Genomic DNA, 143,554 nt, shown 5'->3' on the forward strand with positions numbered 1-143,554 from the left:
CACTTATAAATAAGTACATACACTGCATGTCTTTTTAGGTGTGGTTACCTAATTGAGGATGACATCAATTTCCATCCATTAGTTTTTCATACCTGAATAGTATTCTACTGTGTAGATATATAACGCATTTTCTTTATCTATTGTTTGTTTGAGGAGCATCTGGGTTATCTCCAGTATCTGGCTATTATGAAGAAAGCTGCTATGAACATAGTTGAGCAAGTGTCTCTGTTCTGTACTAGGTTATCTTTTGGGAATGTACCCTAGGTATTTTTTTTACTAATTATTTATTTTTTTATCATTCCATATTTATTCACCTCTTGGTCCTCGACCTCCCAGTGTTCCATATTGCATACCTCCCTCCCCTTGCAATCACCCTCCCTTAACTTCTCCACAAGAACATTCCCATTCCATGCACTCCACCCAACCCGTAAAGTTCCTGGGAATTCTAGTCTTTGAGGATTAGGTGCATCCTCTCTGACTGAACACAGACCTGGGAGTCCTCTGCTGTATGTGTGTTGGAGGCCTCATCTCAGCTGCTGTATACTACCTGGTTGGTGATCCAGTGTCTAAGCAATCTCAGGGGGGCTAGGTAATTGAGACTGCTGGTCTTCCTCCAGGGTTACCTACCTCCCTCGCTTCCTCCAGCTTTTCTCCAACTCAACCAGAGGAGTCAGCAGCTTCTGTTCACTGGTTGGGTGCACATAACTGCATCTGACTCTTTCAGCTGCTTGTTGGGTCTTTTGAGGAGCAACCATGATACATCCCTTTTTGTGAAAGCTCCATAGCTTCAGTAATGGTTTCAGGTCTTGGCGCCTCCCCTTGAGCTGGATCTCACTTTGGGCCTTTTGCTTGACCTCCTTTTCCTCAGCTCCTCTCCATTTCCATTCCTGCATTTCCTTCAGACAGGAAGAAATATGGGTCAGAGCTTTGGCTGTGGCATAGCTACTCCATCCCTCACTTGATTCCCTGTCTTCCTGGGGAAAAGACAGGTGGACTCAAAAAGTTCAGTCTTTTCACAGTAGGGCCTTTCATCTAGGGTACCCCATTTGAGACCAGAGAGTCGTTCACTTCCCAGGTCTCTGGTATATTCTAGAGGGTCTTCTCAACCTCCGTCCTCGCAAGTTCATCTGTTTCAATGTTTTCTGCTGTACCTCCGGGCTTCAGATCATGATACCAGATCATGACCCTCCCAACCTCATTCCCTCCCAGTACCTCCCTCCCTCCCCCTTGTGATTGCTTTCTGTTCCCTCCCAAGTGGAACTGAGGCTTCCTCACTTGAGCCCTTAGTTTGTTGACCTTTTTGAGTCTTGTGGACTCTATGGGTATTCTGTATTTTTTTATTTTGGCTAATATCCACTTATTAGTGAGGACATATTGTGCATGTCCTTTTGGGTCTGAGTTACTTCACTCAGGATGACATTTTCTAGTTCCATCCACGTGCCCGAAAAATGCAGAATGTCCTCATTTTTAATAGCTGGTTAGTATTCCATTGTGTAAATGAACCACATTTTCTTTATCTATTCTTCTGTCTTGGAACATCTGCATTGTTTCCAGGTTTCAGCCATCACAAGTGAAGCAATTATGCACATAGTGGAATATGTGTCCCTGTGGCAGGCTGGAGAATCTTGGGTATATTCCCAAGAGTAGTATTTCTGCATCTTTAGGTATGTCTATTTCCAATTTACTGAGCAACCTCCAAATTGATTTCCAGAGTGGTTGTACCAGTGTGCAATCCCACCAGGAATGGAGGAGAGTTCCTCTTTCACCACATCCTCACAAACATCTGTTGTTAATTGAGGTTTAGATCTTAGATATACTGAGTGGTGTAAGGTGGAATCTCAGAGTCACTTTGATTTGCATTTCTCTGATCAATAATGAATTTGAACATTATTTAGGTGTTTCTCAGCCATTCGAGGTGGTACAAATTTTCCTTTTAGCACTGCTTTCATTGTGTGCCATAGGTTTGGGTATGATGTGTTCATATTTTCATTAAACTCCAGAAAGTGGTGGTTTTTTCATCCCAGACCAAATGATCATTAAGTAGAGAGTTGTTCAGTTTCCACATGTATGTGGGTTTTCTCTTGCCTTTGCTCTTATTAAAGACCAGCCTCAGGCTATTGTGGCCTGAAAGGGTGCATGGGATTATTTCAATCTTCTTGTATTGGTTAAGAACAGTTTTGTATCCAATTATATGTTCCATTTTGGAGAAGATACCATGAGGTACTGAAAAGAAGGTGTATTCTTTCTTTAGGGTGAAATGTTTTGGATATATCTGTTAAATACTTTTGGTTCATAACCTCTATTAGTTTCACTGTGTCTCTGCTTAGTTTCTCTACCAAAGACCTCTCCATTGATGAGACAGGGGTGTTGAAGTCTACCATGATTATTGTGTGGGTTTCAATGTGTCTTTTGAGCTTTACTAAAGGTTTGTTTTTTGTTTTGTTTTGTTTTGTTTTGTTTTGCTTTCTTTTTGTAAACCCAGCAGGTTAACATTTATTTGAAACTGCTATGAGTGTTTTACATTTTCTCAGTAGTTCAACATATTAAAGACAATGTGGAAAACAGAATACATGGTTTTGTTTGTTTGTTTGTTTGTTTTCATCTTTATTAAAATGGGTATTTGTTTATTTATATTTCAAATGTTATTCCCTTTCCCGGTTTCCATGCCAACATCACCATAACCCCTCCCCTTCCCATTCTATATGGATGTTCCCCTCCCAACCCTCCCCCAACTATACCCTTCTTAGGCATATACCCAAAAGATGCTCCCACATATAACAATGACACATGCTGCACTATGTTCATAGCAGCCTTATATATAATAGCCAGAAGCTAGAAAGAACCCAGATGCCCTTCAACAGAGGAATGGATACAGAAAATGTGGTACATCTACACAATGGAATATTACTCAGCTATCAAAAACAATGACTTTATGAAATTCGTAGGCAAATGGATGGAATTGGAAAATATCATCCTGAGTGAGGTAACCCAATCACAGAAAAACACACATGGTATGCACTCATTGAAAAGTGGCTATTAGCCCTACTGTTTGAATTGCCCTAGATGCACAGAACACATGAAACTCAAGAGGGGTGACCAAAATGCGAATGCTTCACTCCTTCTTTAAAAGGGGAACAAGAATACCCTTGGCAGGGAATAGGGAGGCAAAGTTTAAAACAGAGGCAGAAGGAACACCCATTCAGAGCCTGCCCCACATGTGGCCCATACACATACAGCCAACCATTTAGATAAGATGGATGAAGGAAAGAAGTGCAGGCCGACAGGAACAGGATGTAGATCTTTCCTGAGAGACACAGCCAGAATACAGCAAATACATAGGCGAATGCCAGCAGCAAACCACTGAACTGAGAACAGGACCTCCGTTGAAGGAATCAGAGAAAGGACTGGAAGAGCTTGAAGGGGCTCGAGACCCCATATGAGCAATAATGCCAACCAATCAGAGCTTCCAGGGAGTAAGCCACTACCCAAAGACTATACATTGACTGACCCTGGGCTCCAACCTCATAGGTAGCAATGAATATCCTAGTTAGATCACCAGTGGAAGGGGACTCCCTTGGTCCTGTCAAGACTGAACCCCCAGTGAACGTGATTCTTGGGGAGAGGGTAGTAATGGGGGGAGGATGGGGAGGGGAACTCCCATATAGAAGAGGAGGGGGACAGGTTATGGGTCCAGAAACCGGAAAGGGAATAACAATCAAAATGTAAATAAGAAATACTCAAGTTAGTAAAGATAAAAAGTAAAAATCAAAATTGAACAGTGGGAAAAAAACAATAACTTTATGAAAATCATAGGCAAATGGATGGAACTGGAAAATGTCATCCTGAGTAAGGTTTTTATTTTTAATGGGAATGCCCTTGCATTCAGGTCATAGATATTCAGAATTCTTAATTTTCTCTTGGGGGATTTTCCCTTTAATGAAATATGAGTGTCTTTGTTCATCATACTTATAACTTTCAGTTGAAAGTCTATTTTATTGTATTTTAGGATGGCAACTCCAGGATGTTTTTTGAGCCCATTCCCTCGGTAGAACTGTTGCCATCCTTTTATTCTGAAATAGTGTCTGTCTACGTTAATGAGGTGTGCTTCTTATATGCAGCAAAATGCTTGATATTGTTTGTGTAGCCCATCACACAGCTTATGTCGTTTTATAGGTGAGTTGAGTTCATTAATATTGAGAGACATTAAAACCAGATGACTGTTGGTTCCTGTTATATTTGCTATTGTAAGTATTTTTTATGTGTTTGTGGTTTTCTCCTTTAGGCTTTGCTGTGAGATGTTTAATATGTTGTCTTTTCTTTGTTATAGGTATCTTCCTTATACTAAACTTTTCCTTACAGGATTCTCTGTTGTCCTGGATTAGTAGATAGATACTGTTTGAATTTAGTTTTCTCCTGGAATATTCTAGTTTCTCCACCTATATTGATTAAGAGTTTTGCTGGGTACAGTAGCCTGGGCTGGCATTTGTGTTCTCTTAGAGTCTGCATGACCTCTGACCAGGCTCTTCAGGCTTTCATAGTCTCTGTTGAGAAGTCTGGTGTAATTCTGACAGGTCTGCCTTTTTATGTTATGTGGCCCTTTTCCCTTGCAGCTTTTAATATTCTTTCTCTGTTCTTTGCATTTAGTGTGTTGAGGAATATGTGACAAGAAGAATTTATGTGAAGAGAGGGAGGTAAGACCGGTCGAATAAGTGTCGTCCCATCGCCTTGGGGAAGGTACTGTCTAAGGAGGCTTGTTTCATAGGAGAGATCAAGCACTCACTCAGGGAGAGAGGATTAAGAGTGAAGAAAAAGGATTTAATCAAGTTCTTTTTTTTTTTTAATTAACTTGAGTATTTCTTGTATACATTTCCAGTGTTATTCCCTTTCCCGGTTTCCGGGCAAACATCCCCCTCCCACTCCCCTTCTTTATGGGCAATCCCCTCCCCATCCTCCCCCCCTTGTCGCCCTCCCCCCAACAATCTAGTTCACTGGGGGTTCAGTCTTAGCAGGACCAAGGGCTTACCCTTCCACTGGTGCTCTTACTAGGATATTTATTGCTACCTATGAGGTCAGAGTCCAGGGTCACTCCATGTATAGTATTTAGGTAGTGGCTTAGTCCATGGAAGCTCTGGTTGCTTGGCATTGTTGTACATATGGGGTCTCGAGCCCCTTCAAGCTCTTCCAGTTCTTTCTCTGATTCCTTCAACGGGGGTCCTATTCTCAATTCAGTGGTTTGCTGCTGGCATGCGCCTCTGTGTTTGCTGTATTCTGGCTGTATCTCTCACGAGAGATCTACATCCGACTCCTGTCGGCCTGCACATCTTTACTTCATCCATCTTGTCTAACTAGATGGCTGTATATGTGTGGGCCACATGTGGGGCAGGCTCTGAATGGGTGTTCCTTTTGCCTCTGTTTTAAACTTTGCCTCTCTATTCCCTGCCAAGGATATTCTTGTTCCCCTTTTAAAAAAGGAGTGAAGCATTCACATTTTGATCATCCGTCTTGAGTTTCATTTGTTCTAGGCATCTAGGGTAATTCAAGCATTTGGTCTAATAGCCACTTATCAATGAGTGCATGCCATGTGTGTTTTTCTGTGATTGTGTTACCTCACTCAGGATGATATTTTCCAATTCCATCCATTTGCCTACGAATTTCATAAAGTCATTGTTTTTGATAGGTGAGTAATATTCCATTGTGTAGGTGTACCACATTTTCTGTATCCATTCCTCTGTTGAAGGGCATCTGGGTTCTTTCCAGCTTCTGGCTATTATACATAAGGCTACGATGAACATAGTGGAGCACATGTCTTTTTTATAGGTTGGGGCATCTTTTGGGTATATGCCCAAGAGAGGTATAGCTGGATCCTCAGGCAGTTCAATGTCCAATTTTCTGAGGAACCTCCAAACTGATTTCCAGAATGGTTGTACCAGTCTGCAATCCCACCAACAATGGAGGAGTGTTCCCCCTCCACATCCTCGCCAGCATTTCCTGTCACCTGAGTTTTTGATATTAGCCATTCTGACAACTGTGAAGTGAAATCTCAGGGTTGTTTTGATTTGCATTTCCCTTATGACTAAAGATGTTGAACATTTCTTTAGTTGTTTCTCAGCCATTCGGCATTCCTCAGCTATGAATTCTTTCTTTAGCTCTGAACCCCATTTTTTAATAGGGTTATTTGTCTCCCTGCGGTCTAACTTCTTGAGTTCTTTGTCTATATTGGATATAAGGCCTCTATCTGTTGTAGGATTGGTAAAGATCTTTTCCCAATCTCTTGGTTGCCATTTTGCCCTAACCACAGTGTCCTTTGCCTTACAGAAGATTTGCAGTTTTATGAGATCCCATTTGTCCATTCTTGATCTTAGAGCGTAAGCCATTGGTGTTTTGTTCAGGAAATTTTTTCCAGTGCCCATGTGTTCCAGATGCTTCCCTAGTTTTTCTTCTATTAGTTTGAGTGTGTCTGGTTTGATGTGGAGGTCCTTGATCCACTTGGACTTAAACTTTGTACATGGTGATAAGCATGGATCGATCTGCATTCTTCTACATGTTGACCTCCAGTTGAACCAGCACCATTTGCTGAAAATGCTATCTTTTTTCCATTGGATAGTTTTGGCTCCTTTGTCAAAAATCAAGTGCCCATATGTGTGTGGGTTCATTTCTGGGTCTTCAATTCTGTTCCATTGGTCTATCTGTCTGTCTCTGTACCAATACCATGCAGTTTTTATCACTATTGCTCTGTAATACTGCTTGAGTTCAGGGATAGTGATTCCCCCTGATGTCCTTTTATTGTTGAGGATAGTTTTAGCTATTCTGGGTTTTTGGTTATTCCAGATGAATTTGAAAATTGTTCTGTCTAACTCTTTGAAGAATTGGATTGGTATTTTGATGGGGATTGCATTGAATCTGTAGATCGCTTTTGGTAAAATGGCCATTTTCACTATATTAATCCTGCCAATCCATGAGCATGGGAGATCTTCCCATCTTCTGAGGTCTTCTTCAATTTCTTTCTTCACAGTCTTGAAGTTCTTATTGTACAAATCTTTTCCTTGCTTGGTTAAAGTCACACCGAGGTACTTTATATTATTTGGGTCTATTATGAAGGGTGTCATTTCCCTAATTTCTTTCTCGTCTTGTTTCTCTTTTGTGTAGAGGAAGGCTACTGATTCATTTGAGTTAATTTTATACCCAGCCACTTTGCTGAAGTTGTTTATCAGCTTTAGTTGTTCTCTGGTGGAACTTTTGGGATCACTTAAATATACTATCATATCATCTTCAAATAGTGATATTTTGACTTCTTCTTTTCCCATCTGTATCCACTTGACCTCCTTTTGTTGTCTGATTGCTCTGGCTAGAACTTCAAGAACTATATTGAATAAGTAGGGAGAGAGTGGCAGCCTTGTCTAGTCCCTGATTTTAGTGGGATTGCTTCAAATTTCTCTCCATTTAATTTAATGTTAACAACTGGTTTGCTGTATATGGCTTTTACTATTTTTAGGTATAAGCCTTGAATTCATATTCTTTCCCAGACTTTTATCCTGAAGGGGTGTTGAATTTTGTCAAATGCTTTCTCAGCATCTAATGAAATGATCATGTTGTTTAGTTCTTTCAGTTTGTTTATATAATGGATCACATTGATGGTTTTCCGTATATTAAACCATCCCTGCATGCCTGGGATGAAGCCTACTTGATCATGGTGGATTATTGTTTTGATGTGCTCTTGGATTCCGTTTGCCAGAATTTTATTGAGTATATTTGTGTCTATATTCATAAGGGAAATTGGTCTGAAGTTCTCTTTATTTGTTGGGTCTTTGTGTGGTTTAGGTGTAAGAGTAATTGTGGCTTAAAAGAAGGAATTTGGTAGTGCTCCATCTCTTTCAATTTTGTGGAATAGTTTGGATAATATTGGTACGAGGTCTTCTATGAAGGTCTGATAGAATTCTGCACTAAACCCATCTGGACCTGGTCTCTTTTTGGTTGGGAGACCTTTAATGACTGCTTCTAGTTCCTTAGGAGTTATGGGGTTGTTTAACTGTTTTATCTGTTCCTGATTTAACTTTGGTACCTGGTATATGTCTCGGAAATAGTCCATTTCCTGCAGATTTTCAAGTTTTGTTGAATATAGGCTTTTGTAGTAAGATCTGATGATTTTTTGAATTTCCTCTGAATCTGTAGTTATGTCTCCCTTTTCATTTCTGATTTTGTTAATTTGGATATACTCTCTGTGTCCTCTCATTATTCTGGCTAAGGGTTTATCTATCTTGTTGGTTTTCTCAAAGAACCAACTTCTGGTTCTGTTGATTCTTTCTATGGTCCTTTTTGTTTCTACCTGGTTGATTTCAGCTCTCAGTTTGATTATTTCTTGGCTTCTACTCCTCCTGGGTGTATTTGCTTCTTTTTGTTCTAGAGCTTTTAGGTGTGCTGTCAAGCTGCTGACATATACTCTTTCCTGTTTCTTTCTGCAGGCACTCAGCGTTATGAGTTTTCCTCTTAGCACAGCTTTCATTGTGTCCCATAAATTTGGGTATGTTGTACCTTCATTTTCAGTAAATTCTCAGAAGTCTTTAATTTCTTTCTTTATTTCTTCCTTTACCAGGTTATCATTGAGTAGAGAATTGTTCACTTTCCACGTATATGTGGGCATTCTTCCCTTATTGTTATTGAAGACCAGTTTTAGGCCGTGGTGGTCCGATAGCACGCATGGGATTATATCTATCTTTCTGTACCTGTTGAGGCCCGTTTTTTGACCAATTGTATGGTCAATTTTGGAGAAAGTACCATGAGGAGCTGAGAAGAAGATATATCCTTTTGCTTTAGGGTAGAATGTTCTATAAATATCTGTTAAGTCCATTTGGCTCATGACTTCTCTTAGTCTGTCTACGTCTCTGTTTAATTTCTGTTTCCATGATCTGTCCATTGATGACAGTGGGGTGTCCTACTATTATTGTTTGAGGTGCAATGTGTGTTTTGAGCTTTAGTAATGTTTCTTTTACGTATGTAGGTGCCCTTGTATTTGGGGCATAGATATTTAGGATTGAGAGTTCATCTTGGTGGATTTTTCCTTTGATGAATATGAAGTGTCTTCTTTATCTTTTTTGGTGAATTTTAGTTGAAAATTGATTTTATTTGATATTAGAATGGCTACTCCAGCTTGCTTCTTCTGACCATTTGCTTAGAAAGTTGTTTTCCAGCCTTTCACTCTGAGGTAGTGTCTATCTTTGTCTCTGAGGTGTGTTTACTGTAGGCAGCAGAATGCAGGGTCTTCATTGCATATCCAGTTTATTAATCTATGTCTTTTTATTGGGGAGTTGAGGCCATTGATGTTGAGAGATATTAAGGAATAGTGATTATTGCTTCCTGTTATATTCATATTTGGATGTGAGGTTATGTTTGTGTGCTTTTCTTCTCTTTGTTTTGTTGCCAAGACGATTAGTTTCTTGCTTCTTCTAGGGTATAGCTTGCCTCCTTATGTTGGGCTTTACCATTTATTATCCTTTGTAGTGCTGGATTTGTAGAAAGATATTGTGTAAATTTGGTTTTGTCATGGATTATCTTGGTTTCTCCATCTATGTTAATTGAGAGTTTTGCAGGATACAGTAACCTGGGCTGGCATTTGTGTTCTCTTAGGGTCTGTATGACATCTGTCCAGGATCTTCTGGCTTTCATAGTTTCTGGCGGAAAGCCTGGTGTAATTCTGATAGGTCTGCCTTTATATGTTACTTGACCTTTTTCCCTTACTGCTTTTAATATTCTTTCTTTATTTTGTGCGTTTGGTGTTTTGACTATTATGTGACAGGAGGTGTTTCGTTTCTGGTCCAATCTATTTGGAGTTCTGTAGGCTTCTTGTGTGCCTATAGGTATCGCTTTCTTTAGGTTAGGGAAGTTTTCCTCTATGATTTTGTTGAAGATATTTACTGGTCCTTTGAGCTGGCTGTCTTCACTCTCTGCTACACCTATTATCCTTAGGTGTGATCTTCTCATTGAGTCCTGGATTTCCTGTATGTTTTGTGACCAGTAGCTTTTTCCACTTTACATTATCTTTGACAGTTGAGTCAATGATTTCTATGGAATCTTCTGCTCCTGAGATTCTCTCTTCCATCTCTTGTATTCTGTTGGTGAAGCTCGTATCTACAGCTCCTTGTCTCTTCTTTTGGTTTTCTATATCCAGGGTTGTTTCCATGTGTTCTTTCTTGATTGCTTCTATTTCCATTTTTAATTCCTTCAACTGTTTGTGTTTTCCTGGAATTCTTTCAGGGATTTTTGTGACTCCTCTCTATGGGCTTCTACTTGTTTATTTATGATTTCCTAGAATTCTTTCATGGATTTTTGTGACTCCTCTCTATGGGCTTCTACTTGTTTATTTATGATTTCCTGGAATTCTTTCAGGGATTTTTGCGATTCCTATCTGTAGGCTTCTACTTGTTCTCTAAGGGAGTTCTTCACGTCTTTCTTGAAGTCCTCCAGCATCCTGATCAAATATGATTTTGAAACTAGATCTTGCTTTTCTGGTGTGTTTGGATATTCCATGTTTGTTTTGGTGGGAGAATTGGGCTCCGATGATGCCATGTAGTCTTGGTTTCTGTTGCTTGGGTTCCTGCGCTTGCCTCTCGCCATCAGATTATCTCTAGTGTTACTTTGTTCTGCTATTTCTGACAGTGGCTGGACTGTCCTATAAGCCTGTGTGTCAGGAGTGCTGTAGACCTGTTTTCCTGTTTTCTTTCAGCCAGTTATGGGGACAGAGTGTTCTGCTTTCAGGCGTGTAGTTTTTCCTATCTACAGGCCTTCAACTGTTCCTGTGGGCCTGTGCCTGGAGTTCACCAGGCAGGTCACTTGCAGCAGAAAAGTTGGTCTTACCTGTGGTCCCGAGGCTCAAGTTTGCTCGTGGGGTGCTGCCTACGAGCTCTCCGCGGTGGCAGCAACCAGGAAGATCTGCGCCACCATTTCCGGGACCCTCAGTGCACCAGGGCTCCAGATGGCGTTTGGTGTTTTCCTCTGGGGTCAGAGATGTGTGCAGAGTGCAGTCTCTTCTGATTTCCCAGGCGTGTCTTCCTCTCTGAAGGTTTAGCTCTCCCTCCCACGGGATTTGGGTGCAGAGAACTGTTTATCCGGTCTGTCCTAAATTCTTTTGTTTTATTGATGAAAAATGTCCCTGGTTAATTTTAAGCAGTGTGGGGCTGAGGGTGACAAGTGTGCAGGCCTGCTAACAAGCAAGCTGCAGGCTGTGCGTGGGCAACAGCACAGCTCAGGCCAAGTCAGCATAAGAAGAGTTTCAAGGTGAGGAAGCCAGCGCAGAAACAGGGATGTATTGGGGTAAGTTGGGCTAGAAAAGGCCTCGATGATTTGGACTAGCTTGAGTAAAACTTGTAATAAAAAAGGGACAAGGTAATGGTAAATTGTTTTTACGTATGCGTTCTTTTAGAGTTATGTTTTAGTCTTTGGACCTGATTAGAGATAGTTTACACCCTAGACATGAGAGAGAATGGGTTTGGGAAAAAGAGTCCTCCCAGACTCTCCATGGATGCTTTGGAGAAAGAGAAAAACTTACAGAGCTCTCCTAGTAACAGAAGAAAGGCAGGAGATGTCCTGGCTCTCTGCTGGCTCCTATTGGAGAAATGCTTCTTTCTGGTTCTGGGTTCCATAGGTAGGATATCTGAGTCCCTTCGGTGGGACACCATCTAGTTTTCCCCCTGTATGTCTATTGTCTGGTGCACCAAGCTGTCCATGTCTGTCAGTTTATGTCTGTGGTTTTTGTTTCTTGTTGTTTAAATGTTTTATGTTTCATGTTCAAAAGAAAAAATGGTAAAAACTTTATCTGCCAGTCATTCACACCTTGATTTGGTTTTAACTCGTTTCAAAAAAAGGGAACAAATGAATAAAAAACAGTTTCAATGGGCCTTTGGAGCCCTGTACCTGTAGCTAGGAGCCTAGGTCAGCTGGAGAAGCTGCCTGGGGGCAGAGCGTCTATAGGAGCTGATCTTAAAGGCGCCAACAGCCCCTCAGCTTCTATGGTATGGGAGCTGATGGCTGTTTCTCTTAGAAAAATCCCTGACTTATTATTAGACTTAGCAGGTGACAAGGTGCTTCTCTTAAAATCACAGCTAGAAAAGTAAAAATGGTGCTTGGTCTAAATATTAAAGACATGTGTAGCCACTTCAATCTTGTTTCTGACTGGTTTTAAATGTATAAATATGCTCTACATGCCTTGGTCATATATTATTGACTTTTAGGTTATTGGAGATGGTTATAAAATTATAACGTTGGTAACAGAAAGTTGACATAAAACTGGTAATTTGGATAAAGTCATTCTAGACAACATGTGGCATGAGCCAACCTAGGGAAACAGGTCTAAATTGAGATAATATTTTTATGGAACTCTTATCCTAGAAACCAGGCTTCTAAAAGAATTTAGGGCAATGTCTCTTTGTTGAGGTATTGGAGACCACACCATCGTGCGTTCATATGTAGGAATTGGCAATCAAACTTTGTAGCATGAAGGATAGACTCTGTGTCTTGGAGACTAGATCGTTTGTTGGAGGTTGAGTTTTGCTTTCCAAAGTTGTGGTTTGCCCTGAAGTTACCTGTATTTTGATGCTAATTCTACTGCCCCAAGGGAAGCTTCCTAGTCTTACTCAGAACTCAGATGACTTCCAAAGTTGTGGTTGTGCTCTGGTGTTACAAGGAGAACTTAAGGATTGTGATTTAGGATTGCCAGTGTTACATTGACTAACTCAAACTTATTTATAATTTAAAAAAATGGCTAATACCCTTATTATGTAATTTCATCACTTCTTCAATGTAAGAAGTTAAAACTTTAAATCTTTCAGTGTATCTGGAAATTTTTACTACAAACCTTTGCTCTCAAAATGAGCTTTAACATTTGGGGAATAGCTGTTACACTACTCAAGAACATTTAAGAACTCAAACTGGATTGCCTAGACTCCTTAACAAGGGAGGACAATGATACCAGGCAGATTATAGGCCTTACATAGGAACAATTATTCAAAAAATATTATTCTTTATTATCCAAAACAATAATGCTAGAGACAGTAATTTGATATACAAGTCTATTTATAAATACAAGTGCTCAGTGTCCTCAATTTAATCCTAGAGGACTTGTCTTAATAAACAATATATTAACAATGTCTTAATAAATAAACAGGGGGAATTATATCCCTGTATGCTATGCAATTATTTAAAAATACTCCTTTTATATTAATTATAAATTTGGATGCCAAGGACCACTCTGAGTTTATGGCACCCTACAACTAGGCATACTTCTGCCTAGGTGAAATAGAAAGATCCACATATTGGCATGAACATGTCCAGGTATTTTTATGTGGAAGAGGCAATCTTTGTGTTTTTTTCTACAGGATGCTACAGAAGTGTGCCAGCTGCCTGCGTGTCTGGTGAGACATGCTGATCCTGGGAGCATGAAGATTCAGCTCTCCTGGTTCGGGACCGTGAAGTCATTCCTGTGCCCTTGAAAGAAGATGGAGACTTTTTAGGATTTACCCTCACCGAGGTATCTGGGGTGGAAAGTTATATTTTGGGAGAACATATGCTCCATCCTCACCAGCTGTTAGAAATATACAACCATACCTTGGTTGTTAATAAACATCATGAGTACCTGCTTGCCCCAAACCATACTTATCTGGCATGTTCATCAGGGCTGACTACCTATGTAATAATATCTGAGTTCCTGCAGCAGCACGATTATTGTGTATGAGTACAATTACTCCCCAGAATCAGCATACATGAGCCAGAGACTTTTCTTAAATCCTAGGAAAAGAGCTTTCCCCACAAAGTAAAAAGAGAACCAGTAACTGCCATCACTCTCGCGGTTCTCCTAGGACTAGGGGCTGCGGGTGCAGGCACTGGCATCACTTCCCTAGTTACCTCCCATCAATACTATAACCAGCTTAGTGAAGCCATAGATAAGGATATTGCTGAATTAAGAGATGGATTAGCTAACTTAAAAGATTCAGTTGCCTCGTTGTCTGAAGTAGTCTTACAAAATAGAAGAGGCCTAGACTTAATCTTCCTACAACAAGGAGGACTTTGTGCAGCCTTAAAATAGGAATGCTGTGCTTATGTAGATAAGACTGGACTTGTAGAAGACAGTCTAAAAAAGGTGAGAGTTAGCCTAGAAAAACGAAGGAGAGAGAGAGCAACAAGAGTCTTGCTACAAAAACTGGTTTTCTACATCCCCATGGCTCTCTACCCTGTTGCCCTCAATTTTGGGACCCTTTGTGGGCCTACTTTTGTAGATTTCCTTTGGTCCTTGGGCCTTTCAGCGACTTATATGCTTTATTAAATCACAAATAGATTCTGCTTTGCCTAGAAATTCCGATTCAGTACCTTATCATTGCTTGGAGACCAGAATAGCTGAGGAGAACCAGAGAGACAATGAACAAGATGAGGTGCCTACAACATATCAGGAGAGGCTCGATTTCCACAATCTCTTATATTAATGCCATCTGGCCCCTACTCTTTCGCCCCTGGGCTCAAATAAGAGGAATGAGTAGATGACCCAATGTAGCCATCATCAACAACGGGCAACTTCCTCTGACCCTTGACCAATCTAAGACCTGGAGCCTTGAGGGCAACAAGGTGATCCTATGACAGATAAGGCTGGGGTTCGAGAGGTAGATCCTAAGACAGAGGTGGCTACACCCTGTTTAAACGTATGGGTTGGTCAAATGCTCCTCGGCCCAGTTTCTCCCCCAATAAACACACACGTATAGCCCAGTACGGTGTGTTACAGCATAAGTTCATTCCTAGCCATTGGGGTGCAGTCCTAACTGCAAGAGTGGCTCGCCATGGCCGAGCTGGGCACTCTGTGAGGCATGTCTAATCTCTCTTAGGCCACTACTTCCAGCTAATGGGCTTTTATAAAGAAAAATGGGGGAAATGTAGGGAGCCATATTGGATTTGGGCCTGGCCACTTTTTGACTCCATGGCGCAATGTGGCTAGGTGACTCTGGGCTGTTTGGCCACAGATATTCACCCCTAAGATGACTGCCATGAAGTCTTGAGATTGTTGGACAAAAGCCTCTCCCATGAATTTACAGCACAGGAAGATAACATTCAAGGGATGCCTCAGCTTGAGCAGATACCAGTTATCTCCTGAGTCAACACCCGGTGTCTCCACCGCATGACCTCATCGTCTACCGCCTGACCTCTTTGCCTCCTGCTATCACTGACTATATCCTCATCCCTCCATCCTTTGTGTTTCACAAAGGACACTCCCCCTACCTGAAAGCCTTAAAAGCTGGAACGTTCACCCCAATAAATGAGACCTTGACAATAGAATCTTGCTTGGTCTCCTTCTCCTCTCGCCACCCATAGGCCTATGAGTAAGCATATATATAAGACTACAACCAGCTGAGTCATTTGTTGATGTTGTTGCTGTTGTTATTGTTGTTATTGATTGTGTGTATATAATTTCAGGTGTGATCACAATGCATTAAATTGCCAATTAGGGGGTTTATTCTTCCAGTAGGCTGATTCTCTGACTTGCAAATGAATGAAAGGACAGTAGGGGAATAACCCTTCTAATGACCTAGCAGCTTTGGAGAGGAAATATATATATATATATATATATATAAATATATATATATATATATAAATATATATATATATATAAATATATATATAATATATATATATATACATATATACATATATATATATATATATATATATATATATATATATATATATATAAAAACACCTTGGAATGGAAAACATATGAGCAGCTGAGAACACTGTAGATTTTTTGAGAGCATCCAGGTTTCATTTCCAGCAACATAAGAGTAGCTCACATCTACCTCTAATTCCAGTTTTAGAGGTTCAGAGAAAAGCTGTTCACCTCCCTAGTCAGGCAAAAATTTACCAGGCAGGAATGGGGAAAAGTCACATAAACAGGAAAAAAACCCATATACATGAAATACAAGTGAAATTCTATTTTGGTGCCCATAATCATTTTCAGTAATGAACATTGCCAAGAACAGTAGCACAAATGTTAATGCAAGCACTTGGAGGCTAAGACAGTCTGATTTCCATGAGTTACAGTGCATTTTAATCTACTTAGTCACTCACATTATCAGACTAACCTCACGAATACCCCCGATTTTTTTAAAGTAAATGTAATTTTCATTTGATTCATTGGTTGACAGTAGATGTCACAAGAACTTTGACTTTGATTTACTTCTTATACTATAATCATAATACATATTGAATCTTTAACAAATTCTCATATACATTTAATCTCAGTGCCTGTGAATTATCATTGCTAGCTTTCCAATCTTCTATAAAAGAGAAAGCTAATGAATAAATTAATATTGCTAACTCTGTTAAGGAGTAGATGAGAATGTTCCTTATGTGGTTGTTCATGGCAGTCTACACTCGTCATCTTCGGATCTCTTCTACCCTCAAGGTCATGGTATTCATGCTACCTGCTCTAGAGCTACAGTTAAAACACACCCCTTCCTGGTTTCCTGTACCTGGATGGAGAGACATCAGTATTCTGATCTTCCACAGAACACTTTCATACAGTTACTCTTCTACTGCTGTGATAAAACATAACATGGCCAAGGCAGGTTTTAAAAGAAAGCAGTAAATTGGGCTTACAAATCCACAGTTAGAGATGGTGCTGGCACAATAAACACAGGGCAGCAGGAAGCACTGAGAGCTTACATCTGGAACCTCAGGTTGAAAGTAGAAAATACACTGGGCATGGCTATAGGAATCCACATCCAAGACTATTAACATGATGCCCCTCCTTTAAAAGGCCACACCTCTCATCTCTCACAAAGAGTTAAGGCAGCTGGTTAACAATTATTCAAACAGAAAAGAGTATGGGAGCCATTTTCATTTAACCAACACAGTTTTCTGAAATTCTTAGTTAGTGCCAACTTAAATGGCACTGATATGTTTTCAACATACAGTGCCATAAAATATTAACTGCATTCTCTATGACCGTTATATTTTTGTTCTATTGTATGCAATTACCTTCTATTTAACCTAAGGAAAATAGTTTAAGCATCCTATCTATAGCCACCCTGCACTTCTGAAACTACTTTAGAAGTTTTACAACAGGCTCAAGTTTTTCCTTGCTTCATTTCCATATATGCTTTTGAATCATAATCAATAATGTCTCCAGTCCCCTTTATATAAAGTTGTTACCTGCTCCTAGTTCATTATCTTTACCTAAAACTGTATGTCATCAACTTAATATATCTTCTCATCTCTTTGTGGGTGACTGACTTTCTGTCTCCATGGCCTAACAAGTCCCTTCTAACAGTTGCCACATTCACAGGCAAAGCACAAGGAAAGGAAGGAAAAGCACAAGAAAGCAGTAAGGAAATATACTTTAGTCACTCAAAGACTTAGCCTTGTATGCCAGGATTCACTATGCAAACTATGTTTCAAAAGGGGATGTTGGAGATGTCCCATGAATTAATGTCCTGGTTATCTTTACTCTGTAAACCAAACACAGAAAAGAGTTTCATCCTCATTCCCATTGAGCTGATTAAGTAACCTGACCCAACGTGAAATACATGGGAAAACAGTCATTTGTATCAAAGTTCTAAATGACAGCTCATCATATACAAGGCTACAAATGCTGAAAAATAGAGTCTAATCACATCTCATTCATAGTCAAATCCAAAACATATTAAACACATACTTGCTTTCCTCTTTCCTGCTTTCTTCACTCATTGACAAGTCATGGCTCAGCCTATTGTCCAGACATATCCAGAGTGGGCTTGGTATTTCATATCAATGAACTGTCACACAGTTTAACACCCATATGCAAACAGGACAACCTGGTCAACTGTCAGACATTTTCCAAGTATATTTGCTTGTGTCAAGTTGACAGTTGAAATTCCACAACTTTTAACTTGAATAACACCCTTCACAAGCTTGCCTGTCCATCCCTATTAACCAAGGAGTCCTGTTTTTCCTAACAAAAAACACTTCTAAATTCTTAAATCCCATGGATTAAATAGGGTTCTAGAGTCCCAGAACTTATGAGTAATCTCTATATAGTAAGAGACTTTGTTGATGACTTATAGTCTGTACTCCAAGTCCCAACAATGGTCAGAAGCAGCTGTGAATAAAAGTCCAAAGATCTAGCTTTGGCTCAGTCCCACAAGGCAGTAGAGAGAAAAAGAGAGATTCTTCCTTCTTCCATTGTCCTTATGTAGGTCTCCAGCAGAAGGTGTGTCCCAGATTAAAGGTGTGTACCACCATGCCTAGATCTGGGACTTGCTTTGCTCCAGGTGACCTTGAACTCAGAGATCTCCTTGCCTTGGTCTCCTGGGATTCATAGCCACTGTGCCCTCAAGATCTCATATCCCAAGATCCATGTCAGAAAACTTGTATCTCCCATCTTCAAGATCAGGATCAGAGGTGAACCCTCCAATGCTGTATTGTAATTTACTCAAGATATATTCAAGTTGACAACCTGGAATAGCCATGATACCCATAGTCTTTAAAAATACCAACATTTAAAAAAAAACTGAAACCCTAAGTTCCCTGTGTAGATTCCTTGAAATTAACAACAACAAATGATTAGTATCCCAATATTTCAAAGTGGAAAAAAGAGAGTAGTGTAATCAATCCTACTTAAAGAGAGCAAAACCGAATAGCTTCTGTTACCACAATGTGCAAATTCGATGAAACATAATGATACTCTGGACTCAAAAAGACGTGGGAAACTCCGTGTTTCAAGCTTGGCCTGTAATACTCACAGCCTCCCTCACATGCCAAATCCATTCCATACCTGCTCTTCTCCTATGTTCTAGAGTATATCATATCTTCAGGTGTCCACTGCAAATAGTGTCCTCTCCAGGGCTCTCTAATGAGACTTCACATATGCCTGAAGGACATTGGCTCTCTTTCATATTCTCAAATATTAGTACCACACAGATGATAATTACTCTTCCTTACTTAACTCATGAAATGGCCTCGTTTCTTTAGATCACACAGTTGCATGAGCTTTTGAGGTAAAACAGAAGATGTCAATTGTGGACTGATACACCAAGTTATTTTTCAGTGACACTGTCCTGTGATAGAAGACCAAGAGACCAAAAGATCAGGCAGATAGTGTTGTTTGGTATTACAATGTCTTATACAAGCTATGTCTTATGCCAAGAGTGATGACTCATAAGTAGAATATTTATTTTTAATAAAGGAATGGGATGAGGTAAGCAGAAATTACCATACAATGCGATGCAGACACCAGGAAGCTAATAAAGCAAGATTGCACAAAGCAACAAAGGATACTTCTGGATCATTATAGACAGAGTACCCAGCAGCCTTGGGGCTGGTGACTATAACCTAGTATGAGAAGAAACAATAGGTTCTTCTGATCCTAAGCCAATGATCCACAAAATTGTTGGCCTTGTTCTACAGGCACTGCCAAGCATGCTCCTTGTTATAGAGAAGGAACTTAGTATTTCGCATATAATATATATAAGAGCCTCAGAAAAGGGATGCAAAGACATGCACACACAAATGTTAATGGAACTAACATGTATGTTGATGAAACAACTTTTCTTCTCCATACATTGTGGCCTCAGGGAAAAGGCTGGGAGGACCCCAGACCTCAAGACAAATCTGTAGTGCTGCTCTCTTTCATACTTCCTCCACAGCACCAACAGATTTAGCACACATGAATTGAGTGAAAATACTACAGAAGCCCAGGACAGATAGATGTGTCTGCCCCTTTCCAAACTGTAGAGCCTACATGTTTCCCTGAATATCTGCCATCACCAGGGACACAGGGATGATCCCTATCCCAGTACACATGCCAGCTGGGATCACCACAGAGCCCAGCACAGGAGACTACTCACCTCTCTGATCAAGTCCCGTCTTCTTTCTGATCTACACTTCCAACCAGAGCAGATTAGACTGCCTGACCTGCTACCACACCCTACATCCTGAGCACCTCCCAGGAGATCTGCCACAAGCTTTTCAGGAGGTCTCCCTTAACCAGGGACACAGGTGAATGGCTCCAATGAGAGAAAAACAATCCAGTTAACATTACAGTTAATGAGATAATAAGAGAAAAGCACAATAATATAAGCAAGAGAAGCCAAGGTAATATGGCACCATGAGAAAACAGTTCTGCTACAACAGCAGGCCCTGGATACCCTAACACACCTGGAAACTAGATTCTGACCTGACATTCCAACTCATAAAGATGAAAGAAGCCTTTAAAAAGGATATAAATAATTCCCTTAAAGAAATACAGGAAAACACAGGCAAACATGTAGAATCCATTAGAGAGAAAACAAGTCAATTCCTTAAAGATATACAGGAAAACATGACCAAGCAGGTAAAGGAATTGAACAAAAATGTTCAAGACACAAAAAATTGAAACAGAAAAAGGAAATCACAAATGGAGGCAACAACCTTGAAGATGGCAACCCTAGGAAACAGTTCAGGAACTATATCACCAGCAGAAGACAAGGGAGGGAAGAGAGAATCACAAGTATAGTATATGAAGATATTACCACATTGGTCAGAAAATACAATATACAAAACGTCCTCATCCAAAACATCCAGAAAATGTGGGATACAATGAGAAGAACAAACCTAAGAATAATAGGAATAGAAGAGGGCAAAGAGTCCCAGGTCAGAGAGCCAGAGAATGTCTTCAACAACATTTAAGAAGAAACTTTCCTAATCTGAAGGAGGAGATGGCCAAAAACATACAAGAAGCCTACAGAACACCAAAAACTTTGGACTAGGAAATAAAATCCTCTTGTCACACAAAAATCAGAACACAAAATGCACAGAACTAAGAAAGAATATTAGAAGGTGTAAGGAGAAAAGGTCAAGTAACATATGAAGGTAGAACTGTGAGAATTACACCACACTCCTCAAAAGAGACACTAAACCGTGAAAATCCAGGACACATGTCATGCAGTCCATAGGAGACCAGAAGTGCCAGCCCAGGCTCCAATACCCAGCACAAATCTCAATCATCATAGATGTAGAAACAAAGATATTTCATGATCAAACCAAATTTAAACAGTATTTTTCTAATATAAAGCACTACAAAGTACACTAGACCCAATACTCCTACACAAGGTATGTAACTACACCCAAGAAAACAAGAAATTAATCAACTCACAATAAACCTAACATAAGACACACACACACACACACACACACACACACACACACACACACACTACCATGTCCAACCAAAAAACAATAACAATCTTTGATCTTTAATATTTATAAAAATCAGTGGACTCAAATTCAAAATAAAGACACAAGCTAACAGACTGGATTTGCAAACAGGATTCAGCTTTTGTCTGCATACAAGAATAATACCTCACTGACAAATACAGAAAGAATTCTGAGGAAAGGTCTAGAAAAAAGTTTTCCAAGCAAATGGTCCCAAGAAACAAGCTGTAGTAGCCATTCTAATACCCAATAAAATAGACTTTCAACCAAAAATAACCAACGGAGATGGGGAAGGACACTTCATATTCATCAAAGGAAAAGTCCACCAATATGAACTCTCAATTCTGAATATCTAAGTCCCAATGAAAGGACACCAGCATTCTTAAAAAAAAAAGCAAAAACATTATTAAAGCTCAAAAAACATATTGAAACTTACACAGTAATAGTGGGAGACTTCAATGGCCTACTCTCACCCATGAACAAGTTATTGAAACAGAAACTAAACAGACACACAGAAAAGCTAGCAGAAGTTATGAACTAAAAGGATTTAACAGATATCCACAAAACATGTCACCATAATACAAAAGAACAAAATTTCTCAGGATCTCATGAAATCTTCTCCAAAATTGACCAGTTAATTGGACACAAAACAAGCATCAACAGATACAAGAAGATTGAAATAATCTCATACTTTCTATTGGATCACCAGGGTCTAATAATGAACATCCATACCGAAAAAGAAAAAGAAAAAGAAAGAAAGAAAGAAAGAAAGGAAGGAAGGAAGGAAGGAAGGAAGGAAGGAAGAAAGAAAGAAAGAAAGAAAGAAAGAGAGAGAAAGAGAGAAAGAAAGCAAGCAACAGAAAGCACACAGATACTTGAAAACCAAAGAAATGTCTAATCAATGACAACTTGATCAGGGAGGAAATAAAGAAAAAAATAAAAAATTCCCAGAATTCAATGAAAATAAAAGCACAGCATATTCAAAATCAGAGGACACAATGAAAGTAATGTTAAGAGGAAAGTTCATACCACTAAACGACTTTACAAAGAAATTGGAGAGATCTTATACTGAAAACTTAACAGAAAACCTGAAAGCTATAGAAGCAAAAGAAGCAAACATCCCTAAGAGGAATAGACAGCCAGAAATTGTCAAGCACATGACTAAAATCAACCATTTACAAAGAGAACAATACAAAGAATCAAAAAAACCAACAGCTGATTCTTAAAGAAAATTAACAAAGCAGATAAACTGTTAACCAATCTAACTAAAAATTATGGATACAGTATCCAAATTAAACTATTATTTAGCACCATAATATGGAATAAATGAGGAAACATGAATAAATAACCCACACAAACGTCGTTTTATATCGATATGAAAACCATTCTCTTTGTACAATACCCAAAACACCACTCTGTCAGTCAGAGCAATCTAACATAAAGGCCCAATTTTCCCACACCTCGCTACAGAACAGTTAAGAACAGGAAAAGTGTACCCTACAGTACAAGGACAGTCTGATCAGTGAAGAACAAAGTTACTACAGAGGAAATATTCATACGGCTTTCCTATTTCTATTAGGATACTGCATTCTGTATACCCACTTCATGATTCAAAAACCATAAATAGCTAAAACAGACAGTGAAATGCTAACTGACTCATATAACAACTGACCTGATAGAGATTATTTACATTATCAGTTTCAAGGTTGTAAAGTTTATAATATTTGATTGTGACAACATATTCAGTCCTTTAAAAACTTACTACTTTCCCTCTACTTTAACTACAACTATGATTTTATTTCTTCCAAGTATTACTCTGAACACCCCTAGTAGTCTGCTAATATGATGCCTGTTGTTTTAACATGACACCTAATTATGAAAAGATAATCCAACTGTTAATACATTGAATTAAAAAATATTTTGCTTTGAAATGCCGAAAGAAAATCATCACAATAAATGAAATCTCAGCATATCCATTAATATGAATATTTTTCTGGAAAAGAGTAAATGAATTATCTTAAGAATGTTAAAAATGTTTTATCTGTAACAGAGGAAACTATTCAGGAAATGTTAAAATAAAGGAAAGTGTCACTTCACAGCATGCCTGGCATGGGCTCAATTCTTAGTGGGTTGCATCCTTGACAAACACAGTGAATGGCCACACTCAGTAGACTCTACTCAAGGCAGTCTCCTCAAAGTTCTCCTCACACTTAACTTTCAATGAATCCGTACATAATCATTAAACTGAAGGAGCCTCCCTTCACAAACGAGTAAGCCAGTCTGTCAGGAGATGTTAAATGCTATTCCGAAGGAAGAGTGTCAACAGGGAGGGTATTATAGAACTGATGTAATTCCAGTTATTAAGCCAAATGTAGGTAATTACTGCTTTTTCTTTCTCATTTTATGCTCTTCAACTTGAAGCTCCATTTATATCTTAAAACACTGGTATTTTTAAGAGAGCAAAGTGCATAGCGGAGGAAAAGAGGAAATAAGAAGGAGGCTGCAGAGAGCGGGAGGAATGGGCAGGCTTCTCAGGGCCATGGGACAGGTTTTTTCCCATCTTCATTAACTTGGGTATTCCTTATTTACATTTCAATTGTTATTCCCCTTTCCGGTTTCCAGGCCAACATCCCCCTAAACCCTCCCCTTCTATGTGGGTGTTCCCCTCCCCATCCTCCCCCCATTACTGCCCTCCCCTGCAACAATCCATTCACTGGGGGTTCAGTCTTGGCAGGACCAAGGGCTTCCCCTTCCACTGGTGCCCTTCCTAGGCTATTCATTGCTACCTATGAGGTCAGAGTCCAGGGTCAGTCCATGTATAGTCTTTAGGTAGTGGCTTAGTCCCTGGAAGCTCTGGTTGCTTGGCATTGTTGTTCATATGGGGTCTCGAGCCCCTTCAGCTCTTTCAGTCCTTTCTCTGATTCCTTTAACGGGGGTCCCGTTCTCAGTTCAGTGGTTTGCTGCTGACATTCGCCTATGTATTTGCTGTATTCTGGCTGTGTCTCTCAGCAGACATCTACATCTGGTTCCTGTCAGCCTGCACCTCTTTGCTTCATCCATCTTATCTAGTTTGGTGGCTGTATATGTATGGGCCACATGTGGGGCAGGCTCTGAATGGGCGTTCCTTCAGCCTCTGTTCTAAACTTAGCCTCCCTATTCCCTGCCAAGGGTATTCTTATTCCCCTTTTAAAGAAGGAGTGAAGCATTCGCATTTTCTTCATCCTTCTTGAGTTTCATGTGTACTGTGTATCTGGAATAATTCGAGCATTTGGGCTAATAGTCACTTATCAATGAGTGCATACCATGTGTGTTTTTCTGTGATTGGGTTACCTCACTCAGGATATTTTCATCCAGTTACCTATGAATTTCATGAAGTCATTGTTTTCGTAGCTGAGTAGTATTCCATTGTGTAGATGTACCTCATTTTCTGTATCCATTCCTCTGTTGAAGGGCATCTAGGTTCTTTCCAGCTTCTGGGTATTATAAATAAGGCAAGGCAGCTTATCCTTATTAAAGAGAAGAAAGCTTTCTTCTTACATCTGGGTTTAATTCATTTAGCATTAAAAGGGTTGAACCTTCTCCTTTCTTTATGCAATAAAGATTGGAGCTCATTAAAAAAAAAACACTGGTATTTTAAACCATGTTTAAAATATGCCATCTGATAGCATGAAAGGTAAATTAAGCTTTTGAAAAACCTTTGAACAACTTATTCTGACCTAAACTGAGTACTGTAACTTAAGGCCCAGTATGGTATTGACCAACTTAAAAAATGAATAAATGAAAAGAAAAATTTAATTTTAAATAGGAGCTAACAAAATCAGGAGCTAATAAAATGGCTTGCCACACTGATTAGGCACTCACTGTAAAACACAGCAGAATTGATATTTTCTACTCATCACCACAGCACTGTAGTTTCACTAGCCTAATCAAATATTCATTTTTACATAGAAAACAGCCCACTTTAGTGTCTAGTAATTCCTTTTAATGCAACTACCTTTCAAAATGTTGCTGGGACAGGTGTTCAGTCGGTGTGTGAGAGCTCTCAGTAAATCCTGTGGATTTACCTGCTTGAGTCTTTCATCAGTGAGTTTGTCCTGGTTGCCTACTTGGACTTTCTTCAGTAAAGAGCAGTGAGGCATGACCACTATGAGGGAGGTGTCAGGAAGCTGCTTACACCTATATGTTGTATACCTAAGAAGTCCAGGACACTTAAATGCTAGAACACACATCAGACATACTGAGACAACCAGAAATGCTGATCTCAAATATATTCTGAATTCTGGAAGCAATTTTTTCCAATAATCATCAGTAATCTGCTGATGACTAGTAAGATCCAGCAGCTTCCAAACCTGGAAATCTAAACAAGTCAGCCCAGGACTTGCAAACCAATGATGCAGAAAGGTAACATTATTCAGGGACAAATTCAAAACTATCTTATGGACTGTGGCAGTTGGGTGATAGCTGGGATTTGGGGGAGGCTCTCTGTGACAGAAACAGGAGTTTTTAGGGATGGGCTCCTGAGAGTAAGTTTGGCTACTTTAAGGCTGCTCCTGGGCAGATGAGGGCAGGTGCACCTGGCTCTGACTGCATGCCCCCTCAGCCCCTCCCCCACAATTGCCTCAATCCTGGCACACTCTGTGGCTGGAGAGGCTGGTGCCAGGTAGAGAGGCAAAAGGGCTGCACAGGGCCTCACAGCAGCTGGTGTTGGGCAGTCACGGAAGTGAGGCACCTCCCTTGCCCCTGCTGCCCTGGCACTTCAGAGTGTCTTTTCCAGCTCTCTGCTTCATACTACCTCAACTGCATTGAAGTTTTTCCTCTAAAGACTTGCGTCTCAGACATTTTCAGAGCAGTTGGTCACTTGGTCCACCATTTCAGACTGTTCAAATCATTTGTTCAAATCAAAGCTTCATTTATACCTGCACTTTCTCAGCACACAAACCCTGGACAATACATGCTACAGCTAACCAGTTTCCTTTTTTATTAATCATTTTATTCACTTGCATTCCAAATGATATCTCCCTTCCGGATAACCCCACACAAACCCCCCATCCCATCCCCTTCTCTCCCCTCCTATTTACCTCTATGAGGGGGCTCCTCCACACACTCAACCACTCACTCTTCACTTCCCTACTCTAGCATCTCCCTATTTTGGGGCATCAAGCCTCCAGAGAACCAAGGGCCTCCCCTTCAAATGAGGCCAGGTAAGGCCATCCTCTGATATCTATGTATGTGGAGCCATAGATTCCCTTCATGTATACTCTTTGGTTGGTGGTCTAGTCCTTGGAATCTCCTGGTGTGTAATTACTTGGTATCTTTCTTCCTGTGGTGTTGCAGTTCCCTTCAGCTCCTTCAGTCCTTCCCCTAATTCTTCCATGGGGCCCCCATGTCCAGTCTGATGGTTGGCTTTGGGCACCTGAATTTGAATTGGTCAGGTTCTGGCACAGCCTGTCAGGGGAGAGTTATGCAGGCTCCTATCAGCAAGTGTTTCTTGGCATCAGCAATAGTGTCTGTGTTTGGTGTCTGCAGATGGCATGGATCCCCAGGTGGAGTGGTCCCTGGATGGTGTTTCAGTCTTTGCTCCACTCTTTGTCTATATTTCCTTTAGACATGAACAATTCTGGGTTAATATTTTGAAATGGTGGGTGGCCACATCCCTCAGCTGGGGCCATGCTATCAACAGGATATAGTCTCTACTGGTTCTCTCTCCTCTTTGTTGAGTATTTTGCCATTCCGATTCGAATGTCATTCCGATTGGGTCCTAGGAAACTCTTGCTTCCCTGGCATCTGGGACTATCTAGTAGTTGTCACCAGTACCCATACCCCACTACTGCACACCTCTGTTCATTTTCCTGACCCTTAGTACATCTCCCCTTCTCCTCCCAGACCTCTTCCTGCCACTATTTTTCCCTGTGCCTGCTATCTCCCTCCCAGGTTCCTCCCTCTTCTACCTCCCATAATTATTTTGTTCCCCCCTCCAAGTAGGAATGAAACATCTACATTTTGCTCTTCATTCTTGGGCTTCATATGATCTGTGAATTATATTGTGAGTATTGTGAAATTTGGGCTAATATCCACTTATCAGTGAGATAAGTGATATGTGACCATATGATCAGTGACCCTATGTGACCTTTTTGTGTCTGGGTTACCTTACACAGGAAGATCTTTTCTAGTTCCATCCATTTGTCTGCAAATTTCACATAGACATTTTTTTTACAGCTGAAAATTACTTTATTATGCAAATATACCACATTTTCTGTATCCATCCCTCTATTGAGGGAGATCTGGTTTGTCTGCAGCTTCTGGCTACTACAAATAAGGCTGCTGGTGAACTAATACCATCCCACAGTTCCCTGCACCCAAATCCCGTGGGAAAGAGAGCAGACCACCCAGGCGCGCAGACATCCCAAGGCCCCAGGACAGACTGCCACCTCTGAACACCTTGGCCCACATTCCTGGTCCAAGGGGAAACTGCACAATGCCTCTGGACAGAGAGATATAAGAACAGACAACTGCCAGTACCTGCAGTTCTGGTCTGCGCCCAGGACGGAACTGATCCCCCAAACAGCTCCCTGAAGCCAAATCCCATGGGGGAGAGAGCTGGAATCTCAGAAGTGTGGATACTCCTGAGAAGTCAGTGGAGAATACCCTCTGCCCACAGTGCAGACCCAAGAGGGAATTGAATAGTGGCAAGTGTGCCTGCTGGGTGCAAGGACCTACATGAGCAATCAGGGGCAGGACCCTTTGATACCTGCCCATGCCTAGAGCTGGAATACAGTCTCCAGGAGTGCTGCCACAGCTGAGAGCAAGCACCTGTTCTCAGGAAAGGCTGAAAGAAAACAGGAAAACAGTTCTACAGGAGTGGGGCCACACAGGCCTCTCACAGGGACAAGACACTCCCAGATATGGCAAGACAAGCAAACACCAGAGACAACCCAATGGCTAGAGGCAAACGCAGGAACATAATAAACAGTAACCAAGACTACTTTGAATCAACAGAGCCCAGTTCTCCAACCAAAGAAAATATTGGATATCCAAACACACCAGAAAAGCAAGATTTGGATTTGAAATTACATTTTTTGATAATGATGGAGGATTTTAAGAAAGACATAAAGAACTCCCTTAGAGAAATGCAGGAATGCACAAGTAAACAAGTAGAAGCCCTTAGAGAGGAAACACAAAAATCACTGAAAGAATTACAGGAAAACACAATGAAACAAAACAGGTGAAAGAGTTGAAAATGAAAATAGAGACAATAAAGAAAGCACAAAGGGAGACAACTCTGGATAAAGAAAACCAAAGGAAGAGACAAGGAGTCGTAGACACAAGCATCCCCAATAGAATGCAAGAGATAGATGAGAGAATCTCAGGGGCAGAAGATACTGTAGAAAACATCGACACAACTGTCAAAGATAATGTAAAACGCAAAAATCTCCGAGCCCAAAACATACAGGAAATCCAGGACACAATGAGAAGATCAAACCTAAGGATAATAGGTATAGAAGAAAGTGAAGACTCACAACTTAAAGGGCCAGTAAATTATTCAACAAACTTATAGAAGAAAACTTCCCTAACCTAAAGAAAGAGATGCCCATAAACATACAAGAAGCCTACAGACCTCCAAATAGATTGGACTAGAAGAGAAATTCCTCCCGTCACATAATAGTTAAAACAGCAAATGCACAAAACAAAGAGAGAATATTAAAAGCAGTAAGGGAAAAAGGTCAAGTGACATACAAAGGCAGACCTATAAGAATTACACCAGACTTCTCACCAGAGACTAGGAAAGATATAAGATCCAGGACAGATGTCATACAGACCCTAAGAGAACACAACTGCCAGCCCTAGTTACTGTATCCAGTAAAACTTTCAATTAACATAGATGGAGAAACCAAGCTATTCCATGACTAAACCAAATTTACACAATATATTTCTACAAATCCAGGCCTACAAAGGATAAGAGATAGAAAACTCCAAGACAGGGAGAGGAACTACACCATACAGAAAGCAAGAATATAATTTCCTTGCATTGAAACCAAAAGAGAGACAAACAAACATAATTTCACCTCTAACAATGAAAATAACAGGAAGCTACAATCACTATCCCTTAACACCTCTCAACATCAACAGACTCGATTCCCCAATAAAAAGACATAGGCTAACAGACTGAATAAAGAGGACCCAGCATTTTGCAACATGCAGGAAACACACGTCAGAGACAAAGACAGACACTACCTCAGAGTAAATGGCTGGAAAAAATTTTCCAAGCAAATGGCCAAAGAAACAAGCTGGAGTTGCCATTCTAATACCAAATAAAATTGAATTTCAACCAAGAGTCATTAAAAAAGATAAGGAAGGACACTTTATATTCATCAAAGGAAAAATACACCAAGATGAACTCTCAATCCTAAATATCTATGCTCCTAATGCAAGGTCAACTACATTCATAAAAGAAAGCTCAAAGCACACATTGTAACTTACACAATAATACCAGGAGACTTCAACCCCTCACTCTCATCACTGGACAGATCATGGAAACAGAAATTAAACAGAGACATACAAAAACTAACAGAAGTTATGAACCAATTTGATTTAACAGATATTTACAGAACATTCCATCCTAAAACAAAACGATATACTTTCTTTTCAGCACCTCATGGAACCTTCTACAAAACTGACCATATAATCAGTCACAAAACAGGCCTCAACAGATACAGGAAGATAGAAATGATCCCATGCGTCCTATCAGATCACCATGAGCTAAGACTGGTCTTCAGTAACAACAATAATGACAGAAAGCCCACATATACATGGAAGTTGAACAATGCTCTACTCAAGGACAATGTGGTCAAGGAAGAAATAAAGAAAGAAATTAAGACTTCTTAGAATTTAATGAAAATGAAGATGAAACATTCCCTAGCTTATGGGACACAATGAAAGCGGTACTAAGAGGAAAACTCATAGCTCTGAGTGCCTACAAATAGAAACAGGAGAGAGCATATGTCAGCAGCTTGACATCACATCTTAAATCTCTAGAACAAAAGGAAATAAATAAACCCAAGAGGAGTAGAAGGCAGGAAAAAAATCAAACTCAGAGCTGAAATCAACCAAGTAGAAATGGAATGGACTATACAAAGAATCAACAAAATCAGGAGCTGGTTCTTTGAGAAAATCAACAAGATAGATAAACCCTTAGCCAGACTAACCAGTAGTCACAGACAGTGTATCTAAATTAACAAAATCAGAAATGAAAAGGGAGACATAACAAAATCTGAGTAAATTTTAAAAAATCATCATATCCTACTACAAAAGCCTGTATTAAATAAAACTGGAAAATCTGGAGGAAATGGACAATTTTCTAGGCATATACCAGGTACCAAAGTTAAATCAAGAACAAATAAATCATCTAAACAACCCCGTAACTCTATAGAAATAAAAGCAGTTATTAGAAGTCTCCCAACCAAACAGAGCCCAGGTCCAGATGGGTTCAGTGCAGAATTCTATCATACCTTCATAGAAGATCTCAAACCAATACTGTCCAAACTATTCCACAAAATTAAAACAGACGGAGCACTACCAAATTCCTTCTATGAAGCCACAATTACTCTTATACCTAAACCACACAAAGACCCAACAAAGAAAGAGAACTTTAGAACAATTTCCCTTAAGAATATCAATGCAAAAATACTCAATAAAATTCTTGCAAACTGAATCTAAGAACACATCAAAACGATCATCCATCATGATCAAGTAGGCTTCATCCCAGGGATGCAGGGATGGTTTAATGTATGAAAATCCATCAATGTAATCCACTATGTAAACAACTCAAAGATAAGAAGCACATGGTCATTTCATTAGATGCTGAGAAAGCATTTGACAAAATTCAACACCCCTTCATGATAAAAGTCCTGAAAAGATCAGGAATTCAAGGCCTATATCTAAACATTCTAAAAGCAATATACAGCAAACCAGTAGCTGACATCAAACTAAATGGAGAGAAACTTGAAGCAATCCCACTAAAATCAGGGACTAGACAAGGCTGCCCACGCTCTCCCTACTTATTCAATATAGTTCTTGAAGTTCTAGCCAGAGCAATCAGACAGCGAAAGGAGGTAAAAGGGATACAAATTGGGAGGGAAGAAATCAAAATATCACTATTTGCAGATGATATGATAGTGTACTTAAGCGAACACAAACGATCCACCAGAGAACTACTTAACCTGATAAACAACTTCAGCAAAGTGCCGGGGCATAAAATTAACTCAAACAAATCAGTAGCCTTACTCTACCCAAAGGATAAACCGGCTGAGAGAGAAATTAGGGAATGACACCCTTAAAAATAGTCCCAAATAACAGAAAATATCTTGATGTGACTTTAACCAAGCAAGTGAGAGATCTGTATGACAAGAACTTCAAATCTCTGAAGAAATTGAAGAAGATCTCAGAAGATGACAAGATCTTCCATGGTCATGGATTGGCAGGATTAATATAGTAAAGATGGCCATTTTGCCAAAATCAATCTATAGGTCAATGCAATTCCCATCAAATTTCCTACTCAATTCTTTATAGAGATAGAAAGAGCAATTTGCAAATTCATTTGGAATAACAAAAAACCCAGAATAGCGAAAACTATACTCAACAGTAAAAGAAATTCTGGGGGAATCACCATCCCTGACTTCAAGCAGTATTACAGAGCAATAGTCTTCAAAACTGTATGGTATTGCTACAGAGACAGGCAGGTAGATCAGTGCAACAGAATTGAAGACCCAGCAATGAAACACACACCTATAGCCTCTTGATCTTTGACAAAGGAGCTAAAACCTTCCAATGGAAAAAAGATAACATTTTCAACAAATGGTGCTGGTTCAACTGGAGGTCAGCATATAGAAAAAGGCAAATCGATCCATGCTTATCACCCTGTACAAAGAAGTGGATCAAGGACCTCCACATCAAACCAGATACACTCAAATTAATAGAAGAAAAAGTGGGGAAGCATCTCAAACACATGGGCACTGGAGAAAATTTCCTGAACAAAACAATGTCTTATGCTCTAAGATCAAGAATCAACAAATGGGACCTCATAAGACTGCAAAGCTTTTGTAAAGCAAAAGACAAAGTCATTAGGACAAAATGGCAACCAACAGATTGGGAAAAGATCTTTACCAATCCTACATCTGACAGAGAGCTAATATTAATCCAAAATATACAAAGAACTCAAGGAGATGGACTCCAGAGAGCCAAATCACCCTATCAAAAAATAGGGTACAGAGCTAAAGAAAACATTCTCAGCTGAGGATTATCAAATGGCCAAAAAGCATCTAAAGAAATGTTCAACATCCTTAGTCATCAGGTAAATGCAAATCAAAGCAGCCCTGAGATAAAAAAAGCTCAGATGACAGCAGACGCTGGTGAGGATGTGGAGAAAGAGGAACACTCCTCCATTGTTGGTGGGATTGCAAACTTCTACAACCTCTCTGGAAATCAGTCTGGAGGTTCCTCAGAAAATTGGGCATTACACTACCTCAGAACCCAGCTCTACCACCCTTGGGCATACACCCAAAGATGCTCCAACATACAATAAAGACACATGCTCCACTATGTTCATAGCAGCCTTATTTATAATAGCCAGAAGCTGGAAAAAACCCAGGTGCCCTTCAACAGAGGAATGGATACAGAAAATGTGGTACATTTACACAATGGAGTACTACTCAGGTATCAAAAACAATGACTTCATGAGATTCATAGGCAAATGGAATGAACTAGAAAATATCATCCTGAGGGAGGTAACCCACCACAGAAAACACACATGGCACGCACTCATTGATAAGTGGATATTAGCCCAAAACCTCGAATTACCCAAGATGCAATCCACAGACCACTTGAAGCTCAAGAAAAAGATTGAATAAAATACAGATGCTTCCACTACTTATTATAATGGGATAACAGAAATATCCATAGGAAGGGATATAGAGGCAAAGTTTAGAGCAGAGACTGAAGGAACAGCCATTCAGAGCCTGGCCCACATGTGGCCCATACATATACAGCCACCAAAACTAGATTAGACTGATGAAGCTAAGAAGTGCGTCATGTCCGGAACTGGATATAGATATCTCCTTAGAGACACAACCAGAGCATGTCAAATACAGAGGTGAACACTAGCAGCAAACTACTGAACTGAGAACAGGACGCCCTTTCAGGGATTAGAGAAAGGATTGAAAGAGCTGAAGGGGCTTGCAACCCCATAAGAATAACAATGCCAGAGATTCCAGGGACTAAACCACTACCCAAAGACTATATATGGACCCAGGGCTCCAGCTGTGTATGTAGCAGAGAATACACTTGTTGGTCACCAGTGGAAGGGGAAGCCCTTGATCCTACCCTGGTTGGACCCCCAGTGCAGGGGAATGTAGGGGTGGATTGTAAGGGGGTTGGATTCGGAGAGGGACACCCTTACAGGGAAGGGGGAGGGCATAGGTGTTTAAGGACAGGAAACTGGGAAAGGCAATAACATTTGAAATGTAAATAAAGAAACATATCTAATTAAAAAAAGAAGAAAAATCCCCCGCTGAAGGAATCAGAGAAAGAACTGGAAGAGCTTGAAGGGGCTCGAGACCCCAAAAGTACAAGAATGCCAAGCAACCAGAGCTTCCAGGGACTAAGCCACTACCTAAATACTATACATGGACTGACCCTGGACTCTGACCTCATAGGTAGCAATGAATATCCTAGTAAGAGCACCAGTGGAAGGGGAAGCCCTGGGTCCTGCTAAGACTGAACCCCCAGTGAACTAGACTATGGGGGGAGGGCGGCAATGGGGGGAGGGTTGGGAGGGAAACACCCATAAGGAAGGGGAGGGGGGAGGGGGATGTTTGCCCGGAAACCAGGAAAGGGAATAACACTTGAAATGTATATAAAAAATACTCAAGTTAATAAAAAAAATAAAAAAAAGAAGAAAAATAAGTAGAGGAGGAGGAGGAGGACGAGGAGGAGGAGGAGGAGAAGGACGAGGACAAGGAGGTGGAGGAGAAGTATGAGGACCAGGACGACGAGGAGGAGGAGGAGGAGGACCAAGAGGATGACAAGGTGGAGGAGGAGAAGGACGAGGAGGGGGAGGAGGAGGACGAGGAGGACGAGGAGGAGGAGGAGGGAGAGGAGAAGGAGGATGAGGAGGAGGACGAGGACCAGGAGGACGAGGACGAGGAGGAGGAGGAGGGGGAGGAGAAGTAGGATGAGTAGGAGGAGGAGGACGAGGACGAGGACGAGGAGGACGAGGATGAGGAGGACGAGGACGAGGAGGACGAGGATGAGGAGGAGGAGGGCGAGGAGGAGGAGGAGGACGAGGACGAGGAGGAGGAGGAGGGGTGGAGGAGGACGAGGACGAGGACAAGGAGCAGCAGCAGCAACAGAAGCAGCAGCAACAGCAGCAGCAACAGAAGCAGCACCGGAAGCCGCAGCCCAAGCTCCAACAGAAGCAGCCAAAGCCAAAGCAGCTGAAGCCAAAACAGCGGAAGCCTAAGCCACCTAATCCGCTGAAACCCCCGAAGCCACCGAAGCCGCCAAAGCCGCCAAAGCCTCCATAGCCACGGAAGCCGCCGAAGCAGCTAAAGCCGATGCCGAAACCGCCAAGCCGAAGCCTAAGCAGAAGCCAAAGAAGAAGCAGAAGGCGAAGCCGAAGCAGAAGAAGCTGGCGAAGCATAAGAAGCCAACAAAGCCAAAGAAGCCAATTAGGACAAGGAAGAAGACAGAGGAGGAGGGGGAGGGGGAGGGGAAGCAAAGGGGAGAAGGCGGGGAAGGAGGAGATGATGACAACCACAAAGATGACTAGGACGAGAAGAAGAAGAAGCCGAAGAAAAGGAAGAAGATGAAGGAGAAGAAGGTGAAGGAGAAGAAGAAGAAGGAGAAGGAGAAGAAGGAGAAGGAGAAGGAGAAGGAGAAGGAGAAGAAGGAGAAGGAGAAGGAGAAGAAGAAGGAGGAGAATTAGCCGGAGTAGAAGGAGAAGCAGGAATAGAAGGAGAAGCCAGAGAATCTGTATCTATATCTATATCTGATAGAGGGCTAATATGCAATATATACAAAGAAATCCAGAAGTTTAGACTGCAGAGAATCAAATAACTCTAGCACAAAATGAGGTGCAGAGCTAGACAAAGAATTCTAAGCTGAGGAATATCAAATGGCCCTGAAGCACCTAAGGAACTATTAAACATCCTTAATCATCAGCAAAAATCAATCCAAGAAAATGTTGAGATTTGACCTCACACCACTCAGAATGACTAAGAAAAAAGTCTAAAGTGACAACAAATGTTGAGGAGGATGAGGAGAAAGAGAAACATTCCTCCACTGTAGGTGGGATTGCAAGCTCTTACAGTAACTCTGGAAATTAGTTTGTAAGTTCCTCAGAATTCGGACATAGTACTACCTGAGGACCTAGCTATACACACTCCTGGGCATATACCTAAAAGGGGCGCCAACATGTGGCAAGGAAACATGCTCCATTATGTTCATAGAACCCTTATTTGTAATTGCCAGGAGCTGGAAAGAACCCAGATGTCCCGCCATCTACAGAGTACACTGACAGACCCATGTCTTAGGTGCACATGTAGCAGAGGACGGCCTTGTGGGGAACCAATGGGAGGAGAAGCCCTTGGTCTTGCCAAGGCTCTACCTCCACAGTGTAAAGGAATGCTGAGACAGGGAGGCAAGTGGGAAGGGGTGAGTGGATAGGTGGGGGAACAGCCTCATAGAAGAGGGAAAGGGAAGATGGGATGGGCGTTCATGGGTGGAAAACCAGGAAAGGGGATAACATTTGAAATGGAAATAAAAAAAATCAAATACTCCTCCCCAAAAAAGGATGAGGGGAAGGGGTGGTTGGTAAACCTCACTTGGTAAAACTCTTGCCTTGAAAACCCAACTGCAGATGTGGGGACAAGGGGATCCCCAAAGCTACTTGCCTGCAAGTGTGAATATCAGTGCGCTCCAAGATAGTAAATCAATCACACCAGGGACGTGGGTGAGTGAGGTTTGTCTCCAGATCAGAGGGACCAGGGGTGGAACCCACAGGGCGGCCTGATGGCCAGAGTTCAGTCCTCAGAAGCCACAATGTGGCAGAACAGAACGGCCAGTTGACCCTGCCTTCTGGCCACTACACACTTAGCTCCACATGTGTGGGGCACTGGAAAGTGAGAGTTGAGCAGGTGTCCCTGTCGTATGGTTGGTTATCTTTTTGGTATATGCCTAGGAGTGGTATACCTGGGTCTTGAGGTAAAACAATTTTTAGTTTTCTGAGAAACCTCCAAATTAATTTTCCAAATTCATTGTACAAGTTTCCACTCCAGCAACACTGGGAAACTCTTTCCTGTGCTCTACATCCTTACCAGCATGTGCTATCACTTGAATTTTTGGACTTAGCCATTCTAACAGTGGATATGGAATCTCAGGGTCATTTTGATACTCATTTCCAAGATGGCTAAGTACTTTGAAGATTTCTTGGCCATTTGAGGTTCCTTTGTTGAGGATTCCCTGCTTATCTTTGTATGCCATTTTAAATTGATAAACCCAGGGACCAGAAATCCTGACCTGGCAGGGCTTAAGAAGTAGTTCTAGCGTAATGAGCTCCAATTGCCAAAATGAAAGCCAAAGATGATTGCACTGTGACATAGGAAGAACCTATATGGGGGTTGCAGGGATGGCTCAGTATTGATAAGGGCCTGGTGCATTTGCCAAAAATCTATGTTCTATTCTCAGAACTTATCCAGAGGCTCAAGAGTACCTGACCTTATCTTCTGGATGCTCTAGATATGACATAGGTGGCAAACACAGACGCACATGACAAGCGTTTATTATTTTGATGTTTGACCTGTATAGATATTTTGTCTGCATGTATTTCTGTGCACCAAATGAATGTAGTGCCTGAAGCATTGAGAAGTGGGTGCCACTGCCAGATCTCCTTCAAACTGTAGTTACAGACAGCTGATGGCCACCATGTACAGCTAGATATTAGGCTCATGTCTCTTAGAAGAGCAGTTAGCCAGTGCGTTTAACCACTGGGCCACATCTCCTAAAAATATTCTAAATGATAAAATACTATAGAATCAATTTTAAAAGTGCTCAGAAAATCTCAGAGTTGCATAAGAGTGTAGGGGGTTGCGATTATTGCAACCAAAGAAACAACAAACTAGTTCTAGACTCATAAACAGGGAATTTAATGAGAGAACCACTTTCTTGATCACTAAGCATGGAAGTGTAGGAATCAAGTGGACCTCACTCTCCTACAGGATTGAGAAAGGTGACAGTCAGGGAAAGAGATTAACCTTAAGAATGCAGAAGACAGCGGAAGGGGTGGCACAGGTCTTCCTGGTTGCTGCCGCTGCAGAGAGCCCGTGGGCAGCACCCCACGAGCGAACTTGAGCCTCCGGACTACAGGTAAGACCAACTATTCTGCTGCAAGAAAGCTGCCTGGTGAGCTTGGGACACAAGGAAGAGAATTCCTCTAGGACCGGGCACGTTCTGTGTTTACCGGAAGTCCCACACCCGAGGATCCCGGCCCGCAGCAGCTCTCTGCTCCCAGACCCTGTGAGAGAGAGACCCAACCGCCTGGTCAGGTGGGCACTCCTGAGGCTGCAGAGCGGAAGAGAACACCAACACTGCTCACCCCTGCCCACATCCCTGGCCAAAGAGGAAACCTTATAAGGCCTCTGGGCTCCCGTGGGGGAGGGCCCAGGAGCGGCAGGACCCCTGCCAGAGACACCGCCGGACCCTGAAGGAAACAGACCATATAAAGAGTTCTCTGCACCCAAATCCCGTGGGAGGGAGAGCTAAACCTTCAGAGAGGCAGACAAGCCTGGGAAACCAGAAGAGACTGATCTCTGAACATACATCTCGGACGCCAGAGAAAAACACCAAAGGCCATCTGGAACCCTGGTGGACTGAAGCTCCCGGAAGAGGCGGCACAGGTATTCCTGGTTGCTGCCGCCGCAGAGCGCCCGTGGGCAGCACCCCACGAGCGAACTTGAACCTCGGGACCACAGGTAAGACCAACTTTTCTGCTGCAAGAAAGCTGCCTGGTGAACTCAAGACACAGGCCCACAGGAACAGCTGAAGACCTGTAGAGAGGAAAAACTACACGCTCGAAAGCAGAACACTCTGTTCCCATAACTGGCTGAAAGAAAACAGGAAAAGAGGTCTACAGCACTCCTGACACACAGGCTTATAGGACAGTCCAGCCACTGTCAGAAATAGCAGAACAAAGTAACACTAGAGATAATCTGATGGCGAGAGGCAAGCGCAGGAACCCAAGCAACAGAAACCAAGACTACTTGGCATCATCGGAGCCCAATTCTCCCACCAAAACAAACATGGAATATCCAAACACACCAGAAAAGCAAGATCTAGTTTCAAAATCATATTTGATCATGATGCTGGAGGACTTCAGGAAAGATGTGAAGAACTCCCTTAGGGAAACACAGGAAAACATTAATAAACAAGTAGAAGCCTACAGAGAGGAATCGCAAAAATCCCTGAAAGAATTCCAGGAAAACACAATCAAACAGTTGAAGGAATTAAAAATGGAAATAGAAGCAATCAAGAAAGAACACATGGAAACAACCCTGGATATAGAAAACCAAAAGAAGAGACAAGGAGCTGTAGATACAAGCTTCACCAACAGAATACAAGAGATGGAAGAGAGAATCTCAGGAGCAGAAGATTCCATAGAAATCATTGACTCAACTGTCAAAGATAATGTAAAGCGGAAAAAGCTACTGGTCCAAAACATACAGGAAATCCAGGACTCAATGAGAAGATCAAACCTAAGGATAATAGGTATAGAAGAGAGTGAAGACTCCCAGCTCAAAGGACCAGAAAATATCTTCAACAAAATCATAGAAGAAAACTTCCCTAACCTAAAAAAAGAGATACCCATAGACATACAAGAAGCCTACAGAACTCCAAATAGATTGGACCAGAAAAGAAACAGCTCCCGTCACATAATTGTCAAAACACCAAACGCACAAAACAAAGAAAGAATATTAAAAGCAGTAAAGGAAAAAGGTCAAGTAACATATAAAGGGAGACCTATCAGAATCACACCAGACTTCTCGCCAGAAACTATGAAGGCCAGAAGATCCTGGACTGATGTCATACAGACCCTAAGAGAACACAAATGCCAGCCCAGGTTACTGTATCCTGCAAAACTCTCAATTAACATTGATGGAGAAACCAAGATATTCCATGACAAAACCAAATTTACACAATATCTTTCTACAAATCCAGCACTACAAAGGATAATAAATGGTAAAGCCCAACATAAGGAGGCAAGCTATACCCTAGAAGAAGCAAGAAACTAATCGTCTTGGCAACAAAACAAAGAAAATGAAAGCACACAAACATAACCTCACATCCAAATATGAATATAACAGGAAGGAATAATCACTATTCCTTAATATCTCTCAATATCAATGCCCTCAACTCCCCAATAAAAAGACATAGATTAACAAACTGGATACGCAACGAGGACCCTGCATTCTGCTGCCTAAAGGAAACACACCTCAGAGACAAAGACAGACACTACCTCAGAGTGAAAGGCTGGAAAACAACTTTCCAAGCAAATGGTCAGAAGAAGCAAGCTGGAGTAGCCATTCTAATATCAAATAAAATCAATTTTCAACTAAAAGTCATCAGAAAAGATAAGGAAGGACACTCCATATTCATCAAAGGAAAAATCCACCAAGATGAACTCTCAATCCTAAATATCTATGCCCCAAATACAAGGGCACCTACATACGTAAAAGAAACCTTACTAAAGCTCAAAACACACATTGCACCTCACACAATAATAGTGGGAGATTTCAACACCCCACTCTCATCAATGGACAGATCATGGAAACAGAAATTACACAGAGACATAGACAGACTAAGAGAAGTCATGAGCCAAATGGACTTAACGGATATTTATAGAACATTCTATCCTAAAGCAAAAGGATATACCTTCTTCTCAGCTCCTCATGGTACTTTCTCCAAAATTGACCATATAATTGGTCAAAAAACGGGCCTCAAAGGGTACAGAAAGATAGAAATAATCCCATGCGTGCTATCGGACCACCACGGCCTAAAACTGGTCTTCAATAACAATCAAGGAAGAATGTCTACATATACTTGGAAATTGAACAATGCTCTACTCAATGATAACCTGGTCAAGGAAGAAATAAAGAAAGAAATTAAAAACTTTTTAGAATTTAATGAAAATGAAGGTACAACATACCCAAACTTATGGGACACAATGAAAGCTGTGCTAAGAGGAAAACTCATAGCGCTGAGTGCCTGCAGAAAGAAACAGGAAAGAGCATATGTCAGCAGCTTGACAGCACACCTAAAAGCTCTAGAACAAAAAGAAGCAAATACACCCAGGAGGAGTAGAAGGCAGGAAATAATCAAACTCAGAGCGGAAATCAACCAAGTAGAAACAAAAAGGACCATAGAAAGAATCAACAGAACCAAAAGTTGGTTCTTTGAGAAAATCAACAAGATAGATAAACCCTTAGCCAGACTAACGAGAGGACACAGAGAGTGTGTCCAAATTAACAAAATCAGAAATGAAAAGGGAGACATAACAACAGATTCAGAGGAAATTCAAAAAATCATGAGATCTTACTATAAAAACCTATATTCAAAATTTGAAAATCTTCAGGAAATGGACAATTTCCTAGACAGATACCAGGTACCGAAGTTAAATCAGGAACAGATAAACCAGTTAAACAACCCCATAAATCCTAAGGAAATAGAAGCAGTCATTAAACGTCTCCCAACCAAAAAGAGCCCAGGTCCGGACGGGTTTAGTGCAGAATTCTACCAAACCTTCATAGAAGACCTCATACCAATATTATCCAAACTATTCCACAAAATTGAAACAGATGGATCACTACCGAATACCTTCTACGAAGCCACAATTACTCTTATACCTAAACCACACAAAGACACAACAAAGAAAGAGAACTTCAGACCAATTTCCCTTATGAATATCGATGCAAAAATACTCAATAAAATTCTGGCAAACCGAATCCAAGAACACATCAAAACAATCATCCACCATGACCAAGTAGGCTTCATCCCAGGCATGCAGGGATGGTTTAATATACGGAAAACCATCAACGTGATCCATTATATAAACAAACTGAAAGAACAAAACCACATGATCATTTCATTAGACGCTGAGAAAGCATTTGACAAAATTCAACACCCCTTCATGATAAAAGTCCTGGAGAGAATAGGAATTCAAGGCCCATACCTGAACATAGTAAAAGCCATATACAGCAAACCAGTTGCTAACATTAAACTAAATGGAGAGAAACTTGAAGCAATCCCACTAAAATCAGGGACTAGACAAGGCTGCCCACTCTCTCCCTACTTGTTCAATATAGTTCTTGAAGTTCTAGCCAGAGCAATCAGACAACAAAAGGAGATCAAGGGGATACAGATCGGAAAAGAAGAAGTCAAAATATCACTGTTTGAAGATGATATGATAGTGTATTTAAGTGATCCCAAAAGTTCCAGCAGAGAACTAGTAAAGCTGATAAACAACTTCAGCAAAGTGGCTGGGTATAAAATTAACTCAAATAAATCAGTAGCCTTCCTCTACACAAAAGAGAAACAAGCCGAGAAAGAAATTAGGGAAACGACACCCTTCATAATAGACCCAAATAATATAAAGTACCTCGGTGTGACTTTAACCAAGCAAGTAAAAGATCTGTACAATAAGAACTACAAGACACTGAAGAAGGAAATTGAAGAAGACCTCAGGAGATGGAAAGATCTCCCATGCTCATGGATTGGCAGGATTAATATAGTAAAAATGGCAATTTTACCAAAAGCAATCTACAGATTCAATGCAATCCCCATCAAAATACCAATCCAATTCTTCAAAGAGTTAGACAGAACAATTTGCAAATTCATCTGGAATAACAAAAAACCCAGGATAGCTAAAGCTATCCTCAACAATAAAAGGACTTCAGGGGAAATCACCATCCCTGAACTCAAGCAGTATTACAGAGCAATAGTGATAAAAACTGCATGGTATTGGTACAGAGACAGACAGATAGACCAATGAAACAGAATTGAAGACCCAGAAATGAACCCACACACATATGGTCACTTGATTTTTGACAAAGGAGCCAAAACCATCCAATGGAAAAAAGATAGCATTTTCAGCAAATGGTGCTGGTTCAACTGGAGGTCAATATGTAGAAGAATGCAGATCGATCCATGCTTATCACCCTGTACAAAGCTTAAGTCCAAGTGGATCAAGGACCTCCACATCAAACCAGACACACTCAAACTAATAGAAGAAAAACTAGGGAAGCATCTGGAACACATGGGCACTGGAAAAAATTTCCTGAACAAAACACCAATGGCTTATGCTCTAAGATCAAGAATCGACAAATGGGATCTCATAAAACTACAAAGCTTCTGTAAGGCAAAGGACACGGTGGTTAGGACAAAACGGCAACCAACAGATTGGGAAAAGATCTTTACCAATCCTACAACAGATAGAGGCCTTATATCCAAAATAGACAAAGAACTAAAGAAGTTAGACCGCAGGGAAACAAATAACCCTATTAAAAAATGGGGTTCAGAGCTAAACAAAGAATTCACAGCTGAGGAATGCCGAATGGCTGAGAAACACCTAAAGAAATGTTCAACATCTTTAGTCATAAGGGAAATGCAAATCAAAACAACCCTGAGATTTCACCTCACACCAGTGAGAATGGCTAAGATCAAAAACTCAGCGGACAACAGATGCTGGCGAGGATGTGGAGGAAGAGGAACACTCCTCCATTGTTGGTGGGATTGCAAACTGGTACAACCATTCTGGAAATCAGTCTGGAGAATCCTCAGAAAATTGGACATTGAACTGCCTGAGGATCCAGCTATACCTCTCTTGAGCATATACCCAAAAGATGCCCCAACTTATAAAAAAGACACGTGCTCTACTATGTTCATAGCAGTCTTATTTATAATAGCCAGAAGCTGGAAAGAACCCAGATGCCCTTCAACAGAGGAATGGATACAGAAAATGTGGTACATCTACACAATGGAATATTACTCAGCTATCAAAAACAACGACTTTATGAAATTCGTAGGCAAATGGTTGGAACTGGAAAACATCATCCTGAGTGAGCTAACCCAATCACAGAAAGACATACATGGTATGCACTCATTGATAAGTGGCTATTAGCACAAATGCTTGAATTACCCTTGATGCCTAGAACAAATGAAACTCAAGACGGATGATCAAAATGTGAATGCTTCACTCCTTCTTTAAAAGGGGAACAAGAATACCCTTGGCAGGGAAGAGAGAGGCAAAGATTAAAACAGAGACTGAAGGATCACCCATTCAGAGTCTGCCCCACATGTGGCCCATACATATATAGCCACCCAATTAGACAAGATGGATGAAGCAAAGAAGTGCAGACCGACAGGAGCCGGATGTAGATCGCTCCTAAGAGACACAGCCAGAATACAGCAAATACAGAGGCGAATGCCAGCAGCAACCACTGAACTGAGAATAGGACCCCCGTTGAAGGAATCAGAGAAAGAACTGGAAGAGCTTGAAGGGGCTCGAGACTCCATATGTACAACAATGCCAAGCAACCAGAGCTTCCAGGGACTAAGCCCCTACCCAAAGACTATACATGGGCTGACCCTGCACTCTGACCTCATAGGTAGCAATGCATATCCTAGTAAGAGCACCAGTGGAAGGGGAAGCCCTGGGTCCTGCTAAGACTGAACCCCCAGTGAACTAGACTGGTGGGGGGAGGGCGGCAATGGGGGGAGGGTTGGGATGGGAACACCCATAAGGAAGGGGAGGGGGGAGGGCGATGTTTGCCCGGATACCGGGAAAGGGAATAACACTTGAAATGTATATAAGAAATACTCAAGTTAATAAAAAATAAATAAATAAATAAATAAATAAATAAATAATAAATAAATAAATAAAAGAATGCAGAAGACAAATTTGTGTTCAACATACAAAATGAAATGTTTTGAAGTCTCTTGACATCGTCTAAAATTGTAACAGCCATGTACTTCTTTAAACTACTCTTAGCGAATAATTTAGCTCCCTTGAATTTAAGTTTTTATAGGAATAGCCCTCCACTGTTTTTTATTGCTTTTATTAGATAATTGCTTTATTTACATTTCAAATGTTATCCTGCTTCTCTGCTTCCAGTCCAGAAAACCGCTACTCCATCCCATCTCCTCAACCCCTGCCTCCATGAGGGTGAACTCCCACACACCCACACACTCCCTCCTGCCTCCCTGCCCTGGCATTCCCCTATACTTGTCATTGAGCCTTCACAGGACCACGGGTCTCTCCTCCCATTGATGCCCAACAAGGCCCATCTTCTGCTACACATGCTGCTGGAGCCAGGGCTCGTTCCAAGTGTACTCTTTACTTGGTGCTTTAGTCCCTGGAAGCTCTGCGGTATCTGGTTGGTTGATACTGTAGTTCTTCCTATGGGGTTGCACATCCCCTCAATTACCTCAGTCCTTTCACTAACTCCCCCATTGAGGTCCCAGTTCTCAATCCAATGGCTTGCTGAGAGCATCTGCCTCTGATTTGTCAGGCTCTGGCATATTCTCTCAGGAGGCAGCTGTATCAGGCTCCTGTCAGCATGTACCTCTTGTCACCCCAATAGTGAATGGGTTTGGTGACTGCATGTGGGATGGATCCACATATGTGTTACTCTCTGGATGGCCTTTCCTTCAGTCTCTGCTCCATACTTTGTCTTCGTATTTCCTCCTGTGACTATTTTGTACCCCCTTCTAAGAAGTACTGAAGCATCAGATTTTTGTCGTTCTTCTTCTTGAGCTACAAATAGTCTCTAAATTATATGGTCAGTATGCTGAAATTTTGGGATAATATCCACCACCCACTGTATGTTTAGATTCACCAAACATGATGCGGTTTAGGCAAATTAGGGAATTTTAGGATGTGGACATCAGTGGGACTGCTCCGTTATCCACCAGAAAACTCAGGTTTCCTTAGCTATTAACTAAAGATTTAGTGAGTATTATCAAGGAATAAAAACATTAAGATTATGAAGAATCAAGTTAAAAAATCTATTATAATTACAGCCACGATAAATATCCCAGAAAGTTTTATAAAGAAAAGCTTACCAGACAGCCTGAAGTCCGTGGCTTTCATATGAGAGGAATAGAGTAGATCCACAAATTAATATTTGAAGAAGTAACATTTCTAAGAAGAACTTAAAGGAAATTGTGTGAATGAGGAAATAGAGACAGAGTAGCAGGATCCACCCCAAGAACATCAAAACCTAGGGTAGGAAAATGAGTGCTGCCCATTCAAACGAACTGCAATAAGAAAGGTGTGCCTGGCAAAGAGCCAGGGAAAAACTGCAGAAAGAACACTGTCTCCTAATGTGATCCCGATTTTCCCCCTGAAAATACTTCAGGAAGCACATTCAACTTACATCCATTGTTATAAAGAATTATTTTGCACCTAGTCTCTGTGATTCTCTCTGAAATATCTACACACAAAACCTTGAATGTTTCACTCTCTGACTGTCTTAAATGGCATCTTGTTTCAGCATTTAGTAAGTAAAAACTCGGAATTATTGGCAGAAGGTGAATTAACCATGTGGAGATTAGGCAATGGCCTATCTACGGTACTGATCAAGATATATCAAAACATAAAACCTTTGTGTGTGTGTGTGTCTGTGTGTGTGTGTGCGTGTGTGTGTCTGTGTGTGTGTCTGTGTGTCGGTGTGTGTGTGTGCATGTCTGTGTGTGTGTGTCTGTGTGTCGGTGTGTGTGTGTGCCTTTCATACAGGAACGTAAACCATTAAAGCAGGTTACAAACCTGTCAATGTGATTTACTCATAAAATATTAATTCTACGCTCACACTGTTAAAAACATTGGTGTTTGTGTGTCCATGGTAACCTGTGATCATTCAGAATGAGGAGTTTCCTTTATTTTTTCTGAACTTTTCACTATTGTCAATATAATCAAAATAATATGAGGATGGACTCTTGAATGGACACAAACTTGCTGCCTTGTTTTCCTATTATACAATCTTCTGCTTTATCAGGAGCTCTGAAGAATTAGCTACCTGTATGCAGAAAAAGTGTTCTAAATCCTTCTGAAAATGTGCTGTCAACAGAAACAAAATCCTGCGCTTCCTTCACTACATTATTTTTTATAAAGAATAAATACATGATGTTGATCATCACAAACATCTCCCCATTTGATTTCAAGCAGGCATGGTAACAGGATCGGCTCTGCATGGCAAACCTGAGGCCTGAATGATGTAGGAGGAGGAGCCTGAGGCAGAGATGAATCTTTGCTCTCGGCATGATTTATTGTGTGCTGTCTCCCAGGTTTATCACGTCCCTATTTATGATATCAGTGTGTGAGGGTTGTGGGTTTTTGAAATTTTTCTGTTTAATCTTAATTGAATACTGTTGCTGTTTACTTTGGATAATTGAAAGACTGTGTGAATTTTCTCTTGATAACAGACAGACTGTTGGAGATTCCTATGCATGATTTACTGGTTGTGTTCATTTCCTTTGTATGCATGACAGGCACTTAGCTTTTCCTATGGATGACTCTCACGCAATGTATGTGATCTGTGGATGACTGACAGACTGTGCGTGTTTCTAATAGATGACAGGATATGGTCATTTCTTATAAATGATTCTAAGGCTGTAGGGAATTCTTATGGATGATTGATAGGACGTAGGTTCTTCCTCCAGATGATTGCCAGCTTGGGGGTGTGCCATGTGTATTGATGACTAACAAGCTGTAGTTATTTCCTATAAATGATTGACAGGCTGTGGGCATTCCCTATGAATGCCTGACAGGATGTGGGTACTTCCTATGGATGATTTGCAGGTAGCACTCAGTTAATATGGATGACTGACTAGAAGACTGTACATGTTTACTGTGCATATTGAACAATTGTAGATATGTACTATGTATGGTTGACAGGCATTGGGTGTTTTTTTTTTTAATTAACTTGAGTATTTCTTATATACATTTTGAGTGTTATTCCCTTTCCCGGTTTCCAGGCAAACATCCCCCTCCCCCTCCCCTTTCTTATCGGTGTTCCCCTCCCCATCCTCCCCCCATTGCCGCCCTCACCCCATAGACTAGTTCACTGGGGATTCAGTCTTAGCAGGACCCAGGGCTTCCCCTTCCACTGCTGCTCTTACTAGGATATTCATTGCTACCCATGAGGTCAGAGTCCAGGGTCAGTCCATGTATAGTCTTTAGGTAGTGGCTTAGTCCCTGGAAGCTCTGGTTGCTTGACATTGTTGTACATAAGGGGTCTCGAGCCCCTTCAAGCTCTTCCAGTTCTTTCTCTGATTCCTTCAATGGGAGTCCTATTCTCAGTTCAGTGGTTTGCTGCTGGCATTCGCCTCTGTATTTGCTGTATTCTGACTGTGTCTCTCAGGAGAGATCTACATCCGGCCCCTGTTGGCCTGCACTTCTTTGCTTCATCCATCTTGTCTAATTGGGTGGCTGTATATGTGTGGGCCACATGTGGGGCAGGATCTGAATGGGTGTTACTTCAGTCTCTGTTTTAATCTTTGCCTCTCTATTCCCTGCCAAGGGTATTCTTGTTCCCCTTTTAAAGAAGGAGTGAAGCATTCACATTTTGATCATCCGTCTTGAGTTTCATTTGTTCTAGGCATCTAGGGTAATTCAAGCATTTGGGCTAATAGCCACTTATCAATGAATGCATACCATGTGTGTTTTTCTGTGATTGGGTTACCTCACTCAGGATGATATTTTCCAGTTCCAACCATTTGCCTATGAATTTCATAAAGTCTTTGTTTTTGATAGCTGAGTAATATTCCATTGTGTAGATGTACCACATTTTCTGTATCCATTCCTCTGTTGAAGGGCATCTGGGTTCTTTCCAGCTTCTGGCTATTATAAATAAAACTGCTATGAACATAGTGGAGCACGTGTCTTTTTTATAAGTTGGGGCATCTTTTGGGTATATGTTTAAGAGAGGTATAGCTGGGTCCTCAGGCAGTTCAATGTCCAATTTTCTGAGGAACCTCCAGACTGATTTCCAGAATGGTTGTACCAGTCTGCAATCCCACCAACAATGGAGGAGTGTTCCTCTTTCTCCACATCCTCGCCAGCATCTGCTGTCACCTGAGTTTTTGATCTTAGCCATTCTCACTGGTGTGAGGTGAAATATCAGGATTGTTTTGATTTGCATTTCCCTTATGACTAAAGATGTTGAACATTTCTTTAGGTGTTTCTCAGCCATTCGGCATTCCTCAGCTGTGAATTCTTTGTTTCGCTCTGAACCCCATTTTTAATAGGGTTATTTGTCTCCCTGCGGTCTAACTTCTTGAGTTCTTTGTCTATTTTGGATATAAGGCCTCTATCTGTTGTAGGATTGGTAAAGATCTTTTCCCAATCTGTTGGTTGCCGTTTTGTCCTAACCACAGTGTCCTTTGCCTTACAGAAGCTTTGCAGTTTTATGAGATCCCATTTGTCGATTCTTGATCTTAGAGCATAAGCCATTGGTGTTTTGTTCAGGAAATTTTTTCCAGTGCCCATGTGTTCCAGATGCTGCTCTAGTTTTTCTTCTATTAGCTTGAGTGTATCTGGTTTGATGTGGAGGTCCTTGATCCACTTGGACTTAAGCTTTGTACAGGGTGATAAGCATGGATCGATCTGCATTCTTCTACATGTTGACCTCCAGTTGAACCAGCACCATTTGCTGAAAATGCTATCTTTTTTCCATTTGATGGTTTTGGCTCCTTTGTCAAAAATCAAGTGCCCATAGGTCTGTGGGTTCATTTCTGGGTCTTCAATTCTGTTCCATTGGTCTATCTGTCTGTCTCTGTACCAATACCATGCAGTTTTTATCACTATTGCTCTGTAATACTGCTTGAGTTCAGGGATAGTGATTCGCGTTGGGTGTTTCTTATGAATGATGGTCAGGGTGTAGTCATTTCTTATGAATGACTGACAGACTGTAGGCTTGTCCTTTAGAGAAGTGACAGAGTTGGTATGTGTTTCTTGGGGTTGATTCACAGGCTGTTGACATTACCTATGAATGATTTACAGGCTCTGAGACTGGGCACAGAAACAAAAGGTTAAGAATGGGACGATTTTGAGAGATAGTAGAATGTGTATTGTACTCAGTACACATCTAAGTTACATGTGGGGAGTAAATGGACTGACAGAATGAAAAACTACAGTAGGACAAGTCAGTGTATTTAAAGAAAATATTCAATAAACAGGAAGTTCTTGGAATTCTAATTCAGAATTTATTATTTATATGAAACTGTAACTTAAAGACTAAAGGCCTTTAGATCTACAAAATTATCAAGAAGCATGTGGATTATGGAATATCTACTACTGTGCTATGGTTCTCCTTCATAACCTAGTACAGCCTAACAATAGGAAATAAGGATTAGAGCCTGAGGTGTTTGGTAAAACACGTTTCCTGAAAACCTCACTGCAGATGTGGAAATAAGGGGATCCCCAAAACTTGCTTTCATGCAAGGATGAAGATCAGTGTGCTCCAAGACACTAGGATTTGAGTGAATGAACATGTCCCAGAACTGAGGGACCAGGGGTGGAACCCATACAGAGGGATGATGGCCTGAGTTCAGTCCCTAGAACCCACAATGTGGCGGAACAGAACTGTAGAGTGGCATTGTCCTTTGACCCACACAATTACACATGTGAGTGGGGTACAGGAAATAGAGAGGAAGACAATATCAGTCTCTATCCTTCACATGTGGATCAATGCACACACAAGATGTACACAAGGTTTATACTGGGGTTCAGGGTTATAGATCCAATTCAAAATGTCTTTGTTTGACCCATCTGCAAGCACAAGTCATATTGGTGTAAATATCTCTTGGTGAAAATTTTTGCACTATACTAGAAAATTTATTGAAGTTTCATGATAAAAATTTATCTTATGGTGAAATTTACCATGTTGTATAATATTAACATACATATACATATACATATACATACACACACACACACACACACACACACACATACACACATATGGCCTAGAGAGATGGAGACGCAGTTAAGAGTTCTAGTTTTGTTTGTAGAGCACTCAGTTTTAATTGCTAGCACATCGCTGGCCACTCAAAACCAACCATCTGTAAATCCAGTTCCAGGGGAACCAGCACTGGGTTCTATCACACATACTGCATAGAAAACGCACAGCAGTAAAAACTCCTACATATAAATCTAATCAATTTAATGATAGACAAAGAAAATAAAATGTATTAACTTCTTGACCTAAAACATGTGCCCAATAACGGGCTCTTAAAGAGACCATGGAAAAGAATTGATAAACTAACTCAATGTTTCTGTTTTCTGTACAGAAGGCCTATGAGCTGCTGTCTTCAGGTACGCAGCTCTCATATGCCTAGGAGCCTAAAGTAGGTATGCAATCCAGTGGGGCTCAGTGAAAAGGAAGCTAAGCATGACCTCTCCCCTCTCAGTAAGGAGCCTATAAAATAAAGGATGCCCAGTGCTACACTCCACAGAGCCAAGAAGACTGAACAAAAGAAGGGCACAAGAAAGGATAATTGAGAATATGGAAGGGTCATGGAAGGCATATGGATGAAGGGAAGCAGTTGGGAAAGGAGAAAGGAAGGAATAGGGTCACTGAGGGTCCAGTGTGGGGAGGGGGAGGGAACTATGATAATGAATGGAAATCTGCAACAGATAGGGGTGGTGAGTGAGGAGGCGACCTCAGAGAGAGACAGACACTGAGGTAGGGGAGGCAACAAGAATCACTGGAGCTTGTGACTCACTGCACTGGGGATACAGAGCATGGGGATCCTGGCTCTTCTAGCTATGCAGGAAGCCCAGTGGAGCAACTGGAACATCGACCCAACCACAAAACTTTAAATCCAAATTTTTTCCTGTCTACAGGAAATGAAGGAATAGGGCTGGAGGGGAGACTGAGGGAACAGCCAACCAATAACCCACCCAACTTGAAACTGATCCCTTGAACAAGCGACAGTCCCTGACTCTGAATGATACCCTGTTATGCTAGCAGACAGAGTCTAGCAGAGGCTGTCTGGAGAGGTTGCACCCAGCAGCTGACTTAGATGTACACACCCACAGCTAAAATTGGATGGATCTTGAAGACTCTTATGGAAGAAAAAGTAGAAGGATTGCAGTCCCTCAGAGGATAAGAACGCAACAGGAAGACTAACAAAATCGATTGACCTGGACTCTTAGGGCTCTTAGAGACTGATCCACCAACCAAAGAATATACAGAGGCTGGTCCTAAGCCTCCACACACATAGGTAGCACATATGGAGCTCGATCTTCGTGTGAGTCCCAAAAAAAACTGCAGCAGGGACTATCCTTAAAGCTGTTGCCCGTATGCGGGATATGTCCTTCTATCTAGACGGCCTTGTCTGGACTCAGTGGGAGAGGAAGGGCATAGTCTCACAGAGACTTCATGTTCCAGGGTGGGAAGATAACCAAGTGGCCCCTACCCTCTCAGAGGAGAAGGAGGCGGGGCGCAAGGGAAGGATTGTGGGAGAGGCTGACAGGGAGGGGGCAGTGAGCAGGATGTAAAGTAAACAAGTAAAAAATAAAATTGAAAATAATTGAACATTTTTTCTAGGAAGCATCACATGGCACAACTGAGTCTCCAGTGAAACAATAAATTTTTACTTCAGTCTACTATCACATTATACCTTTAACTCTACAATTTATATATATGATCAATTCTCCCACACAGACTGCTGTGGCATTCCAATCGATCCTGGAGGAACATCAAGGGTCTAGGGATCAGGAGCTGCAGCCACTAGAAGAAAAACAAGAATTATCAACAGTATCATCAGGCACATCACTGGTGATATTGTCATGCCCAGCATCAACAACATCAGTATCATTATCATCGGGATCAATGTAGTGAGAAACAGTGAGAAGGTGGATGCTTCTCTTGTTATTTTTAATCTCAGAAGTTGCTTCTTTTGGAATGTTGCGGTCAAAGGCTATGCTAACCTCAGAAGTCAGAGTTCAGAATGACAGCATTAAATAGACAATAACATTTAACAGGAAGTTACCCCTGCTTAGTCATTCAGGAAACACAAGGTCTTCACTGGGAGTGACCATAATCTCCTCATTCTAGACTAGAAAACAACCAATCAGAAAACAGTTTTACATGTCACTTGTATTTGTCCAAACTGGATTTATCATGTTACTAAAAATATATAAATTGAAAAAAAGTTTCAGGTTCTAGGTTATTCATGAATAGCCCTATAGAAGCATGAAATTTATTAACAAAACAGACCTAGGTTTCAAGGGAAAAAAATTCATCTATTTTAAGCTACTATTTTTGTCTAACTAATCTGATCCAACTTTTTTGTCAGTGGGAGCTCCTTGGCCATTTTCTTCATGCCATGCATGTTGAATTTGGATTTTCATCCATGTTATGACAGAGAAAAGTGAGGATACAAGCCATAAAAAAGGCAAAAAGGGGATGTGTGCTATCGCTGGTGCCCGAAGATATCCACCCACCCTGAGAGGGTTCATGCTGTGGTTTATTGGTTCAGCTGACGCAGAAGCATCAAAATTATCAACAGGTGCCTGAGTAGCAGGCAGACCTTCTTCTATGTCAGGAATAAAAGAAGATTCCTCATCTGAAGAAGCAGTATAAAATATTTCTTCTTCACTAAGGGATATCAAAAGAGTCAGGTTAGTCATTTGAATGGAGTCAAGGGAATAACAAGTGCAGGAACCAGGAGTGGGCTCTGGGTCAGCATGGGGTTTGTACCTTGTACTCTCCTTGTAAAGAGGTAAATCAACTACATAATCCAATCCAATGTGACTAGCTGGTCCTGAGTCACCTGACACAGTACTGTCATCAGCATTTGTATGGGACAGCTCGGGCTCATCTGCAGTCAGACTGTCAGCGGAATTGGTGGACTTAGTCGGCGCAAGCTCAGCTGCAGTCAGACTGGCAGCGGCAGTGGTGGACTTAGTCGGCACAGGCTCAACTGCAGTCAGACTGTCAGCGGCATTGGTGGACTTAGTCGGCACAGGCTCAACTGCAGTCAGACTGTCAGCGGCAGTGGTGGACTTAGTCGGCGCAGGCTCAGCTGCAGTCAGACTGGCAGCATCCTTGGTGGACTTAGTCAGTGCAGGCTCAGCTGCAGTCAGACTGGCAGCCTCCTTGGGGGACTTAGTCTGCGCAGGCTCAACTGCAGTCAGACTGTCAGTGGCAATGGTGGACTTAGTTGGCGCAGGCTCAACTGCAGTCAGACTGTCAGCGGCAATGGTGGACTTAGTTGGCTCAGGCTCAACTGCAGTCAGACTGGCAGCCTCTTTGGTGGACTCATTCTGCGCAGGCTCAGCAGCATCCAGGCTGTCAGCAGTAGAAGTGGAAGGTCCAACATCAGCAGCAGCCTCAGAAGGCACGGAATGGAAATTTTCCATTTTAGTTTTTTCATCCTATAAGGAAAATTATCATTGTTATTTTTGATTTAAAATTCACTGATTTTATTCATTTCATCACCCTTCTGATAAAGTCAGGACCTTGATTTATAGTCCCCAAACTATTTCTGTATTCCGTCGATATTTAGCACTACATTCAATGATATTCAGTAACGTCTGCTTCCTTTCAGGATGAGTAAACGGCCCAGAGTCTTTAAAAATCTTCAATGTGGACATTCTTAGGTTTAAACTTACCACTATTCTGCTCTTTGGGATCTAAACTCATGGTACCCTTTAAGATGGAAATATATAAAAAGAAGTGACAAAATGTGTTTCTTGGCCTCTGATGTTTTGCTCTGCTTCTCCTCTAAATAACGATTTTGTAATATTCTCTCTCCTTCATATTCTATGGTTCATCCCAAAAGTTCCACCAGAGAACTACTACACCTGATAAAAAACTTCAGCAAAGTGGCTGGGTATAAAATTAACTCAAATAAATCAGTAGCCTTCCTCTACACAAAAGAGAAACAAGCCGAGAAAGAAATTAGGGAAACGACACCCTTCATAATAGTCCCAAAGAATATAAAGTACCTCAGTGTGACTTTAACCAAGCAAGTAAAAGATCTGTACAATAAGAACTTCAAGTCTCTGAAGAAAGAAATTGAAGAAGACCTCAGAAGATGGAAAGATCTCCCATGCTCATGGATTGGCAGGATTAATATAGTAAAAATGGACATTTTACCAAAAGTGATCTACAGATTCAATGCAATCCCCATCAAAATACCAATCAAATTCTTCACAGAGTTAGAACAATTTGCAAATTCCTCTGGAATAACAAAAAACCCAGGATAGCTAAAACTATCCTCAACAATAAAAGGACTTCAGGGGGAATCACTATCTCTGAACTCAAGCAGTATTGCAGAGTAATAGTGATAAAAACTGCATGGTATTGGTACAGAGACAGACAGATAGACCAACAGACTAGAATTGAAGACCCAGAAATGAACCCACACACCTATGGGCACTTGATTTTTGACAAAGGAGCCAAAACCATCCAATAGAAAAAAACATAGCATTTTCAGCAAATGGTGCAGTTAAACAGAAGGTCAACATGTAGAAGAATGCAGATCGATCCATGCTTATCACCCTGTACAAAGCTTAAGTCCAAGTGGATCAAGGACCTCCACATCAAACCAGATACACTCAAACAAAAGAAGAAAAAGTGGGAAAGCATCTGGAACATATGGGCACTGGAGAAAATTTACTGAACAAAACACCAATGGCTTATGCTCTAAGATCAAGAACGGACAAACAGGATCTCATAAAACTGGAAAGCTTCTGTAAGGCAAAGGACACTGTTGTTAGGACAAAACGGCAACCAACAGATTGGGAAAAGATCTTTACCAATCCTACAACAGATAGAGGGCTTATATCCAAAATAGACAAAGAACTCAAGAAGTTAGACCTCAGGGAGACAAATAACCCTACTAAAAAATGGGGTTCAGAGCGAAACAAAGAATTCACAGCTGGGGAATGCTGAATGGCTGGGAAAAACCTAAAGAAATGTTCAACATCTTTAGTCATAAGAGAAATGCAAATCAAAACAACCCTGTGATTTCATCTCACACCAGTGAGAATGGCTAAGATCAGAAACTCAGGTGACAGCAAATGCTGGCAAGGATGTGGTGGGATTGCAGACTGGTACAACCATTCTGGAAATCAGTCTGGAGGCTCCTCAGAAAATTGGACATTGAACTACCCGAGGACCCAGCTATACCTCTCTTGGGCATATACCCAAAAGATGCCCCAACTTATAAAAAAGACACGTGCTCCACTATGTTCATAGCAGCATTATTTATAATAGCCAGAAGCTGGAAAGAACCCAAATGCCCTTCAACAGAGGAATGGATACAGAAAATGTGGTACATCTACACAATGGAATATTACTCAGCTATCAAAAACAATGACTTTATGAAATTCATAGGCAAATGGTCGGAACTGGAAAATATCATCCTGAGTGAGGTAACCCAATCACAGAAAAACACACATGGCATGCACTCATTGATAAGTGGCTATTAGCCCAAATGCTTGAATTACCCTAGATGCCTAGAACAAATGAAACTCAAGATTGATGATCAAAATGTGAATGCTTCACTCCTTCTTTAAAAGGGGAACAAGAATACCCTTGGCAGGGAATAGAGAGGCAAAGTTTAAAACAGAGGCAGAAGGAACACCCATTCAGAGCCTGCCCCACATGTGGCCCACACATATACAGCCATCCAGTTAGACAAGATGGATGAAGTAAAGAAGTACAGGCCGACAGGAGCAGAATGTAGATCTCTCCTGAGAGACACAGCCAGAATACAGCAAATACATAGGCGAATGCCAGCATGAAACCACTGAACTGAGAACGGGACCCCCGTTGAAGGAATCAGAGAAAGGACTGGAAGAGCATGAAGGGGCTTGAGACCCCATATGAACAACAATGCCAAGCAACCAGAGCTTCCAGGGACTAAGCCACTACCCAAAGACTATACATGGACTGACCCTGGGCTCTGACCTCATAGGTAGCAATGAATATCCTAGTAAGAGCACCAGTGGAAGGGGAAGCCCCTAGTCCTACTAAGACTGAACTCCCAGTGAACAAGATTGTTAGGGGGAGGGAGGTAATGGGAGGAGGATGGGGAGGGGAGCAGGGGGGAGGGGCTAGGGGGACGTTGGCCTGGAAATCGGGAAAGGGAAATACAATCAAAATGTAAATAAGAAATACTCAAGTTAATAAAGAAAAAAATAAAAATAAAAATAAAAAGTACCTGAGTTCCATGTCTTTGCTAAGTTCTTCCTAGAATAAAAATTACTCAGGTTCATCACCTCTAGTAGTTAATTGGAAACCAAATTGATCTAGGCATAAAGGAAGAGCATTTGAGTTTGATTTCTATAAATTTACAGTTTCTAATGATTCCATTATGTGTAATAATTATATCTGAACTTCCTCTTTCCTAATGATGAAATTAGAGGTCTAGAGGAAGGTAATTAGCTACGTGTTGACAGTATGCAGTGGAGTAAGGAGTAAGTAGTGTGTGTAAGATCAGCAGACACACCCTTCTGCTTGCTTTGTAACTTCCGAAAGGGGATTTAAACAGGAAAGATGACTGTTACTTTTGAATTTGTTTCTGTACTTTCTGTGACAAAATATCTGATGGGGAAAACCAGTCACTTATTTCAAGGAAGGAACAGGGAGGCCTGACTTTTGGCAGTACATTATTGGTTCTCACAGGCTGGTAGACCGGGAAGCAGATAACACAGTACTGGTACCACAAGTAGTCACAGCCATTAAAATCTACCACTGAAAACCTTCTGCTAGCGAGGCCAGACCCCAAAAGTTAAACAATCTCCCAAACAGTGGCCAAGTGTTCAAACACATGAACTCCCATCTCTTTGTCTGATCCTTCCATGCACTGCTTAGCATTTGTGTTAATGTTAAATAACCCTCCCCCCCACACACACACATGCAGAGTTGATCTACTGTTTGTCTGTTAATGCTAACCAAAGTGTAAATCATGCTACAAATGTGATAAACCTACTTGGCAGCCTGACTGATAACTTGAATTTGATACCTGAGACTGGAAACAGAGGAAGGGAAAGATTGATTCATACAAGTTATCTTTTGATACCCACAATTCAACTTACATTCTCCTGCTCCCCAAATAAATTAAGAACAGGACGTCCTTGAACTGACAGAGACCACCCTGCCTGCTTTATGAGTTCGTGAATTAACTGTGTACACCAACATACCCAGCCACCTGTTGTGGGCATCCTGCCTATAAGTACTTTGGACTTCAATGGGTAAAACCAGAATGCTGAGGTCCTGTCCAGGAAGTTAAGAAATATCAGAAGACTGACTTCTTATTTCCCCTGATGATAATTTTAATCTTTTTCCCTATCAAACATATTAAATCTGTGTGCTGTAAAAGGGGATGAGGAGTTTAAAACATTCATTGCTCCTCCAGGACACCTGGCTTTGCTTTGTAAAACACATAATATTGGTTGACAAAGTTCTGGAACAACAAGAACAAAGGATGAAATGACCTCTTCTGATTTTTGTGGGAAGCACACGCACATGGTATACAGACAGAATACACGCAAAACATTCACACACATAAAGTCAGTCAATCCAAAGTAAATGAAACACAACTATGGTGGTCGCCTTCATATTGACTGTACCTATTTCCAGGAGCATGTACTATTTGGTTTCTGTATTTTTGAGTTCTCTTCAGTGAGTTAAAAACATGCTCATTTTCTGTTTTTTCTTCTGTTTCCATAGTCTAATTTACTATTATTACATTTTATGACAGTGATTCTCAACCTGTCTGTCATACACTATTGGAGGAGGGCATAGAACAGTCTCACACAGGTTGGCAAAGACCTTCTGAAAATACCAATACGACATTACAGTTGATGATTTTATCAATCTGACACTGATGCAGTAGCAACAAAACAGTTGTATGGTTGGGAATCACCACAGCATGAGGAACTGTATTAAAGGTCACAGCGTTAGGAAGGTTGAGAAGCACTGCCTAATGCAGTGACTGGCAAGGAGTGAGGATATGGAGAGTGTGAAGGGAATGCTCAAGGCTGATCTTTCTCTACTCGTTCACTACTTGCACTAGGAAGGCATAGGCACAAACACCCATCACTCCCCTTCACAAAAGGAAATAGGTTACTTCTCAGATCAGTGGGGATTACCGTTGGAGATGTATTTTCTTCCCATACTTCAGGAATTGGGTCTACCCGAGAAGACACATAAACTCCAGATTTTCTAAAACTCTTCTGGCTCTTCTTAGGTTTTATGTGGATCTTTCTCCCTGATTCTCCCTGCAATGCAGAGGGGACAGTTAACTTTTTATTTGGTCCCGAAATTAACTCTTTTCTTTTAGGATGCATGCTTTTAAATCAACTTTATTACTTAGGAATTACAGGATATTGACACATGAAAATTAAAATTCATTATTAAATATAAAATATCTTCTAATATGCCTACTTACAACTTAGCAGAGGAGGACGGTAATGGGGGGAGGATGGGGAGGGGAACACACATAGAGAAGGCGACAGGGAGGGGCTAGGGGGATGGGGAGGGTTTAGGGAGATGTTGGCCAGAAACCCGAAAACAGATTAAGAATCGAAATCTAAATAAGAAATACCCAAGTTAATAAAGATGAAAAAAACTGCATGCATTTTCCTGAGGGTCAAGTCACTTAGGAGATTCCTGGATTATAGAAATGTCTGGACTTACTAAGAAGTACTTATTATATATAAGTACACTGTAGCTGTCTTCAGACACACCAGGAGAGATCATCAGATCTCATTATAGATGGTTGTGAGCCACCATGTGGTTGCTGGGAATTGGATTCATCAAGACCTCTGGAAGAGCAGTCAGTGCTCTTAACCACTGAGCCATCTCTCCAGCCCAGGAAAACCCGTATGGGAGAAGTGAGGGGGAAGGGATGGGGGCTCATGGACAGGAAACCGGGAAGGGGAAAAACATTGGAAAAGTAAAGAAATATATCTAATAAAGAATTTTTAAAAAAGAAATATTATGGTCTAGTAACAGTCACATTTTAAAATCAGTCAAATGTGTACTCATCTCTGCAAACAATACTTGTCAAACATCAGACATCTTCTATTGTACAAGGACTGTGCTCAATCTTCCACTCACTATGTCTTTTGAGTCCATTCTCTTATTGGCCACCACTACCCACAAGGACTTACTGCTCACTTGCAGTTTGTAGAAATCTCCACATCTACAATGTAGACTCCGTTGAGCAATTTTCCATATAAAACTGATCCCAGTTACACTATTGCTGAATTATAACAAAATTCATAAGAAAATTAATTTCACAAAGAAGCATTTTACCTTCACAGAGGAGGTAGAGCTGACATTATCCACATTCACACACCTAGGAACAACAAAGGAGGGCTTGTCAGGGAGCCTTTAGAATAGCAGCATGCAACATTCTTCCAACCTCAGTTTTGTGGCTCAATCCCTTCTTCGTGAATAAGAAACCCAGGCAAACTATCCAGTAAACTTCAGGGGATTCTCTGTCACCACCTCCTGCCTCATCATAAGTGCCCCAGGATTCAGATGCACTTGAGATCATCAGACTTCATGTGGATTCTGAGAATCCAACCTTCATTCTCACAGACTCATGGCAAGCACTTTATCCACTGAATCATCTCCCTACCTAAGGATGTTTGTCCATATCTCATGCTGTGTGGGAGATAGGTCTAGTAGTTTGAACATGGTTTGCTCTACAAATAATTGTTTAGCTTGTGATTATAGAAGAAATAAAGAAGCTGAAATCGTTGTACACAGAGGCAAAGACAGTGTCATGTTCTGAACATTATACTTTTTACAGATTAATGTATTGTACAATGCACACATTCTTACCACGGTGATCTTCCTGTAAGTTGCATACCAGCTTCTAAATAGGGAAGCAAAATTTGTCACTAAACAACTATAGGAAACATGACAATAAGTGCAAAGGCTAATATTTGTGACCCTATATCTTTTGGCACCATTTATGAAAAGCCTTTAAAGTGAGTAATTATTTGCAAATAATAAATATATGCAAAAACCTTCCTTTCCATTTCTTGTATATTTTAAAGACAAATAGAAAATTTCATCAAAAGTTACTACTTATAAAAATTGTTGTGCAAATTACCTATGATCCTGATCACTATCAGACACAGAAATTACCATCTTAGCCTGAATTGTTGTCCCATAGTGAAGGGTTAAAAGGACAGCGTCATGTTGCCACTGCTGCTTTTTGCCTCTGGACTAGGGATGTTTGCAGCGCTCTAAGTGAGCATGCTCATCTTGTACAGCAGTGAAAGGGGCTGCTACAAAGGTCGACTTGAACTTCCTTCACTGTGGAGGAACATTCATTGCTACCACCGGGAAGCACAGTCTCTGGTGACTGTCATTGCAGGACAGTCAAATATAGGAGACCCAAAGACCTTTACAAAACATTACCAGCTGCAAGTGTGACAAAGCTCTTGAGAGATCAGTGTGTTACTGTAGTCGAGATCTTCTGAAGAAGATGTTAAGGGCCCTCAGATCTAGCATTGACCCCTAGCTCATTTCCATCAAAAAGAAGTTCAACATCAACTTCCATTGCCGGCCATGGCAAGAGCAACTGGAAAGACTTCCTTAGTAGTTATGCAACATGAATTATTACTCCAGAGAGAGAAGCATGAAAGAAACTTGCAGATAGAGCAGCAATCTCACATAAAACATTTTTAAAATATATTTCCACATATAAACCATAGTGTGTCTCAAGTTTCACTCTCTGGATAAAGCCTGCCCTTGAAACATGCTTCAGAGAATGAACAACCCTAGTTCATTTCCTTTACAGTATGTAAAACTCCACTGCACACCCCTTGGCATTGCCCATGACCAGAGCAAGTTTTTGTCCTATCAACAAATGGGCTGAGACAATGTTTCTATGGTGGACCGTATGCTCAGCATGTGTGGGGCCTCTTACAGTCCTCGACAACACAAACAAAACTCCAGTGCTGAAATACATTTTAAAAAAAGACACCCACATTACGATAATTCTGTTTCCCTCAGGGTTATGTGAAGAGGGTCATTTAGGTTCCTCTACACTATTCTCTGGCTGGCTCTCTCCAAAGGCACAGTAGGTATGAGAGATGCTGTGGTGTAGGTTGCTGAAAGGATAAATTCTGTGGTGCTTCTCCCCCTGTTGGAATCTAATCTTATTCAGACTCAATCAAGGGATCATTCAGTGCTGTGTACTGGAGAATGATGTGGTTTTTCAACCTTCCATCTACTGTGTCAATGTTGTTTTTACTGGAAATTTTGTCTTGCAGCATATAAATCAAGTATCACTATATCTTTTGCTAATTAATAGGACTACAGGGAAAAGGTGCTGTCAGAGTAGCCCATATGGAGGCTGCTTTCATTGAATGCTAAGAATATCAGTTTTCATTCCCCAGCACAACCTACAAATCTCACACACCATTCACTTCTCCAAAGGTTCCTGAGTGAACCAGATATTTATAATATCAAGATATTCACATTAAATGGAAGACAACTAAAAATAACTATAAGATAATCTATGAATTATCAAATAAGTATGATTGAAATATTATGAAGGGAAAAATTCCAGATTATGCTAAAACATTTAGTCTCCAAAACATAATGAAAGTAATTGAATACTGTTTTTGGTTTGTTTTTTTTTTTATTAACTTGAGTATTTCTTATATACATTTCAAGTGTTATTCCCTTTTCCCGGTTTCCGGGCAAACATCGCCCTCCCCCCTCCCCTTCCTTATGGTTGTTCCCCTCCCAACCCTCCCCCCATTGCTGCCCTCCCCCCATAGTCTAGTTCACTGTGGGTTCAGTCTTAGCAGGACCCAGGGCTTCCCCTTCCACTGGTGCTCTTACTAGGATATTCATTGCTACCTATGGGGTCAGAGTCCAGGGTCAGTCCATGTATAGTCTTTAGGTAGTGGCTTAGTCCCTGGAAGCTCTGGTTGCTTGGCATTCTTGTACTTTTGGGGTCTCGAGCCCCTTCAAGCTCTTCCAGTTCTTTCTCTGATTCCTTCAACGGGGGACCTATTCTCAGTTCAGTGGTTTGCTGCTGGCATTCGCCTCTGTATTTGCTGTATTCTGGCTGTGTCTCTCAGGAGCGATCTACATCCGGCTCCTGTCGGTCTGCACTTCTTTGCTTCATCCATCTTGTCTAATTGGGTGGCTGTATATGTATGGGCCACATGTGGGGCAGGCTCTGAATGGGTGTTCCTTCAGTCTCTGTTTTAATCTTTGCCTCTCCCTTCCCTGCCAAGGGTATTCTTTTTCCTCATTTAAAGAAGGAGTGAAGCATTCACATTTTGATCATACGTCTTGAGTTTCATTTGTTCTAGAAATCTAGGGTAATTCAAGCATTTGGGCTAATAGCCACTTATCAATGAGTGCATACCATGTATGTCTTTCTGTGATTGGGTTAGCTCACTCAGGATGATATTTTCCAGTTCCAACCATTTGCCTATGAATTTCATAAACTCGTTGTTTTTGATAGCTGAGTAATATTTCATTGTGTAGATGTACCACATTTTCTGTATCCATTCCTCTGTTGAAGGGCATCTGGGTTCTTTCCATTTTCTGGCTATTATAAATAAGGCTGCGATGAACATAGTGGAGCACATGTCTCTTTTATATGTTGAGGCATCTTTTGGGTATATGCCCAAGAGAGGTATAGCTGGATCCTCAGGCAGTTCAATGTCCAATTTTCTGAGGAACCTCCAGACTGATTTCCAGAATGGTTGTACCAGTCTGCAATCCCACCAACAATGGAGGAGTGTTCCTCTTTCTCCACATCCTCGCCAGCATCTGCTGTCACCTGAGTTTTTGATCTTAGCCATTCTCACTGGTGTGAGGTGAAATCTCAGGGTTGTTTTGATTTGCATTTCCCTTATGACTAAAGATGTTGAACATTTCTTTAGGTGTTTCTCAGCCATTCGGCATTCCTCAGCTGTGAATTCTTTGTTTAGCTCTGAACCCCATTTTTTAATAGGGTTATTTGTCTCCCTGCGGTCTAACTTCTTGAGTTCTTTGTATATTTTGGATATAAGGCCTCTATCTGTTGTAGGATTGGTAAAGATCTTTTCCCAATCTGTTGGTTGCCGTTTTGTCCTAACCACAGTGTCCTTTGCCTTACAGAAGCTTTGTAGTTTTATGAGATCCCATTTGTCGATTCTTGATCTTAGAGCATAAGCCATTGGTGTTTTGTTCAGGAAATTTTTTCCAGTGCCCATGTGTTCCAGATGCTTCCCTAGTTTTTCTTCTATTAGTTTGAGTGTGTCTGGTTTGATGTGGAGGTCCTTGATCCACTTGGACTTAAGCTTTGTACAGGGTGATAAGCATGGATCGATCTGCATTCTTCTACATGTTGACCTCCAGTTGAACCAGCACCATTTGCTGAAAATGCTATCTTTTTTCCATTGGATGGTTTTGGTTCCTTTGTCAAAAATCAAGTGACCATAGGTGTGTGGGTTCATTTCTGGGTCTTCAATTCTAGTCCATTGGTCTATCTGTCTGTCTGTGTACCAATACCATGCAGTTTTTATCAGTATTGCTCTGTAATACTGCTTGAGTTCAGGGATAGTGATTCCCCCTGAAGTCCTTTTATTGTTGAGGATAGCTTTAGCTATCCTGGGTTTTTTGTTATTCCAGATGAATTTGCAAATTGTTCTGTCTAACTCTTTGAAGAAATGGATTGGTATTTTGATGGGGATTGCATTGAATCTGTAGATTGCTTTTGGTAAAATGGCCATTTTTACTATATTAATCCTGCCAATCCATGAGCATGGGAGATCTTTCCATCTTCTGAGGTCTTCTTCAATTTCCTTCTTCAGTGTCTTGTAGTTCTTATTGTACAGATCTTTTACTTGCTTGGTTAAAGTCACACCGAGGTACTTTATATTATTTGGGTCTATTATGAAGGGTGTCGTTTCCCTAATTTCTTTCTCGGCTTGTTTCTCTTTTGTATAGAGGAAGGCAACTGATTTATTTGAGTTAATTTTATACCCAGCCACTTTGCTGAAGTTGTTTATTTAGTGATATTTTGACCTCTTCTTTTCCGATCTGTATCCCCTTGATCTCCTTTTTTGTCTGATTGCTCTGGCTAGAACTTCAAGAACTATATTGAATAAGTAGGGAGAGAGTGGGCAGCCTTGTCTAGTCCCTGATTTTAGTGGGATTGCTTCAAGTTTCTCTCCATTTAATTTAGTGTTAGCAACTGGTTTGCTGTATATGGCTTTTACTATGTTTAGGTATGGGCCTTGAATTACTATTCTTTCCAGGACTTTTATCATGAAGGGGTGTTGAATTTTGTCAAATGCTTTCTCAGCATCTAATGAAATAATCATGTGGTTCTGTTCTTTCAGTTTGTTTATATAATGGATCACGTTGATGGTTTTCCGTATATTAAACCATCCCTGCATGCCTGGGATGAAGCCTACTTGATCATGGTGGATGATTGTTTTGATGTGCTCTTGAATTCGGTTTGCCAGAATTTTATTGAGTATTTTTGCGTCGATATTCATAAGGGAAATTGGTCTCAAATTATCTTTCTTTGTTGTGTCTTTGTGTGGTTTAGGTATAAAAGTAATTGTGGCTTCGTAGAAGGAATTCGGTAGTGCTCCATATGTTTCAATTTGGTGGAATAGTTTGGATAATATTGGTCCGAGGTCTTCTATGAAGGTCTGATAGAATTCTGCACTAAACCCGTCTGGACCTGGTCTCTTTTTGGTGGAAGACCTTTAATGACTGCTTCTAGTTCCTTAGGAGTTATGGGGTTGTTTAACTGCTTTATCTGTTCCTGATTTAACTTCGGTACCTGGTATCTGTCTAGGAAATTTTCCTTTTCCTGAAGATTTTCAAGTTTTGTTGAATATAGGTTTTTATAGTAAGATCTGATGATTTTTTGAATTTTCTCTGAATCTGTAGTTATGTCTCCCTTTTCATTTCTGATTTTGTTAATTTGGACGCACTCTCTGTGTCCTCTCGTTAATCTGGCTAAGGGTTTATCTATCTTGTTGATTTTCTCAAAGAACCAACTTTTGGTTCTGTTGATTCTTTCTATGGTCCTTTTTGTTTCTACTTGGTTGATTTCAGCTCTGAGTTTGATTATTTCCTGCCTTCTACTCCTCCTGGGTGTATGTGCTTCTTTCTGTTCTAGAGCTTTTAGGTGTGCTGTCAAGCTGCTGACATATGCTCTGTCCTGTTTCTTTCTGCAGAGCACTCAGCGCTATGAGTTTTCCTCTTAGCACAGCTTTCATTGTGTCCCATAAGTTTGGGTATGTTGTATCTTCATTTTCATTAAATTCTAAAAAGTTTTTAATTTCTTTCTTTATTTCTTCCTTGACCAGGTTATCATTGAGTAGAGCATTGTTCAATTTCCACGTATATGTGGGCATTCTTCCCTTATTGTTATTGAAGACCAGTTTTGGGCCGTGGTGGTCCGATAGCACGCATGGGATTATTTCTATCTTTCTGTACTTGTTGAGGCCCGTTTTTTGACCAATTATATGGTCAATTTTGGAGAAAGTACCATGAGGAGCTGAGAAGAAGGTATATCCTTTTGCTTTAGGATAGAATGTTCTATAAATATCCGTTAAGTCCATTTGGCTCATGACTTCTCTTAGTCTGTCTACGTCTCTGTGTAATTTCTGTTTCCATGATCTGTCCATTGATGAGAGTGGGGTGTTGAAATCTCCCACTATTATTGTGTGAGGTGCAATGTGTGTTTTGAGCTTTAGTAAGGTTTCTTTTACGTATGTAGGTGCCCTTGTATTTGGGGCATAGATATTTAGGATTGAGAGTTCATCTTGGTGGATTTTTCCTTTGATGAATATGGAGTGTCCTTCCTTATCTTTTCTGATGACTTTTAGTTGAAAATTGATTTTATTTGATATTAGAATGGCTACTCCAGCTTGCTTCTTCTGACCATTTGCTTGGAAAGTTGTTTTCCAGCCTTTCACTCTGAGGTAGTGTCTGTCTTTGTCTCTGAGGTGTGTTTCCTGTAGGCAGCAGAATGCAGGGTCCTCGTTGCGTATCCAGTTTGTTAATCTATGTCTTTTTATTGGGGAGTTGAGGCCATTGATATAGAGAGATATTAAGGAATAGTGGTTATTGCTTCCCGTTATCTTCATATTTGGATGTGAGGTTATGTTTGTGTGCTTTCATTCTCTTTGTTTTGTTGCCAAGACGATTAGTTTCTTGCTTCTTCTAGGGTATAGCTTGCCTCCTTATGTTGGGCTTTACCATTTATTATCCTTTGTAGTGCTGGATTTGTAGAAAGATATTGTGTAAATTTGGTTTTGTCATGGAATATCTTGGTTTCTCCATCAATGTTAATTGAGAGTTTTGCAGGATACAGTAACCTGGGCTGGCATTTGTGTTCTCTTAGGGTCTGTATGACATCAGTCCAGGATCTTCTGGCCTTCATAGTTTCTGGCGAGAAGTCTGGTGTGATTCTGATAGGTCTCCCTTTATATGTTACTTGACCTTTTTCCTTTACTGCTTTTAATATTCTTTCTTTGTTTTGTGCGTTTGGTGTTTTGACAATTATGTGACGGGAGCTGTTTCTTTTCTGGTCCAATCTATTTGGAGTTCTGTAGGCTTCTTGTATGTCTATGGGTATCTCTTTTTTTAGGTTAGGGAAGTTTTCTTCTATGATTTTGTTGAAGATATTTTCTGGTCCTTTGAGCTGGGAGTCTTCACTCTCTTCTATACCTATTATCCTTAGGTTTGATCTTCTCATTGAGTCCTGGATTTCCTGTATGTTTTGGACCAGTAGCTTTTTCCGCTTTACATTATCTTTGACAGTTGAGTCAATGATTTCTATGGAATCTTCTGCTCCTGAGATTCTCTCTTCCATCTCTTGTATTCTGTTGGTGAAGCTTGTATCTACAGCTCCTTGTCTCTTCTTTTGGTTTTCTATATCCAGGGTTGTTTCCATGTGTTCTTTCTTGATTGCTTCTATTTCCATTTTTAATTCCTTCAACTGTTTGATTGTGTTTTCCTGGAATTCTTTCAGGGATTTTTGTGTCTCCTCTCTACGGGCTTCTACTTGTTTATTTATGTTTTCCTGGAATTCTTTCAGGGATTTTTGTGTCTCCTGTCTATGGGCTTCTACTTGTTTATTTATGTTTTCCTGGAATTCTTTTTGGGATTTTTGCGATTCTTTCAGGCATTTTTGGGATTCCTCTCTGTAGGCTTCTACTTGTTCTCTAAGGGAGTTCTTCACGTCGTTCTTGAAGTCCTCCAGCATCATGATCAAAAATGATTTTGAAACTAGATCTTGCTTTTCTGGTGTGTTTGGATATTCCATGTTTGTTTTGATGGGAGAATTGGGCTCCGATGGTGCCATGTAGTCTTGGTTTCTGTTGCTTGGGTTGCTGCGCTTGCCACTCGCCATCAGATTATCTCTAGTGTTACTTTGTTCTGCTATTTCTGACAGTGGCTAGACTGTCCTATAAGCCTGTGTGTCAGGAGTGCTGTAGACCTGTTTTCCTCTCTTTCAGCCAGTTATGGGGACAGAGTGTTCTGCTTTCCGGCGTGTAGTTTTTCCTCTCTACAGGTCTTCAGCTGTTCCTGTGGGCCTGTGTCTTGAGTTCACCAGGCAGCTTTCTTGCAGCAGAAAAGTTGGTCTTACCTGTGGTCCCGAGGCTCAAGTTCGCTCGTGGGGTGCTGCCCACGGGCTCTCTGCAGCGGCAGCAACCAGGAAGACCTGTGCCGCCGTTTCCGGGAGCTTCAGTGCACCAGGGTTCCAGATGGTCTTTGGCTTTTTCCTCTGGCGTCCAAGATGTGTGTGCAGAGAGCAGTCTCTTCTGGTTTCCCAGGCTTGTCTGCCTCTCTGAAGGTTCAGCTCTCCCTCCCACGGGATTTGGGTGCAGAGAACTGTTTATCCGGTCTGTTTCCTTCAGGGTCCGGCGGTGTCTTAGGCACGGGTCCTGCCGCTCCTGGGCCCTCCCCCACGGGAGCCCAGAGGCCTTATACAGTTTCCTCTTGGGCCAGGGATGTGGGCAGGGGTGAGCAGTGTTGGTGTTCTCTTCCGCTCTGCAGCCTCAGGAGTGCACACCTGACCAGGCGGTTGGGTCTCTCTCTCACAGGGTCTCTTTGGTTTGTTTTTTAACCTTATCATATTTTACAGACACTAACACCTATAATACGTAGCATTAATCATATATATATATTATATATAAAAAACTGAAATAAAAATGTATTTTATTACAAAGTCAACGTACTGCTATGTGTCTAGAGAAGACACAAATCATGGAATAGTGTATATTTTGTATCAAAAGACACTACACGCATCAGTAGTTCAATTTGAAGAAGCTAACACATCAGACGGTATAATTTGAATTTGACATTTCTTAGAAACAATACCTTAATAAATCTATAGTCTAAAAATGGTTGCCACCAAGTGAACAAAGAATATAAATATATTCGTATTTGATTTCCTTATTCTTTTTATAGTAAGGGTAGAATCAGTAGAGGACTTACACTTAATCTTACCTGAATTATGCTGGATAGATGTTTTCAGAATGGATTTTAGCTGTCTTGGTGATCTTACTCGACTGTGGGGTATTTTAAGAATGTTATGTTAATATTCATATTAAACATTAATCCAATGCATTGAATTACTTCTTGTTTGATTTCCTAACTTATATTACATTACAAGTCTGGGAATACTTTCCTTTCAACTTTTTCCCATGTGGAAAAAAAGGAAGGAATTTAGCAACACAAAATTAGCCTAATGAAACCATTACACAGTTGCACACACACACACACACACACACACACACACACACACACACACACCTTTCCAGCTTTTGCTCTCATAGCTATACCAAGTGATATTTTTAATCTGTAGATGCAATGGAATTAGTCCCCTGACTACATTAATCATAACAGTCTCTGCCCCTGATGCAACAAAGCACCTTTTCCCATGATACTTTGTGAATATTTCACTATCTATGATGGTATCACCCAAGTGGTTTGCTTGTCGAACATCAAGTAGATTTCTGTTGCTGCTAGAACTCTTCAAAACCCACCACTGCTTTTGTAATGTTCAAGCTGCTCCTTCTTAACTCATGCATGAATGAATCCTGAAGTCACAATATGCCTGTTTCTGTGCCATTTATGCATTTTTATGAACATAATAAGGTAATAACAGAAAAAAAAGAACAATAAGACTAAGCGCATTGAGACTGTGAAACTGTTTGCACTTCCAAGTATAAGTTAAAATGCATATTTTGCAAGGAGTCTTTGAACAGTTTTAGTATGGAAAAGTTTGAATCTTGATTTTTGACATTAGCTTGTATGATTTAGGAAATTTTAAACATGGAGGAAATAAGTCATTTGATAGTATTTATAAAATGTTTTCCTGATGTAGAGCCCAAATAAAGAGAACAACATAATTGTCTTCTCTTATGGAGGTAATTACTCTTAATGAAAACAGAATTAGCTTGAAATACACCTTTTAATTTTCTACCAAACCAGTGTCTAACCTAGCATCCTGGACAGGAATGGATGGGCCTTCACCTGTATGTTCATGTCCAACTGATGTGGAAGGCAAAAACCCCTTTTATACAGAGATAAATAATTGTCACATGGTCATTTAGTTCTATACATTCAGCTAACCTATTGAGATTCAAAGGATCTGTTACTGTGGAAAGCAGATCATATGAATGGATAATTGACGGGTGGAACTTTCAGGAAGACATGGGACTTGTGGAATAATTAAAAGGTGAATGATTCCCTCGAGTTCCCATGCCAGGTGGAATCACATGCTCTAGATGTTTCTCTGTCCTCCATTTTCACACACTGTCTCCATAAAGGGTTGTTCCCAACCTGAAACCCACATCACGTTCCGTGGGCCATGCTAGTGTGGCCAAATGTCAAGCTAGCCCCAAGCATTCTATAGCCTAGCACGGATTCCTGTCACAGACTCTTCTCACACTCCCAACAACCCAGTGAAGTCATGACTCAACAAACTGTAACCCAGCAACCAGAGTCATATGTTAATTACTGAATGAACAATACATTCGCACAATTAACTTATAACTAACTTATAAGGACATAAACCGCCCACCAAGATAAGATATAGTTTGTTCATCTAGACACACAAAATCCTGTACATATCCATCCCTTCAGAATAACCATAACACCCAATAAATGTACAGAGAGAATTCTTAACATCCATCTTCAAATTCTCTCAGCCTGTCATTGGATGGACTGCAACTCATGGGTGTCTTCCAACATCTATGATATATGCTACATCTTTGCATTCATAGCTGGTGCCAAAGGAGAAAAGAAATTGTTGCCATCCTCTAGTAATGACTCACTGAGAATCATTCCAAATTATGTAACATGTCAGACAAGATGAATGACTGAAATGATAACTATGAGTGTGGGTCTTAGTGCACAAGTATTTAGTAAGGCTTTGAAAAGCCAAAGAATCTTAAGTAGACACTAACTTGCACAGTTAATCCTAGCAGGCTCTTTTTAAAAACTGTATAGTTTGTTCTTGGAAATGGTGGGTGAGTATAATTTTCATTTTCTTATGAAATACACCGAACAAGTTTTCAACCTAAAATTATATTCAGAATATTGTGGGACCTGTAAGACACAAGTCTCAAAGTATACCCAAAATAATTTACTTATTATCTTTGCATTTCTCTAGTATTAATGTATTGTTAAACCTTACCGGGACAAAGGCCTTTCATCGTTAAAAACAAATACTTCTGAAAATAAAAACAAAGAATGTATTATTACAAGTATAGAAGAATATTACGAATAATCAGACTCATTATTAGTATCAATGTCTATAAGAGCAATCTAGAGAGTATTCTAGAGTAAATATTCATTTGTAGCCAATTACTTCACTTAGAACCAATCCATTCCCTATATATTTCAAATCAAGGATGACAGCAATTTATCAAACATTAATGTCTAGAAATAAATAGCCATAAACAATTGCGATGATCCTAACTGAACTCTCTCAGAATGACAGAAAGCCCAATCCTTACCAGTATGAATATAATCAACTGTGATTCTTTTTACTCTGGGCTAATGATTCTGGAAAGAATAACAGATTGGGTCTGGTGGTGCATAACATGAATACCAACACTGAGGAAGCAAAAACACATTGATCACTGTGATTCCTTAGACAAACAGAACTACAATTTAGTGAGACAATGTCTCAACTTCACCCGTAAAAAGAGAAAAACCCAGAGCCCACCTCAGGACACTGCACCTGAAAAACACCCAGGGATAAACAGTTGGCTGAGGGCCAGCATGAGAATACATTCAACAAGAGCCAAATCAACATGACACATCCTGAGCCCAGATATCCTACTACAGCAAGACCTGGATATCCTAACACAATCAAAGCACAATGAAATTACTTTGAAACCAATCTTATTGATATGATAGAGGAATTTAAAGGAGAAATTAATAAATCCCTTAAAATGTACAGGAAAATATAATCAAACAGGTGAAAAATGAATAAAACATGTCAATACCTGCAAATGATAAAAAAAGAAATAAAGGAAACAAACTGATGGAACCTTGGAGATGGAAAATCTACAAAAGAGAACAAGAACAGAAGCACAGCCAACACAATAAAAGAATTGGAAGAGATGATCTCAGGCATAGAATATATACTTTAAGAAATTAATACATCATCCAAAGAAAAGGTTACCTAAAAAAATGACTGACCCAAAATGTTCAGGTAGTCTGAGACACTGTGAAATTTCCTACTAAGAATAATAGCCATGAGCAAAAGTGGAGAGTACGAGCTCCAAGGATGAGAACATATGTTCAGCAAAATCATAGAAGATAATTTATACAACGTAAAGAAAGAATGCTTATGAACATAAAAGAACCTCACAGAACACCAAATTGATTAGTGTTCCCAACACATAATAATCTCTTCACAAAACGAGAATGGTAGGAATTAACACTCATTGGCTATTAATATCTCTCAATATAAGTGAACTCATCTTCCCCACTAAAAAGACACAGCCTGACAAGCAGGATGTGAAATTAGGACCAAATCTATGAAAAATAGGAATGGAAGAAGTTTCCCAGAGTAAAGGCACAGAAAATATCCTCAACAACATCATAGAAGAAAACATCCCAAACTTCAAGAAAAAGATGCCTATCTACACACAAGAAGCTTAAAGTACAAATAATACTTTATTGTGCCAGAAAAGAAAATCCTCCAGCTACATAATAACCAAAACAGTAAATCCACCAAAAAAGAGAGAAAATTAAAAAGCGGCAAGGAGAAAGAGGCAAGTAACATATTACATATAAAGGCAAACCAATCAGAAATATACCGAACTTCTCAACAGAGAATTAAAAGCCAGAAGTGCCAATGAGATGTCTTCTAGACCCTAAGAGACTACAACTGTCAGCCCAGACTACAACACTTAACAAAATTTTCAAACAACATACATGGAGTAAAAAGATATTTTGTGACAAAACCAAATACAAACTATATCTTTCTACTAATCCATACCTACCAGGGATGCTACAAGCAAAACTCCAAGACAAGTAGAGTAACTGAACTCAACAAAACAGAAGAAATTAATAATCACACAGCAAAACCAATAGAAGAGAAAGACATGCAAACCAACATCAAAATAATAAGTAAAAGCAATCGTTAGTCATTAATACCTCTGAACAGGAACAGATTCACTTGCCAAACAAAAAGACAGGGTCTAAGAGAGCAGATGTATAAACAGAATCTATCGTTCTGTTGCATATCGAAACGGAACTCAGCCACAAAGATAAAAACTACCACAAAATAAAGGGCTGAACCAAAGGACTGAAAAGCAAATGGACCCAAGACACAAGCTGAAGCAGTCAATCTAATAACTGGTAAAATAGACCTTCGATCAGAAATAATCAAAAGAGATGGGAAAGGACACTGCATACAAATCAAAGGAAAATACACCAACATGATGTCTCAATTCTGAACAATGCCTGAGATGCAAGGGCATCCTGCTTCATAAAAGAAACATTTACTAATTTGGCTAAAGCTTAAACCACACCTCAAACCTCACAAATTAAGAGTAGGGGGCATCAACTACATATTATCACTATTATGACCAAAGGACATGTCACCAAAAGAGAAACTAAACTGAAAAATTATGCAACTCATAGATGGCATGTACCAAATGGACCTAACAGATATCTACAGAACCTTTCACACAAATAAAAAATATGTACCGTCTCAGCATCTCATGGAATGTTCTCCAAAATTGAACATATATAGATACAGATCTACATCAACAGATAAAAGAAAAGGGAAAAAAAGAACCAACAACAATCCCCCCAAAAAACTTTTGCATCTAATAAGGTCACCATGGACTAAAGCTGGACTACATCAACAAGAAAACAACAGAAAGCATACAATCTGATAGAAACTGAACAATGCTATGCTCGGTGACCACTGGTGCAAGAAGAAATCGAAGACTTTCTAGAATTCAATGAAAATGAAGGCACAAAACATCCCAACTTAGGGAACACAATAAAAGCAGTGCAAAAGGAAAGTTCATAGCACTATGTCCCTTCATAAAATGGAGCAATTTCATAAAAGCAGCTAAACATCAAATCTGAAATATTGAAAAAAAGAAGCAAACAGGCTCAAGAGAAGATGGTATGAAAATTAAACATAGAAACATGGCAAACAATACAGAGAACAAAACCAAGGGCTGCTTACTCAAACCCACTGACATGTGATTTGACACCCATCACAAAACAAGGTGACAAACTCAAGTGAGAGTAAATGCTGGCAGGATGTGGAGCAAAGGGAAGTCTACTCCATCACTGGTGGGTGTCAACAACAACTGGATATCAATTGGGTGGTTTCTCAGAAAACTGAGAATAGTTCTACCTCCAGGGCCAGCTATAACTCTCCTGGGTGTAGTCAGAAAGATGTCACACGATACCAAAGAACCACATCTTAAACTATGTTCTAGTAGCTTTGCTCATACCAACCAGAAACTGGAAACAACCTAGATGTCCCTCTACTGAACAATGGATAAAGGAAAAGATGTGTACCTACACGATGGCATACTATGCAGCCATTAAGAACAAGGGCAGCATGAATTATACAGTCAAAGCAATGGAACGTGAGAACATCATCCTGAGTCCCAACAGGACATGTGTGGTATGTACTAACTTATAGATGGTTATTGGCCAAAAAGTGCAGGTACCATAGAACTATCCACAGACTCAGAAAAGCTACACAAGAAGGAATGCACAAGTGAGGATGCCTGAATCTCACTTAAATGAGTGTACAAAGCAGTCCTAAGAGGAAGTCGGAGGGAGTGAACTGAATAGAGAAGAGATACAGAGGGGTAGGGAGGGGTTCAGAATCAGGTGTGGGGAAGGAAGAGGAGTGATGGGTGGAAGGTTCTGAAAATGAATGGAAATCTGCAACTGACAAGGGTGAAGAGCAGGGGGCATCTCTGATGAGACAGAGACCTAGAATCATTGAGGCACCCAAGAAAAAACTGGGATGACCTTAGCTGTGACTGACCACGTTGGGGATATGGCACCCATAATTTATTTTGTCTACCAAAAATATTGCAAGTCCAAGGTTAGAGCAGAGACTGAGAGTATGGCCAACCAAGAGCAGCCCAAATTGAGACCAATCTCATGAGCAGGTACCAATCCCTGACATTATTAGTGATATTCTTTAATGTTTGCAGGCATGAGCAAGCTGTCATCTGAGAGGCTCCATCCAGCATCTCACTTGGACACATAGATACAGATACCCACAGCCAAACAGTGGAGGGAACATGGGAATCTATGTGGAAGAATACAGGAAAGTACCCAAAATGGGATAGCAATTCCACAGGAAAACCAACAGAGTAAACTAACCAGAACCCTTGAGGCTCTTAGGCTAGGGACCACCAACCAAAGTACATACATGGGCTGGGCCTAGGCCTCCCCGACCTACATAGCAGACATGCAGCTTGGTCATCATGTGGGTCCAAAGAACTGGAGCGAGGGCTATCCCAAAAGCTATTGCATATCCTTGGGATATGTTGTTCTAACTCGGCTGATTCGTCGGGACTCAATGGGAAAGGAAGCACCTAGCCTTGCAGACACGTCAAGTGCAAGTCTCCTACCCACTCAGGGGAGAAGGAGTGGGAGATGGAGGAAGGAATGTGTAAAAGGAGTGACCAGGAGACAATCGATGAGCTGAATTTAAAGTGAATAAGTAAAGAAAAATTATATTAAGTAAGAATAATAATTTATAGACCTGAGATATGGGTCAGCATTTAAGCACACGTGGTGCTCTTCCAGAGGACTACAGTTCAGTTCTCAGTCCCGTCTCTAAAACTCTTACTCCAACTCTATGAGAATGACTACTTCTGGCTTCATAGGTCACATGTACACATACTTTTTTTTTTTTATTAACTTGAGTATTTCTTACTTACATTTCGAATGTTATTCCCTTTCCCGGTATCCGGGCCAACATCCCCCTAACCCCTCCTCCTCCCCTTCTTTATGGGTGTTCCCCTCACCATCCTCCCCCCATTGCCGCCCTCCCCCCAACAATCACGTTTACTGGGGGTTCAGTCTTAGCAGAACCCAGGGCTTCCCCTTCCACTGGTGATCTTACTAGGATATTCAATGCTACCCATGAGGTCAGAGTCCAGGGTCAGTCCATGTATAGTCTTTAGGTAGTGGCTTAGTCCCTGGAAGCTCTGGTTGCTTGGCATTGTTGTTCATATGGGGTCTCGAGCACCTTCAAGCTCTTCCAGTTCTTTCTCTGATTCCTTCAATGACGGTCCTATTCTCAGTTCAGTGCTTTGCTGCTGGCATTCGCCTCTGTATTTGCTGTATTCTGGCTGTGTCTCTCAGGAGAGATCTACATCCAGCGCCTGTCGGCCTGCACTTCTTTGCTTCATCCCTCTTGTTTAATTGGGTGGCTGTATATGTATGGGCCACATGTGGGGCAGGCTCTGAATGGGTGTTCCTTCTGTCTCTTTTAATCTTTGCCTCTCTATTCCCTGCCAAGGGTATTCTTGTTCCCCTTTTAAAGAAGGAGTGAAGCATTCACATTTTGATCATCCGTCTTGAGTTTCATGTGTTCTAGGCATCTAGGGTAATTCAAGCATTTGGGTTAATAGCCACTTATCAATGAGTGCATACCATGTGTGTTTTTCTGTGATTGGGTTACCTCACTCAGGATGATATTTTCCAGGTCCAACCATTTGCCCCTTGAATTTCATAAAGGCATTGTTTTTGATAGGTAAGTAATATTCCATTGTGTAGATGTAACACATTTTCTGTATCCATTCCTCTGTTGAAGGGCATCTGGGTTCTTTCCAGCTTCTGGCTATTATAAATAAGGCTGCTATGGGCTGGAGAGATGGCTCAGCAGTTAAGAGCACTGTCTGCTCTTCCAGAGGTCCTGAGTTCGATTCCCAGCAACCACATTGTGGCTCATAACCATCTGAAATGGGATCCGATGCCCTCTTCTGTGTGTCTGAAGACAGCTACAGTGTACTCATATAAATAAAATAAATCTTAAAAAAATAAATTTTTAAAATGAAAAAAGACAATGTGGGATACCATTCACCTACTAAGGACAAAGATAATGAATTTTGCTGGTGAATGAATAGATCTTGAGAGTATCTTCCTGAGTGACATAACCCAGACCCAAAAGACATGGATGGTATATACTCACTTCTAAGTGGATATTAGCAATAAAGTACAGGATATCACTACTATACTCAGGAACAAAAGAAGATGAGCAAGAAAGAACCAAGAGAGGATTTTGAATCTAACTTAGAACATACTGTAAAATAGTCAGAGGAGGCAGAGGAAGGAAGGAACTAGGTGGGAGTGGGTAAATTTGGGACAATTGAGTGTTTCAGGATCGGGTCTGGGGAGATACAGAGGAGATGGCTTGACAGCCATGAAAATGAATGGATAGCTGCAGCTGGTAGGGGTGGGGTTATGGAAAAATTTTACTTGATCATCACATTAGATGCTGATAAAGCCATATAAAAACAAACACCCCTTCATGTTAAAAGTCTTAGAGACCTCAGTGATCAAATTTGCATACCTAAACCAGCCAATAGACAATAACAACTTAAATGCAGAGAAACTTAAAACCAGAGAGTAAGCAAAGCTGCCCACATACAAAGGAGACCTCGCAAAATCTACCAAAGTACACCTACACCAAGGTGATAAACCCTTACAGAAAAGTGTCTGGATACAAGATTAACTCCGAAAACCAGCAGCCCTCCCTCATACAATAGTTAAAAGAGATAAGAAAAAATTCAGCCAAGCAAAACCCTTCACAGTAACCACAGGGAACATTAAATAGCCCAGTACAACTCTAATCAAGCTACTTAAAGTCCTGTCTGTCAAAAACATTATGTCTCTGAAAAAGGAATTAACAGGACATCTGAAGATGGAAAGGTCTCCTATGCTACAGATGGATAGGATTAACAAGGTGAAAATGGCCATCTTATAAAAAGCATCATCACATTCACTGCACTTCCCATCAAAATTGCAAGACAGTTATTTACAGACCTTGAAAGAGCAATTCTTTCAAAAAAAAAAAAAACCCAAGATCGCTAAGACATAGATAGATAGATAGATAAATAGATAGATAGATAGATAGATAGAGTTAGATATCGATATAGATATAGATCTTGAATAATAAAATAATTCTTGGAGGTATCACCATCCCTGATCTCAAGACATATCACAAAGCAATCATAACAAAAGTTGTATAGAATTAGTACAGAAACAAAAAGTTGATAGGTGGAATCAAATGAAAGAAAAGACACACATATCTACCAACACATGATTATGACAAAGAAGGCAAAACCATACAATGGGGGAAAAATGAAAGTATCTTCAACAAATGATGCAGGTGTAACTGGATGTCTGCATGAAGAAGAATGCAAATAGATGAGTATTTTTCACCCTGCACAAAACTCAAGTTCACATGGATGAAAGACCTCAGCATTGAAGGAGAAACATTAATATCCTTGGAACATTAGTACAGTAGACAATTTCCTAAACAGAACACCAATGTCCCAGCCTCTAAGACCAACAACTGATAAATGGGGACTCATGAAACTGAAAACCTTCTGTAAAGCAAAGGAAACCATTAAAGGACAAAACAGAAGCCTACGCATTGGGAAAAGATCTTCACCAGTCCTGCACTTGAAAGAGAAATAATGGTCAAATTATATATAAAAACCCAAGGAGTTAGACACCAATAAACCAATTGGAAAGTGAGGTAAAGTGGTAGATGGAGAATTCTCAACAGAGGAATCTCAGGAGGCAGAGAAATAGTAAATGTTCAGTCTTCAGTCATCACTGAATGCAAATAAAAAGAACTCTTAGATTTCATCCTACCCCAGTCAGAATGGCTAAAATAGAAAACACAAGTGACAGCACATGCTGGCAAGGATATTGAGCAAAGGAAACACTCCTCCATTGTTGGTGGGAGGACACATTTACAACCCCCTTTGAAAAGGAACTTGACAGTTTTTTTTCTAAAAATTAAGAATGGATGGGATTGGCAAACATCATAATGGATGAGGTAACTGAAACCGAGAAGGACAGGCATGGTATGTACTCACTTAAAGGTGAGGACCTTAGCAGCCATAAATTACAGAATAACCAGGCCACAGTGCACAGACCTAAAGAAGCTAAGTAATGAGGGCCCAAGGGAAGATGCGTGAATCTCAAACAGGAGAGAAAATGAAATAGATATCAGGATTCAATTGAGGGAGGGAAATTTGTGGGAGATGGGGAGGGGAACTAAGGTGCAGAGCAGGTGTTGTGTAGGAGCTGGGACAGAAGATACCAGTGGAGAGGCATCTCTGTCGTGAAACAAAGACCAGGAACCATGGGGGCTCTTAGCAGTCTATCTATGGAGCTGAGACTCGCGGAGCCTACTAGCAGCAGGTGATATGCAGCTTTCAGTGGTCATCTTCTGTACACAGGGGAGACTTCCAGGAGAAGGAGGAGAACACCAAAGCACTCAGAAAAACATCAACCCAAAATTTATCCTACCAGCAAGATAGGCAGGTTAAAATGGAACGGACATTAAGGACATACCAAACCAATAACTGGACCAACTTGAGACCCACCCTGTGGAAGAGAGCCAATCTTTGACTCCATTAATGATATTTTGCTATGCTTGCAGACAGAAACCTTGGATAATTCTTCTGAGAGTCTTCATCAAGCCCTGGATAGAAACAGATGTGCACACCCACAGCCAAATAAATATCAGGTGGAGGTTGGGGCGTCTTGTGAAAGAGTTGGGTGAAGGATATTGAATTCAAAGGAGGACAGTGCCATTGAAGGTTCAGAAACACAACAAGAAAACCTACAGATTAACCAACGGGGGCCCATGAGGGCTCACAGGGACTGAACCACCGATGAAAGAGCACGCAAGGCTGCACATAGACCCCATATTCACAGGTAGCAGACGTGCAGCTTCACGTGCTCTTCATGTGGACTCCTGGTTTACTGAACTGAGGGCAGGTTCACATTCTGTTCACATTTGGATTCCTTTCTGCTAGCTGGGCTGCCTTGTGTGGTCACAGTAGGAGAGGAGCTAAAATGTCTGCACTATTTTATCTAGGGTGAATAAGACCAGCTACAATATAGTAAATTTATATATGATATAAAAATCTTACCTTTGTTAAATCTGACATGCTTCACTTTTTTTTTTATGTGCTGGTCTTCTTGCACTGTGGCATAGATTTTAAAGTTATGGTTATCGTACTATTCATAAGAAAAACATTTAGCGAGCATTTGAAGCCCTTTATATTTGAGTCCCCTGTGTCTTAGTTTAGATGTTTACAAACATTCTTTTTTGAAACCGGATCTCACTATGTAGCCATGCTGGTCTGAACCCCACCCCATAGACCATGTTGGACTTAACTCACAAAGGTCTATGTGTCTCCTACCTCCCACAGTCTGGGATGTAATTCATGGAACTACAGGTCTAGGCAAATAATCTTTAATTCATTTTTCAGCAAATGATTATGATTATTGACTGGTATCCTCCCGAATTTCACAAGAGAAAACATGAGGCATGGTTAAGTTTTAAATAGAGCACAAACTAAAAGGCTCGAGAAAGCATACACACAATCATTCCCTCTTTCCCTCCCTTCCTCCCTCCCTCCCTCCCTCCCTCCCTTCCTCCCACTTAAAAACTCTAATGACAAGATTTGCCTTGCTCAGGGATGTATGGCAGTAGACTCTTAGGGAACACTAGGAGGAAAGATTCCAGGTCTGCAAGGAGATAAGAACTCCAGAGGACAAAAAACAGAGTGAAATAACCTGGACACCTGGGGTTCTCAGAGACTGAACCACCAACCACAGAACATACACGGGCTGGACTCACACCTTCCCACTCATATGTAGCAGAAGAGTAGCTGGATTTTCATATAGGTCCCAGTCAACTGGGATGGGGCCTCTCAAAAAGCTGTTCCTTATATATGGGATACCTCCTTCTAGCTGAGCTGCCTTGTCTGACCTTGGAGAGAGAGGAAGTGTCTACCCTTGCAGAGACTTGAAGTGCCTGGGTGTGGGGATATATAGGGGATCCATGACTGCTCAGAGGTGAAGGGGAAGGGGAACCGGAAAGGACTGTAGAATAGGGAGACTGAGACAGGGTCAGTGAGTTTGATGTAAAGTGAATAAGAAAAAATAAAATATTTCAAAGAGCATTAAAGTTTTGAAATGAGAGTGAGCTCTCTCTAGAAAGGCTCACCTTAAAGCACAGATCTGTTGTCTGGAAATAATGGCTCAACATAAACAATAGGTAAACATGTGTACTAAACAGGGAATTTCAGCATAAACAATTTTATTTCATATGGAAAGGAATATAGCTTTGTAAGATCATTTTGTAGAGCTAAACATTAACAAAGTCTAGGACAAGATTTATAATTCTACAATCCAGAATATGTGGAAGGAAATGAACTATTTATATATCCACATTGAAAGCTCCATCTGAAATATGACAAAAAAATGTCTTGGACTGCAGTATCAAGAACATTGCTGGTTCATTACAGGATGAAAGTTTACAGAAAACCTCCTAGCAAAAGGTAGTTTTCTGCTGCATTGGACATTTCAAAACTCAAACAGATCATTAGGAAACACTATTTATTACCTGTGATTATGTATGTATAATTCTAAACATGTGGCTTATGCTGTCATTTTTAGAGTCAGAAATTATAAAATTTCAGACTCAGGGACTGGGGGTGTTTATTCATGGTAGAACATTTGCCAATGACACACATGACCTTTAATTCAGTGGCAAACTGTGTCAAAATAAAAAATACTGAAGTGGACCAACAGCTGATCTAGCTTATTCTTTGTCTTGGTTCATGACTCACGAACTGAACTACTGAACTATGTAGTAATCCTGGTACTGCTGTTCTTTTGTTGTGTTGGAACAGTCTCCGTATTTCCTGTGTCATAAGCTTTCTAAATATTTGTCTCTGAGTTTTTCAAATCATTTAATATCATTTTAATATTCATACTTAAGTAATTGTCACCATCAAGAACAACACTAAGATTGTAGGGAAGGGAGAGGTAGCAATGAATATCCTAGTAAGAGCACCAGTGGAAGGGGAAGCCCTGGGTCCTGCTAAGACTGAACCCCCAGTGAACTAGACTGGTGGGAGGAGGGCGGCAATGGGGGGAAGGTTGGGAGGAGAACACCCATAAGGAAGGGGAGGGGGAGGGGGATGCTTGCCCGGATACCAGGAAAGGGAATAACACTCGAAATGTATATAAGAAATACTCAAGTTAATAAAAAAAAAAAAAAAAGAACCTATTCTGCATACAGGCAACATCCTTTAGGATAACCCATGCTGTAATTGTTTGGGACTCACACAAAGATCAAGCTGCACATCTCCTACCTATGTGTGTTGAGGCTTAGGACCAGCCTCTGTATGTTCTTTGGTTGGTGGTTCAGTCTCTAAGAGCCCTAAGAGTCCAGGTCAGTTGATTTTGTTAGTCTTCCTGTGGCGTTCTTATCGTCTGAGGGACTGCAATCCTTCCACTTATTTTTCCATGACAGTCTTCAATATCCATCCAATTTTAGCTGGGAGTGTTCATCTAAGTCAGCTTCTGGGTGAACCCTCTCATGGGACAGCCTATGCTAGACTCTGTCTGCAAGCATAACAGGATATCATTAATAGTGTCAGGGACTGTTGCTTGACAATGTGATGGGTTTCAAGTTGGGTAGGCTAGTGGTTGGCTTTTCCCTCAGTCTCTCCTCCAGTGTCCTGCGTGAGCTCTCCAGCAAGAATACATGGGAACACACGAATTCTTACTGCAGCTAAACATTTTTTGAATCTTAAGGAGAGGCCCGGGACGCCGGCAGGGCGCGGCTTATATACACCCTAGTGGGGCACATCCACACCTGATTGGTCGCTTACCCAAGGTCTCATTAGGCACACCCCGGAGTGGGCAAAGACCTGGCACGAAGGCACTCTTGCACATGCACACACAGTTAACTTCCTGAAAGGAAGTCGGCTGGCGCGGCGGAGGCCAGCGCCATCTGGTGGTGGCGAATGTTATTGCGGCCCTCTACACTCCAGCCCTGTTCCTTCATTGACTGTAGACAGGAAAAAAATTGGATGTAAAGTTTTGCGGTTGGGTCGATGTTCGAATTGCTCCAGTGGGCTTCCTGCGTAGCTAGAAGAGCCAGTCACCCCAGGTTCTGTATCCCCAAGGCTATGATTCACAACCTCCAGTGATTCTTGTGTGCCTCCCCTATCCCATTCTCTGTCTCTCTCTCTGAGGTTGTACCCTCACTCAACACCCTTACAAGTTACAGATCTCCATGTAAGGTTTGTATGTAAGCTTGTGGACATGACCTGTGGATGATTAACAGACTATGGCCATTTTTTATGCGTGATTGACAGGCTGTGAAAATTTCTTCTGGATGACAGAGAGTTGAGAGTTGCTTGTAGATGACTGACAGGACAAGGAGGTTTCCAGTGGATGATTGACAGGACTTAGGCAATTCTTATGGATGATTGCCAGGCTGTGGGATTTCCCTATGGATAATTGACAGACTATGGAGGGTTTGCGGACAGATTTTTTGATAAGCTGTGTGTCTTGTGGATGAGTGACAGGCTGTGGGTCTTAGGCTGGATGATTGACACAATGTAGACATGACCCACTGATGCAGTTTTCAGACCACGTGTATCTATGTAAATTCTTACCAACAAATGAACAAGGAAACCCCCAGTCACTAGTACTTTGATTTTTTTTTCATTTCCAAATTTCATTTTTTATGCCCAGGAGTAATGTTTCTGTATTTGCTTCCATCAGGATCACAACATGCTTCTTAGGTAATAGATAAAGTATCAATGGTAACACAGGGACTAAAAGGTAGCAAAGCAGGACTTCACGCTTTATGGTAAAATGGTCAATGTGTGCCTGGACTTACACCAAAATTGGTAAATATCACTATGAGGTGAGAAACAATGGCACCCCAGCTCCTGGATTTTAGATTCAAAATGGTTTAAGCAAAATGAAATGAGGGTCCCAAAGACCAGGGTTCATTTCATAATATATAAATTTATGAACTGTAAGGATCTTGACTGGCTAAAGAAACAAAAAGGTGTAAGAATGGGACAATCTTGAGAAATAGTAGAATGGGGATTCTACACAGTACATGTGGGAAGTTACATGTGGGGAGTAAATGGACTGACAGAATGAAAAACTACAGTTCATCAAGTCGGAGTATTTAAAGAATATGTTCAATAAACAGAGGAATATTTTGGAATTAGAATGCATAATTTATTATTTATATGAAACTGCAGCTTAAAGACTAATTAATTAAGCCTTTAGAACTACAAGATGATCAAGAAGCATGTGGACAATGGAATGTCTACTACTGTGCTACTGGTTCTCCTTCCTAAGCTAGTACAGCCTAAAAATAGGAAATAAGGGATAGAGACTGGGGTGCTTGGTAAAACTCAATTGGCAAAACACTTGTCCTAAAAACCTCATTGCAGATGTGGGTATAATGGGGTCCCCAAAACTTACTTTCCTGCAAGTATGAAGATAATTTTGCTCCAAGACAGAAAATCAAACACACTAGGGATTTGAGTGAGTGAACAGTCTCCAAAATGGAGGGACCAGGGGTGGAACGAAAATGAGGGTTGATGGCCTGAATTCAGTCCCTAGAACCCACAGTCTAGCAGAACAGAACTGTCAAGTGGCATTGTCCTTTGGCCCAAACACAGTAATCCACGTGTGGGGGGTAAAGTGAGAGAAAGACAATATCAGTCTCTATCTTTCATATGTGGATCAATGCACAAACAAGATGTACACATGTACACAATGTGAGTACTGGGGTTCAGGGTCATAGATCCAATTCAAAATGTCTTTGACCCATCTGCAAACACAGGTCACATTGGAGTAAAATGTTCTTAGTGAATTTTTTTTTACGTAAACTAGACAGTGTATTGAAATTTCATAAGATTTTATGATAAAATTTACCATGTTGAGATATATATATATATATATATATATATATATATATATATATATATATATATATATATACCTTTAGAGATGGATGGGCTGTTAAGAGTTCTAGTTTTGATTGTAGAGCTCTCAGTTTTAATTGCTAGCACATTGCTGGTCACTCACAACTATCTGTAACTCCAATTCCAGGGGAACCAGTACTGAATTCTATCACACATACTGCATAGAAAATGCAGTACAGCAAAAAATCTCCTACATATAAATCTAATCAATTTAACGATATAAAAAGAAAACAAAATGCAATTTCTTTAACTTAAACATGTTAAAGTGCTCAATAGATGAGCTCTAAAAGAAACATTGGAAAAGTATTTATGACTTAATTCAATGATTTTGTTTTCTTATAGAAGGCCTAGGATTGGCTTTCTTTAGTTATACAGGCCTCTTATGCCTAGGAGCCCTAAATAGGAATGCAATCCAGTGGGGCTCAGTGAAAAGGAAGGTAAGCATGACCCTTCCCTCTCAGGAGGCAGCCCATAAAATACAGGATGCCCATGATAGACTCTACAGACCCAAGAAGGTAGAAAAAGAAGGGCACAAGAAAGGATATTTGAGAATATAGAATGGTCATGGAAGGCATATGGATGGATGAAAAGAGCTGATTAAGAAAGGAGATAGAAAGGGATAGGGTCAGGCAGGGTTCAGTGTGGGAAGGAGGAGGGAACCATGATAATGAATGGAGATCTGTAACTTGTAAGGGTGTTGAGTGAGGGTACAACCTCAGAGAGAGAGACAGAGAATGGGATAGGGGAGGCACACATGAATCAGTGGAGGTTGTAAATCATAGCCTTGGGGATACAGAGCCTGGGGTGACTGGCTCTTCTAGCTACGCAGGAAGCCCACTGGAGCAATTCGAACATCAACCCAACCACAAAACTTTAAATCCAATTTTTTTCCTGTCTACAGTCAATGAAGGAACAGGGCTGGAGGAGAGACTGAGGGAAAAGCCAACCACCAGCCTACCCAACTTGAAACCCATCACATTGTCAAGCAACAGTCCCTGACACTATTAATGATATCCTGTTATGCTTGCAGACAGAGTCTAGCATAGGCTGTCCCATGAGAGGGTTCACCCAGAAGCTGACTTAGATGAACACTCCCAGCTAAAATTGGATGGATATTGAAGACTGTCATGGAAAAATAAGTGGAAGGATTGCAGTCCCTCAGAGGATAAGAACGCCACAGGAAGACTAACAAAATCAACTGACCTGGACTCTTAGGGCTCTTAGAGACTGAACCACCAACCAAAGAACATACAGAGGCTGGTCCTAAGCCTCCACACACATAGGTATGAGATGTGCAGCTTGATCTTTGTGTGAGTCCCAAACATTTACAGCATGGGTTATCCTAAAGGATGTTGCCTGTATGCAGAATAGGTTCTTCTAGCTAGATTGTGTCCTCTGGACTCAGTGGGAGAGGAAGGGATTAGTCTCACAGAGACTTCATGTTCCGGGGTGGGAAGATAACCAAATGGCCCCTACCCACTGAGAGGAGAAGGAGAGTGGGGCACAAGGGAACAATTATGGGAGAGGCTGACAGGGAGGGGGCAGTGAGCAGGATGTAAAGTAAATAAGTAAATATTAAAATTGAAAATAATTGAAAAAAGTTTCCAGGAAGCATCACATGGCACAACTGAGACTCCAATGAAACAATCAATTTTTACTTCAGTCTACAATCAGATTGAACATTTTATTTTAAAATTTATATATATGATCAATTCTCCCACACAGACTGTGTTTTGATATTCCAATCGATTCTGGAGGAGCATCAAGGGTCTAGGGATCAGGAGCCGCAGCCACTAGAAGAAAAAGAAGAATTATCAACAGTATCATCAGGCACATCACTGGTGATATTGTCATGCCCAGCATCAACAACATCAGTGTCATTATCATCTGGATCAATGTAGAGAGAAACAGTGAGAAGGTGGATGCTTCTCTTGTTATTTTTAATCTCAGAAGTTGCTTCTATTGGAATGTTGCGGTCAAAGGCTATGCTAACTTCAGAAGTCAGAGTTCAGAATGACAGCAATAAATAGACAATAACATTTAACAGGAAGTTTTCCCGGCTTAGTCATTCAGGAAACACATGTTTTCACTGGAAGTGACAATAATCTCCTCATTCTAGAATAGGAAACATCCAAGTAGGAAAAAATATTACCTGGTCAGTTGTATTTCTCTAAACTGGATTTGTTACATTATAAAAATTATTTTCTATAAATTGAGAAAAAATAAATTTTTCAGGTTCTAGGTTATGCGTAAATAGCCCTATAGAAGTATGAAATTTATTAACAAAAGAGACCTAGGTTTCTACTAAATCAATCTTAATCTATTTTAAGCTACTATTTTAGTTTAACTTACCTGGTCCGACTCTCTTGTTAGTGGGAGCTCCTTGGCCATTTTCTTCATGCCATGCTTGTTGAATTTGGATTTTCATCCATGTTATGATGGATAAAAGTGAGGATATAAGCCATATGAAGAGCAAAAAAGGTATGCGTGGTATCTCTGTTGCCCGAAGATATCCACTCTCCCTGAGAAGGTTCAAGCTGTGGTTTATTGGTTCAGCTCGTGCGGAAGCATGAAAAATATCCTCAGCACCCTGAGTAGCAGGCAGACCTTCTTCTACGTCAGGGGTAAAAGAAGATTCCTCATCTGAAGTAGCAGAATCAAATATTTCTTCTTCACTAAGGGATATCAAAAGAGTCAGGTTAGTCATTTGAATGGAGTCAAGGGAATAACAAGTGCAGGAACCAGGAGTGGGCTCTGGGTCAGCATGGGGTTTGTACCTTGTACTCTCCTTGTAAAGAGGTAAATCAACAACATAATCCAATCCAATGTGACTAGCTGGTCCTGAGTCATGACTCTCAACTAACACACTACTGTCAGCAGCACATGTAACAGACAGCCGAGGTTCAAGAGCAGCCAGACAGTCAGCAACAATGGCAGGATCTGTAGGCTCAGCATCAATAGCAGCCATACTGTCAGCAGGGTGGGTGGACATACTGGACTCAGGCTGAACAGCAGGCAGACAGTCAGCAGTACTGGAGCAATTAGTATGTTCAGGCTCAACAGCAGTCAGAATGTCAGCATGGTGGGTGGCCATAGTTGGCTCTGGCTCAGCAGAGTCCAGACAGTCAGCAGCTTTGGTGGAATTAGTCGGCTCAGGCTCAACAGCTGCCAAACTGTCAGCAGGCTGGGTGGACATGGTTGTCTCAGACCCAACAGCAGCCTGACAGTCAGCGGCATTGGTAGAAATAGTCTTATCAGGCTCAAGGTCGTCCAGACAGTCAGCAGCAATGTTGGAATTAGGCAGCTCAGGCTCATCAACTGCCATACTGTCAGCAGGGTGGGTGGATTTGGTTGACTCGGGATCAACAGCACCCAGAAAGTCAGCAGCTTTGGTGGAATTAGTCAGTGAAGGCTCAATAGCTACCAAACTGTCAGCAGGGTGTGGGGACATAGATGACTCAGGCTGAACAGAATCCAGACAGTCAGCAGGGTGGTTTGACTTAGTTAGCTCAGGCTGAACAGTAGCCAGACAATCAGCAGCTTTGGTGGAAAAAGTAGGCTCAGGCTCAACAGATGCCAAAGTGTCAGCAGGCTGGGTGGACATGGTTGGCTCAGCCTTGAGAGAAGCCAGACAGTCAGCAGCTTTATTGGCATGAGACAGCTCATGCTCAAGAGCAGCCAGACTGTCAGAACGGTGGGTGGGCATAGCTGGCTCTTGTTCAATAGAGTCCAGACCGTCAGCAGCATTGGTGGAATTATTATGTTCAGGCTCAACAGCTGCCAAACTGTCAGCAGGCTGGGTGGACTTGGTTGTCTCAGTCCCAACAGAAGCCAGACAATCAGTAGCATTGGTGGAATTAATCAGCTCAGCCTTGAGAGAAGCCAGACAGCCAGCATCTTTGTTGGCATGAGACAGCTCATGGTCAAGAGCAGCCAGACTGTCGGCACGGTGGGTGGACATAGCTGGCTCTGGCTCAACATAGGCCAGGCAGTCAGCAGCACTGGAGGATTTAGTCGACTCAGGCTCAAGAGCAGCCAGACAGTAAGCAGCATTGGTGGAATGTGTAGGCTCAAGCTCATCAGTAGCCATATTGTCAGCAGGGTGGGTGGACATAGTTGTCTCAGTCCCAACAGAAGCCAAACAATCAGTAGCATTGGTAGAATCAATTGACTCTGCCTTCTGAGAAGCCAGACAGTCAGCAGTGTTGTTGGAATTAGTCAGCTCATGCTCAAGAGAAGCCAGACTGTCGGCACGGTGGGTGGACATGCCTGGCTCTGGCTCTGGCTCAACATAGGCCAGACAGTCAGCAGCATTGGAGGATTTAGTCGACTCAGGCTCAAGAGCAGCCAGACAGTAAACAGCGTTGGTCGAATTTTTAGGCTCAAGCTCATCAGTAGCCATATTATCAGCTGGGTGTGTGGACATAGATGACTCAGGCTGAACAGAGTCCAGACAGTCAGCAGGGTGGATGGACCTAATTAGCTCCAGCAGAACAGTAGCCAGACAATCAGCAGCTCTGGTGGAAATTGTAGGCTCAGGCTCAACAGCTGCCGAACTGTCAGCAGGCTGGGTGGACATGGTTGGCTCAGCCTTGAGAGAAGCCAGACAGTCAGCAACTTTGTTGGCATGAGACAGTTCATGCTCAAGAGCAGCCAGACTGTCGGCATGGTGGGTGGACATAGCTGGCTCTGGCTCAACGGAGTCCAGACTGTCAGCAGCATTGGTAGAATCATTATAGTCAGGCTCATGAGCAATAGGAATATCAGCAAGGTGGGTAGACATGGTTGTCTCAGACCCAACAGAAGCCAGAATATCAGCAACATTGGAGGAATTAGTCGACTGGGGCTCAAGAGCGGCCAGAAAGTAAGCAGCATTGGTGGAATGTGTAGGCTCAAGCTCATCAGTAGCCATATTGTCAGCAGGGTGGGTGGACATAGTTGTCTCAGTCCCAACAGAAGCCAAACAATCAGTAGCATTGGTAGAATCAATTGACTCAGCCTTCTGAGAAGCCAGACAGTCAGCAGTGTTGTTGGAATTAGTCAGCTCATGCTCAAGAGCAGCCAGACTGTCGGCACGGTAAGTGGGCATAGCTGGCTCTTGTTCAACAGAGTCCAGACCGTCAGCAGTATTGGTGGAATTATTATGTTCAGGCTCAACAGCTGCCAAATTGTCAGCAGGCTGGGTGGACATGGTTGTCTCAGTCCCAACAGAAGCCAGACAATCAGTAGCATTGGTGGAATTAATCAGCTCAGCCTTGAGAGAAGCCAGACAGTCAGCATCTTTGTTGGCATGAGACAGCTCATGCTCAAGAGCAGCCAGACTGTGGGCACGGTGGGTGGACATAGCTGGCTCTGGCTCAACGGAGTCCAGACTGTCAGCAGCATTGGTAGAATCATTATAGTCAGGCTCATGAGCAATAGGAATATCAGCAAGGTGGGTAGACATGGTTGTCTCAGACCCAACAGAAGCCAGAATATCAGCAGCATTGGAGGAATTAGTCGACTGGGGCTCAAGAGCGGCCAGAAAGTAAGCAGCATTGGTGGAATGTGTAGGCTCAAGCTCATCAGTAGCCATATTGTCAGCAGGGTGGGTGGACATAGTTGTCTCAGTCCCAACAGAAGCCAAACAATCAGTAGCATTGGTAGAATCAATTGACTCAGCCTTCTGAGAAGCCAGACAGTCAGCAGTGTTGTTGGAATTAGTCAGCTCATGCTCAAGAGCAGCCAGACTGTCGGCACGGTAAGTGGGCATAGCTGGCTCTTGTTCAACAGAGTCCAGACCGTCAGCAGTATTGGTGGAATTATTATGTTCAGGCTCAACAGCTGCCAAATTGTCAGCAGGCTGGGTGGACATGGTTGTCTCAGTCCCAACAGAAGCCAGACAATCAGTAGCATTGGTGGAATTAATCAGCTCAGCCTTGAGAGAAGCCAGACAGTCAGCATCTTTGTTGGCATGAGACAGCTCATGCTCAAGAGCAGCCAGACTGTCGGCACGGTGGGTGGACATAGCTGGCTCTGGCTCAACATAGGCCAGACAGTCAACAGCATTGGAGGATTTAGTGGACTCAGGCTCAAGAGCAGCCAGACAGTAAGCAGCGTTGGTCGAATTTGTAGTCTCAAGCTCATCAGTAGCCATATTATCAGCTGGGTGTGTGGACATAGATGACTCAGGCTGAACAGAGTCCAGACAGTCAGCAGGGTGGGTTGACCTAGTTAGCTCTGGCAGAACAGTAGCCAGACAATCAGCAGCTCTGGTGGAAATTGTAGGCTCAGGCTCAACAGCTGCCGAACTGTCAGCAGGCTGGGTGGACATGGTTGGCTCAGCCTTGAGAGAAGCCAGACAGTCAGCAGCTTTGTTGGCATGAGACAGCTCATGCTCAAGAGCAGCCAGACTGTCGGCACGGTGGGTGGACATAGCTGGCTCTGGCTCAACGGAGTCCAGACTGTCAGCAGCATTGGTAGAATCATTATAGTCAGGCTCATGAGCAATTGGAATATCAGCAAGGTGGGCAGACATGGTTGTCTCAGACCCAACAGAAGCCAGAATATCAGCAGCACTGGAGGAATTAGTGGACTGGGGCTCAAGAGCGGCCAGAAAGTAAGCAGCATTGGTGGAATGTGTAGGCTCAAGCTCATCAGTAGCCATATTGTCAGCAGGGTGGGTGGACATAATTGTCTCAGTCCCAACAGAAGCCAAACAATCAGTAGCATTGGTAGAGTCAATTGACTCAGCCTTCTGAGAAGCCAGACAGTCAGCAGTGTTGTTGGAATTAGTCAGCTCATGCTCAAGAGCAGCCAGACTGTCGGCACGGTGGGTGGGCATAGCTGGCTCTTGTTCAACAGAGTCCAGACTGTCAGCAGTATTGGTGGAATTATTATGTTCAGGTTCAACAGCTGCCAAACTGTCAGCAGGCTTGGTGGACATGGTTGTCTCAGTCCCAACAGAAGCCAGACAATCAGTAGCATTGGTGGAATTAATCAGCTCAGCCTTGAGAGAAGCCAGACAGTCAGCATCTTTGTTGGCATGAGACAGCTCATGCTCAAGAGCAGCCAGACTGTCGGCACGGTGGGTGGACATAGCTGGCTCTGGCTCAACATAGGCCAGACAGTCAGCAGCATTGGAGGATTTAGTCGACTCAGGCTCAAGAGCAGCCAGTGTGTCAGCACGGTGATTGGACATATTTGGCTCTGGTTCCACATCAGGCAGACTGTCAGCAGGGTGGGTGGACATGTTTAGCTCAGGCTCAAGGTCAGCCAGACAGTCAGCAGCTTTGGTAGAAGTATTATGTTCAGGCTCGTCAGCAGTCAGAATGTCAGCAGGGTGGGTGGACATAGTCGGCTCAGGCTCAACAGCTGCCATACTGTCAGCAGGGTTGGTGGACATAGCGGGCTCTGGTGCAACAGCAGCCCGACAGTCAGCGGCATTGGTAGAAATAGTCGGATAAGGCTCAAGGTCAGCCAGACAGTCAGCAGTGTTGTTGGAATTAGTCAGTTCAGGCTCAAGAGCAGCCAGAGTGTCAGCAGGGTGGGTGGACATAGTTGGCTCTGGTTCCACATCAGGCAGACAGTCAGCAGGGTGGGTGGACATAGTTGGCTCTGGTGCAACAGCAGCCTGAAAGTCAGCAGCATTGGTAGAAATAGTCGGATCAGGCTCAAGGTCAGCCAGACAGTCAGCAGTGTTGTTGAAATTGGTCAGCTCAGGCTCAAGAGCAGCCAGAGTGTCAGCAGGGTGGGTGGACATAGTTGGCTCTGGTTCCACATCAGGAAGACTATCAGCAGGGTGGGTGGACATGTTTGGCTCAGGCTCAAGGTCAGCCAGACAGTCAGCAGTGTTGTTTGAATTAGTCAGTTCAGGCTCAAGAGCAGCCAGAGTGTCAGCAGGGTGATTGGACATAGTTGGCTCTGGTTCCACATCAGGCAGACTGTCAGCAGGGTGGGTGGACATGTTTGGCTCAGGCTCAAGGTCAGCCAGACAGTCAGCAGTGTTGTTGAAATTAGTCAGCTCAGGCTCAAGAGCAGCCAGAGTGTCAGCAGGGTGGGTGGACATAGTTGGCTCTGGTTCCACATCAGGCAGACAGTCAGCAGGGTGGGTGGACATAGTTGGCTCTGGTGCAACAGCAGCCTGAAAGTCAGCGGCATTGGTAGAAAAAGTCGGATCAGGCTCAAGGTCAGCCAGACAGTCAGCAGTGTTGTTGGAATTAGTCAGCTCACGCTCAAGAGCAGCCAGACAGTCAGTAGCATTTGTAGAATTTGTTGGGTCAGGCTCGGCAGCATCCAGGCTGTCAGCAGTAGAGGTGGAAGCTTCACGATCAACAGTAGCCTTAGGAATAGAATTTCTATGCTCAGAAGACACAGCATAGAAATTATCTGTTTTATATTTTTCATCCTAAAACGAAAATTAGCAGTGATACTTTTGATTGAAAATTTACTGATTTTATTCATTCTATCACCCTTCTGATAATGTCAGAACCTGGATTCATAGTCCCCAAACTATTTGTGTATTCTGTCGAAATTTAGCACTACATTCAGTGACATTCAGTGAAGTCTGCTTCCTGTCTGCTTGAGTAATTGGCCCAGAGTTTTTCAAAGTCTTTACTGTGGATCTCTTTAGGTTTATACTTAGATTTCTTCTGCTCTTTGCTACCTAAAGTCATTTTTCCTTGTAAGATGGAAATATATAAATAGAAAGGACAAAATGTGACTCTTGGCCTCTGATGTTTTGCTCTACTCTTCCTCTAAATAATGATTTTGTAATATTCTCTTTCCTTCATATTCTATGGTTCATTCTGCACTATTTCTCTCTAAAACTCTCCAAGTAAAAAGGCCACCTCCCTCCCTCCGCCCCTCCCTCCCTCCTCTCTCTCTCTCTCTCTCTCTCTCTCTCTCTCTCTCTCTCTCTCTCTCTCTCTGTCTTTTTGTACTTTCTGCTGCACTACCCCTCAAGTAGCCACTTTTCTTATTTCTTCGTGAGAGAGTTGGGAATATTCTTTATACCAAATCTTTCTCTGGATAATCACCTTCTCTTTCATGCAATTAAGCATCACTTTTAAACGAGGTGCTTCATTCTATAAACTAAGGTTACATTGATTACTTAGCATTAAGGGTGGGTACTAAGGAAATGTCTACATTCCAGTTTGAGAGATTAAAGGTCTGTGCAAAGGCTGAACCACAGCAATTAGTAGAAATTTGTTTATAAGTAAACAACGCAATCTGGGAGGAGGGCACAGTATCGTCAACTATTCTGTAACATCATGACTATTGCTACACTTACAGGATGTATATTAAGACCTCATCCAGCACCTCTGTGGTGGCTTGAATGTCAACAGCCCCATAGGCTCACATTATGCTTGCTGTGCAGAGCGCTGAATTATTTTCAAAAGGAGTAGGTGGTGGGGCTGTTTTGTAGTAAAACTGTTGCCAGGATGAGGTTTAATATTTCAATAGAGAGACAGAGCTGGAAACAGAGTAGAACAACAGTGCTTTCTTTTGGCATCTGAGACACCGCCGGAACCTGAAGGGACCGACCATATAAACAGTTCTCTGCACCCAAATCCCATGGGAGGGAGAGCTAAACCTTCAGAGAGGCAGACATGCCTGGGAAACCAGAAGAGACTGCACTCTGCACACATTACTGACTCCAGAGGAAAACCAAATGCCATCTGGAACCCTGGTGCACAGAAGCTCCCGGAAAGGGCGGCTCAGAACTTCCTGGTGGCTGCCGCCGCGGAGAGCTCATAAGCAACACCCCATGAGCAACCTTGAGCCTCCGGATCACAGGTAAGACCAACTTTTCTGCTCCAAGTGACCTGCCGGGTCAATTCAGGGCACAGGCCCACAGGAACAGCTGAAGACCTGTAGAAAGGAAAAACTACACGCCCCAAAGCAGAACACTCTGTTCCCATAACTGGCTGAAAGAAAACAGGAAAACAGGTCTACAGCACTCCTGAAAAACAGGCATATAGGACAGTCTAGCCACTGTCAGAAATAGCAGAACAAAGTAACACTAGAGATAATCTGATGGCGAGAGGCAAGCACAGGAACCCAAGCAACAGAAACCAAGACTACATGGCATCATCGGAACCCAATTCTCCCACCAAAGCAAACACGGAATATCCAAACACACCAGAAAAGCAAGATCTAGTTTCAAAATCATATTTGATCATGATGCTGGAGAACTTCCAGAAAGACGTGAATAACTACCTTAGAGAACAAGTAGAAGCCAACAGAGAGGAATCGCAAAAATCCCTAAAAGAATTCCAGGAAAACATAAATAAACAAGTAGAAGCCCATAGAGAGGAGTCACAAAAATCCCTGAAAGAATTCCAGGAAAACACAATCAAACAATTGAAGGAATTGAATATGGAAATAGAAGCAATCAAGAAAGAACACATGGAAACAACCCTGGATATACAAAACCTAAAGAAGAGACAAGGAGCTGTAGATATGAGCTTCACCAACAGAATACAAGATATGGAAGAGAGAATCTCAGGAGCAGAAGATTCCATAGAAATCATCGACTCAACAGTCAAAGATAATGTAAAGCGGAAAAAGATACTGGTCCAAAACATACAGGAAATCCAGGACTCAATGAGAAGATCAAACCTAAGGATAATAGGTATAGAAGAGAGTGAAGACTCCAAGCTCAAAGGACCAGTAAATATCTTCAACAAAATCATAGAAGAAATCTTCCCTAACCTAAAGAAAGAGATACCCATAAGCATACAAAAAGCCTACAGAACTCCAAATAGATTGGACCAGAAAAGAAACACCTCCCGTCACATAATAGTCAAAACACCAAACGCACAAAATAAAGAAAGAATATTAAAAGCAGTAAGGGAAAAAGATCAAGTAACATAAAGGCAGACCTATCAGAATCACACAGACTTTTCGCCAGAAACTATAAAATCCAGAAGATCCTGGACAGATGTCATACAGAACCTAAGAGAACACAAATGCCAGCCCAGATTACTGTATCCTGCAAAACTCTCAATTAACATAGATGAAGAAACCAAGATATTCCAGGACAAAACCAAATTTACACAATATCTTTCTACAAATCCAGCACTACAAAGGATAATAAATGGTAAAGCCCAACATAAGGAGGCAAGAGATACCCTAGAAGAAGCAAGAAACTAATCGTCTTGGCAATAAACAAAGAGAAGAAAAGCACACAAACATAACCTCATATCCAAATATGAATATAACAGGAAGCAATAATCACTATTCCTTAATATCTCTCAACATCAATGGCCTCAACTCCCCAATGAAAAGACATAGATTAACAAACTGGATACGCAACGAGGACCTTGCATTCTGCTGCCTACAGGAAACACACCTCAGAGACAAAGACAGACACTACCTCAGAGTGAAAGGCTGGAAAACAACTTTCTAAGCAAATGGTCAGAAGAAGCAAGCTGGAGTAGCCATTCTAATGTCAAATAAAATCAATTTTCAACCAAAAGTCATCAAAAAAGATAAGGAAGGACACTTTATATTCATCAAAGGAAAAATCCACCAAGATGAACTCTCAATCCTAAATATCTATGCCCCAAATACAAGGGCACCTTCATACATAAAAGAAACCTTACTAAAGCTCAAAACACACATTGCACCTCACACAATAATAGTAGGAGATTTCAACACCCCACTCTCATCAATGGACAGATCATGGAAAAAGAAATTAAACAGAGACCTAGACAGATTAAGAGAAGTCATGAGCCAAATGGACTAACGGATATTTATAGAACATTCTATCCTAAAGCAAAAGGATATACCTTCTTCTCAGCTCCTCATGGTACTTTCTCCAAAACTGACCATATAATTGGTCAAAAAACGGGCCTCAACAGGTACAGAAAGATAGAAATAATCCCATGCATCTTATCAGACCACCATGGCCTAAAGTTGGTCTTCAATAACAATAATGGAAAAATGTCCACATATACGTGGAAATTAAACAATGCTCTATTCAATGATAACCAGGTCAAGGAAGAAATAAAGAAAGAAATTAAAGACTGCTTAGAATTTAATGAAAACGAAGGTACAACATACCCAAACTTATGGGACACAATGAAAGCTGTGCTAAGAGGAAAACTCATAGCGCTGAGTGCCTGCAGAAAGAAACAGGAAAGAGCATATGTCAGCAGCTTGACAACACACCTAAACGCTCTAGAACAAAAAGAAGCAAACACACCCAGGAGGAGTAGAAGGCAGGAAATAATCAAACTCAGAGCTGAAATCAACCAAGTGGAAACAAAAAGGAACATAGAAAGAATCAACAGAACCAAAAGTTGGTTCTTTGAGAAAATCAACAAGATAGATAAACCCTTAGCCAGACTAACCAGAGGACACAGAGAGCGTGTCCAAATTAACAAAATCAGAAATGAAAAGGGAGACATAACTACAGATTCAGACGAAATTCAAAAAATCATCAGATCTTAGTATAAAAGCCTGTATTCAACAAAACTTGAAAATCTGCAGGAAATGGACAATTTCCTAGACAGATACCAGGTACCAAAGTTAAATCAGGAACAGATAAACCAGATAAACAACCCCATAACTCCTAAGGAAATAGAAGCAGTCATTAAAGGTCTCCCAACCAAAAAGGGCCCAGGTCCAGACGGATTCAGTGCAGAATTCTGTCAGACCTTCATAGAAGACCTCATACCAATATTCTCCAAACTATTCCACAAAAATGAAATAAATGGAGCACTACCGAATTCCTTCTATGAAGCCACAATTACTCTTATACCTAAACCACACAAAGACCCAACAAAGAAAGAGAACCTCAGAACAATTTCCCTTATGAATATCGACGCAAGAATACTCAATAAATATCTGGCAAACCAAATCCAAGAGCACATCAAAACAATCATCCACCATGATCAAGTAGGCTTCATCCCAGGCATGCAGGGATGGTTTAATATACGGAAAACCATCAACGTGATCCATTATATAAACAAACTGAAAGAACAAAACCACATGATCATTTCATTAGATGCTGAGAAAGCATTTGACAAAATTCAACACCCCTTCATGATAAAAGTCCTGGAAAGAATAGGAATTCAAGGCCCATACCTAAACCTAGTAAAAGCCATATACAGCAAACCAGTTGCTAACATTAAACTATATGGAGAGAAACTTGAAGCAATCCCACTAAAATCAGGGACTAGACAAGGCTGCCCACTCTCTCCCTACTTATTCAATATAGTTCTTGAAATTCTAGCCAGAGCAATCAGACAACAAATGGAGGTCAAGAGGATACAGATTGGAAAAGAAGAAGTCAAAATATCACTATTTGCAGATGATATGATAGTACATTTAAGTGATCCCAAAAGTTCCACCAGAGAACTACTAAAGCTGATCAACAACTTCAGCAAAGTGGCTGGGTATAAAATTAACTCAAATAAATCAGTAGCCTTCCTCTACACAAAAGAGAAAAAGCTGTGAAAGAAATTAGGGAAATAACACCCTTCATAATAGATCCAAATAATATAAAGTACCTCGGTGTGACTTTATCCAAGCAACTAAAAGATCTGTACAATAAGAACTTCAAGACTCTGAAGAAAGAAATTGAAGAAGACCTCAGAAGATGGAAAGATCTTCCATGCTCATGGATTGGCAGGATTAATATCGTAAAAATGGCCATCTTACCAAAAGCGATCTACAGATTCAATGCAATCCCCATCAAAATACCAATCCAGTTCTTCAAAGAGTTAGAAAGAACAATCTGCAAATTCATCAACAAAAATCCCAAGATAGCTAAAACTATCCTCAACAATAAAAGGACTTCAGGAGGAATCACTATCCCTGAACTCAAGCAGTATTACAGAGCAATAATGATAAAAACTGCATGGTATTGGAACAGAGACAGACAGATAGTCCAATGAAACAGAATTGAAGACCCAGAAATGAACCCACACACCTATGGGCACTTGATTTTTGACAAAGGAGCCAAAACCATCCAATGGAAAAAAGATAGCATTTTCAGCAAATGGTGCTGGTTCAACTGGAGGTCAACATGTAGAAGAATGCAGATCGATCCATGCTTATCACCCTGTACAAAGCTTAAGTCCAAGTGCATAAAGGACCTCCACATCAAACCAGATACACTCAAACTAATAGAAGAAAAACTAGGGAAGCATCTGGAACACATGGGCACTGGAAAAAATTTCCTGAACAAAACACCAATGGCTTATGCTCTAAGATCAAGAATCGACAAATGGGATCTCATAAAATTGCAAAGCTTCTGTAAGGCAAAGGACACTGCGGGTAGGACAAAACGGCCACCAACCGATTGGGGAAAGATCTTTACCAATCCTACAACAGATAGAGGCCTTACATCCAAAATATACAAAGAACTCAAGAAGTTAGACCGAAGCGAGACAAATAACCCTATTAAAAAATTAGGTTCTGAGCTAAACAAAGAATTCACAGCTGAGGAAGGCGAAATGGCTGAGAAACACCTAAAGTAATGTTCAACATCTTTAGTCATAATGGAAATGCAAATCAAAACAACCCTGAGATTTCACCTCACACCAGTGAGAATGGGTAAGATCAAAAACTCAGGTGACCACAAATGCTGGCGAGGATGTGGAGAAAGAGGAACACTCCTCCATTGTTGGTGGGAAAGCAGACTGGTGCAACCATTCTGGAAATCAGTCTGGAGGTTCCTCAGAAAATTGGACATTGAACTGCCTGAGGATCCAGCTATACCTCTCTTGGGCACATACCCAAAAGTTGCCCCGACATATAAAAAAGACACGTGCTCCACTATGTTCATAGCAGCCTTATTTATAATAGCCAGAAGCTGGAAAGAACCCAGATGCCCTTCAACAGAGGAATGGATACAGAAAATGTGGTTCATCTACACAATGGAATATTATTCAGCTATCAAAAACAATGACTTTATGAAATTCATAGGCAAATGGTTGGAACTGGAAAATATCATCCTGAGTGAGGCAACCCAATCAGAGAAAAACACACATGGTATGCACTCATTGATAAGCGGCTATTAGCCCAAATGCTTGAATTACCCTAGATGCATAGAACAAATGAAACTCAAGATGGATGATCAAAATGTGAATGCTTCACTCCTTCTTTAAATGGGGAACAAGAATACCCTTGGCAGGGAATAGAGAGGCAAAGATTAAAACAGACACAGAAGGAACACCCATTCAGAGCCTGCCCCACATGTGGCCCATACATATACAGCCACCCAATTAGACAATATGGATAAAGCGATGAAGTGCATGCCGTCAGGATACGGATGTAGATCTCTCCTGAGAGACACAGCCAGAATACAGCAAATACATAGCCGAATGCCAGTAGCAAACCACTGAACTGAGAACGGGACCCCCGTTGAAGGAATCAGAGAAAGAACTCGAAGAGCTCGAAGGAGCTCGAGACCCCATATGAACAACAATGCCAAGCAACCAGAGCTTCCAGGGACTAAGCCACTACCTAAAGACTATACATGGACTGACCCTGGACTCTGGACTCTGACCTCATAGGTAGCAATAAATATTCTAGTAAGATCACCAGTGGAAGGGAAAGCCCTTGGTCCTGCTAAGACTGAACCCCCAGTGAACGTGATTGTTGGGGGGAGGGCAGCAATGGGGGGAAGATGGGGAGGGGAACACCCATAAAGAAGGGGAGGGGGAGGGATTAGGGGGATGTTGGCCTAGAAACCAGGAAAGGGAATAACACTCGAAATGTAAATAAGAAATACTCAAGGTAATAAAAAAAAAGATTTCAATAGACTGGTGTCATTTCCACTAAGTTCTCTCTCTCCTGTGTAGGTCAAGATGTGATCTCTCAGCTGCTGCTTCATCGTCATGCTTGTCTGCCTGAATCATGATGGTGATTTCTGTATCCAATTTAACCAAGAGACCCACTTCACACCATCTCTTTCTTCTAAACATTTTCTTTCCCATGATATTTTTTTACAACTATAGAAAGTGACTAACATAAGCATCAGCTAGTTACAATAAGAGTGTATTTAACAGAGTCTGAAGGATTCATTCAAAGCTGTGAAGTGGTGTTACCCAGGGGATTTGGTCACAAAATGTGTTATCAAATTCCATAAAGCTAGCTTAGATGGGATGCCCGGAACACTCGTTGATTTAAATAGATAAATTCAGGAAGTTGGGCTTGTGAATGGGTTTGATGCTGCATTGTAAATGGGAAGCCTCATTGACTCATACTGCATAAGAAATAAGATCTTCACATGTTTGTTCTTCCTTACACCTCAGGGAAACCCATAACATGGCAGTCTACTTTTGACTTTCAGTGCCAGGTTTGAGGATGATTTACGTTTCTTACTTGCAAAACTGACACGTCAAACATTCTCTGCATCAACAAGCAATATATCACAGAGAAGATTCAACAGAACAGGTGAAGGAGGACTGTTGATCAAAGAATAATGTTGAAGAAGCATGCATTTCCTCTTAGTGTTCACACTATTAAAATGGATCATGAGAGAATTTAAGTTCCTTGGATTTCCTGAGAAAGACAGACTTGAATATAGCAAACCATGGGGTATGTTACACACATAGTCATGTTTTCATATGCAATGTGTTACCAGACTACTTATCACTACCCCATTGAACCATCTGGCTGGCAAATATGCATATACACATGTGTGTGCACTTATACGCATGTATGTATTTGTAACTACATATGTGTACGTGAGAAGATGTGTATACATGCATATATATGCAAGTATATGTATATATGTATATATATGTATATATATTTACTGCTTTTAAAATAAAAGGAGAGAGATTGGTGTATAGCCGTTTAGAATAAAAATGAAATGTAGTAAGTGTGAATTTCTCATTCATGTGATCTTTTTCTTTCAGCCAAACTAGGCATCACCTTTGAAATGTGCCTGTGTCATTGTAAATCCTGCTGGCTGTACTTGTTTATAATGACTTATACCTGGTATTCTGCTAGCATGGGGTAGAGAACTGGTATTAACTAGCTAAGGTCTTTCATTTTTTTATTTTATACTCATTACACCGCATTTGCCATGTAGTCTTGTGGGAAGTCTTGTGTTCATTTGGTTTTATTCAAATTTAACATCAGAAATGATGTATAGTTTTACTTCAGTGACATTTATTCCTTGGAAGAATGGAAACTACCTTTGTCTTAGTTGTCTCTGTAAGATCCCACTGCTGTAATGATATTGTGCAATGTATTCTAATCATGGGCATATAAAATTTAGTTACTATATTTATCACCATTATTTGTACATTCCATAGCATCATAAAATTCTAGTTAGGATAAAATGTGTTTGCATTAGAAATTTTACTTTAGAAAATTCTAATGACTTTTCACTGCAATAGAAGGTGATTGCCGAGTGAATTTCTGTTTATTAAAGTACCTGAGTTCTATGTCTTTGCTAAGGTCTTCCTAGAATAAAAATTACTCAGGTTCATCACCTGTAGTAGTTAATTGGAAACCAAATTGATCTAGGCATAAACGAAGAGCATTTGAGTTTGGTTTCTGTAAATTACAGTTTCTAATGATTCCATTATGTGTAATAATTATATCTGAACTTCCTCTTTCCTAATGATGAAATTAGAGGTCTAGAGGAAGGTAGTTAGCTACATGTTGACAGTATGCAGTGGAGTAAGGAGTAAGTAGTGTGTGTAAGATCAGCAGACACACCCTTCTGCTTGCTTTGTAACTTCTGAAAGGGGATTTAAACAGGAAAGATGGCTGTTACTTTTGAATTTGTTTCTGTACTTTCTGTGACAAAATATCTGATGGGGAAAACCAGTCACTTATTTCAAGGAAGGAACAGGGAGGCCTGACTTTTGGCAGTACATTGTTGGTTCTCACATGCTGGTAGACCGGGAAGCAGATAACACAGTACTGGTACCACAAGTAGTCATAGCCATTAAAATCTACCACTGAAAACCTTCTGCTAGCAAGGCCAGACCCCAAAAGTTAAACAATCTCCCATCAGTGGCCAAGTGTTCAATCACATGAACTCCCATCTCTTTGTCTGATCCTCCCATGCACTGCTTAGCATTTGTGTTAATGTTAAATAACCCCCCCCCACACACACATGCAGAGTTTATCTACTGTTTGTCTGTTAATGCTAACCAAAGCGTAAATCATACTACCAATGTGATAAACCTACTTGGCAGCCTGACTGATAACTTGAATTTGATACCTGAGACTGGAAACAGAGGAAGGGAAAGATTGATTCATACAAGTTATCTTTTGATACCCACAATTCAACTTACATTCTCCTACTCCCCAAATAAATTAAGAACAGGACGTCCTTGAACTGACAGAGACCACCCTGCCTGCTTTATGAGTTCGTGAATTAACTGTGTACACCAACATACCCAGCCACCTGTTGTGGCCACCCTGCCTATAAGTACTTTGGACTTCAATGGGTAAAACTAGAATGCTGAGGTCCTGTCCAGGAAGTTAAGAAATATCAGAAGACTGACTTCTTATTTTCCCTGATGATAATTTTAATCTTTTTGCCTATCAAACATATTAAATCTGTGTGCTGGAAAAGGGGCTGAGGAGTTTAAAACATTCATTGCTCCTCCAGGACACCTGGCTTTGCTTTGTAAAACACATAATATTGGCTGACAAAGTTCTGGAACAACAAGAACAAAGGATGAAATGACCTCTTCTGATTTTTGTGGGAAGCACACGCACATGGTATACAGACAGAATACACGCAAAACATTCACACACATAAAGTCAGTCAATCCAAAGTAAATGAAGCACAACTATGGTGGTCGCTTTCAAGTTTACTGTACCTATTTCCAGAAGCATGTACTATTTGGTTTCTGTATTTTTATGAGTTCTCCTCAGTGAGTTAAAAACATGCTCATTTTCTGTTTTTTCTTCTGTTTCCATAGTCTAATTTACTATTATTACATTTTATGACAGTGATTCTCAACCTGTCTGTCATACCCTATTGGAGGAGGGCATAGAACAGTCTCACACAGGTTGGCAAAGACCTTCTGAAAATACCAATACGACATTACAGTTGATGATATTATCAATCTGACACTGATGCAGTAGCAACAAAACAGTTGTATGGTTGGGAATCACCACAGCATGAGGAACTGTATTAAAGGTCACAGCATTAGGAAGGTTGAGAAGCACTGCCTAATGCAGTGACTGGCAAGGAGTGAGGATATGGAGAGTGTGAAGGGAATGCTCAAGGCTGATCTTTCTCTACTCGTTCACTACTTGCACTAGGAAGGCATAGGCACAAACACCCATCACTCCCCTTCACAAAAGGAAATAGGTTACTTCTCAAATTAGGGGAATTACCATTATGGATTTTTTTGCTTTCCATACATCAGGTACTGGCTCTCCTCAAGAACACACATAAACTCAAGATTTTCTAAAAATGTTCTGGATCTTCTTAGGTATTATATGGAATTTTCTTCCCGATTCTCCCTGCAATGCAGAGAAGAGAGTTTACTTTTTATTTGGTCTCGAAATTAACTCTATTCTTTTAGGATGCATGCTTTCAAATCAACAATGTTCTTTAGGAATTACAGGATATTGACACATGAAAATCAAAATTATTAAATACAAAATATCTTCTTATATGCCTATTTACAACTTAATAGTATACCATCAAGAAGTTAAAATATTTATGCTAGCCTAGATTAAGAGAAAATCATTAACTGACAAACTTGACCTTGTTCTTGTTGAGACTAAGCTTAATTCATTATCAGTCAATTATTCTGCTTCTAGTTTAAGATGATTATTAATATTAATGAGGCCCCTTCTAACAGTCTTCCTCTTCCATTGTGGGGAATCACAAAATGCACAGTTTTCATTTACAAATAAATGGCAATTTAATTGCTAGCACTGTCCATACCATAGAACCGGTGAAACTGCTTTATAGAAACACATTGGTCCACTGAGTCACATTCAAAAATCATTAAATTGCCACTCTTCATTCACACAGCCCCTCACTATAGGGCTATAGGTTATATAGAAACAGGTTTCTTAACCTTGAGCAGCTCACAGTGATAAAGCAGCCTCAGACTGAATATGGAAATATCTAAGTAAAGCACTACAATATTTTAACTGTTTGAATGTGGCCCAAAGAATATAAGTTTATATTATTTTAAAATCCATAAAGAAGAACTTAAATGGAAATATACAGTAATTGACTCCCTGCATCTAAAAATGCTTGATAATTGGGAAAAACACTTGTTGTTTTTCTAGATGAAGAGCTTTCAACATACCCTCATAGAATCAAATAGAAAATGCTCTATTCTCATAAGACAAATTTGATGAACATATTACAAACTGCTACATAGCCACAATTTCTCCTTAGTGTAAATACACATGAAATAGAGAAACCAAGGAGATGCTCTCATACAGAATCCTAAAATAGCAGTGTCCAAAGGTAGATAAAAATTGCATGCATTTTCCTGAGGGTAAAGTCACTTAGGAGATTCATGGATTATAGAAATGTCTGGACTTACTAAGAAGTACTTATTATATATAAGTATACAGTAGCTATCTTCAGACACACCAGGAGAGATCATCAGATCTCATTATAGATGGTCGTCAGTCAACATGTGGTTGCTGGGAATTGGATTCATCAAGACCTCTGGAAGATCAGTCAGTGCTCTTTTTTTTTTGTTTTTTTTTTGTTTTGTTTTTTTTTTTTTTTTTTTGGTTCTTTCAGTCAGTGCTTTTAACCACTGAGCCATCTCTCCAGCCCAGGAAAACCGATATGGGAGAGGGTGAGGGGGAAGGGATGGGGGCTCATGGACCGGAAACCAGGAAGGGAAAAACATTGGAAAAGTAAGTAAAGAAATATATCTAATAAAAATTTTTTAAAAAAGAAATATTATGGTCTAGTAACAGTCACATTTTAAAATCAGTCGAACATGTACTCATTTCTGCAAACAATACTTGTCAAACGTCAGACATCTTCTATTGTACGAGGACTGTGCTCAGTCTTCCACTCACTATGTCTTTTGAGTCCATTCTCTTATTGGCCACCACTACCCACAAGGACTTACTGCTCACTTGCAGTTTGTAGAAATCTCCACATCTACAATGTGGACTCCCTTGAGCAATCTTTCCATATAAAACTGGGATAGTTACACTATTGCTGAATTGTAACAAAATTCATAAGAAAATTAAACTCACAAAGAAGAATTTTACCTTCACAGAGGAGGTAGAGCTGACATTATCCACATTCACACACCTAGGAACAAGAAAGGAGGGCTTGTCAGGGAGCCTTTAGAATAACAGCATGCAACATTCTTCCAACCTTGGTTTTGTGGCTCAATCCCTTCTTCATGAATAAGAAACCCAGGCAAACTAGCCAGTAAACTTCAGGGGATTCTCTCTCACCACCTCCTGCCTCACCATAAGTGCCCCAGGATTCAGATGCACATGAGATCCTCAAGACCTCATGTGGATTCTGAGAATCCAAACTTCCATTCTCACAGACTCATGGCAAGCACTTTATCCACTGAATCATCTCCCTTCCTAAGGATGTTTGTCCATAACTCATGCTGTGTGGGAGATAATTGTTCAGCTTGTGATTATAGAAGAAATAAAGAAGCTGAAATCGGAGTACACAGAGGCAAAGAGAATGTCAGGTTCTGAACATTATACTTTTTACAGATTAATTTATTGTAAAATGCACAGATTCTTACCATGGTGATGTTCCTGTAAGTCTCTTACCAGCTTCTAAAGAGGGAAGCAAAATTTGTCACAAAACAACTATAGGAAACATGACAATAAGTACAAAGGCTAATATTTGTGACCCTATATCCTTTGGCACCATTTATGAAAAGCCTTTAAAGTGAATAATTATTGGTAAATAATAAATATATGCAAAAACCTTTCTTCCCATTTCCTAGTATATTTTAAAGACAAAGAGAAAATTTCATCAAAAGTTACTACTTATAAAAATTGTTGTGCAAATTACCTATGATCCTGATCACTATCAGACACAGAAATTATCATCTTAGCCTGAACTGTTGTCCCATAGTGAAGGGTTAAAAGGACAGCGTCATGTTGCCACTGCTGCTTTTTGCCTCTGGACTAGGGATGTTTGCAGCACTCTAGGTGAGCATGCTCATCTCATACAGTAGTGAAAGGGGCTGCTACAAAGGTCGACTTGAACTTCCTTCACTGTAGGGGAACATTCATTGCTACCACCGGGAAGCACAGTCTCTGGTGACTGTCGTTGCAGCATAGTCAAATATAGGAGACCCAAAGACCTTTACAAAGTATTTCCAGCTGCAAGTGTGACAAAGCTCTTGAGAGATCAGTGTGTTACTGTAGTCGAGATCTTCTGAAGAAGATGTTAAGGGCCCTCAGATCTAGCATTGACCCCTAGCTCATTTCCAGCAAAAAGAAGTTCAACATCAACTTCCATTGCCGGCCATGGCAAGAGCAACTGGAAAGACTTCCTTAGTAGTTATGCAACATGAATTATTACTCCAGAGAGAAGCATGAAAGAAACTTGCAGATAGAGCAGCAATCTCACATAAAACATTTTAAAAATATATTTCCATATATAAACCGTAGAGTGTCTCAAGTTTCACTCTCTGGATAAAGCCTGTCCTTGAAACATGCTTCAGAGAATGAACAACCCTAGTTCATTTCCTTTACAGTATGTAAAACTCCACTGCACACCCCTTGGCATTGCCCATGACCAGAGCAAGTTTTTGTCCTATCAACAAATGGGCTGAGAAAATGTCTCTATGGTGGACCGTATGCTCAGCATGTGTGGGGCCTCTTTCAGTCCTCGACAACACAAACAAAACTCCAGTGCTGAAATACATTTTTAAAAAAGACACCCACATTATGATAATTCTGTTTCCCTCAGGGTTATGTGAAGAGGGTCATTTAGGTTCCTCTACACTATTCTCTGGCTGGCTCTCTCCAAAGTAGGTATGAGAGATGCTGTGGTGTAGGTTGCTGAAAGGATAAATTCTGTGGTGTTTCTCCCACTGTTGGAATCTAATCTTATTCAGACTCACTCAATGGATCATTCAGTGCTGTGTACTGGAGAATGATGTGGTTTTTCAACCTTCCATCTACTGTGCCAATGTTTTTTTTTTTACTGGAAATTATGTCTTGCAGCATATAAAACAAGTATCACTATATCTTTTGCTAATTAATAGAACTACAGGGAAAAGGTGCTGTCAGAGTAGCCCATATGGAGGCTGCTTTCATTGAATGCTAAGAATATCAGTTTTCATTCCCCAGCACTACCTACAAATCTCACACACCATTCACTTCTCCAAAGGTTCCTGAGTGAGCCAGATATTTATAATATCAAGATATTCACATTAAATGGAAGACAACTAAAAATAACTATAAGATAATCTGTGAATTATAAAATAAGTATGATTGAAATATTATGGAGAGAAAAATTCCAGATTATGCTAATGATATTTAGTCTCCAAAACATAATGAAATTAATTGAATACTGTTTTTGTTTTGCTTTTTAATATGATCATATTTTCACACACTGACTCCTATGACATGTAGCAATAATCATATATATAGTATATATGCTAAAACCTGAAATAAAAATGTATTTTATATCAAAGTCAACTTGCTGCTATGTGTCTAGAGAGGACACAAATCATGGAATAGTTTTTTTTTTTTTTATCAAAGGTCACTACATGCATCAGTAGTTCGATTTGAATATAGTAGCATTGCAGATGATATAATTTGAATTTGAAATTTCTTAGAAGCTCTGGTTGGTTGGCATTGTTGTTCATATGGGGTCTCAAGCCCCTTCAAGCTCCTTCAGTCCTTTCTCTGATTCCTTCAATGGGGATCCCATCCTCAGTTCAGTGGTTTAATGATGGCATTTGCCTATGTATTTGCTGTAGTCTGGCTTTGCCTCTCAGGAGAGATCTACATCCGGTTCCTGTCGGCCTGCACTTCTTTGCTTCATCCATCTTATCTAGTTTGGTGGTTGTATAAATTTTTAAAAATCCCATAAAAGAAAAAAGGAAAAAAAGAAAAAAAAGAAATACAGGGTAAAAAATGGAGCAGAGAGGAAAGGAAAGGCTGTCCAGTGACCGGCCCAACTTGGGATCTATCCCATGCATAGGCACCAAACCCTGACACTATTACTGATGCCATGTTGTGCTGGCAAACAGGAGCCTAGCATGGCTGTCCGCTAAGAGGCTCTACCAGAAGCTGACTAAGACAGACGCAGAGACAGCCAACCACTGGATTGATGTCTAGAATGCCTATGGAAAAGTTGTGTAAAGAAATAAACTGTAATTCAATAAAAAGAATGCAAATACATAAAACAACTTTAAAAGAAAAAAAGAAATTTCTTAGAAACAATATCTTAAGTAAATCTGAATTCTAAAAATGGTTGCCAGGAAGTGAAGAATGGATATAAATATATTCATATTTGATTTCCTTACTTTCCTAGCACAAACAAAGTTCTTTCTATAGTTAGGGTAGAATCAGTAGAGGACTTACACTTAATCTTACCTGAATTATGCCGGTTAGAGTTTTTCAAAATGGATTTTAGCTGTCCTGGTGGTCTTACTCCACTGTGGTGTATTTTAAGAATGTTATGTTAATATTCATACTAAACATTAATCCAATGCATTGGATTACTTCTTGCTTGATTTTCTAACTTATATTACATTATAAATTGTTTTAAAAAGCTATTCATTTGTTCTTTAACCAGTTGAGTATGTCTTGGAATACTTTACTTCCAACTTTTCCCCATGTAGAAGAAAGGGAAGGAAATTAGGCCCAAAAATCAGCCCAATGAAACCATTATACAGATACATATATACACACAACCACCTCTCTAGCTTTTGCTCTCATAGCTATACCGAGTGATATTTTTAATCTATAGATGCAATGGAATTAATCCCCTGACTACATTAATCATAACAGTCTTTGCCCCTGATGCAGTAAGGCACCTATTCCCATGATACTTTGTGAATATTTCACTATCTATGATGGTACCACCCAAGTGGTTTGCTTGTCGAACATCAAATAGATTTCTGTTGCTGCTAGAGCTCTTCAAAACCCACCACTGCATTTGTAATGTTCAAGCTGCTCCTTCTTAACACACGCATGAATGAATCCCGAAGTCACAATCTGCCTGTTTCTGTGCCATTTATCCATTTTTATGAACATAATAAGGTAATAACAGAAACAAAGAACAATAAGACTAATTGCATTGAGACTGTGAAACTGTTTGCACTTCCAAGTATAAGTTAACATGCGTATTTTGCAAGGAGTCTTTGAACAGTTTTAGTATGGAAAAGTTTGAATCTTGATTTTGACATTAGCTTGTATGATTTAGGGAATCTTAAACATGGAGGGAATAAGTCATGTGATAGTATTTATAAAATGATTTCCTGATGCAGAGCCCAAATAAAGAGAACAACATAATTGTCCTCTCTTGTGGAGGTAATTAATCCTAATGAGCACAGAATGAGCTTGAAATACACCTTTTAATTTTCTACCAAACCAGTGTCTAACCTAGCATCCTGGACAGGAATGGATGGGCCTTCACCTGTATGTTCATGTCCAACTGATATGGAAGGCAAAAACCTCCTTTATAGAGAGATAAATAATAGTCACATGGTCACTTAGTTCTATACATTCAGCTAATCTATTGAGATTCAAAGGATCCATTACTGTGGAAAACTGATCATATGAATGGATATTTGATGGGTGGAGCTTTCAGGAAGACATGGGTCTTGTGGAATAATTAAAAGGTGAATGACTGGTTCCCATGAGTTCCCATGCTAGGTGCAATCACATGCTCTAGATGTTTCTCTGTCATCCATTTTCACAAACTGTCTCCATAGCGGGTTGTTCTGTGGGCCATGCTAGTGTGGCCACATGCCAAGCTAGCCCCAAGCATTCCATAGCCTAGCACCGCTTCCTGTCACAGACTCTTCTCACACTCCCAACAATCCAGTGAAGTCATGACTCAACAAACTGTAACCCAGCAACTGTAACCCAGAGTCATATGTTAATTACTTAATGAACAATACATTTGCACAATCAACTTACAACCAATTGATAAGGACATAAACCACCCACTTAGGTAAGATATAGTTAGTTCATCTAGACACACACAAACCAGTACATATCCATCCCTTAAGAATAGCCATAACAACCTATAAATGTAAAGTGAGAAATGTTAATATCCACCTTCATGGAATCTCAGCCTTTCATTGGATGGACTGCAACTCATGGGTTTCTTCTAAGATATATGATATATGCTACACCTGACAAAAAGTTCCTTTGCCTTCATAGCTGGTGTCAAAGGAGGAAAGAAATGGTTGCCATCTTGTAGTAATGACTGACAACTGAGAATCATCCCACATTATGTACCGTGTCAGAGAGATGAATGCCTGAAATGATAACTATGAGTGTGGGTCTTAGTCCACAAATACAATTTAGTAAGGCTTTGAAAAGCTGAAGAATCTTAAGTGGACATTAACTTGCAGAGTTAATCCTAGCAGGCTCTTTTTAAAAACTGCATAGTTTTTTCTTGGAAATGGCGTGTGAGCATACTTTTCACATTCATATAAAGTACACTGAACAAATTTTAGGCTAAAATTATATTCAGAATACTGTGGGACCTGTAAGACACAAGTCTCAAAGTATACCCAAAAAGAATTTGCTTTTTATCTTTGCACTCCTCTAGTACTAATGTACTGTTAAGCCTTACCAGGACAAAGGCCTTTCATCTTTAAAAAACAAGACTTCTGAAAATAAAAACAAAATGTGTATTATTACAAGTATAGAAGAATATTACAAATAAAATTATGAAACTCATTTTTAGTATCAATGTCTATGAGAACAATCTATTGAGTACTCTAGAGTAAATATTCATTTGTAGCCAATTACGTCACTTAGAACCAATCCATTCCCTGTATATTGCAAATCAAAGATGGCAGTAATTTATCAAACATCAATGTCTAGAAATAAATACCCGTGAACAATTGTGATGATCCTAACTGAACTCTCTCAGAATGACAGAAAACCCCATCCCTACCAGTATAAAAACAATCAACTGTGATTCCTTTTACTCTGGGCTAATGATTCTTGAAAGAATAACAGATTGGGTCTGGTGGCGCACAACATGAATCCCAACACTGAGGAAGCAAAAGCATATGGATCACTGTGATTCCTTAGACAAAGAGAGCTACAATTTAGTGAGACCATATCTTAACCTAACCCCTAAAAAGAGAAAAACCCAGAGCCCACTTCATGACTCTTGCACCAGTAAACACCCATGGATAAAAAGTTGGCTAAAGGCCAGCATGAGAATACACTCAACAAGAACAAAACTATATAACACACCGAGAGCCCAGCTATCCTACTACATCAAGACCTGGATATGCTAACAAAATCAAAACACAATAAAATGACATTGAATCCAATCTTATGAATATGATAGAGGAATTTAAAGGAGAAATTATCAAATCCCTTAAAATATACAGGAAAATACAATCAAACAGGTGAGCAAAATGAATAAAATATGTCAACACCTGCAAATGATTAAAGAAGCAATAAAGGAAACCCAAAATGATGGAACCTTGGAGACAGAAATACTCCAAAAGAGAACAAGAACAGAAGCACAGCCAACACAATAAAAGAATTGGAAGAGATGATCTCAGGCATACATGATATACTCAAAGAAATTAATACATCAACCAAAGAAAATATCACCTAAAAAGTTACTGACTCAAAATATTCAGGTAGTCTGAGACACTGTGAAATTTTGTACTAAGGATAATAGGAATTGTTCAAAAGTGAAGAGAGTACCAGCTCCAAAGATGAGAACATATGTTCAACAAAATCATAGAAGGAAATTTATACAACATAAAGGAAGAATGCCTATAAACTTAGAGGAACCTTACAGAACACCAAATTGATTGGTGTTAACAAAAATAAATAATAATCACTCATTCACAAAATGAGAATGGCAGGAATTAACACTCATTTGTTGTTAATATCTCTCAATATCAGTGAACTCATCTTCCCCACTAAAAAGGCACAGCCTGACAGGCTGGATGTGGAATCAGGGCCAAACTTAAGAAAAATAGGAACAGGAGAAGAAGATTCCCAGATTAAAGGCCCAGAAAATATCTTCAACAACATCATAGAAGAAAACATCCCAAACCTCAAGAAAAAGATGCCTACATACACACAAGAAGCTTACAGTACAAATAAGAGTTTACTGTGTCAGAAAATAAATCCTCCAGCTACATAATAACCAAAACATTAAATCCCCAAAGCAAAGAGAGAAAATTAAAAAGCCACAAGGAGAAAGAGGCAAGTAACATATTACATATAAAGACAGAACAATCAGAATTATACCAAACTTCTCAACAGAGAATTAAAAGCCAGAAGAGCCAGAGAGATGTCTTACAGACCCTAAGAGACTATAGCTGTCAGCCCAGACTACAATACTTAGCAAAATTTTCAATCAATTTTACTCAAGATGGAGTAAAAAGCTATTCTGTGACAAAACCAAACGCAAACTATATCTTTCTACTAACCCATCACTAATCAGGATGCTACAAGCAAAACTCCAAGACAAGGAGAGTAACTGAACTCAATGAAACACGAGAAACTAATAATCGCATAGTAAAACCAACCAAGAGAAACACATGCAAACCAAAATCAAAATACCAAGTAAAAGCAATCATTAATTATTAATATCTCTGAACAGGAACAGATTCACTTACCAAATAAAAAGACATAGTCTAAGAGAGTAGATGCATAAACCGAATCTATACTTCTGTTGCATATAGAAATGCAACTCAGCCACAAAGATAAACACTGCCACAGAATAAAGGACTGGACAAAAGGTCTGTAAAGCAAATGGACCCAAGAGTCAAGCTGCAGCAGCCAATCTAATATCTGGTAAAATAGACTTTCAATGAGAAATAATTAAAAGAGATGGGAAAGGACACTGCATATAAATCAAAGGAAAATCCAACAAGATGATGCTTCAATTCTAAACATCAATGCTTGCGATATAAGTGCATCCTCCTTTACAAAAGAAACATTTACTAATTTTGTTAAAGCTTAAACCACACCTCCAATTCCACACATTAATAGTAGGGGACATCACCTACATATTATCACGTTAATGACCAACAGGCATGTCACCAAAAGAGAAACTAAACTGAAATGTAATGCAACTAGTAGATGGCATGAATCAAATGGACCTAACAGATATCTGTGGTGGTTTGCCCTGAAGTTTCTGTATTTTGATGCTAATTCCACTGCCCCAAGGACAGCTGCCTAGTCACAGACTCAGAACTCAGATGACTTCACCAGAACCACCTCCCCATTGAATTTGTAAAATACAGGTGAGGGGCAGGTACAGGATAGTAGGAGACCTGACATTGGAGGAGAAGCAAGGATGGGCAGGAGAGAAGCTTGAAGGAAGAGAAGGGGATTAACACAGAGAAGAGGAGAGAGAGGGGGGAGGAGCCATGGCAGGTGATGTTAAGATTCTGCTCTGTGTATTTACAGGTTGTTATCAATCTTCCTAAGGGATGGATGGTACCAGGCCTTGTATGTTTAAGTGGCAACTATACCTTACCAATTGGATCAAAGATTATTGTGTTGTGTGTTCTTTTATGTGAGGGTTTGAGTGTAGGAAAATGTGCGGCTGGGCTGTGTTTCCGCCAAGATATCTAGCAGATATCTTGGGGCAACGAGGTGCGGACCTAGCGGGGTAAAAGACAACTTTTACTTTTTTATTTTAATATTTTTACAACAACAGATATCTATAGAAGCTGTCACTCAAATAAAAAAATATGTATCTTCTCAGCACCTCATGGAACCTTCTCCAAAATTGAACATGTACAGATACAGATCTACAACAGATACAAGAAAATACAAAAACAACAACAACAACAAAAGAACACCAAAATGCTTTTGTGTCTGATAAGGTCACCATGGACTAAAGTTGGACTATGTCAACAACAAAAACAATGGAAAGCCTACAATCTCATGGAAACTGAACAACTCTATGCTAAGTGACCACTGTTGAAAGAAGAAATCAAAGTCTTTCTAGAATTCAATGAAAGTGAAGGCACAAATCATACAAACTTAGGGAACACAATAAAAGCAGTGCAAAAGGAAAGTTCATAACACTATGTCCCTTCAAAAGAAATGGAGAGATTTCATAATAGCAGCTAATCAGCACATATGCAATATTAAAAATAAAAACAGAAGCTTACACGCTCAAGAGAAGATGGTATGAAAATTAAACATAGAAACATGGGAAACAATACAAAGAATGAACAAAACCAAGAGCTGGTTACTCAAAACCACTCTGACATGTCATTTGACACCCATCACAAAAGCAAAGATGAAAAACTCAAGTGAGAGTGAATGCTGGCAGGTTGTGGAGCAAAGGGAACACTAATCCATCACTGATGGACGTGAAACTTTGAACAACAACTTTGGAAATCAATTGGGTGGTTTCTCACAAAACTGAGAGAAAAAAACTGTTCTACCTCAAGGGCCAGCTATAACGCTCCTGGGTGTGTAGTCATAAAGATGTCACACTGTACCAAAGAAACACTTGTCAAACTATGTTCATAGTAGCTTTGTTCATACTAACCAGAATCTGGAAACAACCTGGATGTCCCTCTACTGAACAATGAATAAAGAAAGTGATGTATGGCTCCCAAACCCCGTGGAAGAACCGGACACTTCCGGTTTTTAGCGGGAGTCCGAATCTCGTGCTCCCTGCCTCCAGCTCACTGCTCCCAAACCCCGTGGGAGAGAGAGCTCACCGCCCGGACAGGTGGGCACTCCTGAGACTGCAGAGCAGAAGAGACCACCAACACTGTCCACCCCTGCCCATATACCTGGCCCAAGAGGAACGGTCTCTGGGTTCCCGTAGATAAGGGCACAGGAGCAGCAGGTCCGCTGCATCTGAGACACCGCAGGAACCTGAAGAGACCAGCCAGATAAACGGTTCTCTGCACCCAAATCCTGGGAGAGGGAGAGCTAAACCGTCAGAGAGGCAGACATGCCTGGAAGACCAGAAAAGACTACACTCTGCCCACATCTCTGACTCCAGAGGAAAACACCAAATGCCATCTGGGACTCTGGTGCACGGGGGGCTCCCAGAAAGGGCGGCGCAGGTCCTCCTGGTTGCTGCCCCTGAGGAGAGATCATGAGCAACACCCCACGAGCAATCTTGAGCCTCGGGACCACAGATAAGACCAACTTTTCTGCTCCAAGTGACCTGCCTGGTGAATTCAGGGCACAGGCCCACAGGAACAGCTGAAGACCTGTAGAGAGGAAAAACTACACGCCCCAAAGCAGAACACTCTGTTCCCATAACTGGCTGAAAGAAAACAGGAAAACAGGTCTACAGCACTCCTGACACACAGGCTTATAGGACAGTCTAGCCACTGTCAGAAATAGCAGAAGAAAGAAACACTAGAGATAATCTGATGGCAAGAGGCAAGCACAGTAACCCTAGCAACAGAAAGCAAGACTACATGACATCATCGGATCCCAATTCTCCAACCAAAGCAAACACGGAATATCCAAACATACCAGAAAAGCAAGATCTATTTTCAAAATCATATTTGATCGATACTGGAGGACTTCAAGAAAGACATGAAGAACTCCCTTAGAGAAATGCAGGAAAACATAAATAAACAAGTAGAAGCCTACAGAGAGGAATCACAAAAATCCCTGAAAGGATTCCAGGAAAACACAAACACTAGAAGGAATTAAAAATGGAAATAGAAGCAATCAAGAAAGAACACATGGAAACAACCCTGAATATAGAAAACCAAAAGAAGAGACAAGGAGCTGTAGATACGAGCTTCACCAACAGAATACAAGAGATAGAAGAGAGAATCTCAGGAGCAGAAGATTCTATAGAAAACTATCGACTCAACTGTGAAAGATAATGTAAAGCAGAAAAAGCTACTGGTCCAAAACATACAGGAAATCCAGGACTCAATGAGAAGATCAAAACTAAGGATATAGCTATAGAAGAGAGTGAAGACTCCTAGATCAAAGGACCAGTAAATATTTTCAACAAAATCATAGAAGAAAACGTCCCTAACCTAAAGGAAGAGATACCCATAAGCATACACGAAGCCTACAGAACTCCAAATAGATTGGACCAGAAAAGAAACAGCTCCCGTCACATAATAGTCAAAACACCAAACGCACAAAATAAAGAATATTAAAAGCAGTAAGGGAAAAAGATCAAGTAACATAAAGGCAGACCTATCAGAATCACACCAGAAACTGTGAAAGCCAAAAGATCCTGGACAGATGTCATACAGACCCTAAGAGAATACAAATGCCAGCCCAGGTTACTTTATCCTGCAAAACTCTTAATTAACATAGATGGAGAAACCAAGATATTCCATGACAAAACCAAATTTACACAATATCTTTCTACAAATCCAGCACTACAAAGGATAATAAATAAATATTCCTGAATATCTCTCAACATCAATGGCCTCAACTCCCCAATAAAAAGACATAGATTAACACACTGGATATGCAATGAGGACCCTGCATTCCCTACAGGAAACACACCTCAGAGACAAAGACAGACTCTACCTCAGAGTAAAAGGCTGGAAATCAACTTTCCAAGCAAATGGTCTGAAGAAGCAAGCTGGAGTAGCCATTCTAATATCAAATAAAATCAATTTCCAACTAAACGTCATCAAAAAAGATAAGGAAGGACACTTCATATTCATCAAAGGAAAAATCCACCAAGATGAACTCTCAATCCTAAATATCTATGCCCCAAATACAAGGGCATCTACATACATAAAAGAAACCTTACTAAAGCTCAAAACACACATTGCACCTCACACAATAATAGTAGGAGATTTCAACACCCCACTCTCATCAATGGACAGATCATGGAAACACTAATTAAACAGAGACGTAGACAGACTAAGAGAAATCATGAACCAAATAGACTTAACAGATACTTATAGAACATTCTATCCTAAAGCAAAAGGATATACCTTCTTCTCAGGTCCTCATGGTACTTTCTCCAAAATTGACCATATAATTGGTCAAAAAACAGGCCTCAATAGGTACAGAAAGATAGAAATAATCCCATGGGTGCTATCAGACCACCACGGCCTAAATCTGGTCTTCAATAACAATAATGGAAGAATGCCTACTTATACGTGGAAGTTGAACAATGCTCTACTCAATGATAACCTGGTCAAGGAAGAAATAAAGAAAGAAATTAAAGACTTCTTAGATTTAATGAAATCGAAGGTACAACATACCCAAACTTATGGGACACAATGAAAGCTGTGCTAAGAAGAAAACCCATAGCTCTGAGTGCCTGCAGAAAGAAACAGGAAACAGCATATGTCACCACCTTGACAGCACACCTAAAAGCTCTAGAACAAAAAGAAGTAAATACACCCAGGAGGAGTAGACGGCAGGAAATAATCAAACTCAGAGCTGAAATCAGCCAAGTAGAAACAAATGGACACTATTCACTTATCAGTGAGTGCACACCATCTGTGTTATTTTCTGGGGTCACCTCACTCAAGATGATATTTTCTAGTTCCATCCTTTTGCCTATGAATTTCATGAAGTCATTGCTTTTTAATAGCTGAGTAGTACTGCGTTTGTGTAATTGTACCACATTCTCTGTATCCATTCTTTTGTTGATGGACTTCTGGGGTCTTTCCAGCTTCTAGCTATTAAAAATAAGGCTGCCATGGACTTACTGGAGCATGTTTGTCTGTTATATGTTGGAGCATCTATTGGCTCTATGCCCAGAAATGGGTATACCTGGGTCCTCAGGTAGTACTATGTCCAATTTTCTGAGGAAACCCCCAGCTGAATACCAGAGCAGTTGTACCAGCTCGCTATCCAAGTAACAGTGGAGGAGTGTTCTGCTTTCTACACATTCTTGTCAGAATCTGTGGTCACCTGAGTTTTGTTCCTAGCCACTCTGAGGGGTGTGAAGTAGAATCTCAGCATTGTTTTGATTTGCATTCCCCTAATGACTAAGGTTGTTGAAGAACATTTCTACAGGTACTTTTCAGTTATTCGATATTCCTCAGCTGAGATTTCTCTGTTTAGTTCTATATCCATTTCTCTAATAGGATTATTTGGCTCTCTGGAGTCTAAGTTCTTGAGTTCTTAGTACATATTGGATATTAGACCTCTATTGAATGTAGGAGAGGTGAAGACCTTTTCCCAATCTCTTGGTTGCCATTTTGTCCTAAAGACAGTATCCTTTGCCTTGGAGAAGCTTTGCAATATTATGAGGTCCCATTTGAAAGTCCTTGAGCAGAAGCCATTGGTGTTTCTTTTCAGGAAAATTTCCGCAGAGTCCCTACGTTCGAGGCTTTTCTCCACAGTTTCCCCTATGGCTTTGAGTGTTTTCTTTTTATGTGGATGTCCTTGATCCACTTGCCCTTGAGCTTTGCACTAGGGAAGAAGATCAATTTGCATTCTTCTGGGTGCGAACTTCCAGTTGATCCAGCAACAATTATTGAAAAAGCTATCTTTTTTCTACTGTAAGGTTATATTTCATTTGTCAAACATCAAGGGACCATAGGAGTATTTGTTCATTTCTGTGTCCTCAATTCTATTACATTGATCTACCTGCTTGTCTCTGTTTTAATACCATACAGTTTTAAAACTATTGCTCTGTAATACAGCTTGAGGTCAAGGATGGTGATTCTATCTTTTATTGTTATTATTTCTTTATGTTGAGGATAGTTTTCTCTATCCTTGTTTTTTTTTGTTGTTGTTATTCCAAGTGAATTTCCAAATTCATCTTTCTGACTCTATGAAGGATTGAATTGGAATTTTGATAGATTGTATTGAATCAGTAGATTGCTATCAGCAAGATAGCCATTTTTTATTTATTTACTTTTATACTTCAGATTTCATTCCCCTCCCAATCCACCCCCTGACAGTCCCACATCTCAATATTGCATACCTCCTCCCCCTACCCCTTGTCTCCTCCACAAGGATATCCCCAGCCCAGCAACTCCACCATATGTATAAGCTTCCTGGAGCCTCTAGTCTCTTGAAGGGTAGACATCTGCTTTACCTGAACCCAGACAGGGGTGTTCAATGACTCATGGCTGTCTGTGTACAGATTTATGGACAGATGTTTAATTATGTTTCCCAACCTATGAGCCTTTGAATATTGTTGCAGATTTCATTATTGCTTTACCGCTATGGTGTAATAACTCCAAATCTGTGCCGGTGAGGGCTCAAGCTGCGCTAATGTTGATAACTGTGCTGACCTACATGGCTCCTTTATATTGACCTGTTAAATTAATGATGGATTTCTAAATGTCTTTAAAGAATCGTGTTAGTATTCTTAGGGGGTTGCACAGATTATCTAGATAAATTTTTGTGTTATGGCCACTGTCTTACGTAGGACTTTAGTTGTGTGAACAGACACCATGGCCAAGGCAACTCTTAAAAGGACACCATTTCATTAGGGCTGGTTTACAGCCTCAGAGGTTCAGACCTGTTATCATCACAGCAGGATCACTGCAGCCACCAATCAGACATGGTGAAGGAGGATCTGAGAGCTGTAGATCTTCATCTGGATGATCCTGCAGAATACTGCCTTCTAGGCAGCTAGGGTGAGTGTGTTAAACCCCTTACACACAGTCACACACCTACTCCAACAGGGCCACACCTACTCCAACAGACCATGCTTCTAATAGTGCCACCTCTGAGCCAAGGAAATATAAACCATCACATCCAACTCCACCATATTAATCCTTCTGACCTAGGAGCATGGGGCCTTTCCATGTTCCTGTATCTTCTTCTGTTAATTTACATTAAGTTTAGAGTTTTTACTGTACAAGTCATTCAATTCCTTGGTTATATTTAATCTATAATATCTGTGAGAATCTGTTAGTTTGCTTATTTGCAGAGTGTGCTGGGTATTTGGATTTAAGAAACTAACTTGGTTTGATGCATTCCTTTTCCTCTAATACAATGCTGAACAATTGAATAGCTGCAGGGGAATTTTGGTGGAGGCTTTAGAGACTTTTGTGTATATCAACCACCAAGGCCTAAATAAAGTGACATTGGCTTCATTCTTTCAAGGGTGTACATCTATCTCATTCACTTGTGCTCTTATTCTAGCTAAGACTTCAATGATTTTATTGAACAGGGGAAGATCAAATATATTTTTCACATTTCTGATTTCTGATTTAGTGTGAATGCTTGGGCATATATATTTTAGAATGATATTTGCTGTGTACCATTCTTATCTTGTCTTTATTATATTGAACTGTATCCTGGGTCTGATGGTTTATATGTGTGAAGCCCAGGGAATAGCAATATTAGAAGTTGTGACCCTGTTGGAATAGGCATGTCACTGTGGGTGTGGGCTTTAAGACCCTGATCTTAGCTGCATGGCTGTCAGTCTTAAACTAACAGCCTTCACGTAAACATGTAGACTACTCAGCTATCAAAAAACAATGACTTTATGAAATTCAAAGGCAAGTGGATGGAACTGGAAAATATCCTGAGTGAGGTAACCCAATCACAGAAAAACACACATGGTATGTATGCACTCATTGATAAGTAGATATTAGCCCAAATGCTTGAATTACCCTAGATGCATAGAACACATGAAATTCAAGAGGGATGACCAAAATGTGAATGCTTCACTCCTTCTTTAAAAGGGGAACAAGAATACCCTTGGGAGGGAATAGGGATGCAAAGTTTAGAACAGAGGCTGAAGGAACACCCATTCAGAGCCTGCCCCACATGTGGCCCATAAATATACAGCCACCAAACTAGATAAGATGGATGAAGCAAAGAAGTGCAGGCTGACAGGAACCAGATATAGATCTTTCCTGAGTGACACAGCCAGAATAAGGCAAATACATTGGTGAACGCGAACAGCAAACCACTGAACTGAGAACAGGACCCCCGTTGAAGGAATCAGAGAAAGGACTGAAAGAGATTGAAGGGGATGAGACCCCATATGAACAGCAATGCCAACCAACCAGAGCTTCCAGGGACTAAGCCACTACCCAAAGAATATACATGGACTGATTCTGAGCTCCAACTGCATAGGTAGCAATGAATAGCCTAGTAAGAGCACCAGTGGAAGGGGAAGCCCTTGGTCCTGCCATGACTGAACCCCCAGTGAACATGACTATTGGGGGGAGGGCAGTAAAAGGGGAAGATGGGGAGGGTAACACCCATATAGTAGCGGAAGGGGAGTGGTTGGGGGATTTGGCCCAGAAACCAGCAAAGGGAATAACAGTTGAAATTTAAATAAGAAATACCCAAGTTAATAAAGATGGAGGAAAAATAATGAATAAAAAAAAGAAATGTAAACCATTGAGGCACGTTGTAAACCTGTCACTAGAATTCATTAATTAAATATTAATTCTATGTGCATATTGTTTAAACATCGGTGTTTCTTTCAATGGTAAACTGTGATCATATTCAAAATAAGGCATTTTTATCATTTTTTCTGACGTTTCTTTTTGCTATTGTCAATATAATTGAAATAAGGTGAGGTTAGACTCTTGAATGGACACACACTTCCTGCCTTGTTTTCCTATTATACAATCTTCTGCTTCATCAGGAGCTCTGAAGAATTAGCTACCGTATGCAGAAAAACCGTGGACTAAACCCTTCTGAAAATGTGCTGTCAACAGAAACAAAATCCTGCGCTTCCTTCACTACATGATTTTTATAAAGCTATTAGAATAAATTGATGAAGTTCATCATCACAAACATCTCCCCATTTGATTTCAAGCAGGCATGGTAACAGGATCGGCTCTGCATGGCAAACCTGAGGCCTGAATGATGTAGGAGGAGGAGCCTGAGGCAGAGATGAATCTTTGCTCTCGGCATGATTTATTGTGTGCTGTCTCCCAGGTTTATCATGTCCCTATTTATGATATCAGTGTGTGAGGGTGGCAGATTTTGGAAATTTTTCTGTTTAATCTTAATTGAATACTGTTGGATAATTGAAAGACTGTGTGAATTTTCTCTTGATAACTGACAGACTGTTGGAGATTCCTATGCATGATTTACTGGTTGTGTTCATTTCCTTTGTATGCATGACAGGCACTTAGCTTTTCCTATGGATGACTCTCACGCAATGTATGTGATCTGTGGATGACTGACAGACTGTGTGTATTTCTAATAGATGACTGAGAGGCTTTTGACTTTACTGTGGCTGTTTGATAGGATATGGAAATTTCTTATAAATGGTTCTAAGGCTATGGGCAATTCCTATGGGTTATTGATAGGATGTAAATTTTTCCCCCAGATGATTACCAAGTTGGGGGTGTGCCATGTAGCTGACAAACAGGCAACTCTTTCCTACAGATGATTGACAGGTTGTTGGTTTTTCCTATGAATGCCTTACAGGTTGTGGGTACTTTCTATGGATGATTTCATGTAGCACTCATTTACCATGGAGGACTGACTGAAAGTCTGTGCATATTTGTTATGCATACTGAACAATGGTAGATACATACTATGTATGGTTGACAGGCTTTGGCTATTTCTTAACAATGATGGACAGGGTGTAGGTATTTCCTGTGAATGACAGATAGAGTGTGGGCTTGTCCTTTGGACAAGTGACAAAGTTGGTATATGTTTCCTGGGGTTGAATGATAGGCTGTTGACACTACCTATGAATAATCCACAGGCTTTGAGATATGTTGTGAAAGACTGACAGGCTGTGGGTCTCTCCATTGAATGACTGGCTATGGGAGTTTCTAATGTATGACTGATCGGCTCTGAGAGGTTTGTATATAAGTTAGTCGCCATGTCCTGTGGGTGATTAACAGACTATGGCCATTTGTTATGTCTGACTGACAGACAGTGATAATTTCTTCTGGATGGCTGACAGGTTTTGTGAGTTGCTGTTAGATGATTGACAGGATGAGGGGGTTTCCAGTGGATGACTGACAGGACATGGGCAATTCTTATGGATGGTTGCCAGGCTGTGGGCTTTTCCTTTGGATGATTAACAGGCTGTGTAGGTGTTGGGGACAGATTTTTGATAAGCTGTATGACTTGTGGGTGACTGACATGTTGTGCTTCTTAAGTTAGATGATTGATACATCATAGGCATGACCTACAGATGCAGATCTACAGACCACTTGTTTCACTGTAAATTTTATAAACAAATGAAAATTGAAATCCCCAGTCACCAATACTTTGACTTTTTCAATCCAAATTTCATTTTTTATGCCCACGATTAAGCTTTCTATATTTGCTACCATTAGGATCACAACATATTGCTTAGGTAATAAATAAAGTATCCATGTTAACGTGGGAGCAAAAAGTTAGCAAAGCAGGACCTTGCATTTTGTTTTAAAATGGTCAATGTGTTCCTGGACTTACACTAAATTTGGTAAATATAAGTAGAAGGAGATAAACTATGGCATCCAATCTCCTATATATGAGATTCAAAAAGGTTTCAGCAAAATGAAATGAGAGTTCCAAAAAGCAAGGTTCATTTCATGCTTTATTTACATTTATATGATGTAAGGAAGCTTGACTGGGCAGAGAAACATAAAGGTTTAAGAATGGGAAGACCTTAAGATATATTTTTTTTTCGGAGCTGGGGACCGAACCCAGGACCTTGTGCTTGCTAGGCAAGGGCTCTACCACTGAGCCAAATCCCCAACCCGACCTTGAGATATATTAAAATGTGTATTATACACAATAGACATTTAATTACATGTGAGGAATAAATGGACTGACAGAATGAAAAACTATAGTTGGACAAATCAGAGTTTGAAGAAAATATTCAATAAACATAAGAATATTTTCAAACTATAATTCATTCTTGTATTATTTATATGAAGCTCTACCTTAACAACTAATAAACACCTTAAAATAACAAAATGATTAAGAAGCATGTGGACTTCGGAAAATATGCTGGTGTGCCATCAATTCCCCTTCAAGCAAAAAAATATGAAATACGAATGAGGGCCTAGCCCATCACACTGCTCCCTGATCTCAAATCCCATGGAGAAGAGAGCTAAACACCAAGAAGTATGGAACATCCTGAGACCACAGGACAGACAGACACATCTGTCCACTTTCAACACCACATTCTCATCAATGGACAGATAAGAGAAACAGAAATTAAACAGCGACATAGAGAAACTAACAGAAGTTATATACTAAATGGATTTAACAAATATTTATAGAACATTAAATAATAAAACAAAAGGATTTACATTCTTCTCAGCACCTCATAGTACCTCCTCGAAAATTGACCATATAATTGTCAAAAAATTAGGCATCAATAGATACAGGAAGATAGAAATAATTCTATTTGTCCTATCAGATCACCATGGACAAAGGCTGGTCTTCAATAAAAACAATAATGACAGAATGCCCTCAGATACATTGAAGTTTAACAACACACTACTCAATGAAAACTTGGTCAAGGAAGAATTAATGATAGAAATTAAAGATTTCTTAGCACTTCCTTCGGATGCAAGTTACTAGATGACTGCTTCTCGGCCTCACCAGGAAACTAGTAAGTTCCTCTGGGATCAAATAGAATTTTATAAGAACATAATGGATGGAGAGGAGAAAACCTATGGTGGCTGTGAAGGCCCTGATGCCATGTATGTGAAATTAATATCTTCTGATGGTCATGAATTTATTGTAAAAAGAGAACATGCATTAACATCAGGAACAATAAAGGCCATGTTGAGTGGTCCAGGTCAGTTTGCGGAGAATGAAACCAATGAGGTCAACTTTAGAGAGATCCCTTCACATGTGCTATCGAAAGTGTGCATGTATTTTACCTACAAGGTCCGCTATACTAACAGCTCCACTGAAATTCCTGAATTCCCAATTGCACCTAAAATTGCACTGGAACTGCTGATGGCCGTGAACTTCTTAGATTGTTAAATAAGATAAATTATAATAAACTGTTAATTTTTTTTCAGTATTTAATACCTGTAGTTCAGTTAGTAATTTTTTCACATATAGCATGTTGCCTTTATGAAATTGAACTCTAAAGTTAATTGCTGAGCAGATTTCTTCTGTCATTTGCATAGCAGAGTTGAAATTTGTTTGCTACATCAACAAATAAAGGAAGTTTCACAAGCCAAAAAATAAATAAATAATGCCAGTTTAAAAAAAGATTTCTTAGAATTTAATAAAAATGAAGATACAACACACCCAAACATTTAGGACACAGTGAGAGCAGTACTAAAAGGAAAAATCATAGCTCTGAGTGCCGCCAAAAGAAACAGGAGAGCGCATACTCAGCAGCTTGACAACACATCTACAAAGTCTAGAGCCAAAAGAAGTAAATACACACAAGAGGAATAGAAGGGAAGAAATAATAAAACTAAGAGCTAAAATCATCCAAGTTTTAAAAAAAGGAGTACACAAAGAATCAACAAAAGCAGGAGCTGGTTCTTCGACAAAATCAACAAGATAGATAAACCCTTAGCAAGAATACCCAGAGTGTATCCAAATTAACAAAATCAGAAGGGAAAAGGGAGACATAACAAAAAAATCTGAGGAAATTAAAAATATCAAAAGATCCCACTACAAAAGCATATATTCAACAAAACTGGAAAATCTGGAGGAAATAGACAATTTTCTAGACAAATACAAGGTACTAAAGTTAAATCAGAAACAGATAAACATCTAAACAACACCATAATTCCTAAAGAAGTAGAAGCAGTTATTAAGAGTCTCCCAACCAAAGAGAACCCAGGAATCCATGAATTTACTGCAGAATTCTATCAGGCCTTCATAGAAGACCTCATATCAATACTGTCCAGATTAGTTCCCAAAACAGAAATAGGCAGAGCACTACCAAATTCCTTCTTTGAAACCACAGTTACTGTTATAACTAAACCACACAAAAATCCAACAAAGAAAGAGAACTTGAGACCATTTACCCTTATGATTATTGATGTAAAAATACTCAATAAAAATCTTGCAAAGTGAATGCAAGAACACATCAAAATAATCACCCATCATGATCAGTTAGGCTTCAGCCCAGGGATGAAAGGATGGTCCAATATACTAAACGATAACCTGGGCAAGGAAGAAATAAAGAAAGAAATTAAAGACTTCTTAGAATTTAATGAAAATGAAGGTACGACATACCCACACATACGGGACCCAATTAAAGCTGTGCTAAGAGGAAAACTCATAGTTCTTAGTGCCTGCAGAAAGAAACAGGAGAGAGCATATATCAGCAGCTTGACAGCACACCTGAAAGCTCTAGAACAAAAAGAAGCAAATACACCCAGGAGGAGTAGAAGGCAGGAAATAATCAAACTCAGAGCTGAAATCAACCAAGTAGAAAAAAAGAGGACCATAGAAAGAATCAACAGAACCAAAAGTTGGTTCTTTGAGAAAATCAACGGGACAGATAAACCCTTAGCCAGACTAAGGAGAGGACACAGAGAGTGTGTCCAAATTAACAAAGTCAGAAATGAAAAGGGAGACATAACTATAGATTCAGAGGAAATTAAAAAAATCATCAGATCTTATTATAAAAGCCTATATTCAACAAAACTTGAAAATCTGCAGGTAATGGAAAATTTCCTAGACAGATACCAGGTACCGAAGTTAAATCAGGAACAGATAAACCAGTTAAACAACCCCATAACTCCTAAGGAAATAGAAGCAGTCATTAAAGGTCTCCCAACCAAAAAGAGCCCAGGTCCAGACAGGTTTAGTGCAGAATTCTATCAGACCTTCATAGAAGACCTCATACCAATATTATCCAAACTATTCCACAAAATTGAAACAGATGGAGCACTACCAAATTCCTTCTATGAAGCCACAATTACTCTTGTAACAACCACACAAAGACCCAACAAAGAAAGAGAAATTCAGACCAATTTCCCTTATGAATATAGACGCAAAAATACTCAATAAAATTCTGGCAAACCGAATCTAAGAGCACATCAAAACAATCATCCACCATGATCAGGTAGGCTTCATCCCAGGCATGCAGGGATGGCTTAATATATGGAAAACCATCAACGTGATCCATTATATAAACAAACTGAAAGAACAAAACCACATGATCATTTCATTAGAGGCTGAGAAAGCATTTGACCAAATTCAACACCCCTTCATGATAAAAGTCCTGGAAAGAATAGGAATTCAAGGCCCATACCTAAACATAGTAAAAGCCATATACAGCAAACCAGTTACTAACATTAAACTAAATGGAGAGAAACTTGAAGCAATCCCACTAAAATCAGGGACGAGACAAGGCTGCCCACTCTCTCCCTACTTATTCAATACAGTTCTTGAAGTTCTAGACAGAGCAATCAGACAACAAAAGGAGGCAAAAGGGATACAGATTGGAAAAGAAGAAGTAAAAATATCACTATTTACAGATGATATGGTAGTACATTTAAGTGATCCCAAAAGTGCCACCAGAGAACTACTAAAGCTGATAAACAACTTAAGCAAAGTGGCTGGGTATAAAATTAACTCAAATAAATCAGTAGCCTTCCTCTACACAAAAGAGAAACAAGCCGAGAAAGAAATTCGGGAAATGACCCCCTTCATAATAGACCCAAATAATATAAAGTACCTCGGTGTGACTTTAACCAAGCAAGTAAAAGATCTGTACAATAAGAACTTCAAGACTCTGAAGAAAGAAATTGAAGAAGACCTCAGAAGATGGAAAGATCTCCCATGCTCATGGATTGACAGGATTAATATAGTAAAAATGGACATTTTACCAAAAGCGATCTACAGATTCAATGCAATCCCCATCAAAATACCAATTCAATTCTTCAAAGAGTTAGAACAATTTGCAAATTCATCTGGAATAACAAAAAACCCAGGATAGCTAAATCTATCCTCAACAATAAAAGGTCTTCAGGGGGAATCACTATCCCTGAACTCAAGCAGTATTACAGAGCAATAGTGATAAAAACTGCATGGTATTGGTACAGAGACAGACAGATAGACCAGTGGAAGACAATTGAAGACCCGGAAATGAACCAACACACCTATGGGCACTTGATTTTTGACAAAGGAGCCAAAATCATCCAATGAAAAAAAGATAGCATTTTCAGCAAATGGTGCTGGTTCAACTGGAGGTAATCATGTAGAAGAATGCAGGGGAAGCTCTGGGTCCTGCTAAGACTGAACCCCCAGTGAACGTGATTGTTGGGAGGAGGGCGGCAATGGGGGGAGGATGGGGAGGGGAACACCCATAACGAAGGGGAGGGGGAGGGATTAGGGCGATGTTTGCCCGGAAACCGGGAAAGGAAATAACACTCGAAATGTAAATAAGAAATACTCAAATTAATAAAAAAAATTTGACTTCAACAAGTTTCTAACCCCAGGACCATTTCTAAAATTCAAAGATTGTTTTCTCTACTATAAAGTATATGTGTATTTAATGGTTTTATCTTATAATTAGTATATAACTTCTATCCATTATATGATAATGAACTCATCTTTTTCAGTAGCACATACATTTTATACTTTATTATGTAAAAGGTATGGCTCAGGTACAATATTTCATTGCATAAATGTTATATTTTGTAATAAAGAGAAAACAACAACAAAAAAAAGTCCTGGAAAGATCAGGAAATCAAAACCCATAACTAGACATAGTAAAAACAATATACAGTGAACCAGTAACTAACATCAAACTAAATGGAGAGGAACTTGATGAAATCCCACTAAAATCAGGGACTAGATAAGGCTGCCTGCACTGTAACTACTTATTCAATACAGCCCTGGAATTCTGAGCCAGAGCAGTCAGACAACAAAAGGAGGTCAAGGGATACAAAGTGGGAGGGAAGATGTCACAATATGGCTATTTGCCAACGATAGGATATTATATTTAAGTGACGCCAAAAGGTCCACCAGAAATTACAAAACCTGATATTAACTTCAGCAAATTTTTGGGTACAAAATAACTCAAAAAAATTAGTAGCCTTCCTCCACTCAAAGGAAAAACAGGCTGAGTAAAATTAGGGAAATGACACCCTTCACAATAGTCGCAATAATATAAAATACCTCAGTGTGACTTTAACGAAATAAGTGAAAGATCTGTATAACAAGAACTTCAAGTCTCTGAAAAGACATTGAAGAAGATACCAGAAGATGGAACGGCCTCACATTCTCATGGATTAGCAGGATTAATATAGTAAAAGTGGCCATTTTGCCAAAAGCAATCTACAGATTCACTGCAATCCCCATCAAAAATCCAACTTGATTCTTCAGAGATAGGAAGAACAATTTACTAATTCATTTGGAATAAAAAAAAAAACCAGGATAGCAAAACCTATACTCAACGATAAAAGAACTTCTGGGGAAATCATCATTCCTGACCTCAAGCAGTATTACAGAGCAATAGTGGAAAAAAAGCTGTATGGCTTAGTAACATAGACAGCTAGACAGATCAGTGAAATATAATTGAAGACCCAGACCTGAACCCACCCACCTTTGGTCAATTGATCTTTGACAAAGAGCAAAAACCATCCATTTGTAAAAAGATAGCATTTTCAATAAATGGTGCTCATTCAATACTTTAGCATGTAAAAGATACAAATCAAACAATTCTTATCTCCCTGTACAAAGCTTAAGTCCAAGTGGATCAAGAACATCAACATTAAAACATTTACACTGGAACTAATAGAAGAAAAACTGGAGAATAGACTCACACACATGGGCACTGGGGAAATTTTCCTAAACAAAACAACAATGGCTTATGTGCTAAGGTCAAAAATTGACAAATGGAACCTCATAAAACTGCAAAGCTTCTGTAATGCAATGGATACTTTTCAATAGAACAGAACAGCAACCAACAGATTTGGAAAAGATCTTTACCAATATTACATCTGATGCAGGGCTAATATCGAAAATATACAAAAAAAAAACAAAAAACAAAAAACAAAAAAAACAAAACCAAGAACTTAGAGTCCAGAGAGCCAAATAACCCTATTAAAATTTGGGTTCAGAGCTAAACAAAGAATTCTTAGCTGAGGAATATCAAATGGCTGAGAAGCACCTATAGAAATGTTTAGCATACTTAGTCATCAGGGGTGTACAAATCAAAAAACCCTGAGATTCCACTCACACCAGTAAGAATGGCTACGATAAAAAAACTCAGGTGACAGCAGATGCTGGCCAGGATGTGGATAAAGAGGAAAACTCTTCCATTGTTGGTAGGATTGCAGACTGGTACAACCACTCTGGAAATCAGCCAGGAGGTTCCTGAGAAAATTCCACTACCTGAGGACCCAGCCACACCTCTCCTGGGCATATACCCAATAGATGCCCCAACAAACAACCAGGAAACACGCTCCACTATGTTCATAGCAGCCTTATTTATAATAGCCAGAAGCTGGAAAGAACCCAGATGCCCTTCAACAGGGGAGTGGATTCAGAAAATAAGGTACATCTACACAATGGAGTACTACTCAGCAATCAAAAACAATGACTTCATGAAATTCATAGGCAAATGGAATGAACTAGAAAATATCATCCTGAGTGAAGTAACCCAATCACAGAAAAACACACATGGTATGCACTCATTCATAAGTGGATATTAGCCGAAAACCTCGAATTACTCTAGATGCAATCCACAGACCACATGAAGCTCATGACAAAGGATGAATAAAATACAGATGCTTCCACTCCTTCTGAAATGGGATAACAAAAATATCCATAGGAGGGAAATAGAGGCAAAGTTTAGAGCAGAGCCTGAAGGAACAGCCATTCAGAGCCTGGCCCACATGTGGCCCATACATATACAGCCACCAAAACTACATTTGACTGATGAAGCTAAGAAATGTGTGATGACACGGACCGGATATAGATGTCTCCTGAGAGACACAACCAGAGCATGTCAAATGCAGAGGTGAACACTAACAGCAAACTACTGAACTTAGAACAGGACTCCCTTTTGGGGAATTAGAGAAAGGATTGAAAGAGCTGAAGGTGCTTGCAACCCGATAAGAACAACAATGTCAGAGATGCCCAGGGACTAAACCACTACCCAAAAAGTATACATGGACCCAGGGCTCCAACTGCATATGTATCAGAGAATAGACTTGTTGAACACTAGTGGAAGGGGAAACCCTTGTTCCTACCCTGGGTGGACCCACAGTGCAGGGGAATATAGGGGTAGGTTGTAAAGGGTGTGGGTTTGGGGGGAGAATACCCTTATAGGGAAGGGGGAGGGGATGGGGGCATATGGAGAGGAAAGTAGGAAAGGGAATAAAGCAGCAGCAGCAGCAGCCTGAGGAGGAGGAGGAGGAGGAGGAGGAGGAGGAGGAGGAGGAGGAGGAGGAGGAAGAGGAGGAGGAGGAAACAGACTGGAGGAGCTGAAGGGGTTTCAACACCACAGGAAGAACAACACTATCAACCAACCAGAATCGCAGAGTCCCCAGAGACTAAAACACCAACCAAAGAGTAGCTTGATACTTATGTATTGCTTTTCTAGGTATCACATTATCTATTTACTGACTAACTGATTTATGGGATTTTGCTGTTCGTGGTTTGTTTTAGATACGGGCACTGTAGAATAGGATAGAAGCCCCCAAAAGGGCTTTTATCTCTCCCTCTTGAGACACTAATCCTGTCTAGCTCCAGATGGCTCCAGGCATTTAGAGAACATTAATTAGCTCAGTAATGCCACTGTGTGCTCACAGAAAGGGATTGATTCAAAATTGCCAACATTATCTCTGGAGCTAGTTAAGTTTGCCACAGTCAAAACAAATCTAAATAAACTTGTATCTAATAAAAGCTATAATATATTTAAAGTAAAAAAAAAGAATGAAGGCTAGCCTTCATTTTAAAAGTCTTGGAAAGATCAGGAATTCAAGTCCCAAATCTAAACATAGTAAAAACAATATACAGCAAACCAGTAGCCAACATCAAACTAAATGGAGATAAACTTGAAGAAATACCACTAAAATCAGTAGCCTTCCTCTATTCAAAGGATAAACAGGCTCAAAAGGAAATTAGGGAAATAATGCACTTCACAATAGTAACAGATGTTAAAAAAATACCTCGGTGTTACTCTAACCAAGCAAGTGAATGATCTCTTTGACAAGACCTTCAAGTTTCTGAAGAAAGAATTTGAAAAAGATCTCATAAGATGGGAAGATCTCCCATGCTCCTGGATTGACGGGAATAAAAATGTAAAATGGCCATCTGACCAAAGGGAATTTACAAATTCAATGTAATCCCCATGAAAATTTCAACTCTATTCTTCATGGAGGTAGAAAGAGCAATTTGCAAATTCGTTTGGAATGACAAGAAATCCAGGATAGTGAAAACTATCTTCAACTATAAAAGAATTTCTGGGAGAATCACCATCCCAGGCCTCAAGCTGTATTATATAGCAATAGTGATAAAACCTTTATGGTTTTGGTACAGATTCAGACAGGCAGATCAATGGAATAGAAGTGGAGACCCAGAAATGAGCCCACACACCTTTGGTCCCTTGATGTTTGACAAAGGACCTAAAACCATCCACTGGAAAAAATATAGCATTTTGAACAAATGTTGCTGGATCAACCAGCAGTCAGCATGGACAATGCAAATCAAATGTTTCTTATCACCCCGTACACAGCTAAAATCCAAGCGAATTGAGGATCTCCACATAGAAGAAGATACACTCCAAATAATAAAAGGAAAATTGGGGAAGACCCTGGAACACGTGGGCACTAGGGAAAATTTCCTGAATAGAACACCAATAGCTTATGCTTTAAGATCAAGATTCAACAAATGGGACCTCAAAAAATTGCAAAGATTATGCAAGGAAAAGGACACTGTCATTAGGACAAAATGGAAAACAACAGATTGGGAAAAGATCTTTACCAATCCTATATCTGATAGAAGGGCAATATGTAATATATATATATATATATATATATATATATATATATATATGAAGAAATCTAGAAGTTTAGACTGCAGAAAATCAAATAACTCTACTACAAAATGAGGTAAAGAGCTAAACAAAGAATTCTAAGCTGAGGAATATCAAATGGCCCTGAAGCTCCTAAGGAACTATTAAACATCCTTAATCATCAGCAAAAATCAAACCAAGAAAATGCTGAGATTTGACCTCACACCACTCAGAATGACTAAGGACAAAATCTAAGGTGACAACAAATGTTGATGGGGATGTGGAGAAAGAGGAACACTCCTCCACTGTATGTGGGAGAGCAAGCTGGCAAAATAATTCTGGAAATTAGTTTGTAAGTTCCTCAGAAAATTGGACATAGTACTACCTGAGGACCCAGCTATACCCTCTAGTGGGCATATACCCAAAAGGGGCTCCAAAATATAGCAAGGAAACATGCTCCATTTTGTTCATAGAACCCTTATTTGTAAATGCCAGGCGCTGGAAAGAATTCAGATGTCCCTCCATCTACAGAGTACACATTGGCTGACCCATGGCCTCAGGTACATATGTAGCAGAGGATGGCCTTATTGGGAACTAATTGGAGGAGAAGCCCTTGGTCTTGCCAAGGCTCTATCCCCCAGTGTAAGAAAATGCTAAAGCAGTGAGGTGGGAAGAGGTGAGTAGATGGGTGGGGGAAAACCCACATAGAAATTGGGAAGGGGCGATGTGATAGGCTGTACATGGATGGGAAACCAAGAAAGGAGATAACATTTGAAATGGAAATAAAAAAATATCAAACAACCCCCTCCCAAAAAAATGAAGGGCTGTGGTGGCAGGTAAAACTCACTTGGTAAAACATTTGCCCTGAGAAACTGACTGTAGATGTGGGGATAAGGGGAACCCCAAAGCTTACTTGCCTGCAAGTGTGAGTATCAACGTGCTCCAAGATAGTAAATCAATAACACCAGGAACGTGGGAGAGTAAAGTTTGTCTCCAGAACAGAGGGACTAGAGGTGGAACCCACAGGGCGGCCTGATGGCCTGAGTTCAGTCCTCAGAAGCCACAATGTGGTAGAACAGAACCGTCAGTTGGCTCTGCCCTCTGACCACTACACACTTAGCTCCACGTGTGTGGAAAGTGAGAGGAAGTCAATGGCAATCTCTGACCGTCACATGTATATCAGTGTAAAATCAACAGTACACAAGGTCCTCACTCACCTTCTGTGAGGGGGCATGGTCACAGTTCCTGTTCAAAATGTCTTTTATCCATTAGCAAACAGGTAATATTGATCTAATATTCATTATTGATATTTTGTCCCAAAGTTGACAATTTGTCTTATGATTAATTTTCCAGTATTGTCTATTAACATTAATGCTCTATATATTAAGAAAGTCTTCATAGAATCAGGGGTTGTGGAGAGGAATGGGAGAGGCAAAGAAGGGGATAACATTTGAAATGTAAATACATAAAATACACAAACACCTCCAGCAAAGTGGCTGGGTATGAAATTAACTCAAATAAATCAGTAGCCTTCCTCTATACAAAAAAGAAACAAGCCGAGAAAGAAATTAGGGAAATGACACCCTTCATAATAGTCCGAATTGATATAAAATAACTCGGTGTGACTTTAACCAAGCAAGAGAAAGATCTGTATGATAAGAACTTCAAGCTTCTGAAGAAAGAATTTAAAGATGAGCAATGCTCTACTCAATGATATCCTAGAAAAGGAAGAAATAAAGAAATTAAAGACTTCTTAGAATTTAATGAAAATGAGGGTACAACATACCCAAACTTATGGGACAAAACGAAAGTTGTGCTAAGAGGAAAACTCATAGCTCTGAGTGCCTGCAGAAAGACACAGGAGAGAGCATAGGTCAACAGCTTGACAGCACACCTAAAAGCTCTAGAACAAAAAGGAGCAAATACACCCAGGAGGAGTAGAACGCAGGAAATAATGAAACTCAGAGCTGAAATCAGCCAAGTAGAAACAAAAAGGACTATACAAAGAATCAACAGAGCCAAAAGCTGGTTCTTTGAGAAAATGAACAAGATAGATAAACCCTTAGCCACACTAACAAGAGGACACAGAGAGTGTGTCCAAATTAACAAAATCAGAAATGAAAAGGGAAACAACAACAGAATCAGAGGAAATTCAAAAAATCGTCAGATTTTACTACAAAATCCTATATTCAACAAAACTTGAAAATCTGCACGTAATGGACAATTTCCTAGACAGATACCAGTTACCAAAGTTAAATCAGGAACAAATAAACCATTGAAACAACCCCATAACTCCTAAAGTAGTAGAAGCAGTCATTAAAAGTCTCCCAACCAAAAAGAGCCCAGGTCCAGACAGGTTTAGTGCAGAATTCTATCAGACCTTCATAGAAGACCTCATACCAATACTATCCAAATATTCCAGAAATTTGAAACAGACGTAGCGCTACCGAATTCCTTCTGTGAAGACAGAATTACTATTATACCTAAACCACACAAAGACCCAACATAGAAAGAGAACTTCAGATCAATTTCCCTTACGAATATCGACGCAAAGATACTTAATAAAATTCTTGAAAATCAAATCCAAGAGCACATCAAAACAATCATCCATTATGATCAAATCAGCTTCATCACAGAAATGCAGGGATAGGTTTAATATACGAAAAACCATCACCGTAATCCACTATATAAACAAATTGAAAGATAAAAACCACATGATCATTTCATTAGATGTTGAGAAAGAATTTGACAAAATTCAACACCCCTTCATGATAAGAGACCTGGAAAGAACAGAAATTCAAGGCCCATATCTAAACATAGTAAAATTCATATACACCAAACCAGTAGCTAATATTAAACTAAACGGAAATAAACATGAAGCAATCCCACTAAAATCAGGGACTAGACAAGGCTGGCCACTCTTTCCCTACTTCTTCAATATAGTTCTTGAAGTTCTACCCATAGCAATCAGACAAGAAAATAATATAAACGGGATACGGATTGGAAAGGAAGAAGTCAAAATATCACTATTTGCACACGATAAGATTGTATATTTAAGTGATCCCAAAAGTTCAACGAGACAACTACTAAACCTAATAAACACCTTCAGAAAAGTGACTGGGTATAAATGTAACTAGAATAAATCAATAGCCTTCCTCTAACACAAAAGAGATACAAGCCAAGAAAGAAATTAGGGAAATGACACCCTTCAAAATAGTCCCAAATGATATAAAATAACTTGGTGTGACTTTAACCAAGCAAGTGAAAAACCTGTATGATAAAAACTTCTAGCCTCTGAAGAAAGGAATTGAAGAAGATCTCAGAAGATGGAAAGATCTCCCAGGCTCATGGATTGGCAGGATTAATATAGTAAAAATGGCCATTTTACTAAAAGCAATCTACAGATTCAATGCAATCCCCATTAAAATACCAATCCAATTCTTCAGAGAGTTAGACAGAACAATTTGCAAATTCATCTGGAATTACAAAAAACCCAGGATAGCTAAAACTATCCTCAACAATAAAAGAACTTCCAGGGGAATCACTTTCGTGAACTCAAGCAGTATTACAGAGCAATAATGATAAAAACTGTATAGTATTGGTACAGAGACAGACAGATAGACCAGAGGAATAGAATTGAAGACCCAGAAATGAAGCCACACACATATGGTCACTTGATTTTTGACAAAGGAGCCAAAACCATCCAATGGAAAAAAGCATTTTTCAGCTAATGGTACAGGTTCAACTGGACGTCAGCATGTAGAAGAATGCAGATCAATCCATGCTAATCACCCTGTACAAAGCTTAAGTCCAAGTGGATCAAGGACCTCCACATCAAACCAAATACACTCAAACTAATAGAAGAAAAAGTGGGGAAGCGTCTTGAACACATGGGCACTGGAGAAGATTTCCTGAACAAAACACCAATGGCTTATACTCTAAGATCAAGAATGGACAAATGGGATCTCATAAAACTACAAAAACTCAATAAAACTCTTGCAAACTAAATCTAAGAAAACATCCATCATCATCAAGTAGGCTTCATCCCAGGCATGCAGGGATGGTTTAATATACGGAAAACCATCAATGTAACCCACTGTATAAACAAATTCAAAGATAAGAAGCACATGGTCATTTCATTAAATACTGAGAAAGCATTTGACAAAATTCCACACTCCTTCATTATAAAAGTCCTGGAAAGATCAGGAATTCAAGGCCCATATCTAAACATAGTAAAAGCAACATACAGCAAACCAGTAGCTAACATCAAACTAAATGGAGAGAAACTTGAAGCCATCCCACTAAAATCAGGGACTACACAAGGCTGCCCACGCTCTCACTACTTATTCTATATAGTACCGGAAATCCTAGTCAGAGCAATCAGACAGCAAAAGCAGGTCAAAGGGATACAAATTGGAAAAGAAGAAATCAAAATATCACTATTTGCAGATGATATGATAGTGTACTTAAGCGAACACAAAAGATCCACCAGAGAACTCCTTAACCTGATAAACAACTTCAGCAAAGTGCCGGGGTGTAAAATTAACTCAAACAAATCAGTAGCCTTACTCTACACAAAGGATAAACAGGCTGAGAGAGAAATTAGGGAATGGCTCCCTTAACAATAGTCCCAAATAACATAAAATGCCTTGGTGTGATGTTAACCAAGCAAGTGAGAGATCTGTATGACAAGAATTTCAAATCTCTGAAGAAATTGAAGAAGATCTCAGAAGATGACAAGATCTTCCATGCTCAAGGATTAGCAGGATTAATATGCTAAAGATGGCCATTTTGCCAAAATCAATCTACAGGTCAATGCAATCCCCATCAAATTTCCTGCTCAATTCTTTATAGAGATAGAGAGAGCAATTTGCAAATTCATTTGGAATAACAAAACCCCAGGATGGCGAAAACTATACTCAACAATAAAAGAAATTCTGGGGGAATCACCATCCCTGACTTCAAGCAGTATTACAGAGCAATAATCTTCAAACCTTTATGGTATTGGTACAGAGACAGGCAGGTAGATCAGTGCAACAGAATTGACGATCCAGCAATGAACCACACACCTGTAGCCTCTTGATCTTTGACAAAGGAGCTAAAACTGTCCAATGGAAGAAAGATAGCATTTTCAACAGATGGTGCTGGTTCAACTGGAGGTCAGCATATAGAAGAATGGAAATGGATCCATTCTTATCACCCTGTACAAAGCTTAAATCCAAGTGGATCAAGAACCTCCACATCAAACCAGATACACTCGAATTGATAGAAGAAAAATTGGAGAAGAGTCTCAAACACATGGGCACTGGGGAAAATTTCCTGAACAAAACAAAAATGGCTTCTGCTCTAAGATCAAGAATCAACAAATGGGACCTCATAAAACTGCAAAGCTTTTGTAAAGCAAAAGACAATGTCATTAGGACAAAACAGCAACCAGCAGATTGGGAAAAGATCTTTACCAATCCTACATCTGATAGAGAGCTATTATTAATCCAAAATATACAAAGAACTCAGGAGGTAGACTCCAGAGAGCCAAATCACTCTATCAAAAAATAGGGTACAGAGCTAAAGAAAACATTCTCAGCTGAGGATTATCAAATGGCCAAAAAGCATCTAAAGAAATGTTCAACATCCTTAGTCATCACGTGAATGCAAATCAAACAGCCCTGAGATAAAAAAAAAAACCTCAGGTGACAGCAAACACTGGTGAGGATGTGGAGAAAGAGGAACACTCCTCCATTGTTGGGGGGATTACAAACTTCTACAACCTCTCTGGAAATCAGGCTGGAGGTTCCTCAGAAAATTGGACATTACACTACCTCAGGACCCAGCTCTACCACCCTTGGGCACATACTCAAAAGATGCTCAAACATACAACAAAGACACATGCTCCACTATGTTCATAGCAGCCTTATTTATAATAGCCAGGAGCTGGAAAGAACCCAGATGCCCTTCAACAGAAGAAAGGATTCAAAAAATGTGGTAAATCTACACAATGAAGTATTACTCAGCTATCAAAAACAATGACTTCGTGAAATTCATAGGCAAATGGAATGAACTAGAAAATATCATGCTGAGTGAGGTTACTCAATGACAAAAAACACACTTGGTATGCACTCATTGATAAGTGGATATTAGTCAAAAACCCAATTTCCCAAGACACAATCTACAGACCACAGGAAGCTCAAGAAGAAGGATGACCAAATTGCAGATGCTCCTACATTTTCTTAAAATTGGGGAAAATATTCATGTGATGGGATGTGGAAGCGAAGTTTAGAGCAGCGACTCAAGAAATGGCTGTTCAGAGCCTGACACACATATGGCCCATGTATATACAACCACCAAAACTAGATAAGATTGATGAAGCTAAAAAGGGACCGGATATAGATCTCTCCTGAGAGACAATCCAGAGCATGTCTAATACAGAGGTCAATGCTAGCAGCAAAGCACCAAACTGAGAAGAGGACCCTGTTGGGCAGAATTAGAGGAAGTATTGAAAGATTTGAAGGAGCTTGCAACCCCATAAAAACAAGAATGCCAACCAACCAGAGCCTCCAGGGACTAAACCATCACCTAAAGACTATACATGGACTGACCCAGGTCTCCAGCCTCATATGTAGCAGAGAATAGCCTTGTTGGGGCACCAGTGGAAGGGAAAGCCCTTGGTCTTTCCACGGTTGGACCGCCAGTTCAGGGGAATATGGGGGAGGACAATGAGGGGGATGTATAGGAGGAATACCTGTATAGGGGAGAAGGAGGGGAAGGAATGTGGGCTTATGGACAGGAAACCAGGAAGGGGAATAACCTTTGAAATGTAAGTAAAGAAACATATAATAAATAATTAAAAATAAATAAATTTAAAAATAAGTAAATAAATAAATAAATAAATAAATAAATAAATAAATAAATAAGGCTGCTATGGAACATAGTGGATCATGTGTACTTGTTAAATGTTGGGGAATCTTTGTAGGTATATGCCCAGGGTTATATATCTGGTTCTGAGGCACGGTGTCCAGTTTTCTGAAGAACCTCCAGCCTGATTTCCAGAGTGATTGAACAAGCCTGCAATGCTACCAGCAATGGAGGGCTGTTCCTCTTTTTCCACATGTTGGCCAGCATATGCTGTCACATGAGTTTTTACTCTTTGCCATTCAGACTGATATGAGGTAGAATCTCATGGTCATTTTGAGTTTCATTTCCCTCATGACTAAGGATTTTGAACACTTCTTTAGATGCTTCTTGGACATTTGAAATTCATCAGTTGAGAATTCTTTACCTCTGTACCCCATTTTTAATAGGGTTATTTTTCTCTCAGGAGTTTAACTTCTGGGAATTCCATGAAGTCACAGTTATGTTGATAACTAAACCACACAAAGACTCAAAAAAGAAAGAGAATTTCAGACCAATTTTTCCTATGAATATTGAGGCAAAAATACTCAATAAATTTCTAACAAACCTATTTCAAGAACGCTTTAAAATAACCATTCATCATGATAAAGCAGAGTTCTGCCCAGAGATGCAGGGATGGTTCAATATATGAATATCAATCAACATAATCTACTATATAAACAAACTAAAAAATACATTATCATTAAAAGCCTTGGGCAAAATACACCACCCCTTAATGTTAAAAGTCTTGAATAATCAGGAATTCACGGCCCAAATCCAAACATAATAAAAGCAAGGAACAGCAAACCAATGTGCAATATCAAACTGACAGAACGTTCACATATTCATGGAAGTTGAACAACTCTATCCTCAATGACAACTTGGTCAAGGAAGAATTAAAGAAATAAAGACTTCTTAGAATTTAATGAATATGAAGATACAACATATCGAAATATAAGGGACACAATGAAAGCAGTGCTAAGAGTAAAACTCATAGCTCTGAGTGCTTGCAAAAGAAACAGGAGAGAGCATACTCAGCTACTTGACAGCACACCTAAAAGCTCTAGAACAAAAGAAACAGATACACCCAAGTGGTGTATTTGTAGAAGGCAGCAAATAATCAAACTCCAGGCTAAAATTAAGCAAGTAGAAACAAAAAGGATTACATAAAGATTCAACAAAACCTGGAGCTGTTTCTTTGAGAAATCAACAAGATAGATAAACACTTAGACAGACTAATCAGAGACCACAGAGAAGTGTAGCCAAATCAAAAAAATCATAAATGAAAAGAGAGACATAGCAAAATCTGAGTAAATTAAAAAAAATCATTAGATCATCCAACAAAAGCCTATATTCAGCATAACTGGAAAATCTGGAGGAAATGGACAATTTTCTAGACAAATACCATTTACCAATGTTAAATGAGGAACACATAAACCATCTAAACAATCCTGTAACTCCTAAAGAAATAGAAGAAGTGATTAAGAGTCGCCTAACCAAAAAGAGCCCAGGACGAGAGGGATTTAGTGCAGAATTCTATCAGAATAGAAGATATCACAGCAATACTATCCCGATTATTCCCCCAAAAAGAAACAGATGGAGCACTCCCAAATTCCTTCTATGAAGCTACAATTACTCTTATACAGAAACCACACAAAGGCCCCATGAAGAAAGAGAAGTTCAGACCAATTTCTTTTATGAATATTGACACAAAAATACTCAATAAAATTCTTGTAAATGGCAAACAGAATCAAAGAACACATCAAAACCATCATCCATCATGATCAAGTAGGCTTCATCCCCGGCATGAAGGGATGGTTTAATATACAGAAAACCATCAACATAATCCACTATATAAACAAACCGAAAGAACAAAACCACATGATCATTTCATTAGATACTGAGAAAGCATTTGACAAAATTTCAACACCCCTTCATAATCAAAGTTCTGGAAAGAATAGGAATTGAAGGCCCATACCTAAACATAGTAAAAGCCATATACAGCAAACCAGTTGCTAACATTAAACTAAATAGACAGTAACTTGAAGCAATCCCACGAAAATCAGGGACTACACAAGGTTACCCACTCTCTCCCTACTTATTCAATATAGTTCTTGAAGTTCTGGCCAGAGCAATCAGACAACAAAAGGAGATCAAAGGGATAAAGATTGGAAAAGAGGAAGTCAAAATATCACTATTTGCAGATGATATGATAGTATATCTAAGTGAACCCAAAAGTCCCACCAGAGAACTACTAAAACTGATAAACACCTTATGCAAAGTGGCTGGGTCTAAAATTACTCAAATAAATCAGGAGCCTTCCTCTACACAAAAGAGAAACAAGCCAAGAAAGAAATAGGGAAATGACACCCTTCCTAATAGTCCCAAATAATAAAAAATACCTCGGTGTGACTCTAGCCAAGCAAGTGAAAGATCTGTATGATAATAACTTTAAGCCTCTGAAGAAAGAAATTGAAGAAGACCTCAGAAGATGGAAAGATCTCCCATGCTCATGGATTGGCAGGATTAATATAGTAAAAATGGCCATTTTACCAAAAGCGATCTACAGATTCAATGCAATCCCCATCAAAATACCAATCCAATTCTCCAGAGAGTTAGACAGAACAATTTGCAAATTCATCTGGAATAACAAAAAACCCAGGATAGCTAAAACTATCCTCAAAAATGAAATCACTTCCAGGGGAATCACTATCCCTGAACTCAAGCAGTAATACAGAGCAATAGTGATAAAAAAAAAAAACTGCATGGTATTGGTACACAGACAGACAGATAGACAAGTGGAATAGAAGTGAAGACGCAGAAATGAACCCATACACCTATGGTCACTTGATTTTTGACAAAGGAGCCAAAACCATCCAATGGAAAAAAGAGCATTTTCAGCAAATGGTGCTGGTTCAACTGGTGGTCAGCCTGTAGAAGAATGCAGATCG

General features: G+C 40.3%; 2 protein-coding genes and 1 pseudogene across 3 annotated transcripts; 1 reads left to right on the forward strand and 2 right to left on the reverse strand.

Annotated features, from left to right (window-relative positions):
- Window positions 1-52,492: 52,492 nt before the first annotated feature.
- LOC148000479 (uncharacterized) lies at window positions 52,493-70,990 on the reverse strand. Its single transcript, XM_087589399.1, has 7 exons — window positions 70,963-70,990; window positions 68,769-68,830; window positions 60,114-60,147; window positions 59,580-59,622; window positions 58,412-58,540; window positions 53,007-53,683; window positions 52,493-52,904 (listed from the first exon to the last, which is right to left on the reverse strand). The coding sequence occupies exons 3-7, from the start codon at window positions 60,137-60,139 to the stop codon at window positions 52,577-52,579; spliced, it is 1,203 nt and encodes a 400-aa protein (XP_087445525.1). The 5' UTR covers window positions 60,140-60,147; window positions 68,769-68,830; window positions 70,963-70,990; the 3' UTR covers window positions 52,493-52,576.
- Window positions 70,991-86,477: 15,487 nt separating this feature from the next.
- Window positions 86,478-116,318, reverse strand: LOC148000480 (uncharacterized). 2 transcript variants are annotated; one of them, XM_087589401.1, is made up of 7 exons: window positions 109,334-109,395; window positions 106,516-106,549; window positions 106,016-106,058; window positions 104,150-104,278; window positions 87,616-93,224; window positions 87,191-87,513; window positions 86,478-86,631 (listed from the first exon to the last, which is right to left on the reverse strand). In XM_087589401.1, the coding sequence occupies exons 4-7, from the start codon at window positions 104,150-104,152 to the stop codon at window positions 86,609-86,611; spliced, it is 5,958 nt and encodes a 1,985-aa protein (XP_087445527.1). In that variant the 5' UTR covers window positions 104,153-104,278; window positions 106,016-106,058; window positions 106,516-106,549; window positions 109,334-109,395; the 3' UTR covers window positions 86,478-86,608. The 2 variants fall into 2 exon arrangements, with proteins under 2 accessions (XP_087445527.1, XP_087445526.1); XM_087589400.1 differs by having other exon boundaries at window positions 106,516-116,318.
- Window positions 116,319-125,370: 9,052 nt separating this feature from the next.
- On the forward strand, window positions 125,371-125,758 carry LOC134482479 (elongin-C-like; annotated as a pseudogene).
- The last annotated feature ends 17,796 nt before the right edge of the window (window positions 125,759-143,554 follow it).

This window comes from Rattus norvegicus, chromosome 16 (assembly GCF_021556685.1).
Source record: "Rattus norvegicus strain SHRSP/BbbUtx chromosome 16, alternate assembly SHRSP_T2T, whole genome shotgun sequence".
NCBI classification, from domain to species: domain Eukaryota; kingdom Metazoa; phylum Chordata; class Mammalia; order Rodentia; family Muridae; genus Rattus; species Rattus norvegicus.

Excerpts from the sequence above, each read along its gene's own strand:
- LOC148000479 (XM_087589399.1), bottom strand. The coding sequence starts at position 60,139 with ATGCAACTTACAGGAAGATCACCGTG. Across the intron at positions 58,541-59,579 it reads GCTCTACCTCCTCTGTGAAG|GGAGAATCAGGGAGAAAGAT; the intron begins GTAAAATGCTTC and ends TCTGCATTGCAG. Across the intron at positions 53,684-58,411 it reads AAGAAAATACATCTCCAACG|GATGAAAAAACTAAAATGGA; the intron begins GTAATCCCCACT and ends TTTTCCTTATAG.
- LOC148000480 (XM_087589400.1), bottom strand. Across the intron at positions 87,514-87,615 it reads CTTTACAAGGAGAGTACAAG|TGAAGAAGAAATATTTGATT; the intron begins GTACAAACCCCA and ends GATATCCCTTAG. Across the intron at positions 86,632-87,190 it reads TAACAAGAGAGTCGGACCAG|TGGCTGCGGCTCCTGATCCC; the intron begins GTAAGTTAAACT and ends TTTTTCTTCTAG.